Source organism: Sminthopsis crassicaudata, chromosome 2 (assembly GCF_048593235.1).
Source record: "Sminthopsis crassicaudata isolate SCR6 chromosome 2, ASM4859323v1, whole genome shotgun sequence".
NCBI classification, from domain to species: domain Eukaryota; kingdom Metazoa; phylum Chordata; class Mammalia; order Dasyuromorphia; family Dasyuridae; genus Sminthopsis; species Sminthopsis crassicaudata.
The window spans coordinates 4,962,229-5,077,228 of record NC_133618.1 but is presented as its reverse complement, the minus strand read 5'-3'; the positions used below and the strand labels follow the sequence as shown (position 1 = coordinate 5,077,228).

Sequence of the window (115,000 nt, the reverse complement as noted above, 5' to 3'; positions counted from 1 at the left end):
CCTTCCTTCCTTCCTTCCTTCCTTCCTTCCTTCCTTCCTTCCTTCCTTCCTTCCTTCCAAGTTTTCTTCCACAAAATGACTAAAATGGAAAATGTTCTGGAAGTAATCTTTGAAGGCAGAATTTTGTTCTCCAGAATCAAAGACTTTTATAATCCCTTTTGCAAGCTTACTAATGAATTAGCTCCCTGGGGGAAAAGGTTATCTATTATAACTGGGTAGGATTTGAGTTGAGAGGGAATGATAATGATTTTCTGGCTGCATAAAATTTGGAGGACACAGAGATGGGAGGAGCAGTGAGAGGAGATAATGATCAATGGATGCTGCACTGCCTGGATCAAGGAATGCTGGACTGCCTGGCTCCCCAGGGGGTGCCAGTCACCCAGAGAGAAGGCCGAGTGGGCTGCTTGGGCTGGAGATAGCTTCTGCACTCTCCCTTTTCTTCTCCTTTGTTCCTCCCTAGAGCTTCCTCCTGACTTTATTATGCAAGTGTGTTCCATATTAAGCTTGATTCATTCAGAGTTAGGGAGGGGCCACTGGGGGCTCCGTCCTTGGATTAAGAACAGGTTTTTATTGTCAAAGAAATGGGGAAATGAATGTGCACCAAAGGGCTTTGGGTGGATGATCTCTCTCACTGCTGCCTGGTGTCTTTCAAGCCAGGAAGTCTGCTGAGAACTTCTGGACTGGAAAGGGATGGAGGCCAACTGAATCTCTTTCTTGGCAGATGCGTGTCTGTGGGCATATGGTACCACTGTTGTTGTTGGGGGGTATGTGTGGGGTTCTTCCTTCCTGATTTCAGGTAAGGAGATGTGGAATGGGGGTGTGCACTCACTCACACACACTCACACACACCCAGACACATAATGTCTACCTAGCAGGCAAAGAAGGATAAGAAGTCAGTTCATGAGTTGAGGCTCTGTGTACTTTTTATTTTCAGAGCTCTTGATTAATTTGTCTCTTTAAGGCATCTTTTCTAGAACTAAATATAATTTTATTGTATATACAAATGTATATTTGGATTTTAAGTCTCAGAAGCTCTCAAAAAGGACTTGTAATGCTAGTCGTTGTCATAATGCTAATAAGGCATGTTTTTGTAGTACTTCAAGATTTGTAAGTGCCGCTATTGACATCCCCATTTTTACAACTGAGGCAAAAAGATATCAAATGACTTGCCACGGACCACATACGGTTAGATACTGGATTTGATCAGTCCTCCTGCCTCTGTTCAGCCCCTTTGGTGCTGCTGCAGCTGCTTCTCCTGAACTTCTCCAGTCTGACGCTGAAATCTCCTATTAATTTCCCAAGCGTCTCTTTCTTTCTTTCTTTCTTTCTTTCTTTTCTTTCTTTCTTCTTCTTTCTTTCTTTCTTTCTTTCTTTCTTCTTTCTTTCTTTCTTTCTTCTTTCTTTCTTTCTTTTCTTTTCTTTCTTTCTTTCTTTCTTTCTTTCTTTCTTTCTTTCTTTCTTTCTTTCTTTCTTTCTTTCTTTCTTTCTTTCTTTCTTTCTTTCTTTCTTTCTTTCTTTCTTTCTTTCTTTCTTTCTCTTTCTTTCTCTCTCTATCTCTCTTTCTCTCTTTCTCTCTCTCTCTTTCCTCTCTTTTCTCTCTCTCTCTCTCTCTCTCTTTCTCTCTCTCTCTCTCTCTCTTTCTCTCTCTCTCTTTCTTTTTCTCTTTCTTTCTTTTTCCCTCTCTTTCTTTCTTTTTCTCTCTCTTTCTTTCTTTTTCTTTTTCTTTCTTTTTCTTTCTCTTTCTTTTTCTTTCTTTCTTTCTGCTGGGGTTAAGTGACTTGCCAGGGGTCACACAGCTAGGAAGTGTTAAGTCTGAGACCAAATTTGAACTTGGGGTCCTCCTGAATTCAGGGCTGCTGCTGCTCTATTCACTGCGCCACCTATTAGCTACCCCTCCTCCACCCCAAGCGTTTTTTTTCTTGCCCTGGAACTTGGAGGCATTGGGGCTCATGGCCCTCCAGGCTCTGTTTGTACTGGCGGTTCCCCATTCCTGGAAGGCATTCTTTCCTGCTCTCTGCCTGTCTCTGCCTCGGTCTCTCTCACTCTCACTTTCAATGTCTCTCTTTCTCTCTGTCTCTGTCTCTCTCTTTCTGTCTCTGCTTTCTTTCTGTCTGTCTGTCCTCTCTCTGTCTCTACTTCTGTCTCTCTGCCTCTGCTTCTCTATGTCTGTCTCTCTTCTTTCTATCTCTGCCTCTACTTGGTCATCTCCAAAACCGGCAAGCAAGGTCCTTTCAGGCCGGCGAGGGCTCGAAGGCTGTCCCTTCCAGCATCAGACCTGGCTCTGAGAGGAGCAGGATTGGGGCCTGGGATCTACTACTTCCTGCTCATGTGATCCTGGCAAAGTTACCTTCTGGTCTCAGTTTCCTTATTTGTGAAATCAGGAGGATTGGAAGAGAAGGTCTTAGATGTTTTTTTCCCTAGCTCTAGTGCTTGGATTCCTACTTGGAACAGAACCCTTTCTTCAGTGGGTTGTCCTCCAAGGCTCTGCTTGAAGACCTTGAGGGTCAGGGAGCCCCCACCTGCTGAGACAGGATTTGAATCCAGGCCTTTCTGACTGGGAGACCAGTGCTCTCTCACTCCCCGCCTAATCATGGGCAGGATCTGGAGCCCATGAATCTGCCTGGGGCCTTGATCATGTTGTCACTTACAGAAATTCCCAGCTCAGACAAATCACACAAAGGGGAGTCCCAGAAAGTGTTAGAAAATCAGGGTTGGGCTTGAACCCCGGCCTTCTGTTCAAAACCCCTTCCCCTATCGGTGATTCTTACCTGTGTGCATGTGTGTGTGTGTGTGTGTGGGGATGGATCCCTTAGAATAATACTACTTATAGTAATAATGACACTTAGATAGCATGATAGTAATAATGTCACTTATATAACATGATAACAATAATAACACTTACATGGCACCTACTATGTGTCAGGCACTAGGCTAAGGGGCTTTACAAATATTATTTCCTTTGATCATCTCCTCAACCTTGGGAGGTAGGTATTATTATTATTATTATTATTATTATATACATTTCTAATTATATAAAGAATATTATTATTTAACATTTGAAGAAACTGAGGCAAACAGGAGAAATGACTGGTTCAGGGTCACACAGCTAGGAAGCCCATCTCAGAATATTTTTATATCTGTATGATAAAATACATAGGATTACGGAGGAGATCAATTCTATTGAAATATATAATTCTATCTCTGCCCCAAGCCTCTCCTCTGACCCCATTAAGAAGACCCTCCCCTTCCTACCTCACATCTGTATCCTCCAGCTCTGAAGGCAAAATCTGGGACCGACCATCTCCCGGGGGATTGGCCTAAGGTGCCCCCGCTGGAGTCCAAAGGCTGAGGCTGTTCTCCTGCCCAGGGCTGCCATTTGTGGGCCTGGGCTGGCCTCGCGGTCAGGGCTCCCTTCTGCTCCCAGCCATCAGTCTCTTGGCATCCCTGGGCCTGGGCCTGGCCATGGCGAAGGTGGCCGGTCCCTTTAAGGAGTCTCCCACAGCCATGATGGGAAATTTGTTTTTTAGGTTCAGAGGCATCTGGGAACAGCTGAACAGACACAATCTGAGGTAATGGATGGAGCTCTAATTGAGGAGAGGGAATTGGACCAGCGCTTCTGCCTCCTCAGGGGCTGGTGCCTGCCATTGGAAAGGAGCGGGGGGGTGGTTCTTGGTTGGTCAGGGCTCCCCCCCCTGCCCCAGTGCCCTTGCAGTGAGCCCTCCTCTCTCCCCCTGCAGGGGATCTTGCCTCCCCCTCCCCTGGTCCCCTGCAAAAACCTGTTGCCCTTTCCCTCTCTCTCCCCCACTGTTCCATTAGGCAAAGCAGCCAGAAAACCTTCCTAAAGCACTTTGAGCTCAGAAGCCAGCCAGGCGCCGGTCATTGGCAGAGTCCACACAGACTCCTGAGGTCGGCATTCGAGGCCTCCTGGCTCCCTGTTCCTGTCTCAGCTTCCCCTCCTCCTCCTCCTCCTCCTCACTACGGTCCCCCAGGTCTGTCAAAAGCCAAGGACTCACTGATTTCATCACCCGCTCTCCTTGTTCCCAACTCTGTGATGGCGTCCCTAAGTCTGGAGAGACTTCCCTTCCTTTCTGCCCTTCTCCCTCCTTGCAGAGCCAGCCCTCATGCTGCCTCTTCTGGGAAGCCTTCCATGACTGCTGTCCTGCTCTTTCCAGGTGACTCCTTCCTCCTGGGACAGCCATCGGGTCCAGTCCCTGCCCTGACACACCTCTAAGTGGTGATGGGGCCTCCAGCACAAGGGAGTCTCTAACTGGAGGCAGCATTTCCTGGTCTCTGAGCCTCCCCCAGCTCCTGATTCTACCCTCAGGAGCCAACAGGACAGGGCAGCCCGTCTCCCTCCATGACTGCCCTTCCAACATTAGAGACAGATAGGAGCCTGAAATGCGGATAAATTCCCACTGGCTCCTTTGCGATTGTAAGAGATCTCCTTCTGTGTCTGCACTAAAATGGGGGAGGGCGATCCTTCGGTCTTTGAGGTCCCTTCCAGAACCAGAACTTCCAAACCCTGAACTGGGCCCAGAAGTGGATCTTGTTGGCGGTGACCTCCAGGTCCTTTGCCATCCTGGTCGCCTGCTCAGGACGTGGTCCAGCCCCTTCTTTCCTACAATATGGTGGCCAGGAAGTAGCGCAATTGTGACAGCCAATGTACGCACAGCACTTTGTGGATTTCCCCACAGCCGTGCGCTTTGGTGTCTGGTACTTACCAGGAGAGGGCGAGATCATTGCCCATCCTGTAGAGAAGAGAGGTCGGGATTCACAGAGACACATATCATGCCCAAGGGAGGATTCGAACTCAGTTTTCCATGGCTTGAAGCCCCCTTCTCTGTGCGTAGCAGCCTCAGGGCCTGCCATGGCTGCCCTTCCTGGGGCCCTGAGATGCTGATTACCTTTTTGAGGAGCTGTCTCTCCCAGCCTGCTTCTGGCTCTGGGGACAGGGGACGGCTTTAGGTTCGAGTGCCTTCTCTATGGCCGAGGGGCCACCCGCTGATTCTCACTTATTTGAACTCTATTCGAGAGGCAGCATGAGATGGCAGGTAGAGACCTAGACCTGGAGTCAGAGGGATCTGAGTTCAGTCCTGCTTCTGGGTAGTTGTCAGCCTCAGTTTTCTCCTCTGTACAATGGGGAGTAATCACAGCACCTCCCTCACACATTTATGTGATAGCTTATATGCACCCACTGAGGTGATGAAAGCCAGATATTTTGCAAGAATGCTCATTATTAGCAACCTCCTCATCATGGCCTCCTCCCAGCTCGCACAGCGTCTCTGAAAGACAGAGAGCAAGCATCGAGCCGTGTTCTCACCGAGGGATTCCTCCCTTGGATGTTCCTGGTTTAAAACAACCCCCCCCCCCCCCCGCCGAGCCTCGGGTGGTGCTCTGCAAAGGAAGGGGACTTTCCCACACTGTGGATGGTCCCCAGGGTTGTGTTTGCACCCTCACTGTTTGTAGGAGAGCCTGCGGTGCGGTCTGGCGGCTGAAAAAGCCAGAGGGGTTTGGGGCTGCGCCAGGAGAGGCCCTGCTCTTGTGGGCACATCCCTCCGAAGGACAGGGCCTGGGTCTGAGGCCACAGATCGGTAAGGGAGCTAATGCTTGATCTGGCGCTTCATGATATTGGTCGGTCCCCAGATTTCTCTTCTCCATCTCCGGCGAAAGACGCTCACGTGGGCCAAAGTTCTCTCCAAAGTTAGATACCAAACTTAAGCTTTCCCACCATAACTGCCAGTCAGAGAAAGACGCTGTTCTCAGCACTCTCATAAGACATCACCTTAGTGCTCCCTGCAAGGGTTGTGGGGCGTCCCTGAGAAGGCAGGACCACTCAACCTCATCCCATTTTTTAAAATGAAGGTGATCTTCTCCCACTTCCCAGTGGCCAGGAAGCCTGCCCTGAAACTCACTTTGCAGCCAGAATCCATAAAGTTCACAACAGCATTTCTTAGGGAGAGAGCGAGTGGTGATGGATACTTCATTACACCCACTTTCTTGGATGCAACCAATCGTGATCTCTCACTCCTGTAATGCTGGTGAATTACACGAGTGCTGTTCTGTTCCTTGTTCTATGCTTATAAAAAATTGCACCTTTAATCTGGGGTCTTTTAGCCAGAAAGAAAGCCATTGAAACCACCCTTTAATATCAGATTGCACGCCTCACTAATAATCAATATCTTGTGCAGAAAATTGCCTCAGTTTACCCTTTTGCTAAATTTTACTCACAACATTATGACGGATATTGACAAGCTAGAGAGAAACACGATCCTGAGGATGGGGAAGGGGCCAGAGCTCATGTCACTGAAAAAGTGATTTTGGGTGAGGATTCCCATTAGGACTCAGGCTGGTACGTATTCTAGACTTGTTTGGAGTTTTATAGGATGGGGGAGGTGCACTGCTCTCTACTACTCTGCCATCTTGGCTGTGCCTCTTACTTTCCACTGAAGTCACCTTTATCCTCCCTATGTCTCTGGATCCCAACCCAGGAGTCATCCTGGACTCTTCACTCACTTTCTTCCCCGTATCCAATATGGTGCCTGTCAAGGCCTATCAATTTCCCTTCTGCAGCATCTCTTCTCAATATCCCCCCCAACATCTCTTGTCAATTTCCCCCCTGCAGCATCTCTTGTCAATTTCCCCCCTGCAGCATCTCTTGTCAAATTCTCCTCTGCAGCATCTCTTCTCAATTTCCACCCCCACTGCAGCATCTGTTGTAAATTTCCCCCCTGCAGCATCTCTTGCCGATTTCTTCTCTGCAGCACCTCCTTTCACTCTTCCTTCTCTCCTCTGGCACCCCACCCTGGGGCAGACCCTCATCCCCTCTGGACTAGACTACTACAATAGCTGCTTGGGACGGGGTCAGCTGCCTGCCTCAGGTCTTCCCCTACTTTAGTTCATCCTCCATTCAGCCACCAAAGTGATTTTCCTAAAGTTCCAGTCTGATCACATCACCCTCCCTTTTCAACAAATTCCAGTGGCTCCCTATGGCCCCCAGGAGCAATTACAAAATGTTCTACTTGATCTCTAAAGCCCTTCATGACCTAGTTTCCTTCTCTTTTTCCAGTCTAAGACCCAATGACACAGGTCAAGACCCTCCATCTCTCAGCTCCAGCCCCCCTGACTGGAATCTCTTCCCTCCTCATCTCGACTTAAATTCCTGGATTCCCTTCCAGTCTCATCCAAAATCCTTTCCCCACTTTATCTTCATGCCCGCACCTTCCCTTTCTTTGTTGTTTAGTTTTTTCTTGCCAAAGATACTGGGCTGCTTTGCCATTTCCTTCTCCAGTAGCACACAGATTAAGTGAATTGACTAAGTTCACCCAGCTAGGAAGTTTCTGAGACTGAGTTTGAATTCAGGTCTTCCTGATTCCAAGCTCAGCCCTGCACACTGTGGTGCCATCTAAATGTCTTTTCTCTTGATTATCATCAACTCAAGCCTGTATATGACTTGATTATACACAATGGTTTGTGTTTTCTGCTCCATTAGATTGTAAGCTCCTTGAGGGCAGAGCTAGAATTTTTGGCCTTCCTTTTTATTCCCAGCACTTAGTAGTATGCCTGGCACATAGTAGGGACTTAATGTTTGATGAGTGATTAACTGTTCATGTGTGTGTATATATAAACATATGCAAAAAGATGCAAAATTGCCAAGTGAAGGACCGGGTTTTGGCAGGTGGGAGGACCAGACAGGGCTTCGTGTAGGGCGGGACATTTGGGCAAACTTGGTGGCAAGACGTACTGTGAGGGAGAAAGAAGAAATATTGCATCCTGTGTATGGGGACAGCCAGTGTGAAGGCATGTGGGGGGGGGGGACATGTGAGGGAAAGGAAAAGCCAAGTGGATTGACTGTAGGGGGAGGTAACTGAATAAGGAGGCTCAGATTTCCCAGATGGTAGGGATTCCTCCACCAAAAACCCCATACAATGACTCTGTATTGATTTTGCAGCTATTTAGCATTTCCTTATTTGTATACAGATTTTTTCTCCCAATAAAATGCCCTTGAGGGAAGAAACTGCTAGCGCTCTCGGGTCTCTCTGTCTCTCTGTCTCTCTGTCTCTCTCTCTCTCTCTCTCTCTTTCTCTCTGTCTCTCTCTCTCTCTCTCTCTCTGTCTCTCTCTCTGTCTCTCTCTGTCTCTCTCTCTGTCTCTCTCTCTGTCTGTCTCTGTCTCTCTCTGTCTGTCTCTCTCTCTCTGTCTGTCTCTGTCTGTCTCTGTCTCTTTCACTGCCTCTGTGTCTGCTTCTCTCTGTCTCTCTATCTTTGTCTCTCTGTTTCTTTGTCTCTTTCTGTCTCTCTGTCTTTTTCTTCCCTCCCCCTTCTCAATGTCTAGCAAATTTCTGGCACATAATAAGTGCTTAGTAAAAGCTAATTGAACTGAACTGTTCCCAGGACTGGAGATTTATTCCAAGGAACATAGATTTACTTCAGGAATTCTGGCCTGTGGAAAAATGAGCTTTGGAGTTTCGAGTCTCCTCAGAGCCCAGAGCCCAGCATTGTCAAGTTCAAATAGAGCAGATGGACTAAACTGGACAGAACCACCCCCACTGAGAACATATTGCCTTAGAAATCCCCAAATGACCATTATGTAAGTTTAATTATTTTGTTAGATATTTCCCACTTGCATTTTAATCTGGTTCAGACTGAATTCCAGAGTGTCGCTGGCCACCTGTCAGATCCCACATCATTTTTGAGAGCAAGGAAAGGGAACTCAGGCCCCCCAACCTGGAGCCAGGACCTGACCTTCTTGACAGACTTATTTATTGCCAGTTTTGCTGGAATGGGTCAGTTCTGAAAGAAAAGATGCTCATATTGTCGTCCCTGAAGAATTACACAATATCTGCTGCTTGGGACCTCTGAGGGCATCTCATCTGACTCCTGCCTGAAGGGAACTATAGCATTCCCAACAAGTCATTCATTTTTTGACCGAGGGTCTTCAGGGATGGGGAGCTCACTGCCTGTCACAGCCGCAGGGAACAGCAGGGAAGAACAGTGTGGGCCAGGCCAAGTCTCTAGAGTTGGCTTTAATGCTCTTTGTCCCACTCCCTGCTCTGGTTTCCTTGAACATGGAACTTGAGCCTATTTCTCTGATAAGAAAAGATCACTTTCCCGTCTCCTCTTCTTTCCTTCCTTCCACATGGAAAAAGGGGCCTCAGCCCTCTCCCACCATAAAAGACTGACGCCCATGGGATCCCAGGGACATAGAAATTAGAGCACCGGGAGACCTTGGGAACCCCAGCTCACCCCACCCCCTCTGTTTATGGAGGAGGAAACTGAGGCCCAAAGACTAAGTGAGAACTTGCTATTGGCTCCATTGCGATGCTCTCTCTGAGCTTAGATCTGGTTCTCCTGGAGCAGAGGGAGCCCAAGGCAGACACTGGGGAGACGCCCACTCCTCTGTCTCTTCCAATCCTCTTCTTTCTCCTCTTTCTACCATTTTCCCAAGGGTGGGGCTGGGGAAGGAGGAGGGTCTGCTTCACTGTGGCAGCCAGGTTTCTCTCAAGGAATGCTTCAGTCCTTAGATTAACAGACTCTTTTGCAAGAATAGAGGCCTGGAGTCACAGAAATTAGAGCTGGGTTAGATGACAGAGGTTCTGGCTCTGTCCCATTTTACAAATGGGGAAACTGAGCAAGTCCAGAGAGAGAATTAGAACCCAGAGCTTCGGAGCTTTGGTTAGTTCTCGTGGGTTCATAGGTGCAGTGACCCCTGAGGATGCAGTCCTCAAGAAGAGGGGGTGCAGCTCTATGGCAAGAGCCCCGCAGTGGGAGTTGCAAGCCCTATCCCTGCCTAGAGTAGACCTAGAATAGAACAAGAAATCCCCGGAGTATGAGAGAGAGGAAGAAGGTAATTGTCAGGGTGGGAGACAAGATCTAAAGGTCTGAATCACCAGGGCAGCTGGGTGCTGGTCAGAGCTGCCAAAGCTCAGGGGCACTGGCAAGGCGCCAGAGCCCACAGTGGGCATCCGGGCTGGGGGGAGAGGCTCAAGTTATACCTCATGAGACAGGGCAGTTCTGCTCTCCAGGCAGGTGGGCACTAGGACTTCTCAATGCACTTCATTCTCTACCAGAATGTGAGCCCCTTAACCATGGGCTCATTGTAGTTCTGGGCGAATATTCTCAAGGCTGGGCACAGTGTTGGGCACAGAGTAGACTTCATAAATGCTTGTTGATTCATTAATTCAAATCTGAGCTGGTCTAGTTGCCTTTGAGGTCCCCGCCTTGAAGAGTCTGTGAAGGACAGGCCCCAAATCAGGAAGTAAAACAGAGGGCATCTGAGAAGTGGGCGCTTTGGCCGATCTCTCTCTTCTCCCCACTGACCCTGGGGCCCTGCCCTGGTGGCCGCTTCTGCCTTTCTTGGAAGCTCCTGCTGTCCTGGCGGGGGAAACAGCAAGGCCCCAGCTGGCCAATCTGCCCCAGGACAAGTGGCACAAGATGTATCTGGGGCTCAGGGTACCCAACACTCCCCCCAATCAAATCTTTCAGTTGTAGGAAAGAAAGTTGACTGAGACTGTGGGATATCACTGAGACCCCGGGGGACCAAATCACCAACTGTCAGCTCATTATTGTAACCACTTCCCTCAGCTGCCAAGGGGCTGCTAACACCGCCACCTAACCTTGCTCCCGCTGTGTTACCAAGGTCCAGTCGCCACCTCTGTCGTCTCTAGAGGGAAGGGACCTTGGAGGGCAGGACGGCTATGTCTATCTTGCCTCTTCTCCCAGGACATTTTTAAAGGGAGGCTGAATAAATGTCAGTTATATGAATGATGGAAAATTGAGGAAATGAAGAAAGTCTCTAGAAACTGTGGAATCTTGTATGACCAAAGAGCCAAGCCAAGTTGGCCACCCAAGAAGGCAATCTCTGCAAATGAGAAGCTCCAAGAAGAACCGACCATTGGGATAACTGACCAGGGCCGGAGAGCGCTATCACCAGCTGCCCAAGGAGCCGTCCACCACGGACTGCATGCTTATGATCAAAGTTCTGGGGTTTCCTTTCCTTTCTTTTTTCTGTGAGGGGGGAATAGCAGGAAGAAAAACCCAAATATTTGTTAATTGAAAAAACAAGCAAAAAAGATGATTATGGCGGGGGGGGGGGGGGGGGGTAGAAGCTGCAAATGGAAATGACTTTTCCCAGGTCCCGCAGCTGATCAGTGCAGTCACCTGGGGGGCTTTCTGTGACAAAAGTCCCGGGACGGGGAAAGTCTGTCCTTTCTGGGTTCTGGCTTGTGAAACTGGATGAGCTCAGCTCTCCAGTCCCCAATGGAGATCACAGAGAGCGCTTTGCTGGGATGCCGGTGTCCCCTCCATCAAGGTTACCCCGCATGAATCATTCATCAGCCGAGCCCAGCAAGATTCCAATTGCAAATAAGTACAATTGATGTCGATGCATAATTTATGATGCCATTTGTTAAACGAGACAGGAGGAGGTGAGGAATGGCATTTAGTGGGCTGGAATGAAAGGGGATTGGGGGGAGAAAAGGCCGGTCCTGGAGGGGCAAACGGGGGCGCTGTCCGAGGTTCTGAGATCTCACCCTCGAGGACAACGCCAGCCTCTTTCCTAAAAGGCCCCATTGGCCAGCATTGGTTGGTCAATCATCAATCGCCGTTTATTAAGTGTGTAGTCCTACTGGGTGCCCAACATGGTGCTGGATGCTGAAGGAGGGGGGGGCAGAATGGAGGCAAACAGCTAAATGATCCCCGCGCCCAAGGACAGGCCTCCAGAGGGGCGGCTTTGGCGTCTACACCGCTCCATTTCCTGCCTCCATGACTTTGCCTTTCTGAAGGGCCTTCTCTCCTCCCAGTCTGCCTCCAGATTTCCAGGCCTCTTCCAGGGCCCAGCTCAGGGCTCCGCTGCATCTTCTCCCAGAGTTAGAAATCCGGGCTCTAGGCTGACATCGAGGCACACGTGGCCGCTCCCCGACTTCGTGGACCCTTGCAATATGCTTTTCTCCAGGCCACAGGTACAAGCGACATCTCTTGGCCAGAATGGGAGCCTCCTCTGTGACGTCACAGGGAAATTGTGGGCCGGGGAAGGGGGTCTGATCCTCCCATGGTCTAAAAGGGCTCCAACTTCTTCTAGAGGCGAGTGGCTGTTACCTGTGCTCCAAATTGTCCTTCCTAAGGTTTGGGCCACGCATCAGGTCGTGGCCGCTGACCGGGCTCCTGGGTTCTCCAGTTTCTCTTGTAAAGGGAAGGGGGAGGGAACAAATGACACCTACTATGTGTCAGGCAAAGTGCTTTACAAACACTCCCTCATTGTATCCTTACAACAACCCTGCCAGCTGGGTGCTGTTGTTACCCGCATCTTACAACTAAGGAAACCAAAGCAGGTTGCAGTCTAGTGACTTGCCCAGGACCTCACAAATAGCAGGTGTCGGTGGCTGGATTTGAACTCAGAGTCTGTCAGCTGCGCCCCTGGCTGCCTAAGTCTTGTCTCCTTTCATGGAGAGGACGTGCTGAAGGGAAAGCACAAATGCAGGGAGGGGCAGGGAAGGCGGTTGCCTGAGCTGCCAGGTACCCACAATCCTACTCTAGCATAGGAAGGTAGAGCCAATGGAGGCGGGAGCAGAATGTGGCCACTGCACTCTCAGCCATTCCTCCTTCATCTCAGGTATCATGTGTGTCCCTACCCAGGCTTCTTTCCACCGTCTCCTTAAGGACGCCCTCTGTCCGTCCCCTCCTGAGCGCCCAGAGCTCGCTCAGGACCTGGCGACTGAAGTGCTCCCCGAGCTGCCTTGGTTTGGGGCGGACTGATGGTGGAGGGGGGCCGGGCTCTCTGAGGCCCAGGGGAGCCTAGTCCGAGAGACTTAGCAGCCTGGGAAGCTCTCGGTGCTGGGCTCCTGGTGGTCTGAGGACGGCCTGCCCGGTGCGTCCATGGCCATCTTGGGGCCACAGTAACGCGGTCTGCTGAGCCAGAGGGTGAGGACTGGGCCACCAGACTGCAGCCCCGAAGCAGGGGCTTTCTGATTCCCGCCATTCCCACACAGGGCTGGGGGGTACAGGGCACCAGAGCAGGCTCAGGAAGACCGGAGCCCGAAATCTTCTTCCACGACTCATGAGCCGTGTGATCCTGGGCAGATCCCTTACTTCCATCCGCCTGGGTTAATAATGGCGCCCCCCTCCCAGGGCAGTCTTGATGACTGCTCTTGGCAAACCTTCAAGTGCTCTCTAAGGAGGCTTTGTTAAGAAGCTAGTAAAATAAATAGGATAAAGAAGGACTTCTGGAGCAAAGGCTAAATGGAGGGGGGGGGGTCTGGCGTGTTCCAAGCTCAGCCCAGGTGTGGCAGCAAGGGGCCTGAGGCTTCTCCTGGGTGGGACAGAGAGAGAAGATTCCCTTGGGTGGGACCAGGAGAGAGGGTTCTCCTGGGAAGGATCAGGAGGGTGAGTGTTCCCCTGGGCAGGACAGAGAGGAGCTTGAAGAAGAGAGGCAGGTTCTTCTAGGCAGGATGAGGACTGTTCCTCAGTGTTCAGGGAGCCTCAGATTATAGGGATGAAAGGTAGAAGTCCAGGCCTCTGCAGGCTCAGTTTCCTCAAACTCTGCCATCGGGAGGTCAGGACGGCCAGGTAGAAAAAGGAGCCGAGGCTGTGGGAGCTGTGGAAGGGAGGACTGGGGCTCCTGGGTCTGTGATGGAGAGGTGTGTGTGTGTGTGTGTGTGTGTGTGTGTGTGTGTGTGTGTGTGTGAATGTGTGAGTGTGAGTGACAATTTTGGGCCTGGGACTGCCCCTGACTCTGTATTCACCGCCCGAGGGACCTGGGACTGTGCCTTTGGCCTCCTTCCTCGTCTCAGTGGGGCAGGGCTGGCCTCCAGGTCCCAGAGATCCTGACCTTATGACATCTGCCTCCTCCATCCCTTCTGTGCTCCACCCCCTGACACCCCGGCACCAGCTTCACTCAGGCTGGAAGGCGCATTGCCACAGGCTGGGCCATTGCTCTAATTTTGGGGAGGACTCCCGGCTCAGAGCTGGGCTGGTCACACACATACTAAGGGGGCCCAGGGTCGGAGCCAACCTCGGGCCAAGAGCCACCCGGGTTCCCACCTCAGAGCAGAGATTGTGTGAGGGGGGAGAATGTGTCCAGTCTTCCCTTCCGAGACCCCATGCACGAGCAAGGGAGGAGAGTGTGTGTGAGGGGAAGAGAAAGGGCTGATTAAGCTCCTTGGAGCCCTTCGGAAGGGGCCCAGCCCACCCCGATTCACCAGACAGTCAGAAAGAGACTATTTATAAACAAGTCCTTCCCCTCGGTTTGAACAAGGGTTTGGGGTCACTGGGGGAAAGCAGATGATCTCACACAGGAAATGTCTCCATCTGCTTTAAAGGAGCCAATCAGAAGTCGAGCCAGAGTTTGGTCATTCAGGGCAGCAGGGTGATGGTCAAACCCCCAAACCAAGGATTCGGGAGAAGAAATTAAGCTGGGAGGGAGAAGAGGGAAGAGGAGAAGGAAGGAGGGAAGAGGAGAAGGGAGGAGGGAAGAGGAGAAGGGAGGACGGAAGGGGAGAGGGGAGGAGGGAAGGGGAGAGGGGAGGAGGGAAGAGGAGAAGGGAGGAGGGAAGGGGAGAGGGGAGGAGGGAAGAGGAAAAGGGAGGAAGGAAGGGGAGAGGGGAGGAGGGAAGGGGAGGGGAGAGGAGGGAAGGGGAGGGGAGAGCAAGTCTCTCTTCCTTTCTCTTAATCTGTCTCCCTTTCTCTACTAGTAAAAGCAAGGCTGAGGGTCAGTCAGCCCAGTGGGTAGGGAAAGCCTCACTTTCTTAGCATTTCCCAAACCGACTGTATGATTGGTGGGACAATGGCTGCCCATCCATCACCAATCATGGGGGAGGGAATGCATGGGAGGGGAGGTCTGGGCAGGAGGGCCAGTGGCCGTGGGGATGGGAGCCTCCAGGGGCCTCCATCCTCCCAAGGCCGACAGCTGAGGCTGCTCCGTGTCCGAACCCCTTCCCCTCCACTGTGGGCTGGACGCAGCCAGTTTGAAAAGTGTCCCCCGTCCCCTCCCAGGCCCTGAGCCGGCGCAGCCTCGGGAGATGGGTATGGTACTGGGAGGCAGATCTAGAAAACCAAACACATCAGTCTGAAGTCACTTAAAGGTGCTGTGGAGCACCTCTCCCCCCTCCCCCCCCATCTATCTGTCCCAGTGTCCGTCAGTCCCGGGGGAGCCCTTCCCCAGAGGCAGCTCGGCTGCTGTGGCTGCTGCTGCCTCTCCATCCGGCCCGTCCCTCAGGGAACAGCCTCCCTCCCTCCTCCTCTGTCCCTGCAGTCCTGGAGAAGGAGGCAGAGGAGTCCTAATTAAGGAGGAGGCTGCCCTTGCCCCTGCCATGAGCTTTGAGGACTGCTAGGGACTTCGGGCCTGGAGCCTGGGGGGGATCAGCGGGACAGTCTCTGGGGGGCACCTGCTAGGCCCCTAACGAACATCGCCTAATGGGGGACCCGAGACCAGAGGCCCCCAGCTGCTTCATCTTTTCTGCTTTTTCTCCAATTACCCATCAACCGGCGGATGCTTGTTAAGGGCTGATGACAGGCAAATTCAAGCCAGTGGCCGGTTATTGAGCGCCTGCTGTGTGTGGGGCGGGGATGAGGCGGCAGCTGGACCTCCGTCCCTCCCTCAGGGATGCCGTCCGTGCTGGGACGAGCCCTGTACCCCAATACCTGCTACACCCAAGTAGCTGCCCCAGGATGGGGAGCCGGCAAAAAGGAGGGATCCAGAAAAGGTGCCCGGGAGAGCGGGAGCAGAAAATCAGCCAGCCAGGAGCTCGGCACGTCAGGTACGTGGGGATGGGGGCTGACTCTGGGTCCTCCGGTCCCAAAGAGTTTCTGTTCTGGGGGGGGGGTGGCGTGGGGATGAGGGAGGACTTCACAGTCGCGGTGGCCCCTGAGAGCCACGTGACCAGCTGGGGGGGGGGGAAGGGCTTCCCAGACCCTGGCAGGTACCGCCCTTTCTGTGGGGGATTCTTGGGGTTCAGAGGCATCATGAGATATGGTGTTTCAGAGTTCTGGCCCAGAGTCCAAAGGCCCTGGAGCCCTTCAGGCTTTCATTAAGTGCTCTTTGTGCTGGGTAGAGCAGTGGTTACAGCGCTGGCTCTGGCATCAGGGGAACCTGGGGGCGCATCCAGAGGCCGACCAGCTGTGTGCCCGAGCCAGTCACTTAACCTCCCGGCGCCTCAGTTTCTTCAGCTGTAAAATGGGGATTATAACAGAACCTCCCTTCTGTACGGTCACCAAGGAGGCGCCATATAAATGCTCACTCCCCTTCCCCAAGTAATCTGCGTCCCGGGGGCTCACTGAGCAGCTTCAGGTACAGCGGGGCCCTCGGGGGCCAACTCCTTAACCCTGGGAGCCCAGGACTTCTGGGAGGGGGGGAGGGGGCCCTCCCCCTCAGGTTTGCCAGGCAGAGCCCACTTCCCTCTCTCCCAGGGGTGGGGACCCCCAGCAGCAGGGAGTCTTGTACCAGTGGGCCCACTCTACGAGTCTGGACCCGTTTCTAACAGCTAATTAAGCCTGGCTGGCTAATTGATTTGAACTGGTAACCAATGGACCCAAAGGAGGGCTCATAAGCATTAGGAACCTCCCCGTCCCCCCGAAGATCCAGAGGCCTTTTCTCCCCCCTCATTCCCCCTCCTGACTGCAACCTCTCACTGATGACCCTTGTCTGGGACCCTCTCTCCTTTCTAGGGGTCCAGGGGCTCGGCCTCCCTCTCTGTCTCCCTGGCTGTGGCCCCCTGCAGACGGGCCCTCAGGCTCTGTCCCGTACCCTCTTCTCCCCCTGGACTATTTCACTCACTGACCTCATAACGATCCCCTCCATGCCGATGGCCCTCCAGCCTTCCCATCCTGCCCCCGTCTTCCTGCTGATTTCCTGTCTCTCGTCTCCAACCGCCTTTCACACCTCTCCAGGGGACCCTGAAACTCGCCATGTCCAAAACAGAATTCGTTCTCCTTTCCCCTCCCCCCCGCCTCCCGTTACTGGAGAGGGGGACGCCTCCTCCCAGCCCCGCAGGCCCAAATTTGGGAGTTGGCCTGGACTCCTCACTCTCTCACTCCCCCCTCCCCCTGGGCCAATATAGAGGCAAGACCCATGGATGTCACCATGGCCATGCCCCCCACACTTCCCTTTCCCTTCTCTGGGGCGGCCTCCAGACTTTCGCTGCCTTGGCCCCGGCCCACCGAGGGTCTGCTGCCTCAGCTCTGTCCCCACTCCAGCTCCCCCTCCCTCACCCACTGAAGCTCAGCTCTCATCACCCCATCCCCCTTACTCAATTAACTCCAGTAGCTCCCTAGGGCCTCTGGGATCAATGACAAGGAGCTCTGCTTGCCATTCAAAGTCCTTCAAAACCTTCACCCTTTCCAGGTCTTTCATACCTGATTTCCCAATATATTCTCTTCAACCCAGTGACCCTGGTCTCCCAGGAGCCTCCTCTCTCAGCTCCCAGCATTCTCTCTGGCCGTCCCCCACCTCTAGGACACTCCCTCCTCTGCTGCAGTTATCCACCTCCTTGGCTTCCTTGAAGTCCCACCTAAAATCCCCCCTCCTCCAGGAGGCCCGCCCCGCTGCCCCCCTTTCTTATGCCTTCCCTCTGCTGGCCATGTGCTGGGCATCCTGAATAGCTGCTTCCGGTTTACACGGTTTCCCCCCATTAGACTGTAAGCTCTTTGAGGGCAGATCCCGGCCTTGGGCGTGGGTGTGTCCCAGCACCTGTTGTTTAGTCTCTGCAGCCCTGTCTGGCTCTCTTGGGCCCCATCTGGGGTTTTCCTGGCAAACATATATGCTAGTTCCTTCTCCAGCTCGTTTTATACATGAGGAAGCAGGGGTAAGTGACTTGCCTAGGGTCCCACAAATGTCTGAGGGCAGATTTGAACAGGGGAAGAAGAGCCTTCTTGAGTCCAGTCCTGGTGATCCACCTAACTGGCCCCCCTGGCACACAGCAGGGGCTGCACACGTGTTTAGTGATTGACTTGGGCCCAAATCCTGCCCCGGACGGCTGCTGATATGGGCCCTTGGGCTCCAGGCTTACGGTGCAGCGATGCAGGGCTTCCTTCTCTCCATTTCCAGACTTGCTGAAACCCCAGGTTCAGACTCCGGTGGTCACCCCTCTGCGCCATAGTTATTAGCCTTGGTCCGGCCCAGAGAGCCATCGCCCACATGGGGCTCGGTTCTAGGCAGGGCCACCAAGGGACGGAAGCCATCTGGCTGCAGGGGTTTTGTGTGTGTGTGAGTGTGTGTGCTATGTGAGAGTGAGTGTGTGTGCTAGTGTGTTGTGCAGGAGGCGAGGTTGGCAGAACATCTTTTATGGGCGATGTGTTCCCGGCAGCCGGACGTAACGATGCGGGAATCCCGCCGGAGCCCTTCCTCCATCTGTGAACGTCTCCATCGCTGCCAGAACACGAGCTCCTTCCTCAGCAGCCCGAAGCGAAGGCTCTCTTCGGCCCCATGTCTACACCCGCTGCCCTCCCTCCCGTCGGGCAAGAGCGGCCATCCTTCCATCAGCAAACACTGACTCGTGGTCTCCCCTTCCGTGGGTGGGTTTCATCTTCCATTTCAACGGGACATCAGAACTCCCGTCACGGAGGATGAGTTTGGCCCCTCACCTGTAAAGTTAGAAAAGGTGACCTGGGCCCCCGGAGGCTAATGACGAAGTCCTGTCCAAGGTGCTGCTCGCACCCAGGGCTTTGTGACAGGGAAACTTAGAAGAGTTTACGACTCCGGACTCTGGAAGGGAGGAAGGGGCTGCCTTGCTCCTGGCTAGGGAGGTTGGGTTTAAAGCTGGGCAGATCTAGGATCCTGAGTGAGGTTCTCTGACCCCAAATCCGGAACCTGATCAGCGCCAGGGAGGAGTAGCCCTAACTTTCCCCGTGAACTCTTCGCTCTCCTTGCCCACATCGCTCCCTCTTCCCAAGCGGGGCATTTTCCATGACTGTCTGTGTGCCTGGGATTCTTCTCCAGCTGATTTCTGCCTCTGGCTTTCCCGGCTTCCTTCCAAGCTCAGCTAAAGCCCCTCCTTGTGCAAGAAGTGGATCCACCCTCCCAGCCCTCCATGCAAGGGACAAGGAGATCACCTCCCATTTATTTGGAGCTCCTGAGGCAGAATTGAGCCCGGACTTGGGCTCTGCAGCCTCCCAGTGCTAAGTATTCAGGCCCACGCTCCTTGGGAAAGCGAGGGGCTGGTGAGGGGGTTGCTTGGGACCCTGGGTGCTTTCTCCCTTGGTTGTGAGGGGAGAGCGCCGTTTCCTGGCAAGTAAAGACTGTAATTTGTCTGTGGGGTTGGAGCCGTTCAGCCCGATTGATGCGGGCCTCAGGATGCAGGGGACGCTTTCCTGCCAGCCCAGGGAGCTTATAAATGTGTCGGCCCCTCAGCGGCAGCCCCTCGATGGCCAGGGCGATTTAGCGGCGGGCCCCGACTCGGGACGATGGTGTGTCTGGAAATGAATATAAAGAATGAGCTAATGACAGCTTTGGGGTGAGGCAGGCCCGAGGCCCCCGCTTCAAGCTTTGGGGAAGCTGAAAAATGATCCCAACGGGTGCGTCTGAGCCACGTCCCATATTTCTGTCCACACTTGCTCCCACGTCTGGGCTATTTCACCCCTGCTGGCCTGCCAGCTGCTCCCTGGGTGACGCCAGCTCTAACCCTTCCTGCCTTTCTACGGGGGCTGCCCGGTGGTGCTCCTTGCTCTCCTCCGCCCCTGGAAGCCCTAGCTTTGTGGTCATTAGCCGGTTGGTCAGACCCCCATTGGGGGTATTTTTTTGGCAGAGACACTGGAGGGGTTCGCCATTTCCTTCCCTAGTTCATTTTACAGATGAGGAAACTGAGGCAAACAGGGTTTAAACAGCTCTAAGTTTTCCCGCCTTCCCCCACCCCCTCCCCCAGAGGGCAGGTTGTCCCATACATGTTAAATATGTTAAAGTACATGTTAAATCCTTTGGGGTTTTCTTGGCAGAGATGCTGGAATGGTTGGCCATTTCCTTCTCCAGCTCATTTTACAAATGGGGAAACTGAGGCAAACGGGGTTCGGTGACTTGCCCAGGGTCATACAGATAGGGAATATCTGAAGCCAGATCTTCCTGAATCTAGCCTTGGCACTCTATCAAGCATGCCCTCTAGCTGCCCAGAAAACGAGCTAAGTTGAGTGATTTCCCTAAGGTCCCACAGCCTCTCTGAGTGGGCCGGAGCTGACCTGAGAGCCCGGGGTCCAGAGTGTCCCTCCACAACTCTAAGTGCTCCCTGCAGACCTCCAGACTCAGCCAGCGAACCCCGGCATCTCGGGGCTTGGAAGGAGTCGGCGGTTCTGGTCCCCCCTGTTCCCCGAGCTGGACCGGAGGACGTTTCCTCATGGACGAGCTCTTGTGCTCGCCAGGCTCCTCAGAAGCACTTCTGTGTTTTGTTTGTTTGTTTGTTTTTTGTTTTGTTTTGTTTTGTTTTGTTTTGTTTTGTTTTGTTTTGTTTTCTAGAAAACCCTTAGCTGCTGGAATATTCACATGAGTATTTTTTCTGGATGAGAAAGCCGAGCTCCCCTGAGGTCATGCCGCCCACTAGCCTCTGAGTAGGGCTAAGGGCTCCAGCCCTCAGAGCGTTTCTTCCTCTGGATCCCCCTCTCCGAAACGAGGGCCCGGGTCCGGCTCTCCTCTTGCCGCCCTGCCCCTTTCCCTGGCATATTTCTCAGCCCACAGAACTCCTAGGCAGAGCGAACCATTAGCCCTCGGGCCGAGCCTTCACTGCCTTGGCAGGGCTCACGTTGGTTGCCCCCTCCACCCCCACTTCCACTTGGGCGGTCCATTTGGACCCAGGCCTGGCTCCAAGCTCATTGAGGTGGGAAGCTGTCCAGAGGCTGCTGCAGATGGTGGATGAGATCTGGAGCGGCCATTTGGGGGAAATGGTTTCCCAGACCCCACTGTGAGAGCTTCTCTGTACCTCCCCCCCACCCCGGAGCTGTCTGCAGATGGGAGGGAAGGGAAAGGAAGGGCAGTGGTCAGTCTCGGCCCAGATCAGTCCAGTGTCTGACCAAAGGAAGCAGCTGCTGCTCCAGAAATGGGAACGGGCTTGACCCCAATGAGCTGGAAAAATGGTCCAAATGTGCGGTTATTTCTGTGACTACGATGCCTGAAAGTCCCGTGTCTCAAGGAGGCTGTGCAGCAATCCTGCATCATCTTTAACAGATGGGGAAACTGAGGCCCATTCAGCTGAAGCGATGTCTCCACATTCACAAAGGAGGGGTCGTGAGCTCAGACCTTTGGATCTGCAGTCCCATCCAGATTTGTCCCCACTGGGTCACCAGCCCCTGTTTTAGAGCTGGGAGCTCAGGGCTAGGTCAGGACTTCTTCCCTTTGGGTCTTCACTATCCCATTTTGAGATGTCCCAGGCCAAGGAACCCAGGGCCTCCTCCTCTAGGGTCCACGTCAGAGCATCCCCGACTTCTCCACCTCCTTCATTAGAAACTCTGAGGGGACACTTGCTCCCGAGGTGCCCGTCGCTCCCATCTCAGAAATGCTCTTCTCCTTCAGTGGGACGCAGACCCAGAGGAGAATTCGCCATCGTTGGGGCCGCCATGCTTTGCCACATGGAATTCTGGGTCAGACAAAACAAGGGTTGGTGACCGTTCTACTCTTTGGGAGGCAGAGACAGAAAGATGCAAAGAGAGAAATGAAGAGGAAAAAGAGGGAGACAGAGAGACAAAAATAGAGACAGACAGAGAGAGACAGAAATAGTCAGATAATCAGATAGTCAGATAGAGACAGAGAGAGAGAGGCATACAGAGATATGGAGAGATGAAGAGAAAAAAGGAGAAGAGAGAGACAGATACAGACAGACAGAGATGCAAAGAGATACAGGCAGAGATACGGAGAGAGAGGCATAGAGACAGACAGACAGAGATATAGAGAGATGAAGAGAAAAAAGAGAGAGACAAGGAGACAGAGACAGATAGATACAGAGAGAGGGACACAGAGATAGTCAGACAGTCAGTCAGAGATAGAGATGAAGAGAGATAAATAGAGAAAGAGGGAAACAGAGACAGAGAGAGACAGTCAGAGATAGAGACAGAGAGAAAGACAGGGAAATAGATACAGAGAAAGAAAAAGACAAAGAGAAAGAAAAAAGACAGAGGTAGATAGCCAGACAGAGATAGACAGAGAGACAGAGGGAGAGATGTCTGGCTAATTGAAGTCCATCACTACTAGTCAGGAAGCCAGACAAGTGTGTCCCATGTACCAGACATCATGCTAAGTCCCTTTCTTCAAAGAGCTCCCGTTCTAAGGGGGAGCCAGGATAGGAGTGTATCCATCAGAGGCAGATATAGTGGACGTGGAGGGTAACACCAGAGGGAAGAGTCATTCGAATTGGTCTTAAAGGAGCCAGGGAAGCCCAGAAGTGAAGAGGAGAAAGGATTGCTTTTCAGGTGGGGGCAAAGTTAGGGAGTGGGGGAATGAGTGATGTGTGTCACTGGGAGCCCCAAAAGGGAGGCAGGGATGAAAAGACCGGAGAGGCAGGAAGGGACCGGGGTATAAAGGAAGTTAAGTGATAAACAGAATTTTATATTTGATCATGGAATTAATGGGGAACCTGTGGCGTTTACCGAGCAGCAGGCTTCCTTGATCAGACCTGAGCTTTGAGCAAACCCCTTTTGTGGAGATTAAAGCTATTCTCCCTACAAGAGAGACTGATTCAAACTGTTCCACCTCCAACAAGAGAGACTGAGGCAGAGTCTGACCCAGTGGTACCTTATCCAAGCGTCCTTGATCCCCTGAAATGAAGTGGGCCCCAGATCTTCCTCACGTCCGAGGTACCGCCTTCTTCCAGGGCCTTATGTTTATGGGGCTAAATGTCCATCATTCGGGGGCAGCCACACTAAATACAAAATCATCCACTGAGTGAGCAAAAGAATACATCAGCGGGGCCACACGGTGGCTAAAGCAAGGATATCTCCACAGGCTTCTTCTTCATTTGGGCAGAAAGAAATGGTAGAAATGATCACCGTAAGTGACCCCAGGAAGTGGTCATGAGGGGACCGGCTGCTTCTATTGGACAAGTAAGCGATGGTCCGGAAGCATGAAAATATGTTGGGGAACTTTCTGTGTAGTTGTGATCTCTACTGGGCTTGGTCACGGTGACAAGGCAAAACAAGGGGGGGAGGCCTTGAAATGTGGTTATTTATCCCATTTTGAAACTTTCTTAGAAAATGATAATTATAATGATCACAGCTAGAATTTGTGTAGTACTTTAAGGTTTACAACGTGCTGACCAAGTACAACCCATTTTATCTCCCTCGGTGGTAGGTGATATTACCCTCATTTTACAGATGAGAAAACTGATCAGGGCGAAGGAAGGTGGAGTGACTTGTTGAAGGTCACCCAGCGAGTGTCTGTTTCCTGTGTGAACTGGATACGGACAAGTCTTCTTGTCCCTCAATTCTGTTCTCTGTCCGTCGCTCCATGTTGTCTTTCATGAAAAGAAACAGGAGCGTTTGGGTATGTGATGGAGGGCGGGACTTAGTCCTGATTTTAAACAGCCTGAAGAGTTTGGGTTTCCTCCCAATCCTGGTGCAGAAGTGGCAGTGGCGGGAGAGTGGGATGGTCAGAGGCTCGTCTGAGTCTTGTAGACATGATCTTGGATGGGCTCGGGATGGCCTTCAGCTGGTGGGGGAAGGAAGAGTTAAACTGAGGGTCAGTAATCCTACGGGAAGAGCCAGGACCCCTGTGCTCAAATTCCAGCTCAGACACACATTAGGTGGGTCAGATTGGAGAAGCCACTAATCTCTGTGAGCTTTTGTTCTCTCCTCAGAAAAGGGTTATTGAGAAGAGCCTGCTTTCTTACCTTAAAAGCATATGGGAATGAGGGCTAATTAAGGAAGGACTTAGTGCAAATGCGAAGCCATATCTTGTACTTTTCCATCCTTGTAGGGGAGTCACATATCAGCATCTTACAGAGGTGTGTGTGTGTGTGTGTGTGTGTGTGTGTGTGTGTGTGTGTATGTGTAGGAAGGAGTTGGAGAAGCCATCCAATCAGACACAGAGGTGTAGAGCACCTCCAAGGGGTAAACTCCCCAGGGTAATTTTGCTATGGGTTGGGCAATGCTTTGGAACCCATTTGGGGCTTTCTTGGGAAAGACACTGGAGCAGTTCACTATTCCCCTTCTCCAGCTCATTTTACAGATGAGGAAACTGGGGCAGACATGGTTAAATGTTGCACAACTAGTAAGTGTCTGAGGCCAGACTTGAACTCAGGAAGATGATCTTCCTGACTCCAGGAACAACAACAAAATCCACTGCCCTATTTAGTTGTCTCATTTGTATAAAACTGTCTTCCCCGACAGAGATTACTACTCAAAGTTTCCAATCCCAGGAAAAAGCAGAGCTGGTGAGAACTTGGGAGAAGAGAGATCCCCGTCTTCTGGCTTTGAGAGAAAAGACAGACAATTCCAGATTCTCTTCAAGTCCCTGAAAAAAGAAAATCGATTTTGGGAAGAAGTTGACATGTAAAGGAACCGACACCTCAATGATGTGGCTTTCTGCCATTTGCTACACGGGAGACTTCAGGGAACATCCCCCTCGGGTAAGATTCAGGACAATCTCTCTTGCTGAGCCGTCACCTTGCCCTTCAGTCTGTGTTGGCTGCTGTACATTCTCCTATGGATGTGCTGTATTTCTGTTTTCCTACTGATTGGACAAATGGGTTTATCTGCTGTTTTCTAGGTGTGTTTATTGGGGAACTGACATTTGATATGAAGGGAGTCAAGCCTTGGATATATAGCTTAGAACATGCTTCCTCATGAAAGGGATAGTAATTAGAAGTGCAACTTAAATCTTTTCCATGGACACACCCTACTTCTGCTTAAACCTTATCCAAAGCCTTGAAAAATAGTTTTAAAGAGAGGTCCCAGCTTCTGCTGGAAAATTGTGAACTAGGGTAATGTTTTCTTGGTAGCTCCATGTTTTTGCTTATAATGGAGCATTGGCGATATCCATGTTTAAGTTAAACTAGAGTTGTTATTGTTGTTGTTTTCCCTGGAGGACAAGAGTAAAGCGAAAACTTAATTTTTTTTCAAAAAAGAAAAAATGGTTATTGTTGTTGTGGTGGTTGTTGTTGTTGGTTTGTTTATTTGTTTGTTTATTTTTAGCTATAATCAAGTAAGAAATAAGACAGGGAAAGAGCTCTTAACCCTTATCCCCACCCATTTTATAAACATTTATGACTTGCCTTTAAGATATATTTTGATCAAAGTTTGCCGCCCATGTGGTCATTTCAGAATGTCAGCAAATAATGTTTAGAATTATATGTTGCCATTATAAAAACCATTTGTATAAGTTGTTTAGTTGTTTCAGCCGTGTTTCATTCACTCTTTGTGACTCAGGTTTTCTTGGTAAAGATACTGGCATGATTTGGCATTTCCTTTTTTAGCTTGTTTTACAGATGAAGAAACTGAGGCAAGTTGGGTTAAGTGACTTGTCCAGGGTCACATAGCTAATAAGCACATATGACTCAGGTCTTTCTGACTTAGGCTGCTGCTCTATCCATTGCTCCACCCAGATGCCCTGAGAAGAATTGTTAAGAATGAAAAAGTTCAACTCTCATGATTTGGAATCTGTGGAGTATTAAGCGAGCTAATGCTCCCTGAAGAGTGAAGGACAAATAGGAAGGAAAGAAAGGTCAAAGAGATGACCTCATTATGAATTAGCTAAATTTCCCCCATAATATGCGTTCTTAGAGGAATCTTCCAGAGAGAGAATGGCCATGGGGCACAGGATCCTCCCAATGTATAAATTTCAAGGTCAGAGTGACGCTTCCCAGCAGGACCCTTCCTGTGCTCAGGAGAGTTCAATAAATATTTAATATTTTTGGATTTCATAGAAGTTTAACTGGAAGCCCAGGAAGGGTATTCTCCCCTGTGACCCATGGTCTTCCCATTGGAAAGGACCCTCTCCCAGTCTCACAGAATGATGGTTCCTCTGGGCATAGCTCTGTCCTCAGAGCCCTGTTGTAATGTCCCGCCTGGAACATTCAGAGTTGCTTTGGTTTATGGTGCTGTTTTCTGCCACCAAAGGTAAAAACCAAGGTCTGGCTTTTGAAGTGTCTCTCTGGTTCTTGGGGAGTTGGATTCAGCGACATTTTCTCAAGTTAGAGAATGTAAGAGCTTGACATATTGATGAGTATTAAGTTCCAGGGAAGAGAGGGACTACTTTTCCCTTTTTTTCATTTTATAGGATCATAAAACATCTGTCTGAACTGCCTGGTTGCTATATCTTAGGGGATTTCCAAACCCATTCTTTTTCTGCTGTAAAATGTTGGTCCCTTTCTCTGTCTGAGATAGCGGTGACAAGAATAAGAGCTACTCATGTGTCTTCAGAGCTTCTGGGTGTAGGGAGCACTTTCTTTATAATGATCCAGGAAGGAACCAAATCTAATTAGTGTACTTGAATGCCAGAAACACTCATCCTCACCATAATTTATCATCATCATCATTATTTTAAAATATTTCCCAATTACACTTAAATTTTTTAGCAATCATTAAAAAACGAATTCAAAATTCTCTCTATCCTTCCTCTCCATTCTCATTGAGAAGGTAAGAAATTTGATATTGTTTATTCATGTGAAGTCATGCAAAACACCTTTCCACATTAGACAAAAGGCAAAAGAAAGTGCAAACAAAGCTATAAGGTTTAAAAACTTTGATTTCTTCTGCATTTGGGATTCACAAGTTCTTTCTCACCCTGGCATTTTTCATCATAGGTCCTTTGGAATTATCTTGAATAATTGTCTTAATTGGGGTAGCTAGGTCTTTCAGTTGATTACTCTTAAAATACACCTATTACTGTGTACAGCGTTCTATTTTGCTCACTTTATTTTGTATCAGTTCATATAAGTCTTAGGGTTTTCTAAAAAAGTCCTACTCATCATTTCTTTTTAACCTAATAATACTCCTTCACAATCATATACCACAACTTGTTCAGTCATTCCCCAATTGATGGATATACCTTTAATTTCCAATTCTTTGTCACTACAAAAAGAGCTGCTATAAATATTTTTGTGCAAATAGGTGTTTTTTTGTGGTGGTCAAAGCCATATGGTACTGGCTAAGAAATAGAGTACTGGATCACTGAAACAGGTTAGGTACATAAGACCCAACAGTCAATGATTGTAGTAATCTAGTATTTGATAAACTCAGAGATTCCAGCTTCTGGGATAAGAACTTCCTATTTGTCAAATTGCTAGGAAAATTGAAAAATAGTATGGCAGAAACTCTACTGTCTACCAAAATAAGGTCAAAATAGGCTCATAACTTAGAGGGTGATACCATAAGCAAATTAGGAAAAGAAGGGATAGTTTTACCTCTGAGATCTGTAGAAAAGGAAGGGATTTATAATAAAAAAGAACTAGAGAACATTATGAAATGCAAAATGGATAATTTTGATTATATTAAATTAAGAAAGAAAGTGTTTTTTTAAACGAACAAAACCAATGCAGCCAAGATTAGAAGGGAAAAATTTCCATTTAAAGGTTCTGATAAAGGCCTCATTTCTAAAATATATAGAGAATTGACTCAAATTTTTTTTCCATATCTTTCTACATTTATTTGTGTATCTCTTTTATCAGTCTTAATTACATTGCAGTTAATTTTCATTATGTCTATAGTCTACACTTTAAAAAATTTTTTTTAAATTAATTTTATAATTATAACATTTTTTTGACAGTACATATGCATAGGTAATTTTTTTTTTTACAACATTATCCCTTGTACTCCCTTCTGTTCCAAATTTTTCCCCTCCTTCCCTCCACCCCCTCCCCTAGATGGCAGGCATTCCCATACATATTTAATATCTTATAGTATATCCTAGGTACAATATATATGTGCAGAAGTGTTGTTGTTGTTGTTGTTGCAAAGGAAGAATTGTATTCGGAAGGTAAAAATAATATGGGAAGAAAAACAAAAAAATGCTCACAGTTTACACTCATTTCCCAGTGTTCCTTTTCTGGGTGTAGCTGATTCTGTCCACCATTGATCAATTGGATTAGCTCTTCTCTATCAGAGAAGTTGCAGATATCTACTTCCATCAGAATACATCCTCATACAGTATTGTTGTTGAAGTGTATAGTGATCTTCTGGTTCTATTCATTTCACTCAGCATCAGTTGATGTAAGTCTCTCCAAGCCTCTCTGTATTTCTCCTGTTGGTCATTTCTTACAGAACAATAATATTCCATAACATTCACATACCATAATTTACCCAACCATTCCCCAACTGATGGACATCCATCCATTTTCCAGTTTCTGGCCACTACAAAAAGGGCTGCCACAAACATTTTGGCACATACAGGTCCCTTTCCCTTCTTTAGTATTTCCTTGGGATATAAGCCCAGTAGTAGCACTGCTAGATCAAAGGGGATGCACAGTTTGATAATTTTTGGGCATAATTCCAGATTGCTCTCCAGAATGGTTGGATTCTTTCACAACTCCACCACCAATATATTAGTGTCCCAGTTTTTCCACATCCCCTCCAACAGTCATCATTATTTGTTCCTGTCATCTTAGCCAATCTGACAGGTATGTAGTGATATCTCAGAGTTGTCTTAATTTGTATTTCTCTGATCAATAGTGATTTGGAACACTTTCATATGAGTAGAAATAGTTTTAATTTCATCATCTGAAAATTGTTCATATCCTTTGACCATTTATCAATTGGAGAATGGCTTGATTTCTTATAAATTAAAGTCAGAGAATTGACTCAAATTTATAAGAATACAAGCCAATCTCCAATTGGATAAATGGTCAAAGGATACAAACAGACAATTATCAGATGAAGAAATTAAAACCATTTTCTAGTCATAGGAAAAAAATGCTCCAAATCACTATTGATTAGAGAAATGCAAATTAAGACAACTCTGAGCTACCACCTCACACTTCTCATATTGACTAAGATGACAGGAAAAGATAATGATGAATATTGGAGAGGCTGTGGGAGAACTGGGACACTAATACATTGTTGGTGGAATTGTGAAATGATCTAATCATTCTGGAGAGCAATTTGGAATTATGCTTAAGGACCAACTGTGCATACCCTTTGATGCAGCAGTGACTACTGGGCTTATATCCCAAAGAGATCATAAAAGAGGGTAAAGAACCCACATGTACAAAAATGTTTGCATGAGCCCTTCGTGTAGTAGAAACTGGAAAATGAGTGGATGCCTATCCATTGAGGAACGGCTAAATAAGTTATGATATATGAATACAATGGAATATTATTATATTATTTCAGAAAAACCTGAAAAGATGCAGTAATAACAAGACTTAGGTAATGATACACTGTGATGGATTTGGCTCTTCTTAATAATGTGGTGATTCAAGGCAATTCCAATACACTTGGGATGGAAAGTACCATCCACATCCAAAGAGAGAACTATGTAAAATGGTTGTGGATCAAAGAATAGTATTTTTGCCTTTTTTTGTTAGTTTTTTTTCTTGTGGTTTTTTCCCCCTCTTGGTCCGATTTTTCTTACATAACATGACAAACATGGAAATATATTTTAAAAGACTGCCTATATTTAACCTATATCAGATTTCTTGCTGTTTTGGGGAAAAGGAAAGTAAAGGAGAGAAGAAAAATTGGAATCAGATTTCTTGCTGTTTTGGGGAAAAGGAAAGTAAAGGAGAGAAGAAAATTCTTGCAAAACTGAATGTTGAAAATTATCTTTACATGTATTTGGAAAGATAAATACTAGTGAGAAAAATAAATAAAACAAAACAAAAACAAATAGGTGCTTTCCCCTTTTCTATTTTCTCTTTGGAATCCAGAACTAGTGGTGGTATTGCTGGATTAAAGACCCTGCACAGTTCTGTAGCCTTTTGTTTATTCCAAATTGCTTTCCAGCATGGCTGATCAGTTCACTGCATTGTGTCCCAATTCTTCCACATCATTTCCAATATTTGCCATTTCTTCTTTATGTTGTGTCAGATAATCTGATAGGTTGAGCTGGCATCTCAGCTAATTTTAATTAATTTAAATCGCTACTTATTAGAGAGTAGAAATGCCAATTCACACTTTTGTAAGTGTCTTAGATGATTTTATTGCCGGGAATTGCTGTCATAAATAGTTGCTCATCATACTAAATTGCAGTTACTGTGCACAAAGTTTTCCTGGTTCTGCTTCCTTCACTTTGCATCAGTTATGTAAGCTTTCCCAGGTTTTTCTGAAAGTGCCCTGCTTATCATTTCATCTATCACAATAATTTCCATTGCAACCATAGGTATAACTTGTTTAGTTATTTTAAGATTGATAGACATTGTTGCCACTTCCAAGGCTCCTTCACTCCTAGTTCCGTATCTTGCACTGATTGATTAATAGAAGTGTCTAGCAATTGCTCACAACTAGATGACATCTTGGACTGATCGATTTGATAACTCAATCAAAGAGGTGTTTGTTCTTACTTAGGACATAGAGCATCCATGTGGATTCCAAGGGTAATACAGAACGCCTGGCTCTTCCAGTCATCCGTGACACATCTAAATTACTTTGTGTTTACTCATGCATGTGTCATCCTTCTTCCACCCATCCAGCATCATTGAATCCCTAGCACCCACTTAAATGCTTTCAATGAGCAAGTGTTTTTTATATCAGATTGACTAAGCCTTTGTCCATGTGATTTCCAGCCCTCCAGCCATGTACTTGATCCCATTGCCACCATCATGGTGTAATATTAATGTGACTCCATGGGATCCTTTGTCCCCAATACCCCACACTGACCATGCTGTGACCACATCCTCGTAGATCTGCCAAGGAAATTGTGGATCCCCTCACTTATTGGGATTACTCTGCATTGAATTCGAATATGGTTTGACAGTCAACTCCTCTTTTCTTGTCCATCTGTGTAACCCTTAGCCAATCATTTCCACCAACAGTAGTGGAATCAGGTACTAAAAAGTATTTAAATATTGATATGGAGACTCCAAAACAAAACACTTCTGCACCAAGTCGTCCATAAAGTGAATAGTTGGTTCAATTACTGCATAATGATTACTAACAGATGATTTTCCAAATGATTTTCAATTAAACTCACTTATTTAAAGCTTAACTGATAAATCTCTCTGCTTTGGCTGGAAGAAGTCCCAGCTCCTTAAAACCGCCACCCTGTGGAGTTTCATACTTCACTTCATACCAGAAGGGATGCTCAGATCCTATGATCCAGACTGAGGAGGAAGTGTTAATGAACATTGAGACCCTTACTGAAGTATCTTATAGATAGAGTTCTCTTCTCTTTTCTTCCCACTGTGATCATTATTAAGATTTTATAATTTAAAACTAAATTAACTGATCAAATATTTAGAAAGTGCCAAATGTTTTTGTCATATACATAGGTTTTAAGAGTTCCCCCAGCAGCATCTAGATAAAAGGGTGTTTCCTTTCTAAGGGCACTTCTGTTACACTGCTTTCTCAGATTTCACAATGTAAGAAAGGTTTTAGTTCTACTGATGTTATTGATCAGGTGCTTGGAAATAATTTCTCTGATCCTTCCTGTTAGATCATTTTAGTCACATCCCAATTATTTATACAGTGTTCCCTACATGCCAGGGTTGCTTTCTGAAGCTTAATTTAAAGAACTCCAGAGCCAAGTCTCCCATTATACTTCAGACTGTAGTTTAATGTTTGATTTCCAGCTGTAATCTGTGAAATGGATCAGCATTTTGTTAACTTTCCATGCCAAAATGAAAAGTACCGTTTTCCCTTTCTATAGAATTTTCACTTTCCAAATACATGCAAAGATAGTTTTCTACATTAATCTTTGCAAAGCTTTGTGTTCCAAATTTTTCTCCTTCCCTTTTCTCTCCTTCCCTCCCCAAGACATCAAGCAATCTGATATAGGATAATACTGTGTAATTCTACTAAATGTATTTCCATATCATCATGTTATAAAGAAAAATCAGATTAAAAGGGAGAAGAAACAGAAGAAAGGACAAAACTAAGCAAATAAACCAACAACAACAGCAAAGAGTAAAAATACTATGCTTTGATTCCCCACTTAGTTTCCATAGTTCTCTTTGGATATGGATGGCACTTTCCATCCCAAGTCTATTGGAATTGCCTTGAATCACCACATTTTTTAAAAAAGCTTTTTATTTTCAAAATAAATATCAAAATGGATAGTTTTCAACAATATTTATCCCTGCCTTCCCCCACCCCTTCTCCTAGAGGCAAGTAATCCAATACATATTAAATATGTGCAATTTTCTCTATATATTTCCACAATTATTCTGCATAATAAAAATCAGATCAAACAGGAAAAAAATGAGAAAGAAAACAAAATGCAAACAACAAAAAGAGTCAAAATGCTATGTTGCGATCCACAGTCCTCTCTCTGGGTGCAGATGGCTCTCTCCATCATAAGACTATTGGAAGTGGCCTGAATCATCTTGTTGTTGAAGAACCATTTCCATCAGAATTGATCATTGTATAATCTTATTGCCATGTAAAATGTTCTCTTGGTTCTGCTCATTTCCCTCAGCATCACTTCATGTAAGTCTCTCCAGGCCTCTCTGAAATCACCCTGCTGGTTCTTTCTTACAGAAAAATAATATTCCATAATATTCATATACCATAGTTTATTCAGCCATTCTCCAACTGATGGGCATCCCCTCAGTTTCCAGTTTCTTGGCACTTCGAAAAAGGGCTGCCACAAATATTTTTGCACATTTCCCTCTTTTAAGATAGCTTTAAGGTACAGATCCAAGAACTCTCCAGAATGGTTGGATCATTTCACAATTCTACCAACAATGTATTAGTGTCCACATCCCCTCCAGGATTTATCACTATCTTTTCCTGTCATCTTAGCCAATCTATTAGGCATGAGGTGGTACTTCTGAGCTGTCTTAATTTGCATTTCTTTAATAAATAACGATTTAGAGCATTTTTTTCACCCGACTAGAAATGGCTTTAATTTCTCCAAATGAAAATGAACAATTTACCAATTATGGAATGACTTGTAGTCTTATAAATCTAAGTCACTTCTCCATATGTTTTAGAAATGAGGCCTTTATCAGAAACACTGGCTTAAACAGCACCTTTCAAAGTGGCAAGTATTTTGTCCAACCGAATTCCTCTAAGGTCTGAATATTCTACTGGTTCTCTTCTGCACAAGCAAGATACTGTATGAAGTACTTTCCAATCATGTGCTTCTCCCAATATGTTTAAATATTTCATCTCACTGTAAAGGAGACCACTTTATTATTTTTTTTGTTTCAGAACAAAAAAATTACCCACATGAATTCTTGAATTATAATTACTAATTGCTGTATTGAAATCTCATTTTTCCTAAGTATATACATTTTTCAGCTGACTCATTAAAAAATATGGTGGCATTCTGAACTCCCTGCAATTGTTTCTTGATTTTTCAGAATCACCAAAACAGCAAAATCAATTTCTTTTATTTTCTTAATTTGCTCTTCTAAAAGTCTTAAGCATAACTATTTGAGCCAGACTAAAAAAAAATAGCCCTTTCTCTAACAATCAATCAGATAATATGTATTTGCCAAATTTCCATACAATGCTTCAGTCTTAAAAAATGTCCTTTGTGATTTATTGATTGGAGAAGGGAGATGTGCAGTATTTGCCAAAGAGACATTTCTTCAGGTCCTTTTTATTGCAAAGAAATAAAAACCCTCTTCTTTTTCATCTACTTGCTCAATTCTTCTACTCTTAATAATCTTTATTCTAGGGAATGTTCACTTCAAGTGAACTCTTCAAGTATTTGTGACATAAGACCAGTGAACTGCAACACTGTCATATATTATTGGGGTCTCAAAGGCAGATGTCCCTCTTAGTTTTCACTATGGATTTATCAGGTTTTATATGAAAGTTGCTTTTATATAAATTCAATTTTAGTCTGCTGTAAAGAGCCAGCTTTCACTTGGGTGCAGATAAAGAGGCTGATAATCAGCTTTGCTTTTGAACAGCTTTAGTTTGAATTGCCTCCTCCTTTTACAAATTACAATTTTGTAAGTTATTATTGTATCTAACTGATCAGTCAATTTGCTTTTCATCAAAAATTTTATAGTGATTTTATATTATTAATTTTATATATATATATGTATATATATATATATATATATATATATATATATATATATATATATATATATATATATAAAATTTTAATTTTATAGTGATTTTAAGTGAAGGGAAATCCTTCTTACTCCAATTTAATTTTTTGGATAAAACCAAATCAATATAAATGTATTGTCACTAATATCAACAATCACCAATTGCCAGAATTTCAAGGATCAAGATCCATTTTCTCAATCAGCTTTTACTTTTACTTTTCAAAATCGAATTACTTTGAAAAGAGAAGGTGATGGGGCAGCTAGGTGGCTCAGTGGATAGAGCACCAGCCCTGAATTCAGGAGGACCTGAGTTTAAATCTGATCTCAGACACTTAACACTTCCTAGCTGGGTGACCCTGGGCAAGTCACTTAACCCCAGCCTGGGGGGGGGGGAAGAAAGAAAAGAGAAGGTGACACTTCAACTTTTGGGATATCATTGTGCACCTCACATTGATCCAATTAAATATAAATTAAATTGACATATGAGTAGCTTAGAACTGTTATATCAATTTCACTATACCTTTGATAGTAAAGCATGTGACTATTCTTTATGATCTACAATAAAATTCATCTCAGTGTTAAATGATTAACAATAGCTTGCATTAAAAAGATCCTTTGATTTGTAGCATAATAATTTCGTGATTTTAAGTATCTGCTTTAATTAAAAACATGAACAGAAATATTAATCAGAGCTAATAGAAATTGTACTACTGGAAAAACTCTCTGGAGACTGCAGGTATAATTTTTGGTCTATTTTTAAAAAATTACTCAGAAGTCATGTCCATTTCTTTAGTTTGTTTGTTTGTTTTTAATTTAACCCACTGTCTATGTTCTGGTAAAATTCAGTCTTCAGCCACTCTTACCCTGACTTATGATGGCCTTAACCAGAAATATAGAATTGTTTTTATCTTTTAGTCACTTCATAGTTTTAATACAAATTTTCACTCTCTCTGGGTTTACATGAGATGCTCCTTCACTCTGGGAATCCCCAATGTTGAATCAATAACAGGATTTTCTCAGTCTTCTCAAGTTGGTTGTTTAGAAGCAGCAAGCAATAAAAAATAAATGAATTCTAACTTGCCCTAGCTCTGTCCCTTTGGACACTGAAGGTGATCTTAAACAAAAAATCCACATTTACATTATTTATACTCTGCAATACACAAGTTATCCTCTTTAAGCTTTTTAAAAGTACACCCTTTAAACCACTTTGGAATCATTGATCAAAATTATTGATCAAAAATGATGGTGACAGGTTTTGTTGAGAGTTGAGAAGTTAGAGGTCAAATCTTGATCTTTAAATTAGTTCTTAGTCACCAATTTAAGTATCTAATTAGATTCTGTGTCAGTGACCCCCAAAGTCTATTACCATTTTGCCCTTTGGGTTCATTGACGCTGCCATGAAACCTTCGGCCTTCATAGCCTTCCTTTTTCTTTAAACAGTTCTGAGTGAGATTGATTTATTTATAATAACATTTATTATAAAATTATAATTTTATTTTTATTTAATTTAAATTAATTTTTAATTTTTACTTATTTTCATCTTTATTTATTTTGTTCTTATTTATTCATTCTATTCATTTATTTATTTTTATCATTTCTTCATTATTTATTTATTTCTCAGCTGATTCATCATTCATTCATTTATTTATTATTTATTTCTATTTATCTATTTATTTATTAATTTTATTCATTTATGCATCATTTTATTTACTTATTTATTTTTATTTGATTATTTATTAAATAAATAAAGATTTATTTAATTCAAAGTAATTCAAAATAATTATTTATTAACAATGAAAACATTCCCTTGTTTAGTGAAGATGTAGAGTGTGGAAAGGGCCTCTGAATGGGGCTAAGTTGGCATAATAGCTTTGAATTTGCCTGTTTTTTTCAAGCCCCCCTAGTTTAGTGCTCTTAAAAGCTCTGCCTGATCTTAGACAGGGATTGATTGAAAAAGGCAACCTTCCTCATCCTTGCACCCAGGATCTGGCCCAGCTAATCACTGGCATAGCATAAATGCACAACTTCATTGTTGTGCTTATTGTTCAGTCATGCCCAAAAGCTGGGACCTCACTGACCATAGTGCTCCAGAGAACCCCACTCTCTCTTGTCTGTCCAAGTTTCAAAATCAAAGTAAAAAGGCATTTAGACATAAAGTCAGACTCATCACCTGCAGTTTGGGGAGGCTTACCTGTATCTTGCAGAATCTGATGTGATTCTGTAAAATCCTAGACAGTCTTTCTTGTGGGAGATGTCTGGGGAGTGCTATTTTGGGGGGTCCATTGGAGACCACAGACTAAAGGGGCTGAGATCTGCACTTTGTATTTCACCAATCGCCAACAATGTGGACCAAAAAAAAATGACCTGTCACAAAGGCAACTGAGGCAGAGATCAGAGTGTGTCATTTTATTAGAGGGACTCGTAGTCCTTAACAATTGACTCAACAACCTCCCTTTTGATCAAGAATTCCTTTGCTCACAGTCTGGGGTTTATTGATACATTCAGAGGCCATTAAAGGGTGTTATATGTCCATGATAGTCACGTGTTCATGATCGGTCAGCTGCAAAATGGGGGAAATCTTAGATGGATTAAAGGAGATGCTCATCAGCAGGACTCTGGAAGTTGCGGGAGAAGTTTTGAACCTTAGGTGAGAGGGCAGAGAAGCCCAGGGATGCGGGTCTCAGAGCGGGGTTCTCCTCACACATTCATGGGGAGTGGGGGGTGTGGAGACCACAGTTCTCTCCCTCTGTCTCTAACACAAGTTACCATAAGCCTAACTAAGCGTAAATCTATCCCCGCACTTAATCCATGTCATATAATGATCGATACCTAGTGGGTTAATTTATCCCAACCTACAGGACTCCCATCTGGCAGCATCACCAGCAGCCGGGTTCTAGCGTACCCCACAAAGCCATCCTGAATACTTAGCAAAACCCACTGACCTGAGGAAAAAGTGAGAAGTAGCAGAAGTATTCTCCTGGCCCCTTTCTGCTTGTCAGCTTAAAACCTGACTTCTCACAGCTACAGTAAAGTGATTGATCTACTCTAGATGGCCGCTAGGGGATGCCGTAGTGCACAGAGGACTTGGCTTGGTCCTGGAAGACTCTTCCCCAGTTCAAATCTGGTCTCAGACACTTCCTGGCCGGGTGACACTGGGAAAGTCCCTTGTCCCTGTTTCTCATTTGCCTCACCTGCACAATGAGCCGAAGACAGAAATGGGAAACCTTCAGCTCTCATTATGGCACATGAGGGACAAAGCATTTTCTTCTGTGTTCATGCTCATGATCCTCATGAAGCACGATTTGTGATTTGCTCTGATCCCATTTGGGGTTTTCTCGGTGGACATCTCGGGGGGCTTTGCCATTTCCAGCTCACTTCACAGATGAGGAAACAGAGGAGAACAAGGTGGAGAGACTTGCCCAATATCACACAGCTACTAAGCGTCAGAAGCCAGAATTGAATTCGGGAAGATGAGCCTCCCTGCCTCCAGTCTCCAGGCTGTCCACTGTGGAGCCCCATAGAGGCCCAGGGTGGAGTTTACTGACCCCTTTTGAGAGACGGGGAAATTGAGGACCAACTCTGACACTCTCCATCTTTCTGCTAACCCTTCTGGATTTGTGCCTGCCATGAAAAGTCAGATGGCTGCTTACAGATGTAAGAATTTATTTCTTATCCCCTGAGGGGGAGGATCCCCCTCCCCAGCATGATGCCTTTTTTAGAATCTGTGCCACATTAAAGAGTGCGCCCCCAGCCCCATCTTCCCCAGCCCTTGGGCTCTGTCACCCTCCAGCCAGACCCGGCTCTCATCAGGGCCTGGGTCTAAACTCCTTTGCAAAGATGCTGTTTCCTGCCCTTGGGAGCCAATTTCTTCCCTCTCTCTCCATCTTCTGTTCCAAGACCTTCCAGCTCTGCTGTTCTGTGTCCCGGAGGTTCTATGTCCATGGATGAGCCCATGTGGCGAGCCTTCCTTCTCATGGACGGAGGATCCATTTGGGGCTCCCCGGGAGGACATTGTGTGAGGTGCTGCTTGAGGGCGGGTCCTGGGGCCAACCCAAATAGATCTGTGCACTGAGCCAGCTTGGGAGCGAGCCAGGGTGGGATCCAACATAAATGGCAGGTCCAAATTCTCAGAGACCGAGAGTGAAAGCCCAGGAGAGGCGTCCAAGTCAGAAGGCCCGGATTGGGTGTGAGAGAGAACAAAGGACCCCAGACCTGCCACAGTCTTGGGCCAGTCCTGTCAACATCTCTATAGGGCCGAAGTCTCTTTTGGACAGCCTCGGGCACTTTTTGTGGTTCCAGGTCTCTGGTTGGCCTGAGGTTTGATTGGTCTTTCCCAGTCCTGCAAATGCCTCTGTGGGGCCAAAGTCTCCTTTGGATAGCCCCAGCCAGTTCTCCAGGTTCACGGTTTCTGGTCTACCTAGGTTTGATGGGTCTTTCCCAGATGGACACCTGGGCAAGCAAGCTCTGTCCTTGAGAACATACAACTTCACCCTCATTTTCTTCCTCCCAGTCTCAAGAATCCCTTCCTGCTCAGACGACCGCTCCCAGGCTCCCCCTCACCAAGCTGGACACCAGGGTGTCTGTGACATCCCGGGCAGGATCCCGCTCACTGACTGAGAGAAGTAGAGGAGGCTGGATCTGGGTGGGACCGTGAAAGGCACAATGAATGTTAGAGCCGGAGGTTGGCGCATCCAGCTGCACCACGGGATTCTGGAGGAAATTCCCAACCAAGGCAGTGAGGAGCTGGTGTGAGGACTCCCGAGGACCGCAGGTTTGGGGGGAACCATAACTTCTAAAAGCAGCCTGGAGCCGATCCAGAAGAAGCAGCTGGCTGCAGCACTGCCCTGGATCTCTCTGTTTGCCCAGGAGACTGCCCCTGACCCTGGCGAGGAGAGCTGGCTCAGGGAAGGGCTCCCTGGGACCCAAAGGAGAAGGAAGAGGCAAGGGAGAGGAGTGGGCTGCTGGGCCAGGAGCAGGCTCTTGGGGATGGCCTGGATAGCCTTGAAAGGATGCTCTCACCCTCCCCCCTCCAGTTGCAGTTCCTAGGGAACCGAGTCCCTAGTTTGGTTCTCCCCAGGGGTACTTCTCAGCTCCCAGTCTAGGAGGCAGTGGCCTTCCTTCTCAGAGCATAAAGGCTTGAGAAAACCTCCTCAGAGGAGGGGAAGCCCCCATTGAAAGGGAGCCTGAAAATCTTTTTTTTTTTTTTTTTTTTTTTTTTTGAAATCTAGACTTTACTATTTCAGAAAGGCCCTGCAGTGCTGATTATCCCCTTTTGAAGGATGAAAATTAACTTAAGGTTCGTTTGGTTATTGTTCTTTTCTTTTTTAATCATGGGAGGCTTCTAGTTTAAAAAAATAGTCTATGCTGAAGTTGCTATTTAATTCCACCCAATACTAAGTCCAGAAACACTGTCTTTATGTGTTGATGTGCATAAACATTCCCAAACCCTGGATAGCAAAAATATTTTTATTTATAATTTACAGTTCCACAAGTGAAAATTATACATATTTTACACATACACTTTCAATTTGTTAAATTTGCACACATCTACAGAACTTTCACACAACGAGCACCTGAAACTGTGGAGGCAGTAGGAAATACAAACACTAAAATGTATTTATTAACCAAATGATAGCTAAGCACCCTGCCTCACCTAAGTAATTCATGTATATACACATATATAGATAGATAGAGATGTAGATAGATAGAGATATACATACACATGTATAAAAATTCTCTCCCTTCCAGATTCAACTATAACACAGCAGCTCCTTTTTGTATTTTTTTAAAAGAAAACCATGCCTCTTATTTTATTTAAACTGACTCAACTGTATCAGATTCTGTTTTAATTTCATTAGCTGAATCTACGCTATCATCTGTACAAGCTGGTGTGATATCAACTGGTTCTTCTTTAACTTTGGAACTGTCACAAGGTTCCTGCAATTTTTTTTTTTTTTTGACCATGTTCAAGGGATTTTCAACAAAATCCCTTAAACATTGTCAAAAAAAGAATACTTGCTGGGAGTTGGTGTACAATCTAATGAAGATGTATTTTAATAATCTTCATAACATGATGGATGGTAAGTCTTTCCATCTACTCGGATAGCATTTTTAAGATGCCATTCCTCTTCCTCTTGATCCCAGTATTGATCAAATTGTTCCTGACATATTTCACAGCTCTCACCTGCCCCAGCGGGTCCAGCAGGGACACTCTGAAACTCCTTTTCTTTAACAGCTTCTTGGTTTTTCAACAGAACCTCTTCATGTAGTTTTTCAAAAACCTGGCTCTTTGCATGTTCCTCATCAGCTATTCCCTCAAATTCTATCCAGTCCGTTACACTGCAGTACCACCCCCTATGTGTAACTTTTCTGCTAACATCCTTTTTAGCTCTATTTTGTCGGTAATGCCAGTCCAAGTGGTGTGCATAATCGTCAGCCTGGGATGTAAACCTCAGTCCACAAGAAGAACACTGGATACCAGTATACAGGCGGTTTATAACACTAGCATAACGCTGTTTCAATTCTTCAACTGTGAAATTAGTGAGGTCAGGAACATCTTGATGTTCACTTGGAGCTTCTCCTTTTTCCTCAGGAGGAGGCTGTGCAGCAACGTCATTTCCTTGAGTTGTTGCTGAATCAGGTTGGGATAATTTCAGTATTCCTGCTTTTAGCAGTTTTGAGAAGAGTTCATTCACATCAACCTGGCTGAGATGATTATCAGGATATGCTCTTGGAAGAGCACCTGCTGAATTCTGAACAAAAGTACCAGGATTTTGTGCATGAACTGGTAAAAACTGCTGTCCTTGTCCAAAAGATACAGGCTGAGTAACTCCAGAGACAAGCTGCTGAGATGGCTGAATATTCCCAAGTGCAGTTGGTGTGGGCAGATTACCAAAGTTTCCATACTGAGGACCCTGAGGATTCTTTTCCTCAAGATAATGTCCAGATGCTCTGTTCAGTGGATTTGAGAACTTTTGCGCTCCAGGGCCATGTGGTCCATCAAAATTTGGTTCCTGAGGTGAATCAAACACTTGCTCATGTCTTTGGAGCTGTCTTCCTTGCGATGGTGCATTCAACGCACTGTTAGGAGGGTCATTATATGGGCCAGTGTGACTAAAAGAGTCACTGTCATCAAGTCTCTGTGAAGAATGATTGTCAAACCTTGCACCTTGAAGACCAAGAGGAATATCAAATCTTGATGCTTGCAGGTGTTGTGGACCATCAAATCCCTGAGGCCCCAATCTTGGTTGTACCTGCTGACCAGGTGGCCCATCAAACCTTTGTGAGCCCTGTTGACCAGGAGTTCTTTCAAACTCAGGACCATATTGACCGTGCAAGCCCTTAGATCTTGGCAAGAGAGATGGTTGACCTGACTGACCATCAAATCTTGAAACATGACACCCCTCAAATCTTGGACCACCTTGGCCTAATGGTCCTTCAAATCTCATACTACCTCCTTGTACAGAAGGACCCTCAAATCTCATTCTACCACCTTGCTGGAGCAAAGGGCCTTCAAATATGATTCTACCACCTGGCTGACCATGGGGTCCCTCAAACCTAATTCTGCTTCCTGATGCACTATGGCTCCCCTCAAATCTCATTCCACCTACAGGCTGACAATGACGTCCCTCAAATCTAAGACCACCCACATTCTGGCCAGCAGGGCCCTCAAACCTCAAACCACCTGTGGGACCCTCAAACTGCAAACCAACAGCTCCTTTAAACCTTAAGCCACCTCCTCCTGCCTGTCTAAGTGGCCTTTTAAACCTCAAAGGAGTCCCTCCTGGTCTTTGAGGACCTTCAAATCTCAAAGGGCACCCACTTTCTAGCTGACCTTGTGGTCCTTCAAACCTCATGGGCCCCCCTCCCCCCCTCTGTCCTGGTGAGCCTTGAAACCGAAGAGAAGCGGGTGTTGGGGGTCCATCAATTCTCGGGTTTGGCTTATTAGGTCCTTCAAAAATCCTTTTAGTTGGGCCATCTCTCCTTGCTACAGATGGCCTAGAAGCTCCATCAAATAATCTCTCATCTTCAAGTAATGCTGTGAGTCTCTGCTTTCTTGTATTCTTGTCTGCTTGAATATCTTGATGCCGGGCTGCCTGCAAATGTTTTCTCTGAGTCTTCATATCTAGGTCTCAAGTGCAAAACGCTCACTGAATGGAGACCTTTGCTCTTCTGAGGGTCCAGGGTTCAAGTCCCTGTTCAGGTGCCAAAAGAGAAAGGTCCGGGCTAGCTCAGTCTGAAGGGCTCAGAATCAGCCTTTGTCAGGATGAGCCAAAGTCTTTGCCCCACGTTGGGCGCCAATTGTAATGTTCTGAGAGGCTCTCAGTTGAAATCCTCTGAGAATCCTTTTCTCTGATAGCAGGTTTCTTGGGAGGGTTCTGGAGCCTCTAGCCAGAGTGAAGGTAGAATCTGGAATCCTCTTCTCCCTGAATCCTGGCTTTGAATCTCCTCCAGCTTCCCTGAAGGTTCTCCCAGTCTAGAGTGACTCTCAGACTCAGTGTTGCCTTCTTTTATGCTAGCAGAGAATGGGCTTGGGAGAACTCCCAGGGGCTTGTGGGAACTCCTTCAGCCAATGAAATTGCTCCCTTTGGAGGTGTAAACTCCCTTTGGAGGTGTAAACTCCCTTTGGAGGTGTAAACTCCCTTTGGAGGTGTAAACTTCCTTTGAAGGTGTAAACTCCCTTTAAAGGTGTAAACTCCTTTTCAGAAGTCTAAAGGTGTAAACTCCTAAAGGTGTGAACTCTGAGCCAGAGAATTGTTTAGACAACCTGAGTTATCACCTTGTAATCCTAACACCACCCCATCCAATCTTTTGCCAGAACCTGTCAGTTTTACCCTTGTAATACCTCTTAAATATCCTTAGTATCTTTTTTTAAAAATTAATTTTATATTTATAATTTTTTGACAGTATATATCATGAGTAATTTTTTTATAACATTATCCTTTGTATTCATTTTTCCAAATTTTCCCCTCCCTCCCTCTACTCCCTCCCCTACATGACAGGCAATCCCATACATATTAAATGTGTTACAGTATAACCTAGGTACAATATATGTGTGTAAATCCAATTTTCTTGTTTCATGGTAAGAATTGGATTCCGAAGGTATAAGTAAGCTGGGTAGATAGACAGTATTGCTAATAGTTTACATTCACTTCCCAGTGTTCCTTCTCTGGGTGTAGCTATTTATGTCCATCATTGATCAACTGGAAGTGAGTTGGTTTTTCTTTATGTTGAAGATTTCCACTTCCATCAGAATTCGTCCTCATACAGTATCATTGTTAAAGTGTATAATGATCCCCTAGTTCTGCTCATTTCACTCAGCATCAGTTGATGTAAGTCTCTCCAAGCCTCTCTGTATTCCTCCTGCTGGTCATTTCTTACAGAACAATAATATTCCATAACCTTCATATACCACAATTTACCCAACCATTCTCCAACTGATGAGTATCCGTTCATTTTCCAGTTTCTGGCCACTACAAAAAGGGCTGCCACAAACATTTTGGCACATACAGGTCCCTTTCCCCTCTTTAGTATTTCCTTGGTATATAAGCCCAGTACTAGCACTGCTGGATGAAAGGGTATGCACAGTTTGATAACTTTTGGGGCATAGTTCCAGATTGCTCTCCAGAATGGCTCGATTCTTTCACAACTCCACCAGCAATGTATCAGTGTCCCAGTTTTCCCACATCCCCTCCAACATTCATCATTATTTGTTCCTGTCATCTTAGCCAATCTGACAGGTGTGTAGTGGTATCTCAGAGTGGTCTTAATTTGCATTTCTCTGATCAGCATGATTTGGAACAGTCTTTCATGTGAGTGGATATAATTTCAATTTCATCATCTGAGAATTGTCTGTTCATATCCTTTGACCATTTATCAATTGAAGAATGGTTTGATTTCTTATAAATTAGGGTCAGTTCTCTATAGATTTTAGAAATGAGGCCTTTATCCGAACCTTTAACTGTAAAAATTTTTTCCCAATTTGTTACTTCCCTTCTAATCTTGTTTGCATTAGTATTGTTTGTACAGAAACTTTTTAGTTTGATGTAATCAAAATCTTCTATTTTGTGATCAATAATGATCTCTAGTTCTCCTCTGGTCATAAATTCCTTCCTCCTCCACAAGTCTGAGAGGTAGACTATCCTCTGTTCCTCTAATCTATTTATGATCTCATTCTTTATGCCTAAATCATGGACCCATTTTGATCTTATCTTAGTATGCGGTATTAAGAGTGGATCCATATCTAATTTCTGCCATACTAATTTCCAGTTTTCCCAACAGTTTTTTCCAAATAATGAATTTTTATCCCTAATGTTGGAATCTTTGGGTTTGTCAAAGATTAGATTGCTATAGATGTACCCTTTTTTGTCCTTTGTATCTAATCTGTTCCACTGATCTACCGGTCTATTTCTTAGCCAATACCAAATGGTTTTGGTGACTGCTGCTATATAATATAGCTTTAGATCAGGTACACTTAGACCACCTTCCTCTGAGTTTTTTTTCATTAGTTCCCTTGCAATTCTCGACCTTCTATTCTTCCATATGAATTTTGTTGTTATTTTTTCTAGGTCATTGAAATAGTTTCTTGGGAGTCTGATTGGTATAGCACTAAATAAATAGATTAGTTTGGGGATTATTGTCATCTTTATTATATTCGCTCGGCCTATCCAAGAGCACTGAATGTCTTTCCAATTATTTAAATCTGATTTTATTTTTGTGGCAAGTGTTTTGTAATTTTTCTCATATAATTCCTGACTTTTCTTTGGTAGATGGATTCCCAAATATTTTATACTCTCAACATTTGTTTGGAATGGAATTTCTCTTTGTATCTCTTGCTGTTGCATTTTGTTAGTGATATATAAAAATGCCGAGGATTTATGTGGATTTATTTTGTATCCTGCCACTTTGCTGAAATTTTGAATTATTTCTAGTAGCTTTTTAGCAGAGTCTTTGGGGTTCTCTAAGTATACCATCATGTCATCTGCAAAAAGTGATAGTTTAATTTCCTCATTTCCTACTCTAATTCCTTGGATCTCTTTCTCGGCTCTTATTGCCGAGGCTAGCGTTTCTAGTACTATATTGAATAGTAATGGTGATAGTGGGCAACCTTGTTTCACTCCTGATCTTACTGGGAAAGGTTGCAGTTTATTTCTATTGCATATTATGCTTACTGAAGGTCTTAAATATATGCTCCTGATTATTCTAAGGAATAGTCCATTTATTCCTATACTCTCAAGAATTTTTAGTAGGAATGGATGTTGGATTTTGTCAAATGCTTTTTCTGCATCTATTGAGATGATCATATGGTTCTTATTAATTTGATTATTAATATGGTCAATTATATTAATAGTTTTCCTAATATTAAACCAGCCCTGCATTCCTGGAATAAATCCTACTTGATCATAGTGTATTATCTTGGAGATGATTTTCTGAAGTCTTTTTGCTAATATCTTATTTAAGATTTTAGCATCAATATTCATTAAGGAGATTGGTCTATAATTTTCTTTCTCAGTTTTCGATCTACCTGGTTTAGGTATCAGTACCATGTCTGTGTCATAAAAGGAGTTTGGTAGGACTCCTTCATCCCCTATTTTTTCAAATAATTTATATAACATTGGGGCTAATTGTTCTTTAAATATTTGGTAGAATTCACATGTGAATCCATCTGGCCCTGGGGATTTTTTCCTGGGGAGTTGATCAATAGCTTGTTCTATTTCTTTTTCTGAAATGGGACTATTTAAGACCGGTAGATCAGTGAAACAGATTAGATACAAAGGACAAAAAAGGGTACATCTATAGCAATCTAATCTTTGACAAACCCAAAGATTCCAACATTAGGGATAAAAATTCATTATTCGGAAAAAACTGTTGGGAAAACTGGAAATTAGTATGGCAGAAATTAGATATGGATCCACACTTAACACCATATACCAAGATAAGATCAAAATGGGTCCATGATTTAGGCATAAAGAGGGAGATAATAAATAGATTAGAGGAACAGAGGATAATCTACCTCTCAGACTTGTGGAGGAGGAAGGAATTTATGACCAGAGGAGAACTAGAGATCATTATTGATCACAAAATAGAAGATTTTGATTACATCAAACTAAAAAGTTTCTGTACAAATAATACTAATGCAAACAAGATTAGAAGGGAAGTAACAAATTGGGAAAATATTTTTAAAAACAAAGGTTCTGACAAAGGTCTCATTTCCAAAATATATAGAGAACTGACCATAATTTATAAGAAACCAAACCATTCTCCAATTGATAAATGGTCAAAGGATATGAACAGACAATTCTCAGAGGAAGAAATTGAAACTATATCCACTCACATGAAAGAGTGTTCCAAATCACTACTGATCAGAGAAATGCAAATTAAGACCACTCTGAGATACCACTACACACCTGTCAGATTGGCTAAGATGACAGGAACAAATAATGAAAAATGTTGGAGGGGATGTGGGGAAATTGGGACACTAATACATTGCTGGTGGAGTTGTGAAAGAATCCAGCCATTCTGGAGAGCAATCTGGAATTATGCCCAAAAAGTTATCAAACTGTGCATACCCTTTGACCCAGCAGCGCTACTACTGGGATTATATCCCAAAGAAATACTAAAGAGCGGAAAGAGACATATATGTGCCAAAATGTTTGTGGCAGCTCTTTTTGTTGTAGCTAGAAACTGGAAGATGAACGGATGTCCATCAGTTGGAGAATGGTTGGGTAAATTGTGGTATATGAAGGTTATGGAATATTATTGCTGTGTAAGAAATGACCAGCAGGAGGAATACAGAGAGGGTTGGAGAGACTTAAATCAACTGATGCTGAGTGAAATGAGCAGAACCAGAAGATCACTGTATACTTCAACAACGATACTATATGAGGATGTATTCTGATGGAAGTGGAAATCTTCAACATAAAGAAGATCCAACTCACTTCCAGTTGATCAATGATGGACAGAGGTAGATACACCCAGAGAAGAAACACTGGGAGGGGAATGTAAATTGTTAGCACTAATATCTGTCTGCCCAGGTTGCATGTACCTTCGGATTCTAATGTTTATTGTGCAACAAGAAAATGATATTCACACACATGTATTGTACTTAGACTATATTGTAACACATGTAAATTGTATGGTATTGCCTGTCGTCGGGGGGAGGGAATAAGGGAGGGGGGGTAATTTGGAAAAATGAATACAAGGGATAATATTATAAAAAATATATATATATATATATATAATAAAAAAAAAAAAAAAAAAAAAAAAGAAATGGGACTATTTAAGCAATTTATCTCCTCCTCTGTTAATCTAGGGAGCCTATATTTTTGGAGGAAGTCATCCATTTCACTTAAGTTATCAAATTTATTGGCATAAAGTTGGGCAAAGTAACTCCTTATTATTTCTCTAATTTCCTCTTCATTGGTGGAAAGATCCCCCTTTTCATTTGTAAGACTATCAATTTGATTTTCCTCTTTCTTTTTTTTTGATCAAATTTACCAAAGGTTTATCTATTTTATTGGCTTTTTCATAAAACCAACTCTTGGTTTTATTTATTAATTCAATAGTTTTTTTACTTTCAATTTTATTGATTTCTCCTTTTAATTTTTGTATTTCAAGTTTAATTTTTGGTTGGGGGTTTATAATTTGGTCTTTTTCTAGCCTTTTAAGTTGTAAGCCCAATTCGTTAATCTTCTCTTTCTCAATTTTCTTCAAATAAGCCTCTAAAGATATAAAATTTCCCCTTATTACTGATTTAGCTGCATCCCAAAGTTTTGATATGATGTCTCATCATTGTCATTATCTTGGGTGAAATTGTTAATTGTTTCTATAATTTGCTCTTTCACCCAGTCATTCTTTAAGATGAGATTATTCAGTTTCCAATTACTTTTTGGTCTATTTACCCCTAACTTTTTACTGAATGTAGCTTTTATTGCATTGTGATCTGAGAAGAAGGCATTTATTATTTCTGCCTTCCTACATTTAATTTTGAGATCTTTATGTCCTAATATATGGTCAATTTTTGTATAGGATCCATGAACTGCTGAGAAGAAAGTATATTCCTTTCTATTGCCATTCAGTTTTCTCCAAAGGTCTATCATACCTAGTTTTTCTAATATTCTATTTACTTTTTTAGTTTCTTTCTTGTTTGTTTTGTGGTTTGATTTGTCTAAATCTGAGAGTGCAAGGTTGAGATCTCCCACTATTATAGTTTTACTGTCTATTTCTTCTTGCAGTTCTCTTAACTTTTCCTTTAGAAAGTTAGATGCTATACCACTTGGTGCATATATGTTTAGTATTGATATGGCTTCATTATTTATGCTACCTTTCAGCAGGATATAGTTTCCTTCCTTATCTTTTTTAACGAGATCTACTTCTGCTTTTGCTTGATCTGAGATAAGGATAGCTACCCCTGCTTTTTTGGCTTTACCTGAAGCATAATAGGCTCTGTTCAAACCTTTTACCTTTATTCTGTATGTATCTCCCTGCTTTAAGTGTGTTTCCTGTAGGCAACATATTGTAGGGTTCTGCTTTTTGATCCAATCTGCTATCCGTCTCCGTTTGATGGGATCGTTCATCCCATTTACATTTACAGTTAAAATTACTAATTCTGTATTTCCTGCCATCGTATTATCCCCAGATTATGCTTTTTTCCCTTGACCCCCCTGATCCCCCTCCCCGATATTTAATTTACAGACCCCCCTTGTGACACGCAACCCTCCCTCTTTTTTTTTTTTTTTTAGGATCCCTCCCCCCTCCCTCCAAGTCCCTTCACTTATTCTCCTTTTCCTTTTCCCTTTTCCTCTCCCCCCTTTTAATGAGGTGAGAGAAAATTCTCTGAAAAACAAATATGTTAATTATTTACTCTTTGAGCCTCTCCTGATGAGAGTAAGATTCACACAATGATTCTCCCCCTCACTAAGTTCCCTCAGATATGGTGTATTTTCTATGCCTCTTCCTGGGATGTAGTTTCCCTCTTTTTATCACTCCTTCCCCTTTTTCTGAACCGACCTCCTTCCCTTTACTACACCCCCCTTTTTTTCTTTTATATCAGTAAAATCAAATTATCCTTGAGTATTTTTTATATACCCACAACAGAGTTACAGTTCTCAAGGGTTCTGTGTACCTTTTTCTGTTTCTCTTCAGTCTTGTGGATGTAGATCAAATTTTTTGTTTAAGTCTGGTTTTTTTCTTAGAAACATATAGAATTCCTCTGTTTCATTGAATGACCATCTTCTTCCATGGAAAAAGATGCTAAACTTAGCTGGGTAGTTCATTCTTGGTTGCAGTCCTTGATCTTTTGCCTTACGGAATATCAGGTTCCAGGCCCTTCTATCTTTTAATGTGGAGGCAGCCAGATCTTGGGTGACCCTTATTGTGGCACCTTGGTATTTAAATTGTTTTTTTCTAGCTGCTTGCAGGATTTTCTCCTTTGTGTGGTAATTCTGCAGCTTAGCCACTATATTCCGTGGTGTTCTTTTGTTAGGGTCTATTTCAGAAGGAGTTCAATGAATTCTTTCCACATCTACTTTCCCTTCTGTTTCTATTATCTCTGGACAGTTCTCTTTGATAATTTCCTGTAAAATAGAATCTAGGCTCTTTTTTTGGTCATAGTTTTCTGGAAGTCCAATAATCCGCAGATTATCTCTCCTAGATCTATTTTCCAGGTCTATAGATTTTCCCAGTAAGTATTTGACGTTGTTCTCCAGCTTCTCATTTTTTTTGTTTTGTTTGACTGATTCTTGGGTTCTCTGTGAATCATTCATTTCTATTTGTTCCATCCTGACTTTTAAGGAGTTATTTTCTTCTTTCACAGTTTTTAGTTCTTTTTGTAAATGCCCAATTTCGTTTTTAAATGAATTATTTTGCTCTATTGAATTTTTTTCCATTTCCCTAATTTTTTTTTTGAGAATTATTTTCTTATTCCAATTCAGAAATTCTATTTTCTTGAGACTTTTTTATCTTTTCCAATTCAGAAATCCTACTTTCCTGTGTTTTTTTAACCTTTTCTAATTCATAAATTTTGTTTCCCTGCATCTCCTGTGAATTCTTTATTTTTTCCAACTCCAATTTCAGGACGTTGTTATTCTCTATCATAGCTTCCCTTTCCTTTCCCCATTTTTCTTCAATCTCCCTCAATTTTTTAAGAGTTTCTTCTAGGAGAGAGTTATGTGATGGGGGGCAGGGATTGTTCCCCTTTGGGTTATTATCTGCTGACTCTCTGCTGTTAACTTCCTCGGGGTTGGATACCCGCTCTTTCTCTGTATAGAAGGAATCGATGGTTTTTCTAGCTTTTTTGCTCATATTTATAAAAATCTTTTGGGGTCTGTCCCTGGGGTAGGAAATTATTTATTTACTTCTTTACCAGCTTCCTCCCAGACCAGATGGATGCAGAGGCTCCTGCGCCTGAGCTAAGATAGAGCTCTGGGAGAGAGTTCCCCACCCCCTCCCTGGAAGTGCCTCAGAGGTGATTTAGCACTGCTGTGCGGAGGGCGCTGAACAGTAAAGACAGCAGGAAGCCCAGCCTATGTGTCCGGGTGGGGAGTGGATGTCTGCAGCAGGTGACTTGAAAAGCCCCTGTGCTCAAACTGGAAGTGTCTGCCAGAAACCGTGGTCCCTAGTTCAAAGGTTCCGCTTCTCTGGGACTTCCTGGAGCTGAGTTCCACTCCCTCCAGCTAAACTAGGCAGTGTGTGTTGCCTTGGGCCGTATCCACCCACTTGTCAATCTCTTAACTATTCTCAGGTGGTAGCTGAGGCCACACCCCCTGGTGCCGAGTCTCTGCTGAGTCACCCCCAGGATCGGGGAAAATCTAATCTGAGTTTTAAAATATTTTGGCTTTCTCTTCTGAACTGCTAAATAATTAGCAGAGAAGAGCTAACAGCCTGTGCCAGATTCCTTTACCTCAGTGGCTTCTCTGATCCCAGAGCCCTTCCCAGCGCAATGGGCGCAGTATGCGAGCACCCAGCCGTCTGTGCTGGCCTCTCTTCTTCCTCCCCTGAGAACTGACCTTTCCTGTTGAAACTCCAGATTCTCTTCAGCTGGTAAGTCGTGCTTCCAGTCCTTGTGGTATCTATCAGTCCTGAGCTAATTTTGAGACTTAATTTATCTAATTGGTTGTGAGGGAGTGAGGACGTTCACTGAGTCGTGTGTTTCTTCTCCGCCATCTTGGCTCCGCCCTGAGAGTAATTACACACATACACTTTCAATTTGTTAAATTTGCACGCATCTACAGAACTTTCACACAACGAGCACCTGAAACTGTGCAGGCAGTAGGAAATACAAATACTAAAATGTATTTATTAACCAAATGATAGCTAAGCACCCTTCCTCACATAAGTAATTCATGATTCATGTATGTGTGTATATATATATATACACAAACACATATATAGATACATAGATGTGGATGGAGATATATAGATATATAGACATATACACATATATAAAATTCTCCACCTTCCAGATTCAACTATAACACAGCAGCTCCCTTTTTTTTTTATTTTAAAGAAAAACATACTTCTCATTTTATTTAAATTGACTCAACTGTATCAGATTCTGTTTGAATTTCATTAGCTGAATCTACGCTATCATCTGTACAAGCTGGTGTGATATCAACTGGTTCTTCTTTAACTTTGAAACTGCCACAAGGTTCCTGCAATTCTTTTTTGACAATGTTCAATATAATATTCAAGGGATTTTCAACAGGTGTCTTGCTGGGCGTTGGTGTACAATGAAATGAAGATGTATTTTGATAATTTTCATAACATGATGGATGGTAAATCTTTCCATCTACTGGGATAGCATTTTTAAAATGCCATTCCTCTTCCTCTTCTTCCCAGTATTGTTCAAATTGTCCCGACATATTTCAGAGCTCTCACCTGCCCCAGCGGGTCCAGCAGGGACACTCTGAAACTCCTTTTCTTTAGCAGCTTCTTGGTTTTTCAACACAACCTCTTCATGTACTTTGTCACAACACTGGCTCTTTGCACGTTCCTCCAAATCAGCTATTTCCTCAAATTCTATCCAGTCCGTTAGACTACAGTACCACCTCCTATGTGTAACTTTTCTGCTAACATCCTTTTCAGCTCTATTTTGTCGGTAATGCCAGTCCAAGTGGTGTGCATAATCGTCAGCCTGGGATGGTGTAAACCTCAGTCCACAAGAATAACACCGGATACCAGTATACAGGCAGTTTATAACACTAGCATAACGCTGTTTCAATTCTTCAACTTTGAAATTAGTGAGGTCAGGAACATCTTGATGTTCACTTGGAGCTTCTCCTTTTTCCTCAGGAGGAGGCTGTGCAGCAACGTCATTTCCTTGAGTTGTTGCTGAATCAGGTTGGGATAATTTCAGTATTCCTGCTTTTAGCAGTTTTGAGAAGAGTTCATGCACATCAACCTGGCTGAGATGATTATCAGGATACGCTCTTGGAAGAGAACCTGATGGATTCTGAACAAAAGTACCAGGATTTTGTGCATGAACTGGTAAAAACTGCTGTCCTTGTCCCAAAGATACAGGCTGAGTAACTCCAGAGACAAGCTGCTGAGATGGCTGAATATTCCCAAGTGCAGTTGGTGTGGGCAGATTACCAAAGTTTCCATACTGAGGACCCTGAGGATTCTTTTCCTCAAGATAATGTCCAGATGCTCTGTTAAGTGGATTTGAGGACTTTTGCGCTCCAGGGCCATGTGGTCCATCAAAATTTGGTTCCTGAGGTGTATCAAACATTTGCTCATGTCTTTGGAACTGTCTTCCTTGCGATGGTGCATTCAACGCACTGTTAGGAGGGTCATTATATGGGCCAGTGTGACTAAAAGAGTCACTGTCATCAAGTCTCTGTGAAGGATGATTGTCAAACCTTGCACCTTGAAGACCAGGAGGAATATCAAATCTTGATGCTTGCAGGTGTTGTGCACCATCAAATCTCTGAGGCCCTGTATCAAATCTTGGCTGTACCTGCTGACCAGGTGGTCCAGCAAGCCTTTGTGGGCCCTGTTGACGAGGACTTCTTTCAAAACCAGGACCAGGTCGACCGTGCAAGCCCTCAGATCTTGGCAAGAGAGATGGTTGACCTAGCTGACCAGCAAATCTTGAAACATGACACCCCCCAAATCTTGGACCACCTTGGCCTAATGGTCCTTCAAATCTCATACTACCTCCTTGTACAGAAGGACCCTCAAATCTCCTTCCACTTCCCTGTTGGACTAAGGGTCCTTCAAATCTGACCCCAACCCCTGGTTGACCATGTGGTCCCTCAGATCTAAGACCACCCACAGGCTGGCCATGGGGACCTTCATACCTAAGACCACCCACATTGTGGCCAGCTGGGCCCTCAAACCTCAAACCAGCAGCTCCTTCAAACCTTAAGCCACCTCCTCCTGCCTGTCCAAGTGGCCCTTTAAACCTCAAAGGAGTCCCTCCTGGTCTTTGAGGACCTTCAAATCTCAAAGAGCACCCACTTTCTAGCTGACCTTGTGGTCCTTCAAACCTCATGGGTCCCCCTCCCCCCCTCTGTCCTGGTGAGCCTTGAAACCGAACAGAAGCGGGTGTTGGAGGTCCATCAATTCTCGGGTTTGGCTTATTAGGTCCTTCAAAAATCCTTTTAGTTGGGCCATCTGCCCTTGCTACAGATGGCCTAGAAGCTCCATCAAATAATCGTCTATCTTCAAGTAATGCTGTGAGTCTTTGCTTTCTTGTATTCTTGTCTGCTTGAATATCTTGATGCCGGGCTGCCTGCAAATGTTTTCTCTGAGTCTTCATATCTAAGTGCAAAACGCTCACTGAATGGAGACCTTTGCTCTTCTGAGGGTGCAGGATTCAAGTCCCCGTTCAGGTGCCAAAAGAGAAAGGTCTGGGCTAGCTCAGTCTGAAGGGCTCAGAATCAGCCTTTGTCAGGATGAGCCAAAGTCTTTGCCCCACGTTGGGCGCCAATTGTAATGTTCTGAGAGGCTCTCAGTTGAAATCCTCTGAGAATCCTTTTCTCTGATAGCAGGTTTCTTGGGAGGGTTCTGGAGCCTCTAGCCAGAGTGAAGGTAGAATCTGGAATCCTCTTCTCCCTGAATCCTGGCTTTGAATCTCCTCCAGCTTCCCTGAAGGTTCTCCCAGTCTGGACTGACTCTCAGACTCAATGTTGCCTTCTTTTATGCTAGCAGAGAATGGGCTTGGGAGAACTCCCAGGGGCTTCTGGGAACTCCTTCAGCTAATGAACTTGCTCCCTTTGAAGGTGTAAACTCCCTTTGGAGGTGTAAACTCCCTTTGGAGGTGTAAACTCCCTTTGAAGGTGTAAACTCCTTTAAATGTGCAAACTCCTTTTCAGAAGTCTAAAGGTGTAAACTCCTAAAGGTGTGAACTCTGAGCTAGAGAATTGTTTAGGCAACCTGAGTTATCACCTTTTAATCCTAACACCACCCCAGAACCTGTCAGTTTTACCCTTGTAACACCTCTTAAATATCCTTAGTATCTTTTTTTAAAAATTAATTTTATATTTATAATTTTTTGACAGTATATATCATGAGTAATTTTTTTATAACATTATCCTTTGTATTCATTTTTCCAAATTTTCCCCTCCCTCCCTCTACTCCCTCCCCTACATGACAGGCAATCCCATACATATTACATGTGTTACAGTATAACCTAGGTACAATATATGTGTGTAAATCCAATTTTCTTGTTTCATGGTAAGAATTGGATTCTGAAGGTATAAGTAAGCTGGGTAGATAGACAGTATTGCTAATAGTTTACATTCACTTCCCAGTGTTCCTTCTCTGGGTGTAGCTATTTATGTCCATCATTGATCAACTGGAAGTGAGTTGGTTTTTCTTTATGTTGAAGATTTCCACTTCCATCAGACTTCGTCCTCATACAGAATCATTGTTGAAGTATATAATGATCTGGTTCTGCTCGTTTCACTCAGCATCAGTTGATGTAAGTCTCTCCAAGCCTCTCTGTATTCCTCCTGCTGGTCATTTCTTACAGAACAATAATATTCCATACCCTTCATATACCATAATTTACCCAACCATTCTCCAATGGATGGACATCCATTCATTTTCCAGTTTCTGGCCACTACAAAAAGGGCTACCACAAACATTTTGGCACATACAGGTCCCTTTCCCCTCTTTAGTATTTCCTTGGTATATAAGCCCAGTACTAGCACTGCTGGATGAAAGGGTATGCACAGTTTGATAACTTTTGGGGCATAGTTCCAGATTGCTCTCCAGAATGGCTCGATTCTTTCACAACTCCACCAGCAATGTATCAGTGTCCCAGTTTTCCCACATCCCCTCCAACATTCATCATTATTTGTTCCTGTCATCTTAGCCAATCTGACAGGTGTGTAGTGGTATCTCGGAGTTGTCTTAATTTGCATTTCTCTGATCAGCATGATTTGGAACACTCTTTCATATGAGTGGATATAATTTCAATTTCATCATCTGAGAATTATCTGTTCATATCCTTTGACCATTTATCAATTGGAGAATGGTTTGATTTCTTATAAATTAAGGTCAGTTCTCTATAGATTTTGGAAATGAGGCCTTTATCAGAACCTTTAACTGTAAAAATTTTTTCCCAGTTTGTTACTTCCCTTCTAATCTTATTTGCATTAGTATTGTTTGTACAGAAACTTTTTAGTTTGATGTAATCAAAATCTTCTATTTTGTGATCAATAATGATCTCTAGTTCTCCTCTGGTCATAAATTCCTTCCTCTTCCACAGGTCTGAGAGGTAGACTATCCTCTGTTCCTCTAATCTATTTATGATCTCATTCTTTATGCCTAAATCATGGACCCATTTTGATCTTATCTTAGTATGCGGTATTAAGAGTGGATCCATATCTAATTTCTGCCATACTAATTTCCAGTTTTCCCAACAGTTTTTTTCAGATAATGAATTCTGATTCCAAATGTTGGTATCTTTGGTTTGTCAAACACTAGATTGCTATAGTTGTTAGGATTACAAGGTGAGAACTAATAATGTCTGGAGAGTTCTCTGATGTTAGGTGAGAACTCAGGTTATGCAGTCATGTAGGTGTCTGCCTTAATCTTTGGCCAGTGACTGGGCCAATTGGCCCCTCTAATAACTGTACGATCTGGGTGTCACGTGTTCATGATCGGTCAGCTGCAAAATGGGAGAAATCTTATATGGATTTGAATAAGAAATTTAAAATTTCATATTAGCATTATAAGCTCGCTCATATCTAACAGGCCTGAGCTTCCAAATTATAGGAACTTGACCGTTCCATGAACTCTGTATATTTTTTGACACTAGATGCTGGGAACTAGCCATTCCTAGAGATGTTTGTGCTCCAGAGAAGAGTGGCTCCCTCCCTGGGCAAAGACAATTAATAAAGAACTGTCAAGATACAGACGATATGGAACGAGTCAACTAGTGAAGCCCTCCTGTACCCCGCACCTGCACAGATGTATGGGCCAAACCCTTATATAAGTTTTTGGCAAAAATCCTTCTTTGTCTAAAGACCTATAAAAAGTCAGTGTCCCATACTATGACCGATCGTCATCCGTGGGGAGGATGCTTCGCCCGGAACAATCTTTACACAACTCAAGTTGAGAAGGCTGAAAAAGGGGGGCTCCCAGCCGTTTGATGATCTTGTATGTTCCCTTGAGTTGGTGATGTATTCTCTTCCTCTATCTGCTATAATTGTCATATTGTGAATTGTTCTTATTTCTATTTGGTTTTTTTTTATGCAAATCTAAACTATCTATACTTTGTCTTATTTGATTAAAACTTTTTACTTTTACTTTTTAACTGAGCTTGAGAGCGTCATTTATAGGAGCAAATCCAAACTTTCTTTTAATATCACAATACAGGATTAAAGGAGATGCTCATCAGCAGGACTCTGGAAGTTGCGTGAGAAGTTTTGAACCTTAGGTGAGAGGGCAGAGAAGCCCAGGGATGCGGGTCTCAGAGTGGGGTTCTCCTCACACATTCATGGGGAGTGGGGGGTGTGGAGACCACAGTTCTCTCCCTCTGTCTCTAACACAAGTTACCATAAGTCTAACTAAGCGTAAATCTATCCCCGCACTTAATCTACGTCATATAATGATCGATACCTAATGGGTTAATTAATCCCAACCTACAGGACTCCCATCTGGCAGCATCACCAGCAGCCGGGTTCTAGCGTAGCCCACAAAGCCATCCTGAATACTTAGCAAAACCCACTGACCTGAGGAAAAAGTGAGAAGAAGCAGAAGTATTCTCCTGGCCCCTTTCTGCTTGTCAGCTTAAAACCTGACTTCTCACAGCTACAGTAAAGTGATTGATCTACTCTAGATGGCCTTTAGGGGATGCCGTAGTGCACAGAGGACTTGGCTTGGGCCTGGAAGACTCTTCCCCAGTTCAAATCTGGTCTCAGACACTTCCTGGCCGGGTGACACTGGGAAAGTCCCTTGTCCCTGTTTCTCATTTTCCTCACCTGCACAATGAGCCGAAGACAGAAATGGGAAACCTTCAGCTCTCATTATGGCACATGAGGTACAAAGCATTTTCTTCTGTGTTCATGCTCATGATCCTCATGAAGCACGATTTTTCATTTGCTCTGATCCCATTTGGGGTTTTCTCGGTGGAGATCTCGGGGGGCTTTGACATTTCCAGCTCACTTCACAGATGAGGAAACCGAGGAGAACATTCTTGCCCAATATCACACAGCTACTAAGCGTCAGAAGCCAGAATTGAATTCGGGAAGATGAGCCTCCCTGCCTCCAGTCTCCAGGCTGTCCACTGTGGAGCCCCATAGAGGCCCAGGGTGGAGTTTACTGACCCCTTTTGAGAGACGGGGAAATTGAGGACCAACTCTGACACTCTCCATCTTTCTGCTAACTCTTCTGGATTTGTGCCTGCCAGGAAAAGTCAGATGGCTGCTTACAGATGTAAGAATTTATTTCTTATCCCCTGAGGGGGAGGATCCCCCTCCCCAGCATGATGCCTTTTTTAGAATCTGTGCCACATTAAAGAGTGCGCCCCCAGCCCCATCTTCCCCAGCCCTTGGGCTCTGTCACCCTCCAGCCAGACCCGGCTCTCATCAGGGACTGGGTCTAAACTCCTTTGCAAAGATGCAGTTTCCTGCCCTTGGAAGCCAATTTCTTCCCTCTCTCTCCATCTTCTGTTCCAAGACCTTCCAGCTCTGCTGTTCTGTGTCCCGGAGGTTCTATGTCCATGGTTGAGCCCATGTGGCGAGCCTTCCTTCTCATGGACGCAGGATCCATTTGGGGCTCCCCGGGAGGACATTGTGTGAGGTGCTGCTTGAGGGCGGGTCCTGTTGCCAACCCAAATAGATCTGTGCACTGAGCTAGCTTGGGAGCGAGCCAGGGTGGGATCCAACATAAATGGCAGGTCCAAATTCTCAGAGACCGAGAGTGAAAGCCCAGGAGAGGCGTCCAAGTCAGAAGGCCCAGATTGGGTGTGAGAGAGAACAAAGGACCCCAGACCTGCCACAGTCTTGGGCCAGTCCTGTCAACATCTCTATAGGGCCGAAGTCTCTTTTGGACAGCCTCGGGCACTTTTTGTGGTTCTAGGTCTCTGGTTGGCCTGAGGTTTGATTGGTCTTTCCCAGTCCTGCAAATGCCTCTGTGGGGCCAAAGTCTCCTTTGGATAGCCCCAGCCAGTTCTCCAGGTTCTAGGTTTCTGGTCTACCTAGGTTTGATGGGTCTTTCCCAGATGGACAGCTGGGCAAGCAAGCTCTGTCCTTGAGAACATACAACTTCACCCTCATTTTCTTCCTCCCAGTCTCAAGAATCCCTTCCTGCTCAGAAGGCCACTCCCAGGCTCCCCCTCACCAAGCTGGACACCAGGGTGTCTGTGACATCCCGGGCAGGACCCCGCTCACTGACTGAGAGAAGTAGAGGAGGCCGGATCTGGGTGGGACCGTGAAAGGCACAATGAATGTTAGAGCCGGAGGTTGGCGCATCCAGCTGCACCACGGGATTCTGGAGGAAATTCCCAACCAAGGCAGTGAGGAGCTGGTGTGAGGACTCCCGAGGACCGCAGGTTTGGGGGGAACCGTAACTTCTAAAAGCAGCCTGGAGCCGATCCAGAAGAAGCAGCTGGCTGCAGCACTGCCCTGGATCTCTGTGTTTGCCCAGGAGACTGCCCCTGCCCCTGGCGAGGAGAGCTGGCTCAGGGAAGGGCTCCCTGGGACCCAAGGGAGAAGGAAGAGGCAAGGGAGAGGAGTGGGGTGCTGGGCCAGGAGCAGGCTCTTGGGGATGGCCTGGATAGCCTTGAAAGGATGCTCTCACCCTCCCCCCCAGTTGCAGTTCCTAGGGAACCGAATCCCTAGTTTGGTTCTCCCCAGGGGTACTTCTCAGCTCCCAGTCTAGGAGGCAGTGGCCTTCCTTCTCAGAGCATAAAGGCTTGAGAAAACCTCCTCAGAGGAGGGGAAGCCCCCTTTGAAAGGAAATTCTTTTTTTTTTTTTTAATCTAGACTTTACTATTTCAGAAAGGCCCTACAGTGCTGATTATCCCCTTTTGAAGGATGAAAATTAACTTAAGGTTCGTTTGGTTATTGTTCTTTTCTTTTTTAATCATGGGAGGCTTCTAGTTTAAAAAAATAGTCTATGCTGAAGTTGCTATTTAATTCCACCCAATACTAAGTCCAGAAACACTGTCTTTATGTGTTGATGTGCATAAACATTCCCAAACCCTGGATAGCAAAAATATTTTTATTTATAATTTATAGTTCCACAAGTGAAAATTATACATATTTTACACATACACTTTCAATTTGTTAAATTTGCACACATCTACAGAACTTTCACACAACGAGCACCTGAAACTGTGCAGGCAGTAGGAAATACAAATACTAAAATGTATTTATTAACCAAATGATAGCTAAGCACCCTGCCTCACCTAAGTAATTCATGTATATATATATCTATAGATAGATAGAGATGTAGATAGATAGAGATATACATACACATGTATAAAAATTCTCCCCCTTCTAGATTAAACTATAACACAGCAGCTCCTTTTTGTATTTTTTTTTTAAAAGAAAACCATGCCTCTTATTTTATTTAAACTGACTCAACTGTATCAGATTCTACTTGAATTTCATTAGCTGAATCTACGCTATCATCTGTACAAGCTGGTGTGATATCAACTGGTTCTTCTTTAACTTTGGAACTGTCACAAGGTTGCTGCACTTTTTTTTTTTTTTTGACAATGTTCAAGGGATTTTCAACAAAATCCCTTAAACATTGTCAAAAAAAGAATACTTGCTGGGAGTTGGTGTACAATCTAATGAAGATGTATTTTAATAATCTTCATAACATGATGGATGGTAAGTCTTTCCATCTACTCGGATAGCATTTTTAAGATGCCATTCCTCTTTCTCTTCATCCCAGTATTGATCAAATTGTTCCTGACATATTTCACAGCTCTCACCTGCCCCAGCGGGTCCAGCAGGGACACTCTGAAACTCCTTTTCTTTAGCAGCTTCTTGGTTTTTCAACAGAACCTCTTCATGTAGTTTTTCAAAAACCTGGCTCTTTGCATGTTCCTCATCAGCTATTCCCTCAAATTCTATCCAGTCCGTTACACTGCAGTACCACCCCCTATGTGTAACTTTTCTGCTAACATCCTTTTTAGCTCTATTTTGTCGGTAATGCCAGTCCAAGTGGTGTGCATAATCGTCAGCCTGGGATGTAAACCTCAGTCCACAAGAAGAACACTGGATACCAGTATACAGGCGGTTTATAACACTAGCATAACGCTGTTTCAATTTTTCAACTGTGAAATTAGTGAGGTCAGGAACATCTTGATGTTCACTTGGAGCTTCTCCTTTTTCCTCAGGAGGAGGCTGTGCAGCAACGTCATTTCCTTGAGTTGTTGCTGAATCAGGTTGGGATAATTTCAGTATTCCTGCTTTTAGCAGTTTTGAGAAGAGTTCATGCACATCAACCTGGCTGAGATGATTATCAGGATATGCTCTTGGAAGAGCACCTGATGGATTCTGAACAAAAGTACCAGGATTTTGTGCATGAACTGGTAAAAACTGCTGTCCTTATCCCAAAGATACAGGCTGAGTAACTCCAGAGACAAGCTGCTGAGGTGGCTGAATATTCCCAAGTGCAGTTGGTGTGGGCAGATTACTAAAGTTTCCATACTGAGGACCCTGAGGATTCTTTTCCTCAAGATAATGTCCAGATGCTCTTTTCAGTGGATTTGAGAACTTTTGCGCTCCAGGGTTATGTGGTCCATTAAAATTTGGTTCCTGAGGTGTATCAAACACTTGCTCATGTCTTTGGAACTGTCTTCCTTGCGATGGTGCATTCAACGCACTGTTAGGAGGGTCATTATATGGGCCAGTGTGACTAAAAGAGTCACTGTCATCAAGTCTCTGTGAAGAATGATTGTCAAACCTTGCACCTTGAAGACCAAGAGGAATATCAAATCTTGATGCTTGCAGGTGTTGTGGACCATCAAATCCCTGAGGCCCCAATCTTGGTTGTACCTGCTGACCAGGTGGTCCAGCAAACCTTTGTGGGCCCTGTTGACCAGGAATTCTTTCAAACCCAGGACCATATTGACCGTGCAAGCCCTCAGATCTTGGCAAGAGAGATGGTTGACCTGACTGACCATCAAATCTTGAAACATGACACCCCTCAAATCTTGGACCACCTTGGCCTAATGGTCCTTCAAATCTCATACTACCTCCTTGTACAGAAGGACCCTCAAATCTCATTCTACCACCTTGCTGGAGCAAAGGGCCTTCAAATATGATTCTACCACCTGGCTGACCATGGTGTCCCTCAAACCTAATTCTGCTTCCTGATGCACTATGGCTCCCCTCAAATCTCATTCCACCTACAGGCTGACAATGAGGTCCCTCAAATCTAAGACCACCCACATTCTGGCCAGCAGGGCCCTCAAACCTCAAACCACCTGTGGGACCCTCAAACTGCAAACCAACAGCTCCTTTAAACCTTAAGCCACCTCCTCCTGCCTGTCTAAGTGGCCTTTTAAACCTCAAAGGAGTCCCTCCTGGTCTTTGAGGACCTTCAAATCTCAAAGGGCACCCACTTTCTAGCTGACCTTGTGGTCCTTCAAACCTCATGGACCCCCCTCCCCCCCTCTGTCCTGGTGAGCCTTGAAACTTAAGAGAAGCGGGTGTTGGGGGTCCATCAATTCTCAGGTTTGGCTTATTAGGTCCTTCAAAAATCCTTTTAGTTGGGCCATCTCTCCTTGCTACAGATGGCCTAGAAGCTCCATCAAATAATCTCTCATCTTCAAGTAATGCTGTGAGTCTCTGCTTTCTTGTATTCTTGTCTGCTTGAATATCCTCATGCCGGGCTGCCTGCAAATGTTTTCTCTGAGTCTTCATATCTAGGTCTCTTAAGTGCAAAACGCTCACCGAATGGAGACCTTTGCTCTTCTGAGGGTCCAGGGTTCAAGTCCCTGTTCAGGTGCCAAAAGAGAAAGGTCTGGGCTAGCTCAGTCTGAAGGGCTCAGAATCAGCCTTTGTCAGGATGAGCCAAAGTCTTTGCCCCACGTTGGGCGCCAATTGTAATGTTCTGAGAGGCTCTCAGTTGAAATCCTCTGAGAATCCTTTTCTCTGATAGCAAGTTTCTTGGGAGGGTTCTGGAGCCTCTAGCCAGAGTGAAGGTAGAATCTGGAATCCTCTTCTCCCTGAATCCTGGCTTTGATCTCCTCCAGCTTCCCTGAAGGTTCTCCCAGTCTAGAGTGACTCTCAGACTCAATGTTGCCTTCTTTTATGCTAGCAGAGAATGGGCTTGGGAGAACTCCCAGGGGCTTGTGGGAACTTATTCAGCCAATGAACTTGCTCCCTTTGAAGGTGTAAACTCCCTTTGGAGGTGTAAACTCCCTTTGGAGGTGTAAACTCCCTTTGGAGGTGTAAACTTCCTTTGAAGGTGTAAACTCCCTTTGAAGGTGTAAACTCCTTTTCAGAAGTCTAAAGGTGTAAACTCCTAAAGGTGTGAACTCTGAGCCAGAGAATTGTTTAGACAACCTGAGTTATCACCTTGTAATCCTAACACCACCCCATCCAATCTTTTGCCAGAACCTGTCAGTTTTACCCTTGTAACACCTCTTAAATATCCTTAGTATCTTTTTTTAAAAATTAATTTTATATTTATAATTTTTTGACAGTATATATCATGAGTAATTTTTTTTATAACATTATCCTTTGTATTCATTTTTCCAAATTTTCCCCTCCCTCCCTCTACTCCCTCCCCTACATGACAGGCAATCCCATACATATTACATGTGTTACAGTATAACCTAGGTACAATATATGTGTGTAAATCCAATTTTCTTGTTTCATGGTAAGAATTGGATTCCGAAGGTATAAGTAAGCTGGGTAGATAGACAGTATTGCTAATAGTTTACATTCACTTCCCAGTGTTCCTTCTCTGGGTGTAGCTATTTATGTCCATCATTGATCAACTGGAAGTGAGTTGGTATTTTCTTTATGTTGAAGATTTCCACTTCCATCAGAATTCGTCCTCATACAGTATTGTTGTTGAAGTGTATAATGATCCCCTAGTTCTGCTCATTTCACTCAGCATCAGTTGATGTAAGTCTCTCCAAGCCTCTCTGTATTCCTCCTGCTGGTCATTTCTTACAGAACAGTAATATTCCATACCCTTCATATACCATAATTTACCCAACCATTCTCCAATGGATGGACATCCATTCATTTTCCAGTTTCTGGCCACTACAAAAAGAGCTGCCACAAACATTTTGGCACATACAGGTCCCTTTCCCCTCTTTAGTATTTCCTTGGTATATAAGCCCAGTACTAGCACTGCTGGATGAAAGGGTATGCACAGTTTGATAACTTTTGGCGCATAGTTCCAGATTGCTCTCCAGAATGGCTCGATTCTTTCACAACTCCACCAACAATGTATTAGCGTGCCAGTTTTCCCACATCCCCTCCAACATTCATCATTATTTGTTCCTGTCATCTTAGCCAATCTGACAGGTGTGTAGTGGTATCTCGGAGTTGTCTTAATTTGCATTTCTCTGATCAGCATGATTTGGAACACTCTTTCATATGAGTGGATATAATTTCAATTTCATCATCTGAGAATTGTCTGTTCATATCCTTTGACCATTTATCAATTGGAGAATGGTTTGATTTCTTATAAATTAGGTTCAGTTCTCTATAGATTTTGGAAATGAGGCCTTTATCAGAACCTTTAACTGTAAAAATTTTTTCCCAATTTGTTACTTCCCTTCTAATCTTGTTTGCATTAGTATTGTTTGTACAGAAACTTTTTAGTTTGATGTAATCAAAATCTTCTATTTTGTGATCAATAATGATCTCTAGTTCTCCTCTGGTCATAAATTCCTTCCTCCTCCACAAGTCTGAGAGGTAGACTATGCTCTGTTCCTCTAATCTATTTATGATCTCATTCTTTATGCCTAAATCATGGACCCATTTTGATCTTATCTTAGTATGCGGTATTAAGAGTGGATCCATATCTAATTTCTGCCATACTAATTTCCAGTTTTCCCAACAGTTTTTTTCAGATAATGAATTCTTATTCCAAATGTTGGTATCTTTGGTTTGTCAAACACTAGACTGCTATAGTTGTTAGGATTACAAGGTGAGAACTAATAATGTCTGGAGAGTTCTCTGATGTTAGGTGAGAACTCAGGATATGCAGTCATGTAGGTGTCTGCCTTAATCTTTGGCCAGTGACTGGGCCAATTGGCCCCTCTAATAACTGTACGATCTGGGTGTCACGTGTTCATGATCGGTCAGCTGCAAAATGGGGGAAATCTTATATGGATTTGAATAAGAACTTTAAAATTTCATATTAGCATTATAAGCTCGCTCATATCTAACAGGCCTGAGCTTCCAAATTATAGGAACTTGACCGTTCCATGAACTCTGTATATTTTTGACACTAGATGCTGGGAACTAGCCATTCCTAGAGATGTTTGTGCTCCAGAGAAGAGTGGCTCCCTCCCTGGGCAAAGACAATTAATAAAGAACTGTCAAGATACAGACGATATGGAACGAGTCAACTAGTGAAGCCCTCCTGTACCCCGCACCTGCACAGATGCATGTGCCAAACCCTTATATAAGTTTTTGGCAAAAATCCTTCTTTGTCTAAAGACCTATAAAAAGTCAGTGTCCCATACTATGACCGAGCCTCATCCGTGGGGAGGACGCTTCGCCCGGAACAATCTTTACACAACTCAAGTTGAGAAGGCTGAAAAAGGGGGGCTCCCAGCCGTTTGATGATCTTGTATGTTCCCTTGAGTTGGTGATGTATTTTCTTCCTCTATCTGCTATAATTGTCATATTGTGAATTGTTCTTATTTCTATTTGTTTTTTTTTATGCAAATCTAAACTATCTATACTTTGTCTTATTTGATTAAAACTTTTTACTTTTACTTTTTAACTGAGCTTGAGAGCGTCATTTATAGGAGCAAATCCAAACTTTCTTTTAATATCACAATACAGGATTAAAGGAGATGCTCATCAGCAGGACTCTGGAAGTTGTGTGAGAAGTTTTGAACCTTAGGTGAGAGGGCAGAGAAGCCCAGGGATGCGGGTCTCAGAGTGGGGTTCTCACACATTCATGGGGAGTAGGGGGTGTGGAGACCACAGTTCTCTCCCTCTGTCTCTAACACAAGTTACCATAAGTCTAACTAAGCGTAAATCTATCCCCGCACTTAATCTACGTCATATAATGATCGATACCTAATGGGTTAATTAATCCCAACCTACAGGACTCCCATCTGGCAGCATCACCAGCAGCCGGGTTCTAGCGTAGCCCACAAAGCCATCCTGAATACTTAGCAAAACCCACTGACCTGAGGAAAAAGTGAGAAGAAGCAGAAGTATTCTCCTGGCCCCTTTCTGCTTGTCAGCTTAAAACCTGACTTCTCACAGCTACAGTAAAGTGATTGATCTACTCTAGATGGCCGCTAGGGGATGCCTTAGTGAGCAGAGGACTTGGCTTGGTCCTGGAAGACTCTTCCCCAGTTCAAATCTGGTCTCAGACACTTCCTGGCCGGGTGACACTGGGAAAGTCCCTTGTCCCTGTTTCTCATTTGCCTCACCTGCACAATGAGCCGGAGACAGAAATGGGAAACCTTCAGCTCTCATTATGGCACATGAGGGACAAAGCATTTTCTTCTGTGTTCATGCTCATGATCCTCATGAAGCACGATTTGTCATTTGCTCTGATCCCATTTGGGGTTTTCTCGGTGGAGATCTCGGGGGGCTTTGCCATTTCCAGCTCATTTCACAGATGAGGAAACCGAGGAGAACAAGGTGGAGAGAGTTGCCCAATATCACACAGCTACTAAGCGTCAGAAGCCAGAATTGAATTCGGGAAGATTAGCCTCCCTGCCTCCAGTCTCCAGGCTGTCCACTGTGGAGCCCCATAGAGGCCCAGTTTGGAGGTTACTGACCCCCTTTTGAGAGACGGGGAAATTGAGGACCAACTCTGACACTCTCCATCTTTCTGCTAACTCTTCTGGATTTGTGCCTGCCAGGAAAAGTCAGATGGCTGCTTACAGATGTAAGAATTTATTTCTTATCCCCTGAGGGGGAGGATCCCCCTCCCCAGCATGATGCCTTTTTTAGAATCTGTGCCACATTAAAGAGTGCACCCCCAGCCCTTGGGCTCTGTCACCCTCCAGCCAGACCCGGCTCTCATCAGGGCCTGGGTCTAAACTCCTTTGCAAAGATACAGTTTCCTGCCCTTGGGAGCCAATTTCTACCCTCTCTCTCCATCTTCTGTTCCAAGACCTTCCAGCTCTGCTGTTCTGTGTTCCAGAGGTTCTATGTCCATGGATGAGCCCATGTGGCGAGCCTTCCTTCTCATGGACGGAAGATCCATTTGGGGCTCCCTGGGAGGACATTGTGTGAGGTGCTGCTTGAGGGCGGGTCCTGGGGCCAACCCAAATAGATCTGTGCACTGAGCCAGCTTGGGAGCGAGCCAGGGTGGGATCCAACATAAATGGCAGGTCCAAATTCTCAGAGACCGAGAGTGAAAGCCCAGGAGAGGCGTCCAAGTCAGAAGGCCCGGATTGGGCGTGAGAAAGAACAAAGGACCCCAGACCTGCCACAGTCTTGGGCCAGTCCTGTCAACATCTCTATAGGGCCGAAGTCTCTTTTGGATAGCCTCGGGCACTTTTTGTGGTTCTAGGTCTCTGCTTGGCCTGAGGTTTGATTGGTCTTTCCCAGTCCTGCAAATGCCTCTGTGGGGCCAAAGTCTCCTTTGGATAGCCCCAGCCAGTTCTCCAGGTTCTAGGTTTCTGGTCTACCTAGGTTTGATGGGTCTTTCCCAGATGGACAGCTGGGCAAGCAAGCTCTGTCCTTGAGAACATACAACTTCACCCTCATTTTCTTCCTCCCAGTCTCAAGAATCCCTTCCTGCTCAGAAGGCCGCTCCCAGGCTCCCCCTCACCAAGCTGGACACCAGGGTGTCTGTGACATCCCGGGCAGGACCCCGCCCACTGACTGAGAGAAGTAGAGGACGTTAGATCTGGGTGGGACCCTGAAAGGCACAATGAATGTTAGAGCCGGAGGTTGGCGCATCCAGCTGCACCACGGGATTCTGGAGGAAATTCCCAACCAAGGCAGTGAGGAGCTGGTGTGAGGACTCCCGAGGACCGCAGGTTTGGGGGGAACCATAACTTCTAAAAGCAGCCTGGAGCCGATCCAGAAGAAGCAGCTGGATACAGCACTGCCCTGGATCTCTCTGTTTGCCCAGGAGACTGCCCCTGCCCCTGGCGAGGAGAGCTGGCTCAGGGAAGGGCTCCCTGGGACCCAAGGGAGAAGGAAGAGGCAAGGGAGAGGAGTGGGGTGCTGGGCCAGGAGCCGGCTCATGGGGATGGCCTGGATAGCCTTGAAAGGATGCTCTCACCCTCCCCCCCAGTTGCAGTTCCTAGGGAACTGAATCCCTAGTTTGGTTCTCCCCAGGGGTACTTCTCAGCTCCCAGTCTAGGAGGCAGTGGCCTTCCTTCTCAGAGCATAAAGGCTTGAGAAAACCTCCTCAGAGGAGGGGAAGCCCCCTTTGAAAGGGAGCCTGAAATTCTTTTTTTTTTTTTTGAAATCTAGACTGTGTTATTTCAGAAAGGCCCTGCAGTGCTGATTATCCCCTTTTGAAGGATGAAAATTATCTTAAGTTTCGTTTGGTTATCGTTTTTTTCTTTTTTAGTCATGGGAGGCTTCTAGTTTAAAAAAAAAGAAAAAAAAAAAAAAAGGTCTATTCTGTGGTTGCTATTTAATTCCCCAAAATACTAAGTCCAGAAACACTGTCTTTATTTGTTGGTGTGCATAAACGTTCCCACTCCATGGATAGCAAAAATATTTTTATTTATAATTTACAGTTCCACTAGTGAAAATTATACATATTTTACACATTCACTTTCAATTTGTTAAATTTGCACGCATCTACAGAACTTTCACACAACGAGCACCTGAAACTGTGCAGGCAGTAGGAAATACAAACACTAAAATGTATTTATTAACCAAATGATAGCTAAGCACCCTGCCTCACCTAAGTAATTCATGTATGTGTGTATATATATATATATATATATACACAAACACATATATAGATACATAGATATGGATGGAGATATATAGATATATACACATATATAAAATTCTCCACCTTCCAGATTCAACTATAACACAGCAGCTCCCTTTTTTTTTTTTTGTAAAGAATAACATACTTCTCATTTTATTTAAATTGACTCAACTGTATCAGATTCTGCTTGAATTTCATTAGCTGAATCTATGCTATCATCTGTACAAGCTGGTGTGATATCAACTGGTTCTTCTTTAACTTTGAAACTGTCACAAGGTTCCTGCAATTCTTTTTTGACAATGTTCAATATAATATTCAAGGGATTTTCAACAGGTGTCTTGCTGGGCGTTGGTGTACAATGAAATGAAGATGTATTTTGATAATCTTCATAACATGATGGATGGTAAATCTTTCCATCTACTCGGATAGCATTTTTAAAATGCCATTCCTCTTCCTCTTCTTCCCAGTATTGTTCAAATTGTCCTGACATATTTCAGAGCTCTCACCTGCCCCAGCGGGTCCAGCAGGGACACTCTGAAACTCCTTTTCTTTAGCAGTTTCTTGGTTTTTCAACACAACCTCTTCATGTACTTTGTCACAACACTGGCTCTTTGCACGTTCCTCCAAATCAGCTATTTCCTCAAATTCTATCCAGTCCGTTACACTGAAGTACCACCTCCTATGTGTAACTTTTCTGCTAACATCCTTTTCAGCTCTATTTTGTCGGTAATGCCAGTCCAAGTGGTGTGCATAATCGTCAGCCTGGGATGGTGTAAACCTCAGTCCACAAGAATAACACCGGATACCAGTATACAGGCAGTTTATAACACTAGCATAACGCTGTTTCAATTCTTCAACTGTGAAATTAGTGAGGTCAGGAACATCTTGATGTTCACTTGGAGCTTCTCCTTTTTTCTCAGGAGGAGGCTGTGCAGCAACGTCATTTCCTTGAGTTGTTGCTGAATCAGGTTGGGATAATTTCAGTATTCCTGCTTTTAGCAGTTTTGAGAAGAGTTCATGCACATCAACCTGGCTGAGATGATTATCAGGATATGCTCTTGGAAGAGCACCTGATGGATTCTGAACAAAAGTACCAGGATTTTGTGCATGAACTGGTAAAAACTGCTGTCCTTGTCCCAAAGATACAGGCTGAGTAACTCCAGAGACAAGCTGCTGAGATGGCTGAATATTCCCAAGTGCAGTTGGTGTGGGCAGATTACCAAAGTTTCCATACTGAGGACCCTGAGGATTCTTTTCCTCAAAATAATGTCCAGATGCTCTGTTAAGTGGATTTGAGGACTTTTGCGCTCCAGGGTTATGTGGTCCATTAAAATTTGGTTCCTGAGGTGTATCAAACATTTGCTCATGTCTTTGGAACTGTCTTCCTTGCGATGGTGCATTCAACGCACTGTTAGGAGGGTCATTATATGGGCCAGTGTGACTAAAATAGACTGCATCAAGTCTCTGTGAAGGATGATTGTCAAACCTTGCACCTTGAAGACCAGGAGGAATATCAAATCTTGATGCTTGCAGGTGTTGTGCACCATCAAATCTCTGAGGCCCTGTATCAAATCTTGGTTGTACCTGCTGACCAGGTGGTCCAGCAAGCCTTTGTGGGCCCTGTTGACGAGAACTTCTTTCAAAACCAGGACCAGGTCGACCGTGCAAGCCCTCAGATCTTGGCAAGAGAGATGGTTGACCTAGCTGACCAGCAAATCTTGAAACATGACACCCCCCAAATCTTGGACCACCTTGGCCTAATGGTCCTTCAAATCTCATACTACCTCCTTGTACAGAAGGACCCTCAAATCTCCTTCCACTTCCCTGTTGGACTAAGGGTCCTTCAAATCTGACCCCAACCCCTGGCTGACCATGTGGTCCCTCAGATCTAAGACCACCCACAGGCTGGCCACGGGGACCTTCATACCTAAGACCACCCACATTGTGGCCAGCTGGGCCCTCAAACCTCAAACCAGCAGCTCCTTCAAACCTTAAGCCACCTCCTCCTGCCTGTCCAAGTGGCCCTTTAAACCTCAAAGGAGTCCCTCCTGGTCTTTGAGGACCTTCAAATCTCAAAGGGCACCTGCTTTCTAGCTGACCTTGTGGTCCTTCAAACCTCATGAGCCCCCCTCCCCCCCTCTGTCCTGGTGAGCCTTGAAACCGAAGAGAAGCGGGTGTTGGGGGTCCATCAATTCTTGGGTTTGGCTTATTAGGTCCTTCAAAAATCCTTTTAGTTGGGCCATCTCTCCTTGCTACAGATGGCCTAGAAGCTCCATCAAATAATCGTCTATCTTCAAGTAATGCTGTGAGTCTCTGCTTTCTTGTATTCTTGTCTGCTTGAATATCTTGATGCCGGGCTGCCTGCAAATGTTTTCTCTGAGTCTTCATATCTAGGTCTCTTAAGTGCAAAACGCTCACTGAATGGAGACCTTTGCTCTTCTGAGGGTGCAGGGTTCAAGTCCCCGTTCAGGTGCCAAAAGAGAAAGGTCCGGGCTAGCTCAGGCTGAAGGGCTCAGAATCAGCCTTTGTCAGGATGAGCCAAAGTCTTTGCCCCACGTTGGGCGCCAATTGTAATGTTCTGAGAGGCTCTCAGTTGAAATCCTCTGAGAATCCTTTTCTCTGATAGCAGGTTTCTTGGGAGGGTTCTGGAGCCTCTAGCCAGAGTGAAGGTAGAATCTGGAATCCTCTTCTCCCTGAATCCTGGCTTTGAATCTCCTCCAGCTTCCCTGAAGGTTCTCCCAGTCTGGACTGACTCTCAGACTCAATGTTGCCTTCTTTTATGCTAGCAGAGAATGGGCTTGGGAGAACTCCCAGGGGCTTGTGGGAACTCCTTCAGCCAATGAAATTGCTCCCTTTGAAGGTGTAAACTCCCTTTGAAGGTGTAAACTCCCTTTGGAGGTGTAAACTCCCTTTGGAGGTGTAAACTTCCTTTGAAGGTGTAAACTCCCTTTGAAGGTGTAAACTCCTTTTCAGAAGTCTAAAGGTGTAAACTCCTAAAGGTGTGAACTCTGAGCCAGAGAATTGTTTAGACAACCTGAGTTATCACCTTGTAATCCTAACACCACCCCATCCAATCTTTTTCCAGAACCTGTCAGTTTTACCCTTGTAACACCTCTTAAATATCCTTAGTATCTTTTTTTAAAAATTAATTTTATATTTATAATTTTTTGACAGTATATATCATGAGTAATTTTTTATAACATTATCCTTTGTATTCATTTTTCCAAATTTTCCCCTCCCTCCCTCTACTCCCTCCCCTACATGACAGGCAATCCCATACATATTACATGTGTTACAGTATAACCTAGGTACAATATATGTGTGTAAATCCAATTTTCTTGTTTCATGGTAAGAATTGGATTCCGAAGGTATAAGTAAGCTGGGTAGATAGACAATATTGCTAATAGTTTACATTCACTTCCCAGTGTTCCTTCTCTGGGTGTAGCTATTTATGTCCATCATTGATCAACTGGAAGTGAGTTGGATCTTCTCTATGTTGAAGATATCCACTTCCATCAGAATTCGTCCTCATAAAGTATTGCTGTTGAAGTGTACAGCGATCTTCTGGTTCTATTCATTTCACTCAGCATCAGTTGATGTAAGTCTCTCCAAGCCTCTCTGTATTCCTCCTGCTGGTCATTTCTTACAGAACAATAATATTCCATACCCTTCATATACCATAATTTACCCAACCATTCTCCAATGGATGGACATCCATTCATTTTCCAGTTTCTGGCCCCTACAAAAAGGGCTGCCACAAACATTTTGGCACATACAGGTCCCTTTCCCCTCTTTAGTATTTCCTTGGTATATAAGCCCAGTACTAGCACTGCTGGATGAAAGGGTATGCACAGTTTGATAACTTTTGGGGCATAGTTCCAAATTGCTCTCCAGAATGGCTGGATTCTTTCACAACTTCACCAACAATGTATTAGCGTCCCAGTTTTCCCACATCCCCTCCAACATTCATCATTATTTGTTCCTGTCATCTTAGCCAATCTGACAGGTGTGTAGTGGTATCTCAGAGTTGTCTTTATTTGCATTTCTCTGATCAGCATGATTTGGAACACTCTTTCATATGAGTGGATATAATTTCAATTTCATCATCTGAGAATTGTCTGTTCATATCCTTTGACCATTTATCAATTGGAGAATGGTTTGATTTCTTATAAATTAGGGTCAGTTCTCTGTAGATTTTGGAAATGAGGCCTTTATCAGAACCTTTAACTGTAAAAATATTTTCCCAATTTGTTACTTCCCTTCTAATCTTGTTTGCATTAGTATTGTTTGTGCAAAAGCTTTTTAATTTGATGTAATCAAAATCTTCTATTTTGTGATCAATAATGATCTCTAGTTCTCCTCTGGTCATAAATTCCTTCCTCCTCCACAAGTCTGAGAGGTAGACTATCCTCTGTTCCTCTAATCTATTTATGATCTCATTCTTTATGCCTAAATCATGGACCCATTTTGATCTCATCTTGGTATATGGTGTTAAGTGTGGGTCCATATCTAATTTCTGCCATACTAATTTCCAGTTTTCCCAACAGTTTTTTTTTTCAAATAATGAATTCTTATCCCAAATGTTGGTATCTTTGGGTTTGTCAAACACTAGATTGCTATAGTTGTACCCTATTTTGTCCTGTGTACCTAATCTGTTCCACTGATCGACTGGTCTATTTCTTAGCCAGTACCAAATGGTTTTGGTGACTGTTGCTTTATAATATAGCTTTAGATCAGGTACACCTAGACCACCTTCCTCTAATTTTTTTTCATTAATTCCCTTGAAATTCTCCACCTTTTATTCTTCCATATGAATCTTGTTGTTATTTTTTCTAGGTCTTTAAAATAGTTTCTTGGGAATCTAATTGGTATAGCACTAAATAAATAGATTAGTTTGGGGATTATTGTCATCTTTATTATATTCAATGAGCCTACCTATGAGCACTGGATGTCTTTCCAATTATTTAAATCTGACTTTATTTTTGTGGCAAGTGTTTTTAATTTTGCTCATATAATTCCTGACTTTCCTTTGGTAGATAGATTCCCAGATATTTTATACTCTTGAGATATTTTTGAATGGAATTTCTCTTTGTATCTCTTGCTGTTGCATTTTGTTGATGATGTATAAAAATGCTGAGGATTTATGTGGATTTATTTTGTATCCTGCAACTTTGCTAAAGTTGTGAATTATTTCTAATAACTTTTTATTAGAATCTCTGGTGTACCATCATGTCAACTGCAAAGAGTGAAGGCAAATTTTTAAAAAAGAAAGTTTTTGTTTCAAGGAATTTACAAGGGGAAGACAGCACACAACAGTAAGCTGGAAAGTTGCTCAGGAAGGTTGTGAGAAGGCAGCTGATGCTGGGGCAGGCTGCACCTGGAGTCAAACTCAAGCAGAGAAATTGATAGGAAATTAAAAAAAAAAACACCACCATGCACTGTCATTCTCCCCCAGATAAGCTCACATTCCCTGCTAGCATAGCCAGTGGAGCAGCCATTCCTTCTCGGTTGCCTTTGATCCATTGCTTCACTGGTTCTCGCAAGTTGCTAGCAGACCCCACTTGTCTGTCCACAAACTCAAGCCTGAATGGTCCGCCATCACTAGGGCTTGAATGGTTCCGCTTTTCCCACTTCCAAGCGTGTAATTGAAGTCTGATCCGTGTTGGAGCTGGTGTTCTTTCTCTTAAGGCAGCAAAGAGAAACAAGAGGGACCAAAGCACCAAGGTCAAGTACTCACGGCTCCATTTTAACCTGCTGGTGCTTGATCTTTCTATGCACCTAGAAGCTCCTATCAGTCCTTCCATCCTAACTCAAATGCAGGCAGTTAAGAAAGAGAGGAAATTAAGAAGAGAGGAAAAACACAAGTTACCCCTAGATTCCCAAGAGGGGGAAAGATAGAAGATTTATACTAGTGAGCCCTCTCACAAATACAAGTAAGGATTGGGCAAAGGATCCCCCAGAGTATATAGCCAACATGAACAGGGGGTACACAGGATTCCTAGGAATCTTTTGTGAGAAAAATGGTTATTAATTGCCAATGACTTGGGGAGATCCCAAGCTTTTCTCTTTTTTAAAGTCCAGATTTTAAAAATGTAATCTCCTGAAGGACATTGAAGATCATGAAATTAGATTGAGATGGGGAAGCCATTGTATTCTACTCTGGTTTAAAGTTCAGGTTCAGTCCATCATTGCAATATTCATCCTTTCATTAATTGTTAACCAGTCAGAGTTGATTGCTACCCTTGGGAACACCTCTCTTCTAATGAGCATATAAGCCTTGAATCTGTCACTATGATTGGAGAGAGAGGGAGAGGGAGGAGAGGGAAAGGGGGAGGGGAAAGGAGAGGGGGAGGGGGAGGGAGAGGGGGAGAGAGAGAGGGAAAGAGGGTGAGAGGGAGAGAGGGAGAGCCAAAGCCAAAGCCAAAGCCAAAAGACCAGCCATTCGTTAACAAACATGCTGGAATTATTAACAAAATGATTCAATTACCCAGAAATTTGGTTTCTCAAACCTTTTTAAGCAGTGCAACACATTTGCTTTGAGGAAAACCCTGAGCATTTCTGGAGTGAAGTTGATTAAGTGACTGAAATTCCAGAGCAGCACAAGACGTCGATTCTGAGAAGTCATTTCACATCTGAGTGGAAGCAAAAAAATGACCTTCGAAGCAGCCCAGAAAATGATGCAGGGAAGAATGTTTCCTGCAGTGTACAAGGAGATATTCCCCCCTTAAGATTTCCAGCCTGCTCCCCCATTTGGACAAAACAAGAGCCTGAAGAACATGAGCTGTTTGATGGAAAAGCTTCCAAGTATCAGCGCTTTCCCCTAAATTAAAGGTTCACAGTGTTTCAAAATGAAGAGCTGAGTTCTCTAAGTTTGGGGGACATTCCCCCTATTCCTCAAGGTTTCTAAATCTCCAGTTTATCCTGGGTGATTATAGATTTTTCCTCCCCTCACTCTATATGGTTCTTTCCCTACTGAGTCTGCTCCCCAGAGGTTTAGGGCAACCTGGGGAGAACACCCTTTCCCAAAATCATTTTGTGAAGCTACAAGTGATTCTGGCTTTCATACTTCCACAGCTCTATGACTTCCTTTCCCCCCGAGGCAATTGGGATTAAGTCACACAACTAGAAAGTGTTAAGTGTTTAAGCCACATTTGAACTCAGGTCCTCCTGCCTTCAGGGCTGGTGCTCTATCAATGCCACTGCACAATCTAGCTGCCCTTATGACTTCCTAAATGTTGCTATTCTCTTCCTTGATGCACATCATTATCCACCAAAACCTTTCCATTCTCTTCCACATAAACTTTTTTAAATTTTCACATTAAAATTCTTTTTTCTTGTCCAGTCCCACTCTCTCTTGTATCAAACTTGTCTCCCTCCCCTCCAGGGAATCATCAGTTCATTTGCAACGCGCTGTCATTAAAATCAAAATAAAACAAAAACACCTCCTTTGGCTCTTTGCCCAGCAAAGTGACTTCCACATTATAGACCTGCGGGGAGTAGGTCTGTTTTGAAGGAGTTCCAGAGGCCTGCAGCTATTGTATTTTCCCCATCCCTAAAGGATATTTCTGTCCCTTAAAAATACATAATCTGTCCCTCTAAAGTCTTTAGAAACAACTTGGATGGTCAGGAGGGAGATAGAAGAACTGTCCTTAGGGCAAAGTTGGGGGAGGTGAGGGAGATTAGGTCATAGGTAAAGATATGATTTAGTCAGAGTCAGTAGCAAATGGAGCAGTTGAATCTAGGTCTTTCTGGATCTAAGTCTGGTACTTTATCCATACTCCATGCTGCTCCTTAAAGGGGATGGCTGGAGCTAGAAGCTGGTCAGTCATGCTTTGGCTTTGGCTAATGAGCTTTGGGGGGATATTTCTCCTCAAATGATACAGGAGATCTAGACTACTTCCCAAGCTTTAAAGCAATATATATATCATTGTTATCATTCTCCTCATGTTACATTCAAAGGAATTCAAATAGAAAGAACCCTGCGGCCAGAGATAATTTTATCATTGCCCTTTTGGGCTTGATGTTAGCTGGACTGTTGCTTGGGTGAATCAGTCTTGTAACTGGTTGACAATTTGGGGTGTACTCTCATCAGATTCACTGAAACAACTTGAGAACCCCTAGCCCAGGACCAACCACAACCATGGGGGTGAAATACACTCACCCTTTCCCTACATGTTTCAGATTTTCGGGGGCTAGTTATCGATATTTGTACTTTGCGTGTGCTTTGGAGCTCTGTCTGTGAATGTGGGAGACTTCTGGATGTGACATCCATTCAAAGTTACTCTTAAAGGTCTGTGGGTTGGTCTTATATCTAGGCCATTAGGAATAATGATTTTATCTGCGATGAGGTTCTAGTTTTAGCTCATTTTATTTATTGGCTCCTTTAGGATATTGGCAGATTTATATTTGTTGTATAATGATTCATAACCTCTGGAGCTTCAGACATTCATTCTGACTATTTGATTTCATTGTCCTAAAGACTGAGTAGGTGTTGAAATTTTAGAATGTCCTCTGATGTGTTACACAATTCAAAACAATTCATTGTATAATCTTCACTGGTGATAAGTTTAGGGTCTTGAAATAATTTATACTGTCCATTATTTGGTCATGAATTGCTATCATAAATCCTATTTTTATAAATTAATTCACATGACTTGGAAAAGTTTTAAGCACCCCTTTGTTTACATATTTGTTGATTGAATTTATGTGATGTCATCCATGTAGGATTTTTTGATTCCACTCTAAGATCTTAGCCATTTCATAGGTTATAGCAGGAAATCAATATATAACCCATAATGATTATAATCAATAAATCCTGTTAAACGTCCCTATTTTTAGCTTGTACTCTTGTGCTATGAAGGGATATGTCTCTGGTCCAGTATGATTTCTGAACATTTTAACTTGCTTGTCATGTCTTCTGAAAGTATTAATCTTCCTCTTTTTTAATGCAGAGTATTTAATCTTTCGCTAGTTCCCTTGGGGCAAATGGGGCACATGTTTCATTTATATTGTACAGCTCCTTGGATTCCTTCTAGAACTGTTGCCATCCATTTTTTACTCTTTCTAAAATGCACATTAATACTGAAATTGTGAAGGTGTTCATCACTCAAAGTAGACTTTTCCTCCAACTCTGCCCTCAGAATGGCATCAGTATTTCATCTTGACATAAGACGGCCCTAGCTTTCTTCTGGATAGCTTTATGGCCAATGTGTCTTGCCTAGAGAAGACCAAGGGTAGTAGAAATATCACTTTGACCTGATGACTCCATAGGAACCCTGGATTAAAGTTCAAATCTTTCCTTCTCTATAGTTTCTTGACAAAATTAATAATTTCATGCTTACTGATTCAATATTACAGTCTGATATCATTGGAGATTCTCTGAACTGAAGTTTTTATTGTCTTTGTGCCCTTTGGTAGAGCGATTTAACTTCTTGTTAATTGTCTAGGTTTAAGAAGGTGTAAATAATGAAGATTAAATCTAAACATGTATGTGCATACTTTTAAAATTTAATCCCAGAGAGCCCAGTTGTTAAACACTGATCAGTGGCCCTACACTGCTCTGTAAACACTGCTTGAGCTCAGCAGGAGCTCAGGCCTCAGGGAGTGAAGGCTAGACCACATTAGTGGCCTGATGGGATTAGAAGCTCATGATGGCCATGATGTGATCATAACTGACCTTTATATAGAGCTCGAAGATTTGCAAAATGCTAGACATCTATTGTCTTATTTGAGCTTCACACCACACCTGCTTGGAAGCGACATTTAATTGTCTTAAGAAGAGATGATCATGGAGTTAAAGTCAAGAAGAAACATAATGAGTTTAAAACATTCCTAGAAAAATGTCATATTTTATATTGCTTTCGACACTTTTGCACTGGTGACATTAAAAAAAATAGTAAACAATTACTCCAGTTTCTCCCTATATGTAGGTCTATTCCAGTACATTCTATTTCTCCTTCCCTACTTTCTTCCTTTCCACCGAAGGAAATGTCATTATGACACAGTCCCAGGACTCCCAGCATCCCCAGCCACCCCTCCCTCAGCCTCAGACTGCTTATCAGGGTTACATAAATATTCTGGTCCTTCTCTGGGCTTGTTTGGGCGAGCTGTCTGGGTCCCCCAGGAGGGAGCTGTTCTGCCCAGAAGGAGTGGCTCTGGCTCCACAGCCTGTCCAGGAAATAAAGAGAGAGGGAGCAGCAGGGCAAGGAAAGGCAAAGGGAATTTTGTGTCTATCTGAGGGTGTGATGTCTGCCATGGCCGAGCGAGTAATTGCTATGTCATTCACCAAGGGCGAATGACTCCCCTCCTGGAAGAGAAGGGGAACTCTCTGTACTCCAGACATTCAGGGGGACAGCGAGGGACTCTTTCCGTGTGAAATGCCCTAAGAGGAAGGATGGGGATGACGGCCCTGTGCTAGGCGGTTGGAGGGCTGAAGAAGATTCCCCTGAGTGATAAGACACATTTGAGGTTCCTTCTGGGCGGGAGGAGATGAGGGCTCTAGGGAGCAAGAGGCAGTTTGTTGGTCAAGAACTCACGGATATTTGTCAGTGGGAGCTCACTTAGAAAGGGCAAGAGGAAGACCCAGAGCCCTGGGGAGCAGTGGAGTGGCTGTTTGTCCATCAGGTAACCTCAATAGAAAGGTCAGTGGTTTTCACTGAGTACATATCCAAGCTATAACAGAGACCCTTTCAAGACAAACATCCGGAGGCTTCCCCCTTTGGGATGTTGTCCTCCATCCATCCTCTACCAAACATGGGTGTTCTTCCAGACTACTTGGAGTTTTCTGTCCTGGTGATTTCCTCAGATCCCACGGATTTAATTATTATATCAACGTAGATAATGAATCAAACTCCCCGTGTACCACTAGTCTCTCTTCTCAGCTCCAGTTCCTCATTGTCTGCTGCCGAATGGACATTTCCAAAGGAACGTCCCGAAGGCATCTCAAACCCAACATATCCATAATGGATCTTACCGCTTTCTCTCCCTCACAAGCGGAGCCATCTTGTGCACACCCACATTATTGTAGAAGACACTATCATCTTTCCCATCTCCCACCTTAGTGCTCTGGCGTTGTCATCAATTACTCTCATTTAATCTATTTATCCAATGAGCTGCCATTTAAAAACAATCTCAGCCTCTATAACATCTCCTGCATCCAGACTGTTCTCTCGCCTTTCACCCTAGCTCAGCATTTCATCACCTCTCCCCTGGACTGTTATAATAGCTTCTTAATTGGCTATTGACTTAATTGGCTTTGTCGCTCCTGTATATTATCCATGCTCCACTTAGTTTGCAAAGTAATTTTCTTTAAGCACAGATCTGACTATGGCATTCTCCTGCTCAATAAACTTCAAGGGCTACCTACTACCTCTTAGATTTGGAAGCCCATCACAAGCTGACAGCCTTTTCTTTCTCTAGTCTTTTTTTTTAATCAACAAAAATGTATTAAGCAGCTATTACTATGTATCAGGAACTGGTAAGTGGGAAGGAAGAAAGGAAAGAAAGGAAGGAGGGAGAGGGAGAAAGAGAGAGAGAGAGACAGAGACAGAGGGAGAGAGAGCCAGAAAGAGAAACATACACAGAGAGGGACAGAAAGAGACAGACAAAGACAGAGAAGGGGATTGGGGGAAAGGAGGGAGAGAGAGGAAGGGAGGAAAGGAGGGAGACACACAGAGAGGGAGATAGGTGGATAGGGAGAAAACAGAGAAAAAAAGAAAGGAAGAGTCTGTTCTTAAAGAGCTTATATTTTAATTGAAAGGCATCAATTTGAAGAAATTATTAACCTATTTATATTAATTAGATTGATTTTTAGTCTTTCTGTTTTAAATGACCTAATACCCACATCCACAAAAACTGACCATACTTTCTACTGTTCTAAAGATGAATATTCCCCATTTAAATTGCTTTGCATTGATTATCTTCCCTTTGCCCCACCCCTGATCAACTCCCTCCTCACATCCATTTTTCAGAGACCCTAGTTTCCTTGAAGGGGGAAGTAGGGTCGATAGAGACCCAGAGTCAGAATGACTCATGTTCCTGAGTTCAAATCCAGCTGGAGAAGGAAATGGCAAACCACCCCAATATCTCTGTCAAGAAAAATCCCCAATGGGGTCATGAACAATTCGATGGCCAAACAAAAAAAAAAGGGTCCTTCCAAACTCTTCTACTTGAGGCCTTTCCTGATTCCCCTCAGAAACTAGTGCCTCCCTTCCTTCCCCTTCCCCTTGTCTTTGTTTTAATATTGTTTCTCTTACTGTCTCTGAATGCCTGGAGAACAGGGCCCTATTTTCACATTTGTATATGTAGTTCTAGCACCTGGTATAGTAACTGACACATAGTAGGTGTTTAATCAATATTTTTGTTAATTGAAAGGAATAAAATCCAGAGCTGTAAATTATTATTTTTTCCTGAGGCAATTGGGAGTTAAGTGACTTGCCCAAGGTCACACAGCTGGGAAGTGTTAAGTGTCTGAGGCCAGATTGGAACTCAGGTCCTCCCGACTTCAAGGCTGGTGCTCTATCCACTGAGCCACCTAGCTGCCCTAGAGCTGTAGATTTTTATTTTATTTTATTTTATTTTTTAAATTTTTTTTTAAATTTTTATTTTATTTTATAATTATAACATTTTTTTGACAGTACATATGCATGGGTAATTTTTTACAACATTATCCCTTGCACTTACTTCTATTCAGATTTTTTCCCTTCCTCCCCCAACCCCCTCCCCCAGATGGCAAGCAGTCTTATATATGTTAAATATATTACAGTATATTCTAGATACAATATATGTGTGTAGAACCGAATTTTTTGTTGCACAGGAAGAATTGGATTCAGAAGGTAAAAATAACAGTTTACATTCATTTCCCAGTGTTCCTTTTCTGGATGTGAGCTGTAGATTTTTAAAAGGCCAATGTTGAGATAAGAAATAAGAGAAATTAAATGTCCTAATAAAAGGGGGGAAATTTGACCCAAAAGGCATCAGTGAACTATAGTGGGATGAAATCAGTCATTAGAACATGGGTCTGAACGGTCATGCCTTATTCAAAAAAGAAACAAGCAGGATCAGTGGGTAATAACTGGCAAATTCTGGTAAATCTGGTACAAAGGTATATTCATGGGAGAAAATGCTGGAACTGAAGTCTATCAGTAGCCAGTTAACAAGTATTTATTAAGTGCTTCCTAAGTTCTAGACATTGCTAAATGCTGGGGATGGGCACAGAAGCCCAAAGGAGGATGACACTTGCCCCCAAGGAGCTCCCATTCGAATGGGAGAAGCCCACTTATACAGTGACCTGAGAAGAGGTTGGGGTGTGTGATGAAGTCTGGGTGAGGGCAGCCTGGGTCTCCTGAGAAAGGCAGGCCCTGCTCTCCTGAATACCCTCCTTATTTGGAAGTTCTGGGAAGAGCCCTCCCACCAGAGGGAGGCTGAAATATCAGAGGATGTCTGGGTGGGGACTCCAAGGCTCCAGGAAGTTTCTGGGGCATGATGGAGGAGTCCAGAGGAGCGCAGCCTGGATAGAAAGGAGGAAGAACTAGAGAGGGAGGAGCCTTTTTTGGGAAGACAGTGGGGGCAGAAACAAAACCAAACAGATTTGCTCAGCAGGGTCTATCCATATAGACCAACTGGACAGAAAGAAGATGGATGAGTAACCCAGGGAATAGATCAGTAGCCTGGCATGGAGGAACAATATTGCTGCGATGAGGTAATTCAATTTTCCAGACTTTGGCTGCGACTCTGTCTCCCCAAAGCAGAGCAGCCAGCAAATGCTCCACTTGCCTTAATGACAATTTCATCCTTCAAAAGATGGAGGATAAATTCGACGCTGGGCCTAATTCTCATTAACAGGAAGGAACTGGGGACTTCATGGAAGTACTGATAATCCAGCAGGGCTTATCATCCCAGAAACTGTGTCAGGGCAGAGAAATGGAGGCAGAGCCAGTGTATGATGTTGCTTTGGGGGGAGCAGATTTCAAAGAGAGACGGGATCTTGGGATCAAAATTATATGGGGGAAATCAGCTGAGAAAAGATGGGAAATTCTCAATATGATTCAAATTCTGAAGAAACAAAGGAAACAATTCTGATGAAGAAAAAACTTTAGGAACTTATGTCAAGAGAATTCATCAAACAATTTTGATTTCCATACACATACGCACATGTATACACATAGGCACATAGCCATATATCCATAGACACATCTAGATTATATATATATATATATACATGCTTAATGACATATTTGTATACACACTAGAGATATAGACATACACAAACACACACACACATATACATACACATGCACACTTACACCGGTTTATGGCAGAACCATGAGCAAGCAACAAAGGATGTATTTTAGGAGGGGATATAAGTCCTATCTGCTTACTGTCAATAATGCTAAAGTTCAGAATGATCTTAGACTGAAAATGAAAGCCAAAGAAAGAAATTTACTCACTTTTGGTTTGCTTTTCTGTAAAATGGGGATAATAAAATATACCTAACTTATAGTGTTATTTTTAAGGGTCAAATTAGATTGAGAGAAATTATTATTTCTTGCTTGTATTAATAACCAATTATTAAATTAAGATCAAGATTTTCCCCTTTTCTATTTTTGTCACTCAGAAATTAGCCCTGTAACTTATTCATCGGGCAGCTAGGTGGGGCAGTGGATTGAGCAGCAGCCATGAACTCAGGAGAACCTGAGTTCAAATCTGGTCTCAGACACTTAACACTTCCTAGCTGTGTGACCCTGGGCAAGTCACTTAACCCCAGCCTCAGGAAAAAAACAAAAACAAAAACAAAAACAAAAACAAAAACAAAACAAAACAAAAGCTTATTCATTCAGCCTTTGAACTGTCAATACAAAAGGAAAAACTCAGATCTGTTCAAAAGGAAAATTGAGCCCATTATGTTTTATTCTGTAGTTCTGGGATCATGTGGATTCTCCCTTTTGTCAGATGGGTGATGAGAGTATAGATAAGTCTCTTTGACTCCAACTGAGTGATCAAAGTCATATCCCTCAGCCCTTCATTAAAATAGATCCACCTTTTATTATAATATTCAACTCTCTCTTTATCTGTTAACAAATCAAAGTTTATTGCCACCCTTAGGAACACCCATTCAAGAGTCTAACTGACCCATTTTATTAATTATATGCTGGTATGATTAATATAATGATTAATTACCCAGAAACTGTTTCTCAAACTTTTTATACATCAGAAGATAATTTGTAAAATGTTCTGCAAATATTAAAATACTATATAAAGGTAAGCTATTATGATTACAGATGAGGAAACTGAGGCCCCAAGAATTCTCTACTATGGATTTGAGTTGAACTAACCAGAGAATTCAGTTGCCTTTATTCTTTAGTTTTTGCCATCTTCATTCAAAAGGGCTGAAACAAACAAAACCTTAAAATGTTATTCAAAATGTATGAAATGAAATAAGTATAAAAATAATTAAAATATCAAATTATATTTTTCATACATTTGTAGCATTTTTACTTCTGATATTATCAAAGCCCAAAACTGAATTAGGATTTTTGGGATGCTGTATATAAATCTCTTTATCCCTTTGTTTATTTCTTTATAAAATCAGGGGTTGGATGAGATACATCCTGGTCATAAGAATGAAACTTGAAGATAAAAATCCCCTTCAGCCTCCCACATCCATAAAGTTCACAGCTTCTTTCAGCATCAGTTAAATGGTTTTGTGAGTTGCTGTGCCTAAAAACAATAATCCTTCACCTGGCATTGTAGGTACTGGTACTCACCTCCTTCTCTAGGACCCTATGGTTCTGAGCAGCTCCCCCTGGTGGTGAGCTCTCCATCCCTCTGGTGCTGAGCTCACTGTACCTACTGGTACTCACCTCCTTCTCTAGGACCCTATGGTTCTGAGCATCTCCCCCAGGTGGTGAGCTCTCCATCCCTCTGGTGCTGAGCTCACTGTACTTACTGGTACTCACCTCCTTCTCTAGGACCCTATGGTTCTGAGCAGCTCCCCCAGGTGGTGAGCTCTCCATCCCTCTGGTGCTGAGCTCACTGTACCTACTGGGACTCACCTCCTTCTCTAGAACCCTATGGTTCTGAGCATCTCCCCCTGGTGGTGAGCTCTCCATCCCTCTGGTGCTGAGCTCACTGTACCTACTGGCACTCATCTCCTTCTCTAGAACCCTATGGTTCTGAGCATCTCCCCCTGGTGGTGAGCTCTCCATCCCTCTGGCATTGAGCTCATCAGGGCTTTGGGGGTTAAGCCATTTGTGACAAAGCATCTTTTTCCTGGATGACCTCTAGTCCATTGCTGGGTCTATACTTCAAACCTTTCCAGCTCAGTTGGACCTCTGAGAGGTTCTACTCCACTGGCCCAAGGTACTCTCTATGCTAAGATATCAAAGGAGGATATCATGGCAGCCATAAATAACTATGTTCCAAAATAGAAAAGGAGAGCCACTGACAACGAGAAGACTGGTATCTAATCAGCAGGCACTCCAAGTTCATGCAGAAGGAGAGGAAAATAAGTACTTATTAAGTGTCTGCTGTGTGCCCCCCACTGTGCTTAGTGATTTACAAATATCATCTCATTTGATCCTCGCCCAAGTCTTCGAGGTGGGTGCTGATTCCAAGTCTAGCACTGTCGGCACTGCACCACCAGTTGTGAACAGGACAGGCCCGGATTTCTCTCCCAGACTGGAACAGGAACCGACCCAAAATTTAGCTCACTGCAGAGTGAAACACTCAGGACCTCAGAGTATCCGCTCCCCAGGGCATTATTTCTCAGTATCCTTTGTTGGACTTTCTTCTATACAAATGGAAACTGATGACTTGCTGACTTATGGACTTGGATATGGGAGATAAATGTAGCTGAACCATAATGGGGCTCTTGGTAACCTGACTCATGCTACAACACTATAATCTTAGACTTCCTTCTCTGATTTTCATTCACTGATGAAAAAGTGCTCAGTCACCAGCCTCTGGGAGGAATTCTAATAGGAGCACAATATTTGAAGCTGGAATTCAGTCGTTTTCAGTGGTGTTGGACTATCTGGGGCTCCATTTGAGGTAATTTGCCATTTACTTTTCTAGCTCATTTTACTGATGAGGAAACTGAGGCGAATAAGGCAAAGTGACTTGCCTAGGATCACACAGTACATGCCTACAGCCGAATTTGAACTCAGAAAAATGAATCCTCCCGCCTCTAGGTCCAGTATTCTGTCCACTGTGCCACCTAGCTGCTCAAATCAATCTGGACTTTGTCTAGTCCAACCCACTCATGACATGAAGCTTTATAAACATGGTGCCTTGTCCATGTTTGCACAGATAGTATCAGTCAGGCAGAATATGGCTCTTTTTTGGAAACATACAACCATGCAGCCAGGGAGGACTGTAAGTGCCCCATGTACTACCTTGGTGTTGGAGCAGCTTAGGAGGACTGAGCAGGGCTAATGAGAACAAAGCCTCATGAGCGGCACCTTGGGATTGAGGATGAAGGAGATAACAATTATTCCTCTGGCATTACGCCCTCATCAGGCAACATGTGATAGGATGGGATGTTTGGTGATTGAAACAGGATGTCAGTAAGTTGGAAAATGTCTAGCCCCCAGCATGAAGAACCTTCTCTGGAATCTATGATCTAGGAGAATCAGTTAGAGGAGCTGGGGATGGTTATTCTGGAGAAGAGAAGAATAAAGGCCTCATGGTTCTTGTTTCAAGTGTTCTGACAGGACTTGGAGCATTGTGAAGCCTTGATAAATCCTTAAGAAATTGGTTAACCAGCTACTTCAATATCTGAAGAGCCATAATATGGCAGAGGTGTTTCCCTTGTTCTGATTGGCTTCAGAGAACAGACTCAGTAGGAAGGGGAGTTGCAAAGAGACAAATTAGCTTCAAGGTCAGGGGAAAAATTCTCAATAATTAGAGGTATTCCAAAATTGTAATGGACTGCCTGAAAAAGAAGCCCTTACACTTCTACCTTATTGGCAGTCCTTAGCTCTGGACCAGATGGCCTATTATTGAGAATGTTGGATGGGAGATTTTTGTTCTGGTGGAAGATGAAAATGTTTTCAGCACATTTCTATCTCAGAGATTTTCTGATTTAATGTGCAAGAGAGCTGTGGCTTCTCCATCTTCAATTGTTCATTCTGGAGGGTTTTCTAGAATTATCCCATCCCATCCCATCCTATTTGATCCTATTGAATTCTGGCAAATAATGTTGACTTTTATTCCATTCACCAACATTTATTAAGCCCCTGAAGTGTTCCAGACCATGGTATAGGTAAGAACTTGCCACCTTTTGTGGTGTTTTCCTAGCAATGGATTACGTGACTAGAGCTCTTTCTGCTCCATAAAACACTTTCTGTTTCTTCTCTCCCTAGATCATTACAACAGCCCTTAAAGGAATAGCATGGGGATTAATATCTATTTTACAGCTGAGGAAATGGCCTTTTGGGGAGTCTCAGTGCCTAAGTTCAGGCCACATGGGTAATAAGTAGTGACAGATATGTTGTATCTCAAGATCAGAGTCCTCACTGCGTCCTTGTTTCCTCTCACTGGGGCCATAACCAAGGCATGCTAGCCAGAACTGCAACAGAAAGCCAGATTGAGAGATCTCTGCCAGCTCTTATCATCATGCAGCAATTCAGAAATTCTGCACCAAAGCTCAGCCTGAAGTTATAAGAATAAATATCCTCTATCCTTGTCTTCAGCTCAGCCTCTCTGGCAGTGGTCTTGCATTAGGGTCTCATAATCCCCCCATATCAAGATGGCGCCTGGCTCCTCTCCACTCCTCAATACCAGCCTCACGTGGGCAGTCTAGTCTCAGGGTCTCCCTCTCTCCTTCCCCCTTGCACAGGGAGGTGCTCTCCCTTCCTCCCGCAAAGCCGGCACCCCAATGTTCTCATTTTGTCTTCACAGGGCAGCGTCTGATCGCCTTTCTTAAATGGGAGCGCCTTTGCCATCACTTGCTTTGTGGATATATATTCCTCTTGACAGCTCTATATCCTTCCTGAATTCTCAAACACTCTTCCTCTGCCCAAATCCTGGGCCATCCCATCCCTTCAAATGTTCCAAGGACAGCTAGGACAGCACGAGCCTAGTGAAACAGCAAGATAATCCAGGGACTGCTTTATCGTCAGGCACCAGGGACAGGTTGAGGGGAAAAAGGCTTTGTCTGCACCCCCAGGTTTGGAGGTAGACATCCATCAGCTGTCCTTGTGTTAGCCCCACTGGGCTAGGATGGGTTGGGAGTGTGAGGGTCCTTATCTCCCCACCTCCGAGCATCTGCAGACTTCTCTGAGGACTTTCCTTAGGACATGATCATTTTTTTAAATGAAGCAAAAACAGAAATAGAAGCCAGTGTTTATTCCTAAAAATTAGTTGTTCTATTTCAGTTGTAATTCTCATCTCCGCCAAGTTTTGAGACTCAGATGCCCCAAAATAGAGCGATTGTTGAGCGTCTAAATTTGTCCAAGGAACAATGTCCCTAATCTAGAGGGTGGGGCATGGCATTTTGGGAAAGTGATGGAATCTGAAAGGAAGGTTATAAAAATTTATTTGTGAGAAAGTGATGCACTAATGAATCTCCTTGATGCTCCGCCCATGGCCTGAGATACCCTTCTGTCTCCTCTCTTCTCTGCTTATTCCAAGATTGTCCAGCCTTTCAGGACCAGTGTCACCCCCTGGAAAGTCTTTCTCACGCAGCCTGCTTCCCTTAGCCCATCGTTGGCTCCTTGATCATTTCCAGGCTCCCAGTAATGAGATTCATAGACCAATGGAACCAAAGGATCCCTGAGGAGGAGAATCATCAGGTTCCATCTCCACCTGCATCGGAACCCATGTCCATCTGCAATTTTAGCACCAGCGACTTTGGTTGGAATATTTTTGATCATGTGGAGGGGAGAAGACATGACATGGGAGCTTAGACTGGTGAAGTAGTAAGGAGAAAGGAAAAACTCTCTTTGGGAGATGTTGTTGGAGGAGAATCAATAGCTTTTTAATTTTTTATTATAGCTTTTTAGTTACAAAGCATATGCATGGGGAATTTTTCAACACTAACCCTTGCAAAACCTTCTGTTCCAATTTTCCCCTCCTTCTCTCCACCTGCCATCTAAGGGCAGGTAGTCCCATACATATTAAACATGTTAAAATACATGTTAAATACAATATACATGTACATATTTATACAGTTGTCTTGTTACACAAGAAAAATCGGATTTAGAAAGAAGGTAAAAATAACCTGGGAAGAAAAACAAAAATGCGAGCAAACAATAAAAGAAAGAGTGCAAATGGTATGTTGTGGTCCACACTCATTTCCCAGTGTTCTTTCACTGGGTGTAGCTGGTTCTGCTCATTACTGATCAATTAGAATTAATAGGTCTGAAGAACTTCCAGCATATTGAGATATAGAAGTTTGAAAGCTGAGTGCCTCAAAGGATGATGGGGCTGTGAACAGAAAGAGACACATTGAGAAGAGAAGAAAGTTTAAAGGAATAATTCGTTTAGTTGCACTTTGCATATGCTGGGATTGTGTGCTAGTGGAAGATTTAATAGTTCAAATAATTAGCAAACATTTATCAAGTTAGTCGATAAGACTTTCTAAAGAGCCTACTCTAGATCAAGTACTGGGCTAAGAATTGGGGATACCAAAAGAAGCAAACGCGTCCCTGCCTTCAAGGAATTTGCAGTCTGGGTCTGTATCCAAAAGAGAAAAGGGAAAAGGATCCACAAGGGTAAAAATGTTTGTGGTAGCCTTTTTTTGTAAAAGTGGCAAGGAACTGGAAACCGAGTGGCTGCCCAGCAGTGGGGGAATGGCTGAATCAGTTATGGTATATGAATGTGATAGAATAGGATGATTCTATAAGAAATGATCAGTGGGATGATTTCAGAGAGGCCTGGAGAGACTTATGTGAATTAATTCTAAGTGAAATGTGTAGAACCAAGAGAGCATCATATACAGCAACAACATTATGAGATGATCAATTCTGATGCACGTGGCTCTTTTCTACAATGAGGTGATTCAGGACAATTTCAATAGACTTGTGATGGAGAGAGCCATTTCCAGAGAGAGTCCTATGGGGACTGAATGTAGATCACAACATAATATATTCACCTTTTTGTTCTTGTTTGCTTGCTTTTTCTTTCTTTCTCATTTTTCCTCCTTTTTGGTCTCATTTTTCTTATGCAGCATGATAAATCTGGAAATATGTGTAGAATTGTTTAGTGTTTGACACATATTGGATAACTTGCTGTGTAGGAGAGGTGGTGGAGGAATGGAGGGAGAAACATTTGGAAAACAAGGATCTGCAAGGGTAAATGTTGAAAACTAACTTATGACTAAAAAGTCATATTGAAAATAAAAAAAAATAAATAAAACAAGAAATTTGCAGTCCAAGGGAGCAGATGGTATACAAACAAATACGTATAAAGCCAAATATATATGGGATTAATAGAAAATAATTAACAGAGGGAAGTGATTAGAATTAAGAGGGGTTGGGAATGACTTCCCACAGATGAGGTTTCAGTTGGGACTTAAGAAAGTCAGAGGGCAGAGATGAGGAGGAAGAGAATTCTGGCTATGGGAGATGAGCCAGAGAGAATGCCTAGAGCCAAGAAATTGTTTTGGAAAGTAAGCAATCCAGTGTCATGGAGGACATGTGGTGGGGAGTAAAGAGTAAGACTGGAAAGGTTTACCACAAAACAGTTGTTATGAAGGCTGAACACTAAACAGGATTTTGTGTCTGACTCTGGAAATAACAGGGAGCCCACTGAAATTTATTGAGTAGGGGGTGAGTTAATCACATCTGCTCTTTAGGAAAAGTCCCATTAGTGGTTGAGTAGAGGATAGACTGGAGTAGGGGGAGATTTGAGGCAAGAAGGCTCTTTGGCAGCTATTGCAATAGTCCCAATGTGGGTTAATGGTGGAGTGATGAGGTTGGAAGCAGATTATAAGGGTTAGCAGAAGAGAATGAGAGGTGAGAAAGTGGAGGCACCTACTGTGCCTGGTCTTCTCAAGAAGTGTTGACACAGAAGGCAGAAGAAATACAGAGCAATAGGTAGCAGGGATAGAAAGATGAAGGGGTGCGCTTTTGAGGATGGGGAGATATGATGTCATGTTTATAGGCAATAAGGAAGGAACCAATAGACAGGAAAAAGGTCAGTGAAAAAATGGCAGTGTCACAGTGGGTGATATGTTGGAAGAAATGGGATGGAATAGGGTCACTTGAACTAGTAGATGGGTTGGCTTGGGCAAGGAGGAGGGCCGCCTCTTTATGTGAGATAGGGATGAAAGAGGAGAGGGAGGCAGAAGGCCTCTGGGTGACAGGAAATAGGAAGAGAGGAAAAAAGGGAGCTCATGGCCAATGGACTCAGCTGTTTTTCTGTAAACTGTGAATCAAGGTTCTTGGATGGGGGGGGGTTAGGGGAGTCATGGAAGCTTTGAAGAGGGACGGAAAGCCATCAAAGAGCCATTGAGGAGAGTGAGCTGGCAAGGGTGGTATGGATTGTTGAGCAGCAATGAGGGTCTCCCTGAGATTGTAGTGGATCCATTCAACGGTTGTGAGATTTTTCTCTTCACCCGGCAGCACGTGTGTAAACGTGATAAGCCATGGGAGTGATTCAAGAAATTTCTATTGATAGATGTACACACACGTAATACTATATATTAGCTGTTAGTTTGGAATTCTTCCTTTGAAAACTGTTCATTCAAATCTTTTTACCTCTGATATATCTAACAGCGACTTTTGGTCATATATATTCGTGTTAATTGTGTATCGATTTTGGATATCTCTGGGAATTTTCATGGAGAGAGCCTAGCTCGTTTTTCAAAGCCATTTGTCTTTATTGCTTCATTTTTCTCTCTTCCCCTTTCCCATGAATATGAAGTGAAAAATCAAATAACTAATAAAGGATGTTTTAGAGCCCTTTGCAAAACAGAAAGGTTCATTGGAGCTCACCAGTCAAGTAGAGAAATGAGAAACCGATACAAATAGATGACTATAATACATAATGCATGATACATTCTTCAGAGGTACAGAACACAAAGCTCTGTGAGATCCATGGGGAGAAGAAGACTTTTATTGCCACAGGGATCCGTAGGACTTGCTGTGGACATTGTATTCTTCCTTAGAAGGGATCAGAAGGATGCTGAAGCTGAGGCATCACTGGTGACCAGCAATTCCATGTTTAGGGAAGTTGTTCCATCCATACAGGCCAGCCTCTTCTCTGCAACTTATGTTCAGAGTTGTTCGAGAACTGAGAGATGGGGTCACTGGGAGTGATTTTTTCAGGGTCACACAGCCAAGGTGAAAGCAGCAGGACTGGGACTGATCTCCCTGTCTCTATGGCAACTCTCCAGCCCCCAGACCATGCTGCCATGGCCTTGGCGAGATGTATAGAGAGATTCCGAAAAGGAGGAGGGACGATGTTGAGGGTCCTCCAGGCTCTACTGCAGGTCTGAACAAGGACACTTGTGAACCGAAGAGTCTACAATGTGATTTGTGTGGCTGATTCTTGCAACACAGGTCACAGTCTTTGTACACATCTTACTACTGTTACTACCACTACTACTACCATTACTGCTATTACTACCACTACTAGTATTACTACTACTTCTACCATCCCCACACACCCTCATTACCACTACTTCTATCACTACCACCACTACTACTACCACTACTACCACTACTACTATTACTATCATTTCTACTACTATTAGTACTACAACAACTACTACTACTACTTCTACCATTCCCACCCCATCCCTATCACCACCACTACTACTACCATTACTACCACTACTGCCACTATGAACTATTATCACTATTACTACTACTACTACTACTTCTACTACTACTACTACTACTACTACTACTACTACTACTACTACTACTACTACTACTACTACTACTACTATGTCTATCATTCTCCTCACTCCCTCACTACTACTACTACTATTACTACCTCTACTACTACTACCACAAGAACAAAAGCTGAACACCTTTACAAGACTTCTTATCAGAAAGTGCTAGACAATTGACTAACAGCATTCAATTTGGTTACTAGTGTGAGCTTCATTCCTGAATCATCTGTCTGTGTGCACTGAGATTTAGAGCCAGGATCAGAATTAGCACAAAGCTAGAGGAAAGAGTAAAACTCAGGGGAAAAATATGGCATACAATTAATATCATTTCGATTGGAATTATTTGTGGAAGTTATTGATGACAAAATTGGGATTTGGAGGGAGGAAAACATGTGCATATCAATTACAGTACTGTTGTGCAGAAATTTCTTTTTTAAAAATCAATCATGGTGAGACAGCTCTGCAATATTTAATAAACAAATATCCTGGCCTCCTTTCATTTTATGGTACAAAGCTGTGAACTCCGTGAAACTTTGTAAAAGGAAGAAGTAAAGCAAATACTGAGAAGAAAGTAACACTTAAATGCTTTTAATAATTGAAAAATATAGAGAAATTTTAATCACTCATTCATTAATAAGTACCTACTATGTGCCAGGCACTGCACTAAGCTAATTTAATAGTTATAAATCAAATGACACAAGATTAGAAGAGCCTCAATCAGCAAACACTTGGTTTATAAGTTAATTTAATTCCCTTCTCTCTTCTCCTTTCCAGTTTCCTTTTATGTATTGTCTCACCTCATTAGAATGTGTACTACTTGAGAGCAATATTTCTACTTGTATTTGTATTCCAGATGCTTGGCACAAAGTGCTTAATAAATATATCTTGGCTTGACAGTTGATAAGTGGAGAGCTATGGCGAGCAAGGACGAGGCAGGTTTGGAATATAAACATATTTGTCAAGTCTTCTAGAGAAAGGATGATAAGCAATATCAAATCATGAGTCAATGAGCAATAGTGAAAGGGAAAACTAGCTTAAAGAAAGCTTGGCAAAAGATCCAGGTCAAATCATCCTCAGAGTATTTGAAGATTTTATCAGAAGCAAGAAACAAACAAAAGAGAATGTGAAAGATCTGCAGAATCTCTTTATCATCAAAGAGAAAAGGCTCATCACATTTGGACTTAACCATTACACTACTGAATGTCTGTGGGAGTAGAAAGATATTGGAAAGATAAAAAGCCTAGACAAGAGATCCAGGCTGAAGACGACAAGCTGGGAGGCAATTGCAGCTTTGATGGAGAAGTCATGGGGAGGAAAGGAGCAGGACAGTCCCATGGAGAGAACTGGCTTCAGTTACACACTTGCCTCTGTTGATTGCGGGCCGTGTGAGCCGAGACTCACCCTCTCTTGGACTTAGATGTCATCTTGGTAAAAAGGAAGGTTCTGAACAAAGTGGTTTCCAGGATTTTTGAAGATTGAATCCTATGCTACTCCATCAAGAAATAGAAAAGTTGCTTGGACTTTGTACAATAAAATGAGACATCTACCGCCAACTTCTGCGAGTTCTAGTTTTCCACCTACACAAATTTTCATGAGATTAATAAACACATATTAAAGTCATGACTGGAGGAGGCACTCACTAGTAGTGAGCAGACAGGCCTTTGCAAGAGACATCCCACTTTTACTATCACATAATTAGTGGGAAGATGAAGAGAATATTAGGTGGGAAGAAGTTGGGCTTATGAACTGCTGGTTATATACACATATATGTCCAAGAAAATGACATAAAACTTTGGAGCCTGTACAATAATGGGGGTTGCCCATGTTTAAGTGAAAATTATTCCAGATTTCTTAAGAGGAGAAAGAAACTTGTTCAGCAGCTCTCTGGTCATTGGTACCAGCTGGGGTGTAAAACCCGGGTGCCTGAAGCTTGTCTTAGGTGTTTGCCATCATCAAGGGGATGCCGAAGATAGAAGTGGAAGGACCATCCTCTGAGGATGAGGAGGATGCTGTTCTTCATGGATGACTCCATGCTGATTGCAGAGGTGCCTCGCACGGACATGGGCGTTTACAGGTTGTCTCCCCCACTAGAGGGAAAAGGGTATGTTTGTGCCTTCTTTTCCCCAGGGCTTAGCATGGTACCTGGCAAATAGTAGAGACTTAATAAATGTTTGTTGAATGACTAACTGGACATGGTTTGTAGCCACCCAGGAGAGCTTGGGACCGAAAAAAAAAACCAAGTGGATCAAAAATGCTCATTGTCTGGATTATTGTTAAATGGACGACCCGTGGAGCTTGTATGCAAGTATTTATTGTCTTCCTCTCTAACCCAGTCTGGTTTTGTTTCTGCCTATTTGCCTTTCACTCTTTGTCTCTCTCTCCCTCCCTCCCTTTGCCTTCTTCTCTCCTTTTTTCCATCCTTCCCTCTCTCTGTTTATGTGACTCTGCCTCTATTTCACTTTCTCTCTCATCTCTGTCTCTGTCTCTCTGCCTATCTCTGCTTCTGTCTCTCTGTATCTCTGTCTCAGTTGGTCACACCCAGCAAATGACCTTGAGTTGGGTCCCGAATGAAACAGAAAAAGAATAATCTGAAATGTTTTGGACATTGCAAAGCTCTTTTAAACACCCCCAATGTCTCCTTGGAATAAAAGCTCACATTCTCAATGCCAAGATTCTCCCAGGCTGCTTGAATGATTGTGAGTCATAGAATACTAAAGCCTCCAAGGAATTAAAAATGAGTATCTCCCAGAGGTCAAAGAAGAGGTGGATGCTGGGTATGAGCAGGTTGTGACACGTACCAAAGGGAATCTGCAAAGAAAAAGCAGCATCAGCCACTCAGCCAATGCACAATGAAGGATGTCATCTAAGAATGGTGTGGAAGATGAACTGGTCACAGGATAATGTTGAGAGCTGGACTACAGCAGCCCGTATGGTTCCCCTGGCGACCCTGACACTATCCAGAGGAATTAAGGCCTTCATTGCATTAGATGGACCTTCTCTGATGAAGATATGGACAAGGTTCTTGCTTGAAGGGCCGTAACCTGCATCATGGAGGTGATGTCTATATTACTGAGAGCCTAGATGTTTCCCCCTCCTCCAGCAGAATGGAAACTTATGGAGGAAACTCATCCTATCTCCACCTTTCCTCCAAAGAATGTGATATCTGGAGGAAATAAGTGCTTAATTAGTATGTTGTGAGCTCACTTTAGTGGAAGAATAAAGCATAAAACCCTTCCAAATCCTAAAATGCTGAATACAATTCAGATTTTATTTTTACCAAAAGCCATAGTGATCATTCAATTTGTATTTTACTGAGATTCCATCACACACCCACTCAATGAGACAGGGATCGCACCAATTATTATCCCCATTTTTGAAATGAGGAAAATGGATCTTAGGAAGAGAACTGCTCTTACCCAATGTCATAGAGCTTTAGAAGCAGTGTGGCTGAGAGAGTAGAATATTGCACTTTGGGTCAGGAATCCCTGGGTTCAAATCTTACCTCAGAAAGTTCCCAGCTGTGTGGTTGGGCAAGTTACCAAACTCTCTGTGTCATACATTCTTTAGCCATCCCAATCATCAGCTCAGACAATTATGATGTACCTAGAACCAGCCTTGGGTCTACTGCTCTTGTCCTTCTATCCATTGTGAAGTCCCCATAAGCTTAAGAATGGGTCCTCAGCCATTTCCACTGAGCCACTCTAATGGCAGCTAAGGTTGTTCAGGAATAGCCCAATGGCTATTCTTACTAAAGACCCTCCAGGGGAAGGGATTCAAAGGAGGTTTGAAAGAAAAATAAAAGTGCACTGGATGCTATGAGAGGTTCTCATTGACTTGAGATGATGAAGGACCAAAGTCCTACCTTGGACAGCAAGAATAACCATTCATTGGCACAGGGACCCTGAGGTGTTCCAGCTTCCTTTATTTCCATCAAAGTGCTGATAATGCTAATGTCCATAAATACTTATCTGCTCTCTCTTGGGAAAGAGAATCCTAGAACCTTAGATCTTGGATGAATCTTAGAACAAGAGCATGAGAATATTTTAGAACAATTTAGAGCTGAAAAGAACCTTGGAACATAGTGTAAGAGCTATGTGTGTGGGTGCTTAAAACAGAGAAATCCAGATCTGGGACAGAGCTCAGAATGTAGAATGTCAGAATTATTTAGAACATAAAATAAAGATCAGAGCTGGGGGGGGGGAACTTAGAACATAGAATGTCCGAACTAGAGGAAAACTTAGAACATAGAATGTCAGAGCTAGAAGAGAACTTTAGAACCTAAAATTCTAGGTTCTAGGGGATGGAAGGTGGATAATGGAACAGCCTTTGAGGAATAGAAGTCAGTTTAATCTTGCTCTGCTTGGCCCCAGGAGTGATGAAGAGAAGTTACAAAGAGGCCCTAGGAGGCCGGGTGTGGGAAGGAACTTCTCAGAGGGGAGAGCTGTTCGAGAGTGGAAGGCGGGGTCCCCCTTCCTGGATGTTTCCCAGAAGACCTTGGATGATCCCTTGTTGGGAATATTCTGTAAGGGTTTGTGGGTCAGGGAGGAGGTGGACTAGATGGCCAGGGAATCCTCTCCAATTCCTTCAGGGAGGAATTCTGAACAACTGTGATCTGGGGAGCTGAGATTTTTGGATGCTGCAGGGATGTGCTCCCTCAGCCGGGGACATTGCACACAATGGAGGGTCACTGTGCACAATGACCAATGAGTAGTGGCAACTCCCCAATCATGCTGTCCACCCTCTGACCCACCTCCCCACCGGGCTACTGGGACCCTCAAGCCTCTCTCCACAGGCCCCTAGTTCTCCTGCTCCCCTCCAGTCTTTGTAGGTTTGTTCCAGAGAAGTACCATTTTGTTTTCTTATTTTTCTAACCCTAGGGCTTAGGGTGTGCTAGGCACACAGCAAATGTTCCTTCTCTCTCTATGTCTCGCTATCTCTTTCTCTGTCTTCTTTCTCTTTCTCTGACTCTTTGTCTGTCTGTCTCTCTGTCTCTGTCTCTGTCTCTCTGTCTCTGCCTCTGTCTCCTCTCTCTCTCTCTCTTCTCTGATGGCTTTTGAGAAGAAATGATTGCTGGGAATGAATATACTGAGATGACAGCACCCAGGTGCCTGGTGAGACGGCATGATCCATCAAGCTATCACAGCTCACATCAGCAGCCAGACTCCTGGTACCAGGGAGGACTCGCCAAGGACAGTCCCAAGGAGTGACCTACTTGACTCAACCCATCAAAGACCCATCCCACAGAAGCAAGAGAGCAATTCACCTTGTCCACAGTTATGTCATCTCCAGAAGTGAACGTGGAGGGGATCCATAAAGAAGCACAAAATTAGGTGACGATTTTTTAAACAACCATTTTCAGTCTGAGTCAAGTTTTTCTAGAACTCAGTGGGAGTGTAGGGATGATGTGAACCTCTCGGTTTGGGAAGATGTTCTACTTCGGACCTTGCTCTGTTTTCTCAGTAAATATTTCTTTGTAAAATCCCATTGGTGTTAATTATTATTAGAGGGATATGAACTGGTTATATGATATTGAGCAATACACCAATGGGGGCTCATTACCTTTCTCTGTACTTATATCACCAGAGCTTAATAGAAACACTAGTTAAATGCTTGTTGGTTACTTATGAACAATAGTATTAAAAGCACTAAACCTCGATTGCCTCAAATATTAAGGGAAAGAAATAGTCATTTGCCCTTGGGCTCCCATATGGCTGGTCCAGCTGGAATCGAGAGGGTAAGCCCAGAGAGGGGGCTCTTCATCCCTTCATTCCACAAAGCTAACTCTAATCCTAACTGATGAAGTCTCACTAAGACTCTCTGCTAAGACATGGGGGAGATACAAAGGCAAAGCCAGACCCTGCCTCATGGATCTTATAATCCATAAAGGAGGGAGGGTCATTGGTCATGTAGTCAGGCATTTTGCTGAGATCACAGGCCCTCCATGCTAGAGTCAATAATCATCTTAGGTGGCTATGGGTCTCCCTAACTATCTCTTAGTAGACAGCTTTCTGGTGGTGATCTTCAGTCAATTAAAATGTGTCCAACTCTTGGTGACCGCACTTGGTGCTTTCTTGGCTAAGATCTTGGAGTGGTTCACCATTTCATTCTCTTTACAGATGAAGAAATTGAGGAGAAAGGGGGGAAGTGACTTGTCCAATCCGAAGGAAACTACTGACTGGAGTAAACTGGTATTGAATCCAAGAGCAGAGCTCTGTCCAATGTACCCCAAACTGTGGGAGAAATTGGACATATGCCCGCTAAAGTTCATTTATTAATCAGTCAGTAATTTAACAAGCATTTATGCTCTCATGGGCCAGTCTGATGTTCTGTTAATGTGTCTCTTCATCCCTATGGGGATCCAGACACTGTCATTAGAAATGGGAATTTCCTTCCCAACCTTGTGTCCCAGCCTTGTTCTACCTTTAGAGGAGAGGGATCATAGGATCAGAGGCCTGGAGCTGGAAGAAAGCTTAGATGAGGAAATAAGTCCAGGAACATTAAATTATTCACCTTAGATCTTACTAAGAGGGTTTTTTTTTTGGGGGGGGGAGGCTGTAGTACTTGAGAAATTAATTTGCCACTAATCCAACCCCCTCAAGGGAACTGAGTGCCTGAGAAAGTGACAATCTGCCAGGGGTCACACAAGTGAGAGGTGACAGAATTGGGATTCTGTGACTCCAAGGTTGGCGCTCCAGGGAGGACTTTTATTCTTCTAATGCTCCACATTCACCCCCAGGGAATCCCCCATGTTTCATCCGGTGTTCCCCTATTGCCCATTTTCTAGAACATTTGTATGCCTTCTTCCCATCCAGAATCTGGCTTCCAAACCACCATGTTCCTGGGATGGAAGGGAAGAAATACAATTACTTTTTGCAATTTTAAAGCATTTTTATTTTTTTATTTTATTAATATTGTGTATACTTATATTATGTACATATAATATAAATGTAAAATTATATTTTATTTATTTTATTGTATTTAAACTCAAGTTTTGAGTTGTAATTTCTATGCCTCCTTCCCCCACTTACTTCCCCCCACCCAGATGGTAAACAATCAGATACAAGAGCAATTATGTAAAACAAGAAGACTTGACAAAAAAGGAAATAAAGAAAGTGAAAAACAGCAGGTTTTATGAATTCAATCGATATCAGTTCTTTCTCTGGGGGTGGACGGTATCTTCATCGTGAATGCTTTGGGATTGTCTCGGATCATTGTATTACTGAGAATAATTAAGTCGTTCACAATTCTTCATCAAACTCTGTGGCTGTTACTGTGCACAATGTTCTGCTTCTGTTCACTCTGTATCAGTTCACATAAATCTTTTCAGGTTTTTTTTTTTTTTTTCTGAAATCATCCTGCTTATCATTTCTTGCAGCACAATAATGTTCCATTAAAATCATGAGTGCTTAGTCATTCCCAATTGATGAAAAACTCAATTTTAACGAACAACTATTTTGCACCATGGAGTGGTTGGAAGTGAATGTCCCAAAGATGAAAGGTTCCGAAGATAATACTGAGGAGGTCTCCTCTTTGACCTTTAGTTGCCTTCTCTTTAAAATGAAATTTGACCAGATCAATTAACTCATTCAACAAGTACTTATCACCTACTATGTACCAGACATTCTTGTAACTCCATGAACCAGAATCTAGTGAAGATTTTTTAAAAGGGTCATTATATAAAGATTATATTATCATATTACTAAAAATTGTTGAACTGATTATATAAAAGGGTCATAAGAGAAAATTTGATAGGAGAAACAAAGGAGACATGTAGATAAAAGAGTCTCCCGAAAATGTGAGGAAAGAGAAAGCACTCCCAATTAGGGACATCCAAGAAAACTTCATGGTAGAGGTGGGTCTCGAAGAATTTCAACAAGACAAGGAAAGAGCCAGGCAAAGGGCCAGCTTCTGTGAATAGAATGATCACCACCCTACTGGACTCTGGTCCAATTCTAACACTCTTCCCTAAGTTCTCATTTGATTCAATCCAACAACACTTCTCGCGTTACTACATTAGACAAAATCAACCAGTGTTCCAGAAGCCACGGTGAGTTGAAATAATGGTGGATTGTCTAGACATCCAAAAGACATAAACTGAAATTCGGACTCAGACACTGATAAGTCCCTTCTGTTATTTCTTCTGGTTCATTTTTCTTTACCTGTAAAGTGAAGGATGGGTTCAATGGCATCTAAAGTGCTTTCCATCTGAAAATCAGCAAGGATAATCCTCTAGTGTCTGGCCCCAAGGGACTTACATTCTACTGGGGACAACATCTCACAGATAAATGTGGTACAAACAATTAAAGAAGAGAATATTTGCTTTTGAGAGAGAGAGAGAGAGAGAGGGAGGAGGAGGAGGAGGAGGAGGAGGAGGAGGAGGAGGAGGAGAGGAGGAGGAGGAGGAGGAGGAGGAGGAGAGAGGAGGAGGAGGAGGAGAAGGAGGAGGAGGAGAAGGAGGAGGAGGAGAAGGAGGAGGAGAGGAGAAGAGAGAAGAAGAAGAGAAGAAGAAGAAGAAGAAGAAGAAGAAGAAGAAGAAGAAGAAGAAGAAGAAGAAGAGAAGAAGAAGAAGAAGAAGAAGAAGAAGAAGAAGAAGAGAGAGAGATAGGAGGAGGAGGAGGAGGAGGAGGAGGAGGAGGAGGAGGAGGAGGAGGAGGAGGGAGGAGGAGGAGGGAGGAGGAGGAGGAGAAGGAGGAGGAGGAGGAGAAGGAGGAGGAGGAGGAGAGGAGGAGGAGGAGGGGAGGAGAAGGAGGAGGAGGAGGAGGAGAGGAGGAGAGAAGAAGAAGAAGAAGAAGAAGAAGAAGAAGAAGAAGAAGAAGAAGAAGAAGAAGAAGAAGAAGAAGAAGAAAGAAGAAGAAGAAGAAGAAGAAGAAGAAGAAGGAAGAGAGAAGAAGAAGAAAGAAGAAGAAGAAGAAAATAGGAGGAAGGAGGAGGAGGAGGAGGAGGAGGAGGAGGAGGAGGAGAGGAGGAGAGAAGAAGAAGAAGAAGAAGAAGAAGAAGAAGAAGAAGAAGAAAGGAAGAAGAAGAAGAGAGAAGAAGAAGAAGAAGAAGAAGAAGAAGAAGAAGAAGAAAAGGAAGAGGAAAGAGAAGAAGAAGAAGAAGAAAGAGAGAAGAAGAAGAAGAAAGAGAATAAGAAGAAGAAGAAGAAGAAGAAGAAGAAGAAGAAGAAGAAGAAGCAGAAGAAGAAAGAAGAAGAAGAAGAAGAAGAAGAAGAAAGAAGAAGAAGAAGAAGAAGAGAAGAAGATGGAGGAGGAGGAGAGAGGAGGAGGAGAAGGAAGAGGAGAGGAGGAAGGAAGGAGGAGGAGGAAAGAAAGAGCAGCTTGTCCAGGGCAGAGCTAGGCACTGATAGACCAGGACTGGAATCCAGGTTCTCTGGCTTTTTGCATTTCCTTGAATTGAATAGCACATCTGGGGATGTGTGAATGCAGAGCATAGGGAAGGCTGGGACTCAGAAGACATGGGCTTGTCTTGCCTGACCAATTCAGGACCAGGACATTCCAGCTCTTCTTAAATATTTACAGAATTGAGTTGAATTTAATTGAACAGAAGAGAGACGGAGAGAACCCGTCCCTCACCTCACTGGTGCAGGGAGGGAATGAGTGGCCGGCAGGCAGAACCCTGCTTTATGTGCTCGGAGCAAAGCACCTGGGGCAAAGTCCTGGAAGGTGTATATTGTTCGCACCAGTCTGGGGATTACTTTGGCACTGTGCCCCAAAAGCTGTAAAACCGCAAACCCTTTGATCAGCAATACTATTACCCAGTCTATATCAATCCAAAAAATAAACAAATAAAAAATGAAAATGATCTTTTCTTTTTCTTTTTAGTGGTGACAATAAAGGTTTTTCTTGTTTTGTTTTGTTTTGTTTTTGTTTTTTTCTAAACAGTGTTTTGGGACTAGGAACACGCCTTTCAGGAGCGCTCTGAAAACTGTGCCAAGAGTTTACATCTTCAGGGACTTTCCGGGACTGAGCACTTCCTTAAGTACCTGCTTCCCCTCCTCCCACCCCAACCCCACAGAAAGAAATGAGTTTTTTAAAAAGTCTGAGTTTAAAAAAGGCAGAGTTTTTTAAAAGTCTGCCTGATTCTCCTTCATTTTCCTTCTGTTTTTGGGTTTGGTTTGGCTGTTCGTCTAGAGGGGATAGCATCTTTCATGCAGACTCCTTTGGAATCGTCCTGCATCTCCGCACTGCTTGAGACAATTTGTTCAGACTTGATCATTGGACCAAATCGCTGTGACTGTGGCCGAAGTTCTGTTTCTGCTCACTCTGCTTTGCCTCATTTCATAGAAGCCTTTCCGAGGGTTTTCTGAAATCTGTTTGTCCCCTTTTAGAATTCTTTCAACCCAGTCACGAGCACAACTGGAGCTGCCCACTTGAGGGGCGATTCCTCCACTCCAATGCTTTACAGAACGGTTGTAGATATATTTGCACAAATAAGACGTTTTTCTATTTTGCTTTTTATTTCTTTGGGATACAGGCCCGGAGTGGGTCTCCTAGTCTTCACAAGCACGATAATTGTATATATATTGGATTTAACCTGTATTTTAACATATTTAACATGTTTTGGGATAACAAGGGGAGGAGGTGGGGGAAGGAAGGGGGGAAAAAAGTTTTGCTAGGGTCAATTTTGAAAAAGGAGGAGGAGGAGGAGGGGAGGAGGAGGGGAGGAGGAGGGGAGGAGGAGGAGGAGGAGGAGGAGGAGTATATAAAGCAGGTTCTGCCTGCCAGCCACTCATTCCTTCACTGCACTGGTGAGGGACGGGTTCTCTCCCTGAAGAGATTTGTGATTTTCTAGGAAGACTGGACTTGGATTTCACTGCACTAGGTAAGTGACGAGCTTGTTCTCTCGGTCTCCCTTTCGTGATTTTTTGGGAAAAGTGTTCTTGATTTTCACTGCGCCGGTTAGGGGAGGGACGGGTTCTCTCGGTCTCCCTTTCCCTGAGGAGATCCCTGATTTTCTGGGGAGAGCGGACTAGGAGCTCTCTGCGCCGATTAGGGGAGGGACGGGTTCTCTCGGTCTCCCTTTCTTTCCCTGAGGAGATCCCTGATTTTTTGGGGAGAGCGGCCTTGGAGCTCACTGAGCCAGTTACCAAAGCGACGCGTGAAGAGGGATCTGGAACTATGGAACCCAACCAAACCAAAGGACTTCTCCTGAAGATGGTGGGATCAGCACAGCAGCTGGACGCCCTCCTCGCGAGGGAGACGGCCCACCAAGAAGTTTTCCAGCCCCAGAATGCGGCCCTGAGGAGCCAACTGGAACAATCTGCCGTTTGCCTCATCCTGCTGAGCCCACGGTATTATGGGATGGTCGCGGAAGAGCTGCTGTGGATGAAAGTGTACTACAATCTCCAAACCCTCCGGAAGACCAGGGGAGCCCTTATGGACGCTTGGGGCCCAGAAGGTGCTTACCGGGAGCACCTCAAAAATGGAATTCATGTCTATCATGGCCTTTTCTTTTCTATGCAAGCACAGTTCGAGCTGCAATTGGAAACCCTCCGCAGAAGAGATGGACTGGGCCAGGAAGTTCTGCCATCTTTGTCTGCTTCGGATTGGAGACTTGTACCACTATCTGAGGGAGTTCACGGCCTCGGAGGGAGAGAAGCAAGCTAAGCTCTACTACTACCGAGCTCTGTCGCTCATTCCCGCCCTGGGCTTGCCCTTCGTGCACCTGGCAACTCTGTCCGAGCTAAATTTTCTTACGTCGAGGCCACGTGTTTTTATCAGTGTTGCATCCATTCCAAAGTCCCCCACGCTGCAGCCTTCCTGGGTCTGGAGCAGATCTATCTGAAGATTCAGGAGGAATACAGACAGCTCCCGAGTGTTCCGCTGGGGAAACTAGGTCCAGAGCACCAGGCGCGGGAAGATGTGAGAAGGCTGCTGGTCAGCTTTGTGTATCTCCAGAGCCTCCTGACGCCCCCAAGGCAGAAGACACCCGGCGCTGGAGAGGCTGTGCGCGAGGGTCCTGGAGGACTTTCAGCTGTGTCTCTCCCACCTGGCGATCCAAGCCGGCCAAGGCTGGGCCAGGAGAGCGGGGGCGGAGCAGGGGCATGGCTCCTCGCTCTTGCCAAATCAACTGGTCTTCCAAATGGTCACCCTGTGCCTCTTGACTTTGGAGACTTGAAGAGAGCCGGCTCGGAACTGAGCCACACGGCCATCTCCTTCAGCCTGGTTTTCTCTCTCATATCGTGCGGCCTGGTGGGCGGCAACATCCGGGCGGCGCCTCACCAGCCGGGTGGCGCCAGGGAGGGACGAAACGCAGGAGCCGGAGAAGCCTTGGCTGGGAAGAGGGAGAACGGGCACCAGAAGCTTCCCGCTCCCACCCCGTCTCGGTTCACGTCGGCGAGTTCCCAGAGAGCGATCAGGAGCCGCGTTTCTCCATTCCACCTTCCTGCCCTGAAGATTCGTGGGAGGACAGCGAGTCCATGTGAAGTCTGGGAGCCGAGACGGGAGCCGGGACTCCCCCCGGGGACTCCTACCGTGTCTTAGACGACGGCGAAGATTGGGGGACGTTTCTTTCTGTTCGCTCCCCGACTCGGACAGCAGCTTTCAGCGAAGTAGCCTCAGAGGAAGGAGAAGAGGAGAGAGCCTCGGAGGAAAGCGCCATCTCCAGCAGCTGGACCCTCCCCAACTCGCAGGCTGTGCAAGAGCGGCTGGACATTCTGTGCGCAGAAGGGCTGCTCCCGGCTCTCCGGGTCGTCCTGCAGTGGCTGCTCAACGAGCCGGCCCTCAGCGCCCTCAGCATGCGCGCTGTGGCCGGGCCTCTGGAGGGACCTGCTGCTTGCTGCTCAACCTGCTGCCCAGCGCCCAGGAGCTCGGAAACCCCCACCTCGGGCTGGCCCCCGGCTCGCGAGCTGCTCCCCCACTTTGAGCGGGCCCAGCCCCCCCATCTCTATGCCCCTCCTGGAGGACACCATCCTGCGCTCCCTCCTCCCCTTCCAGGCTGCCACGCGAGCTTAAACTTTGACCTCGACGTGTTTCCCACTTTCTCCAGGGAAGACGTGGCTCTGCGCGCCTGCGTCCTGCGCACGTTTGGCCACTTCGCTGCCCACCTGCCTGACAGTCTCGTCGTGTTCGATCCGAAGCTGGGCCTCTTTCTCTGGGCGGTTCCTCCTTCGGGGGAGGCTCGGGAGAAAGGGGCGCCGCCCCCGGCCCGGGAAGGCCCGGCCCAGCTGCAGAGGACAAGTGCAGTCCATGGAGACGGCCCTGCGGCTGCTCCGCATTCAGACGGCCCTTTCCCCTTACCTCATCCCAGACGCCGTGGCTCTGTGGCAAGCACCTGCCCCTCGTGCGGGACATGGCCGGGAGGTTCGTGCTCATAGTCCCCAGGATCGTGATCGACGAGTTGGACCGGAGGAAGAAGGAGGCCCCGGCCCGGTTCGCCCTGCGGTTCTTGGAAGAGCAGCTGAAGCAAAGGAACGGGCGCTTTCGGTGCCAGGTGCAAGTGCGGGGCAAGTGGAGGTGGCCCAAGATAGGAGGAGAAAACGCGGCTGCCTGGAACCTCCACAGCATCCTCCGCGGCTACGGGGAGCTGCTGCGCGCCGTCGGGGAGGAGGCGGACAGCGCCAGGGGGATGGTGACCGTCCTCACGGCTCTGGACCTGGCGGGGGCCGGGCCCTTGTCCCCTCCCCTGAGCTCGGCCTTCGAGGCTGCGCACGAGGCGGGGGTGGCCATCGAGCACGTGCTCCCCTTCTACACTCGCTGGAAGGCCCTCAGCCGGAACACGGAGCTCCCAGGGTCTTAGGGGCAACATTTCATTCATGCATCCGCATGAATGTGTTTTTAAAGAATTCCCAACCCCCCCCCCCCCCAAGCCAAGCCAAGACAAAGAAACGTGTTTTTTAAAAGTCTGCCCGATTCTCATCCGTTCTCCTTCGGGTTTTGTGGTTGTTTGGTTTTGTTTTTCATTTTTTGGTTTCGTTTCGTTTCGTTTGGTTTTTCTCTAGAGGGTCTTTCAGCCGGAGTCCTTGGGAATGGGCCTGCATCTCCGCCCGGCTGAGAACTGGTCCTTGGACCCCATCGCTGTGACTGTGCACAAAGCTCTGTGCTCACTCTGCTGGCGCCGGCTCACGGAAGCCTTTCCCAGGGTTTCCCAAATCTGTTTGTCCCCTTGTAGAACCCAGTGCCCTTTCAACCGAGGCACGGAGCACGACTGGAGCTGCCCAACTCAGGGGCCGTTCCTCCATTCCAATGCTCTGCCACATAACAGAACGGTGGTGAGTGTGTGTGTGTGTGTGTGTGTGTGTGTGTGTGTGTAATATATAATATAATATACACACATACATATAATATACACACACACACACACACACATATATATATATGCTATATATATATACATATCTATATCTATATCTATCTATCTATATAGCACACATAGATGCTTTTCTATTTTGCTTTTTATTTGTTTGGGTACCACCACCTCCTCCTTCTCCTGCTCTTCCACCATCTCCTCCTCCTCTTCCTCATCTCGCTTGGTGCACACCTTGACACAGACTAGGAGGGGAGTGGGTCTCCACTGTATACATATATTGGAGAAGGATGAGGTGGTTGGTAACCTAGCCCTGTGCACCCGGACAAGCTGCCTCTTTCTCCCTCCTCCTCTTCCTCCTGTTCTTCCTCCTCCACCATCTCTTCCTTCTCCACCATCTCCTGCAGAAGGAGGAGATGGTGGAAAAGGAGGAGTAAGAGAAGGAGGAGAAGGAGGAAGTGGAGGAGAAGGAGGAGTAGGAGGAGGAAGGGGAAGAGGAGGAGGAGGAGGAGGAGGAGGAGGAGGAGGAGGAGGAGGAGGAGGAGGAGGAGGAGGAGGAGGAGGAGGAGGAGGAGGAGGAGGAGGAGGAAGAGATGATGGAGGTGGTGGTGGAGAAGATGGTGCAGGAGGAGGAAGAGAGGAGGAGGAGGAGATGGTGGAGGAGGAAGAAGAGGAGATGGTGGAGGAGAAGGCAAAAAAAGGGTGACTAATAACAATGTCTAAAAACTTTGATACCTCAGACTCTTAAGCCATCAGATGAGTTTTAGAAGAACCCAAAGGTACTGCTTTTGAATCTCAATATTCCTATTAGTTTGGGAGCCATTATGGCTTTGGCAGCCGGCTGGCCGGTCCTGCAACATCCCACTTCTGTTTAATGACCTCAGGGGAGAGAGGGTCACCACCCCCAGAGGCAGCCTGTTTCCCATGGGACAGCTGTCTTTGTTGGAAGATTTTCCTGACATTTAGCCTAAACTAGTCACTTTGCTGCTTCTGGTTTTCCCTCTGGGGCCAAAATAAAAAGTGTCAGCTTCCTCTGTTACCTCTGCAGCCTTGGGCGGACACAATGAGACAGAGATTTTTGCTCGGTCATTTCAGTCTGTGTCAGTTTCCCCATCTGTAAAATGTTGATAATGATATACATTCACAGTACTTTTCTCATTTTGGATCAAATCAGATAAAGTATGCAAATTGTTTTGCAAAATTAAAAGCATCTAAAATGTCTATTCTTGTTATTAATACTCAAAATAATGAGAGATTGAAGATTATGCTGCTGATTGACATCCAATGTAAATGATCCTTTTGTCCTTGAGAGCGCATCATTGGCCACCACCGACCTCAGAATTCTCTAGGACTCCTCCTCAAATCCCCAGATTTAGTGTCCCCTCAGGAATCTCTTCCAAACTATTGCCCGAAATGATGTCTAGATAGTAAATCAAAGGGCATTTGGTTAAACCTCAGAAGCCACCTAGTCCAACTCACTTATTTTACAGATGGAAGAAACCTCGGAGGCCTAGGGCAGTTCAACGATCTGTCCAAGTTGACCCATGCTATAAGTGATCCCAAGCTCTCTCATTCCCAATCCAACACTCTTCTTCTTGTTCTCTCCATTTAAAGGAAAAAAAAGTGACTCAAGAGATTTGTTGGAGGGTCACAGAGTGTGTGTTTTATAATCACAACCAGGTCTCTTCTGGCTCAAAAGCAGTCTCATTTCCTTTTGGGACTGTCTAGTTCAGGGAAGAAAATTCAGTCATTATCTGGATTGGTTTATTGGGATTAGAACAGAGCTGGGTGGAAGGAGGGAAGAGGCCTTGAAGGACACATCCTTTCTGACGGTCTCCTACATAGTCTGCTGGGACAGGGGAATGGAGCAAGAGCCAGGATTTCCAGACTGGGTAAAATGTCCCCTCCATTGCCATTGTAGTAATTCCAACCCACACAGATGAGACTGCTGTTCTCTTTGGCATTATTTTCACCCACCTGGTGGGTGAGTGTGAACCTTGCCATCCACCCACCTGGTGCATCGGTGAGAACCTGGCCATCAGAGCCACATTGTCAGCTAAGCCACATTGGCAGTCAAATCTCTGGGAAGAAGGGTTAATCTTTAGTGGGGTCAAGGAAGGTAAGGTTATAAGGAAACTACTAACTGGAGTAAACTGGTCTTGAATCCAAGAGCAGAGCTCTGTCCAATGTACCCCAAACTGTGGGAGAAATTGTACATATGCCCGCTAAAGTTCATTTATTAATCAGTCAGTAATTTGACAAGCATTTATGCTCTCATGGGCCAGTCTGATGTTCTGTTAATGTGTCTCTTCATCCCTATGGGGATCCAAACACTGTCATTAGAAATGGGAATTTCCTTCCCAACCTTGTGTCCCAGCCTTGTTCTACCTTTAGAGGAGAGGGATCATAGGATCAGAGGCCTGGAGCTGGAAGAAAGCTTAGATGAGGAAATAAGTCCAGGAACATTAAATTATTCACCTTAGATCTTACTAAGAGGGTTTTTTTTTCTGGGGGGGGGGGAGGCTGTAGTACTTGAGAAATTAATTTGCCACTATTCCAACCCCCTCAAGGGAACTGAGTGCCTGAGAAAGTGACACAATCTGCCAGGGGTCACACAAGTGAGAGGTGACAGAATTGGGATTCTGTGACTCCAAGGTTGGCTCTCCAGGAAGAACTTTTATTCTTCTTATGCTCCACATTCACCCCCAAGGAATCCCCCATGTTTCATCCGGTGTTCCCCTATTGCCCATTTTCTAGAACATTTGTATGCCTTCTTCCCATCCAGAATCTGGCTTCCAAACCACCATGTTCCTGGGATGGAAGTGAAGAAATACAATTACTTTTTGCAATTTTAAAGCATTTTTATTTATTTTTATTTTATTTTATTAATATTGTGTAAACTTATATTATGTACATATAATATAAATGTAAAATTATATTTTATTTATTTTATTTTATTTAAACTCAAGTTTTGAGTTCTAAATTCTATCCCTGCCTCCTTCCCCCACTTACTTCCCCCCACCCAGATGGTAAACAATCAGATACAAGAGCAATTATGTAAAACAAAAAGACTTGACAAAAAAGGAAATAAAGAAAGTGAAAAACAGCAGGTTTTATGAATTCAATCGATATCAGTTCTTTCTCTGGCGGTGGACGGTATCTTCATCGTGAATGCTTTGGGATTGTCTCGGATCATTGTATTACTGAGAATAATTAAGTCGTTCACAATTCTTCATCAAACTCTGTGGCTGTTACTGTGCACAATGTTCTTCTGCTTCTGTTCACTCTGTATCAGTTCACATAAATCTTTCAGGTTTTTTTTTTTTTCTGAAATCATCCTGCTTATCATTTCTTACAGCACAATAATGTTCCATTACAATCATGAGTGTTTAGTCATTCCCAATTGATGAAAAACTCAATTTTAACGAACAACTATTTTGCACCATGGGGTGGTTGGAAGTGAATGTCCCAAAGATGAAAAGTTCCCAAGATAATACTGAGGAGGTCTCCTCTTTGACCTTTAGTTGCCTTCTCTTTAAAATGAAATTTGACCAGATCAATTAACTCATTCAACAAGTACTTATCGCCTACTATGTACCAGACATTCTTGTAACGCCATGAACCAGAATCTAGTGAAGATTTTTTAAAGGGTCATTATATAAAGATTATATTATCATATTACTAAAATTGTTTGAACTGATTATATAAAAGGGTCATAAGAGCAAATGTGATAGAGAAACAAAGGAGAAATGTAGATAAAAGAGTCTCCTGAAAATGTGAGGAAAGAGAAAGCACTCCCAATTAGGGACATCCAAGAAAACTTCATGGTAGAGGTGGGTCTCGAAAAATTTCAACAAGACAAGGAAAGAGCCAGGCAAGGGCCAGCTTCTGTGAGTAGAATGATCACCATCCTAACTGGACTCTGGCCCAATTCTAACACTCTTCCCTAGATTCTCATTTGATTCAATCCAACAACACTTCTCGCGTTACTACATTAGACAAAATCAACCAGTGTTCCAGAAGCCACGGTGAGTTGAAATAATGGGTGATTGTCTAGACATCCAAAAGACATAAACTGAAATTCGGACTCAGACACTGATAAGTCCCTTCTGTTATTTCTTCTGGTTCATTTTCTTTACCTGTAAAGTGAAGGATGGGTTCAATGGCATCTAAAGTGCTTTGCATCTGATAATCAGCAAGGATAATCATCTAGTGTCTGGCCCCAAGGGACTTACATTCTACTGGGGGATAACATCTCACAGATAAATGTGGTACAAAAAATTAAAGAAGGGAATATTTGCTTTTGATGAGAGAGAGAGAGGAGGAGGAGTAGGAGGAGGAGGAGGAGGCGAGCAGGAGGAGGAGGAGGAGGAGGAGGAGGAGGAGGAGGGAGGAGGAGGAGGAGGAGCAGGAGGAGGAGGAGGAGGAGGAGGAGGAGGAGGAGGAGGAGGAGGAGGAGGAGGAGGAGGAGGAGGAGGAGGAGGAGGAGGAGGAGAAGAAGAAGAAGAAGAAGAAGAAGAAGAAGAAGAAGAAGAAGAAGAAGAAGAAGAAGAAGAAGAAGAAGAAGAAGAAGAAGAAGAAGAAGAAAATAGAAGGAGGAGGAGGAGGAGGAGGAGGAGGAGGAAGAGGAGGAGGAGGAGGAGGAGGAGGAGGAGGAGGAGGAGGAGGAGGGAGGAGGAGGAGGAGGAGGAGGAGGAGGAGGAGAAGAAGAAGAGAAGAAGAAGAAGAAGAAGAGAAGAAGAAGAAGAAGAAGAAGAAGAAGAAGAAGAAGAAGAAGAAGAAGAGAAGAAGAAGAAGAAGAAGAAGAAGAAGAAGAAGAAAATAGAAGGAGGAGGAGGAGGAGGAGGAGGAGGAGAGGAGGAGGAGGAGGAGGAGGAGGACGGAGGAGGAGGAGGAGGAGGAGGAGGATGGAGAGAGGAGGAGGAGGAGGAGGAAAGAAAGAGGCAGCTTGTCCAGGGGTACAGAGCTAGGCACTGATAGACCAGGACTGGAATCCAGGTTCTCTGGCTTTTTGCATTTCCTTGAATTGAATAGTACATCTGGGGGATGTGTGCAGAAGCATAGGGAAGGCTGTGACTCAGAAGACATGGGCTTGCTGACCAATTCAGGACCAGGACATTCCAGCCTCTTCTTAAATATTTACAGAATTGAGTTGAATTTAATTGAACAGAAGAGAGACGGAGAGAACCCGTCCCTCACCTCACTGGTGCAGGGAAGGAATGAGTGGCCGGCAGGCAGAACCCTGCTTTATGTGCTCGGAGCAAAGCACCTGGGGCAAAGTCCTGGAGGGTATGTTGTTCGCACCAGTCTGGGGATTGATTACTTTGGCGCTGTGCCCCAAAAAGCTGTAAAACCGCAAACCCTTTGATCAGCAATACTATTACCCAGTCTATATCAATCCAAAAATAAACAAATAAAAAATGAAAATGATCTTTTCTTTTTCTTTTTAGTGGTGACAATAAAGGTTTTTCTTGTTTTGTTTTGTTTTGTTTTGTTTTTTCTAAACGAGTGTTTTGGACTAGGAACACGCCTTCCAGGAGCGCTCTGAAAACTGTGCCAAGAGTTTATGTCTTCAGGGACTTTCGGGACTGAGCACTTCCTTAAGTACCTGCTTCCCCTCCTCCCACCCCAACCCCAGAGAAAGAAATGAGTTTTTTAAAAAGTCTGAGTTAAAAAAGGGCAGAGTTTTTTAAAGTCTGCCTGATTCTCCTTCATTTTCCTTCTGTTTTTTGTTTGGTTTGGCTGTTCCTCTAGAGGGGATAGCATCTTTCATGCAGACTCCTTTGGAATCGTCCTGAATCTCCGCACTGCTGAGACAATTTGTTCAGACTTGATCATTGGACAAATCGCTGTGACTGTGGCCGAAGTTCTGTTTCTGCTCACTCTGCTTTGCCTCATTTCATAGAAGCCTTTCCGAGGGTTTTCTGAAGTCTGTTTGTCCCCTTTTAGAATTCTTTCAACCCAGTCACGGGAGCACAACTGGAGCTGCCCACTTGAGGGGCGATTCCTCCACTCACAATGCTTTACAGAACGGTTGTAGATATATTTTGCACAAATAGATGTTTTTCTATTTTGCTTTTCATTTCTTTGGGATACAGGCCCGGAGTGGGTCTCCTAGTCTTCACAAGCTCGATAATTGTATATATATTGGATTTAAAGCTGGATTTTCACATATTTAACATGTTTTTGGACTACAAGGGGAGGAGGGTGGGGGAAGGAAGGGGGAAAAGTTTTGCTAGGGTCAATTTTGAAAAAGGAGAAGGAGGAAGAGGAGGGAGGAGGAGGAGGGGAGGAGGAGGAGGGAGGAGGAGGAGGAGGAGAGGAACGAGGAGGAGGAGGAGGAGGAGGAGGAGGAGGAGGAGGAGGAGGAGGAGGAAGAGGAGGAGGAGGTGTATATAAAGCAGGTTCCTGCTGCCTGCTTGTCATTCCTTCACTGCACTGGTGACGGCGGTTCTCTCCCTGAAGAGATTCGTGATTTTCTAGGAAGACTGGACTTGGATTTCACTGCACTAGGTAAGTGACGAGCTTGTTCTCTCGGTCTCCCTTTCGTGATTTTTTGGGAAAAGTGTTTTTGATTTTCACTGCGCCGATTAGGGGAGGGACGGGTTCTCTCCGTCTCCCTTTCTTACCTGAGGAGATCCTGATTTTCTGGGAGAGCGGACTAGGAGCTCTCTGCGCCGGTTAGGGGAGGGACGGTTCTCTCGGTCTCCCTTTCCTTGAGGAGATCCCTGATTTTCTGGGGAGAGCGGACTAGGAGCTCACTGCGCCAGTTACCAAAGCGACGCGTGAAGAGCGATCTGGAACTATGGAACCCAACCAAACCAAAGGACTTCTCCTGAAGATGGTGGGATCAGCACAGCAGCTGGACGCCCTCCTCGCGAGGGAGACGGCCCACCAAGAAGTTTTCCAGCCCAGAATGCGGCCCTGAGGAGCCAACTGGAACAATCTGCCATTTGCCTCATCCTGCTGAGCCCACAATATTATGGGATGGTCGCGGAAGAGCTGCTGTGGAGGAAAGTGTACTACGATCTCCAAACCCTCCGGAAGACCAGGGGAGCCCTTATGGACGCTTGGGGCCCAGAAGGTGCTTACCGGGAGCACCTCAAAAATGGAATCATGTCTACCATCGCCTTTCTTTTCTATGCAAGCACAGTTCGAGCTGCAATTGGAAAACTACATCTACTGGCCTTCCAGCCAGCTTGGAGCCAAGCGAGGAGAGCGGGCTCTCCCTCGCGGAAGAGATGGACTGGGCCAGGAAGTTCTGCCATCTTTGTCTGCTTCGGATTGGAGACTTGTAACCACTATCTGAGGGAGTTCACGGCCTCGGAGGGAGAGGAGCAAGCTAAGCTGTACTACTACCGAGCTCTGTCGCTCATTCCGCCCTGGGCTTGCCCTTCGTGCACCTGGCAACTCTGTCCGGAGCTAAATTTTCTTACGTCGAGGCCACGTGTTTTTATCAGTGTTGCATCCATTCCAAAGTCCCCCACGCTGCAGCCTTCCTGGGTCTGGAGCAGATCTATCTGAAGATTCAGGAGGAATACAGACAGCTCCGAGTGTTCCGCTGGGGAAACTAGGTCCAGAGCACCAGGCGCGGGAAGATGTGAGAAGGCTGCTGGTCAGCTTTGTGTATCTGCAGAGCCTCCTGACCGCCCAAGGCAGAAGACACCCGGCGCTGGAGAGGCTGTGCGCGAGGGTCCTGGAGGACTTTCAGCGGTGTCTCTCCCACCTGGCGATCCAAGCCGGCCAAGGCTGGGCCAGGAGAGCGGGGCGGAGCAGGGGCATGGCTCCTGGCTCTTGCCCAATCAACTGGTCTTCCAAATGGTCATCCTGTGCCTCTTGACTCTGGAGAACTTGAAGAGAGCCGGCTCGGAACTGAGCCACACGGCCATCTCCTTCAGCCTGGTTTTCTTCTCTCATATCGTGCGTCTGGTGGGCGGCAACATCCGGGCGGCGCTGCACAGCCGGGTGGCGCCAGGGAGGGACGAAACGCAGGAGCCTGAGGAGCCTTGGCTGGAAGAGGGAGAACGGGCACCAGAGCTTCCCGCTCCCCACCCCGTCTCGGTTCACGTCGGCGAGTTCCCAGAGAGCGATCAGGAGCCGCGTTTCTCCTATTCCACCTTCCTGCCCTGAAGATTCCTGGGAGGACAGCGAGTCCATGGAAGTCTGGGAGCCGGACGGGAGCCGGGACTCCCCCGGGGACTCCTACCCGTGTCTTAGAGGACGGCGAAGATTGGGGGGACGTTTCTTTCTGTTCGCATCCCCCGACTCGGACAGCAGCTTCAGCGAAGTAGCCTCAGAAGAAGGAGAAGAGGAGAGAGCCTC

The 115,000-nt window shown here is 44.5% G+C and overlaps 1 protein-coding gene and 4 pseudogenes across 1 annotated transcript; 1 reads left to right on the top strand and 4 right to left on the bottom strand.

The window, feature by feature from the left end:
• Positions 1-39,870: 39,870 nt before the first annotated feature.
• LOC141552560 (pre-mRNA cleavage complex 2 protein Pcf11 pseudogene) lies at positions 39,871-51,400 on the bottom strand (annotated as a pseudogene).
• A 161-nt stretch (positions 51,401-51,561) lies between these two features.
• Positions 51,562-57,537, bottom strand: LOC141552559 (pre-mRNA cleavage complex 2 protein Pcf11 pseudogene; annotated as a pseudogene).
• A 2,547-nt stretch (positions 57,538-60,084) lies between these two features.
• LOC141552558 (pre-mRNA cleavage complex 2 protein Pcf11 pseudogene) lies at positions 60,085-66,858 on the bottom strand (annotated as a pseudogene).
• Positions 66,859-68,749: 1,891 nt separating this feature from the next.
• On the bottom strand, positions 68,750-94,496 carry LOC141552557 (pre-mRNA cleavage complex 2 protein Pcf11 pseudogene; annotated as a pseudogene).
• Positions 94,497-103,551: 9,055 nt separating this feature from the next.
• On the top strand, positions 103,552-106,171 carry LOC141552556 (nonsense-mediated mRNA decay factor SMG5-like). The gene is given in 9 exon segments (XM_074284680.1): positions 103,552-103,831; positions 103,932-104,111; positions 104,114-104,269; positions 104,352-104,540; positions 104,543-104,596; positions 104,599-104,844; positions 104,917-105,457; positions 105,552-105,702; positions 105,704-106,171. Coding segments are annotated over 9 exon segments (2,265 nt in total).
• The last annotated feature ends 8,829 nt before the right edge of the window (positions 106,172-115,000 follow it).